This window comes from Microcebus murinus, chromosome 2, assembly GCF_040939455.1.
Source record: "Microcebus murinus isolate Inina chromosome 2, M.murinus_Inina_mat1.0, whole genome shotgun sequence".
Lineage (NCBI taxonomy): Eukaryota > Metazoa > Chordata > Mammalia > Primates > Cheirogaleidae > Microcebus > Microcebus murinus.
In genome coordinates, this window is record NC_134105.1 from 28,133,584 (window position 1) to 28,261,558 (window position 127,975).

Genomic DNA, 127,975 nt, shown 5'->3' on the forward strand with positions numbered 1-127,975 from the left:
TTACTGAATAAACCAGATAGAAAGACTGTGGGACGAACAAATTTGAGAGAGAGAAGAGTAATTCAAGAATATTACTGTGCACATGTTAAGTGGTCTAGTAGACATCACAGAGATGTGATCACAGACTGTCAAATAGGCAGTCAGGTGTGTGAGTCTGTAGTTCAGTGGGGGGGGTGGGGGGAGGCCAGGCTGGAGATATCAATCTGGGGTTCCAGGTATATCCAGCATAAGGCTAGATGAATCTACCAATGGAGGGAAGGGATAGAGAATAGAAGGGGTCTGTGAATCACAGAGCATGCTAACATTCATAAGTAGATTGGAGGGAAGATAAAAAAGAAAAGGAGACTGAGTGACAGTGTAAAGTAAGAAAACAACAAAGAAAAAGAAAGTGTGTCAAGAATGAGGGAGTGATCACTTCTGCTCCAGCCAAGATGGAGTATTAGGTACCCTCACACTTTAAACAATTACACCAAAGTATTGTTTCATAACAACAGGTTTTTTTTGTTTGTTTGTTTTTGTTTTTGAGACAGAGTCTCACTTTGTTGCCCAGGCTATAGTGAGTGCCGTGGTGTCAGCCTAGCTCACAGCAACCTCAAACTCCTGGGCTCAAGCGATCCTCCTGCCTCAGCCTCCCGAGTAGCTGGGACTACAGGCATGCGCCACCATGCCCGGCTAATTTTTTATATATATATCAGTTGGCCAATTAATTTCTTTCTATTTATAGTAGAGATGGGGTCTCGCTCTTGTTCATGCTGGTTTTGAACTCCTGACCTTGAGCAATCCGCCCGCCTCGGCCTCCCAAGAGCTAGGATTACAGGCGTGAGCCACAGCGCCCGGCCCATAACAACAGTTTTAATTCATTATACAATAAATAGCACAGAAATTTGATCCCTGAGGAAAAAATAAGCAAAGCAAACCATTCACCGCACCAGCTCACTGCCTAGAAGAAATTTTCAGGCCTTAGCAAAGAAAGTGGAGACCAAAACAAATCCCAGCAGTCTGGACAAGTTAAGAAGTCAGAGATGAAAGTTCAGAGAAGCCAAGAAAGCTATAGCTTGTAAGGCAAAGTACCATATAACGGGAACCTATACAGAGAGAGACCTTCAGACATCTCTAGAAGAATCCCCAAAGTCAGTGACTGAGTACTGATTTATACATACATAAGAAGAAATGACTCAAAAATGAAGAAAGAACCATCAGGAAAAAAAGTAGGTATAACAATTCCCAGAGTTCAAACAGGACTGGGAATAGACCTCATAACACATGGTGCATTGGGTAGAATACTCAGAAGGGAATTGCCTCAGTATTCATGCTAAATTGTGCCTAGACTAAAAGTTTCTTAGGACCTGCCATAACAAACTTAAAAGAGTTGAAAGGATCTCACTGATTCCAAGTAACTATGCACCATAAAAGAATCCAACACTATTTAATTAAATAAAATAAAACCAGCAACTAACAAACAATGTGCAACTAACAATATCCAGCACTGAATCAAAAATTACCAGGCATGCAAAGAAATAGGAAAAATTTTTTCTCTATATCCAGAAGAAAAATCAGTCATTAAATACAGACCCACAGATGGTGGAACTAGCAGACAAGGAAAGCAAAATAGCTATTATAAATATATGCCATTTTTCAGTAAGGTAGAGAAAAACATGATCACAATAAGAAGAAAAACAGAAGATATTTTAAAAACACAAATGGAAATTCTAGAGACTAAAAAATATAATATATGAAATGAAAAATACACTGAATAGGATTAACAGATTGGCATTGCAAAAGAAAAGATCAGTGACCCTGAAAACATAGCAATTAAACTATCCAAAATGAAACACTAAAAGAAAAGATACTAGAAAAAATGCATTGGTGGCCTCTAGAACAATATCAAGCAGTCTAAAATATGTATAATTGGAGCCCCAAGGGGAAAAAAGGGTGTCCCAAGGAGGAAAAAGCCAGAGATTATATTTGAAGAAAAGAAGAACAAAATTTTTTCAGATTTGGTGAAAACTATAAACCTGCCAATCTAAGAAGATCAATGAACTTCAGGTTGAAGAAATCAAAAGAAAACCATGCCACGATGTAGCATAATCAAAATGGTGAAACTCATGATTTAAAACATCTTAAAGGCAGCCAGACACTTTATATACAGAAAAACAAAGATTAAAATGACAGTAAATTTCATGTCAGAAACTTATGGAAGCCAGAAAAAAGCAGAAAGTATCATTATGGTACTAAAAGACAATGAAACTGTCAACATAGAATTCTTTACCCAGTGAAAATGTCTTTCAATTCTAAAGGTGAAATAAAAACTATTTAGACAATCAAAAGCTGAAATAATTTATTGCCAGCAGAACTGTACTGTGAGAAATGATAAAGAACTTCTTCAGGCAGAAAGAAATAATACCAGATGGAAATTTATAGCAACACAAAGAACAAAGAACAGTAGAAATGGTAGATGTGTGGATAAATACAAAAGACATTTTTTCTCACTTTGAATTTCTTTAGAAGATAATTGACTGTTTAAATAAAAATAACAACAATATATTGTTGAATTTATAGCCTACATACAAGTAAAATTTTTTAAACAATAGCAAAAATAAACAGGATGGGGAAATGGAGGTATACTGTCACTTACACTATATGAAGTGATACAATGTTATTTCAAGTATTTGACTGTGAGAAGTTAAAGATGCATATATAAACCCTAGATTAACCACTAAAAAAATACAACAAAGAGGTAAGCCAATATTGAAGGTAAAATGGAATCTTTTTTAACTTATTTATTACAAAAGAAGGCAAGAAAAGAGGGGAAGAGGAGGAAAAGAAACAAAGAACAGATAAGCAAATATAAAAGAAATAGCAAGATGATAGAGTTAAACCCAATCATGTCCATAATTTTATAAAACATAAAGGTCTAAAATAAGGTCACTATATAATGGTGAAGGGTACAATTCAACAAGAAGACATAACAATTCTAAATATATATGCACCCAACATGGTGCACCAAGATTCATAAATCAAACTCTACTGAATCTAAACAAATGGACAAACAACAACACCATAATAGTTGAGACTTTAACACCCACTGACAGCACAGGACAGATCCTCCAAACAGAAAATCAACAAAGAAATAATGGACTTAAACAGAACCCTAGAAAAAATGGGCCTGACTGACATTTACAGGACATTCTACCCCAAAACCACTGAATATACATTCTTCTCATCAGCTCATAGGTCATTCTCTAAGATTGACCATATCCTAGGACACAAAGCACATCTCAAACAATTTTAAAAAATAGAAATTATACCATGTATCTTTTCAGACCACAATGGAATAAATGTAGATGTCAATCCTAACAGGAGTTCTCATTTCTACACAAAGTCATGGAAACTAAACAACCTTCTGCTCAATAATCACTTCATAAACAAGGAAATCAAGATGGAAATCAAAAGATTCTTTGAACTAAACGACAAAGGTGACACAAGTTACCAAAACCTGTGGGACACAGCTAAAGCAGTCTTGAGAGGAAAGTTTATTTCCATAAATGCCTATATCCAAAAGTTGAAAAGATCACAAATAGACAACTTAATGAATCGTCTCAAAGAGCTGGAAAAAGAAGAACAGACCAACCCCAAACCCAGCAGAAGAAGTGAAATCATTAAGATCAAATCAGAACTAAACAAAATTGACAACAGGGAAACTATACGAAAGATTAATAAAAAAAAGTTGGTTCTTTGAAAAATAAACAAAATTGATGCACCATTGGCTAGACTAACAAAAAGCAGAAAAGAAAAACTCTATAAGCTCCATCAGGAACAATAAAGGAGAAATTACAACTGATGCCATGGAGATACAAAATATAATTTATGAATACTACAAAAACCTCTATGCACACAAACTGGAAAATGTACAGGAAATGGACAATTTCTTAGAAACACACAGCCTCCCTAGGCTCAACCAGGAAGAAATAGAATTCCTGAACAGACCAATATCAAGTACTGTAATTGAAACAGCAATAAAAAACCTTCCTAAAAAGAAAAGTCCTGGACCAGATGGTTTCACACCCTAATTTTACCACACCTACAAAGAAGAACTGGTGCCTATCCTGCAGAAATTATTCCACAACATCAAGAAGTATGGAATCCTCCCCAACACATTTTATGAAGTGAACATAACCCTGATACCAAAACCAGGAAAGGATGCAACAAAAAAAGAAAACTACAGACCAATATCCCTTATGAATATAGATGCAAAAATTCTCTACAAAATCCTAGCCAATCGAATCCAGGTGCTTGTCAGGAAAATAATTCATCACAACCAAGTGGGCTTCATCCCAGGGATGCAGGGATGGTTCAACATATGCAAATCTATAAACGTAATTCACCATATAAACAGAAGCAAAAACAAAGACCATATGATCTTCTCAATAGATGCAGAGAAAGCATTTGACAAAATTCAACACCCTTTTATGGTAAGAACACTCAACAAAATAGGCATAGATGGGGCTTACCTAATAATGATACAAGCCATATATGACAAACCCACAGCCAATATCATACTGAATGGGGAAAAATTGAAAGCATCCCCACTTAGAACTGGAACAAGACAAGGTTGCCCACTATCTCCACTTCTATTCAACATAGTGCTGGAAGTCCTCGCTACAGCAATCAGACAAGAGAGTGGAATTAAGGGCATCCAAATGGGAGCAGAAGAGATCAAACTCTCACTCTTTGCTGATGACATGATATTATACCTAGAAAACCCCAAGGATAAAGCCATGAGACTCCTTGATATGATAAATGAATTTGGTAAAGTCTCAGGATACAAAATCAATACACAGAAATCAGAGGCATTCATATACGCCAACTATTAACAGTACAAGTGAGAACCAAATCAAAGACTCAATTCCCTTAAAAATAGCAACAAAGAAAATAAAGTACCTTGGAATATATTTAACTAAGGAGGTAAAAGACCTCTACAGGGAGAACTATGAAACACTGAAGAAGGAAATAGCAGAGGACGTAAACAGATGGAAGAATATACCATGCTCATGGGTCGGCAGAATCAATATTGTTAAAATGTCTATATTATCCAAAGTGACCTACAGAGTCAACACAATCCCTATCAAAATACCATCATCATTTTTCACAGATATAGAAAAAATAATTTTATACTTCGTATGGAACCAGAAAAGACCCTGTATAGCAAAATCAATCCTAGGCAATAAAAACAAAATAGGAGGTATCAATTTATCAGACTTCAAACTATACTACCAGGCTATAGTAATTAAAACAGCTTGTGATTGGCACAAGAAAAGGACATTGACCAGTGCAACAGAACAGAGAACCCAGATATAAAACCATCCTCATATAGCCAACTAATCTTTGACAAAGCAGACAAAAACATACACTGGGGAAACGAATCCTTATTCGATAAATGATGCTGGGAAAACTGGATAGCCACATGTAGAAGACTGAAACAAGACCCATACCTTTCACCTCTCACAAAAATCAAGTCACGCCAGGTAACAGACTTGAACCTTAGGTGTGAAACTACTAGAATGCTAGAGGAAAAATGTTGGAAATATTCTTCTAGACATTGGCCTAGGCAAAGTATTTATGAAGAAGACCCCAAAGGCAATCACAACAGCAACAAAAATAAACAAATGGGACCTGATCAAATTAAAAAGCTTCTGCACAGCCAAAGAAACTGTCAAGAGAGCAAACAGACAACCCACAGAATGGAAGAAAATTTTCACAAGCTACACATCTGATAAAGGGCTGATAACTAGAATCTATTTAGAACTCAGGAAAATCAGCAAGAAAAAAATCAAACAACCCTATCAAAAAATGGGCAAAGGACATGAACATAAACTTCTCAAAAGAAGACAGAATAATGGCCAACAACGATATAAAAAAATGTTCAACATCTCTAATCATCAGGGAAATGCAAACCAAAACCACAATGAGATATCACTTAACTCCAGTGAGAATGGCCTTTATCAAAAAGTCCCCAAACAACAAATGCTGGCATGGATGCGGAGAGAGAGGAACACTCCTACACTGCTGGTGGGACTGCAAACTAGTTCAAACTCTGTGGAAAGCAATATGGAGATACCTCAAAGCGATACAAGTAGATCTACCATTTGATCCAGGAATTCCACTACTGGGCATCCACCTGCACTGGAATGTTTATAGCAGCACAATTCACAATTGCAAAGCTATGGAAACAACCCAAGTGCCCTTCAATTCATGAGCGGATTAATAAAATGTGGTATATGTATACCATAGAGTACTATTCAGCTTTAAGAAACAATGGTGATATAGCACCTCTTGTATATTCCTGGATAGAGCTGGAACCCATTCTACTAAGTGAAGTATCTCAAGAATGGAAAAACCAACACTACATGTACTCACCAGCAAAATGGTATTAACGGATCAACATCTAAGTGGACATATAGGAGTAACATTTATCAGGTGTCGGGAGGGTGGGAGTGGGGAGGAGGGGATGGGTATATACAACCACAATGAGTAAGATGTGCAACATTTGGGGGATGGACACGCTTGAAGCTCTTACTCGAGGGGAGAGGGGGGACATGGGCAATATATGTAACCTTAACACTTGTACCCCCATAATATGCTAAAATAAAAATAAAAAAGAAAAAGAAAAAATATATAAAGGTCTAAACAATCCAATTAAAAAGCAGACAGTGTCAGTTTGGATTCATCTGTATGCTATCTACAAGAAACCCACTTTCCATATAAGGAAACAAATAGATTCAAAGTAAAAGGATGTAGAAAGATATGCCATACTAACACTAATAAAAAAATGTTTTAGCAAGTAGATTATCAGAAAAATCAGTTATAGAACATACTACTCAACAACAGAATAATATATATTATTTTCAAGTTCTTATGAAACATGCACCAAGATCATATCTGGGCATAAAACAAGTCTCAAGTAAATTTAACATGATTAAAATTAAACAAAGTTTGCTTGCTGGCCACAATGAATTTAAACTAGAAATCAGTAACAAAAAATATATCTTTTATCTAAAAATCCCTCAAATATTTGGAAATTAAACAACATATACCCTTGAATAATGCATAGATCTAAAAAAAACATGAAAGAAATTATAAATATTTTGAACTAAATGAAAACTAAAACACAACACATCAAAATGTGTGAAATGTAGCTAAAGCAATGCTTAGAAGAAATATTTATAGCATTAAATGTTTATGTTAGAAAAGCAGAAAGTTCTCAGATCAATGATCTAAGCATTCACCTTAAGTAATTAAAAAAGGAAGAGCAAATTAAACCCCAAATAATCAGAAAGGGTAAATAAGATAAGAACAGAAATCAATACAAGAGAAAACATTTTATGCTAATAAGTTATACAACCTAGATGAAATGGACAAATTCCTAGAAAGACACAAGCTACCAAATACCTCACCCAAGAAGAAATAGATAACCTGAATAGTCGTATATCTATTAAAGAAATTGAATTCATAACTAAAAACCTTCCTACAAAGAATATTCCAGTCCTACATGGCATCAGTGCTAAATTCTAACAGAAATTAAAGAAAGACATAATAACCATTCTGCACAAATTCTTCCAGAATATAAAAGAGGAAGGAACATTTCCCAACTCATTTTATGAAGTAGACATTACCCTAACACTAAAACCAGATAAAGAAATTACAAGGGAAAAAAACCCCACAGACCAATATCCCTCATGAACATAGACACAAGCATCTTTAACAAGCAAGGCGGTTGCCCACTGTGTGGGATTGTGCTGAGAGAGAATGCGGACAGAGAAGTCCCTGTTGACTGTAGCAACATGGAGTTCCAATGTTCCTACCCTCCACACTCAGGTCGCTTTGCCACCTGGACGTTCCTATGGTTCCTTCACAACCTCCCAGGCCACCACCCCGCTTACAGCCAGTTGGCCACTTCACCCAGCTCCCACCCACCACAACTGTCATTCAGGTCACAGCATACCCTGAGGCTGTGACAGATATTGATCAGTGCCTACCTCCAGTTTAGAAGTACAGACTTTCCGAAAGGTTGGTGAGGGGCATTTGGGGAGTGGAGTAGCACATTCTCAGGGTATGAGAACCGACAGCTCCTCAAGCCACGGGGGTCAGGGCCTTCCAGAAGCTAGAACTGAGACTGGGAGATTGTTCCTGAAGGTCCCCTTTTGAGATCCACTGGTCCCTAAACAGCACGCAGGCAACCACTTACATAACGATGATTGACACAGTCCTTGGTGACAACAGCATAGGAAGGGAAGCTGAGCAAGGCAGGCCAAAGCAAAACCTTCCGATTTCTCGGTTCTGCCCGTGTGCACAACCGACTCATGCCATGTGCAGTCAGCTGGAAGAATCCTAGTGCCCCTCACTCACTGAGCCCCAGCCAAAAGCCAGGCCCATGCCAGACACACCAGGGATACCAATGTGGCACCAACAGCACCATCCTTCATGGAGCCTCTCCTCTAGTCCCTTTGAGCCACCTTAAATGCTTATATGATATATGAATATATTTTTGTTCACTTCTCTCTGAGCATGTGTGTCAGTTCAGGTTCTCCGGAAAGCAGACACAGGGACAGAATTAGAAGCACGAGGCATTTATTATGGGGAAAGGCCCGTGAAGGATAAAGGGCAAGAGAAACCTCCAATCTGCAACACTGACCTCATCCCTATGAACGGAACGGAGATGGGAAGGAAGCAGGATTGGAAGAGAAGGGCATCGGACCACAGCACAGCTCTGAGACTGTCTCAGCCAGGCCAAGAGGGAGCCCCGGAGCAGACTGCTCATTGAAGGAGTCCTGCATCAAGTGGAAAATGGCCCAGCTCTGTCACCCGTGGTGCTCAGCGGCAGGCCAGGCACAGCCCAGGGAGAACGAGGCCTTGGCCAGACATGGCAGAGATCCAAAGGTACAGCACCTGGAACTGTCAGCCAACTCTTCTCCTCCCGGCCAGTCCTTCCGAAGGGAAGTCTGAGTGGCCCACCTCCATGGCCACTGTTGCATGACTGATCTCATTATAAAGAAGCTTTGTTCTCAGAGGATTTATTAAATGGGTGGCAAAGGGATTAAAGAGTCAAAGGGATTACAAATCCGTAATAGTTGAGAATAAACTAGGAGAGAGTAGGTCAAAGCAAAGCTACTACACCTCAAATAAGACACTTGATTAGAGCGAGTTGACCCTTTTCAGTTTATTTACAATGATTTAAGAGGAATGCTGCAGAGGTATCTTCCTGAAGTTGACTGTTCAGTCTCAAGATGCCAGTCTAGCTCAAATCAGCCTTGGTCAATGCACTTTGCCCCACCTTGGTCTGAGGACAGTGGCTGGGGGCAGACAGGAGGGATGCCTGCTCAGTGTGGCTCTTTGTGCTCATGCTTGGCTCCAGGCCCCCTGAACTCATTACATGTCCTAAGGAGCTAAGTTTATGGTAAAGAGCCAGTCAAGTAAAAAAAACCATCAGCAGCAGATACTTCAGGAAACAAAGAACACAGAACTATGCAGCTCTGACATTGAAATATGGTCAAAACTGAAATCCAGAGGTGAGCAAGGAGGAACAGCCATGAGGAAGGCATCTTTCTGATGTAGAAGGACATGGTCTATGTCCCCTTTGAATTTCCAGCCACTAGAAGGAACACATAATGCTTGTTGAATGAATCAGTGATTGTGCAAGAGGGCAACCTCACCCCATTTCACTGGGGACTTTGGGGGAACAAAAGAGAAGCCACCCCTAGTCAAGAGGGCAAAGGACAACCTCCAGAGACCCAGCGCCAAGAAGCCAGTGTTGGAGGTAGGTGAGGAGGTCAGTGCTGAACTAGGAGCCACTCAATGGGGCCAGGAGCTAGATGGGAGGAAGCCATGGCGGCTGCCTGGAAGCAGCAGCAGGTGCCAGCGAGATGAGGGACCCCAGCACTCCTCAAATGACACAAGGGGAAGGGTTGGGAATAAGCCTGCGGTAGGGTTTGAGTCAGGAAGACATTGTTTTGTTTTGTTTTTTAATCATTCCAATGGCCTATTCTTACCCCTAAGCTATGGGACCAGAAAAATCTTGGATTAGTACAGGATGACAAATTATCCTCACAATGGCAGTGAGAAGTACCAATCCCATTAAGGAGGCCGTGGCAAACTGGCAGAAGGCATGCGATGGGAACACAAGGACAATTTCCCAAGGGGAGGGAGTCATGTGCCAGGCCACAGTGGGCAGGGGAAGTGACTGAGTCTCTAGGACCCAGAGTCCAAAGGGAACGGGGCAAGAGAGCAGAAGGGGAGGCTTTGCAGCCTTTGTTCCTGGGAGGGAAGGCAATGAAAGGTAAAGGATTCATTCTTTTTATCAGAAGCCCTGGATTCAAATTCCAGAGTCCCCACTCCCCAGTTGCATGTGCAAACCATTTAACCCCTCTGATTCTCAGTTTCTTCGTCTATAAAATGGGGCACATAGCTAACACCTATCTCAAAAGCAGTACTGGAAATGCCACAGTGCGGGGGAAGGAATTTCGCACGCCCGGTCCACGCTGTCTCCAGCCCCCACCAGTGCCCAGCACAGAACTCTGGGCACTGCTGCTACTCAAACTGTGTTGCTCAACAAGGCCCCGTGAGAAAGGCATGCACCCCGGGATCAGGCCTCAGAGGGGAGCCGGCTTGAGATCTGTGTTCTCCAACCTTGGCCAAGGCAGAGGCCAAAACCAACATCTCTAAAGAGCAGGTTTTCTCCTCAGGGGCATCTTGTTCCCTCTCGGTGCAATACAAGCAAATAGACCGTGTGTCCGCCATGCCAACAGCAGACTGGCCAAGCAGGTGTGAGATTAATGGCTTTCCTGTACAACAAAGGCCTTCCTGCGCAGCGGCAGAATTCAATATGCAAACCTGACCACCCTGGCCTCAGACCCCACCCTCCCAGCTCTGCGGACAGCCACATCTCGAACCCCGTAATGTATGCACGCTCCGGCTGCTGGGCCCAAGTTATTATTCATTACGGTTTTCTATTACTTGGTGATAAATGACGCCCCCAGGCTGGCGTTGCCCCCAGAATGCTTATTACGGCTCACTTAAGTAGGCGTTGATTTAGCTTAAATCGGTTGTTCTGTTCAGCCCAGACATGGGCCTGCCCCAGCTCTGCCTGGAAGACTCCCTTCACCAGGGCTTAATTGAATTCTAACTACTCCTGGCCTCCTATTAGGGAGGGCTGGGGTAGGAGGCCCCATGTAGGGCCACAGGGTGGTCCAAGCCCCAGTGGTCTTGCCAGCCCTATGTAATCCTAATTTGATAAGGGTCTTCCCTTTGACTCTAGCCAATAAATTTTGACAAGCAATTCCAATTAGCCCAGACAGAACTTCCTGGATGGACTCTGCTCACAGGAAAATGATGAAATCGCAGGTGGAAGCATGCCTTGGGGTATCACTGTGACTGTCCCGAGGTCCTGCCTCTGGATCAGCCACTCAGGTCATAATAGTATCTATGAGCTGTCCAGACCCATGCATCAAATTATCTGCCAAAGTGACAGAGCCAGCTCTGTCAGCTATAGGGATCCAACACAGCTGGTGTCCCTCAAAAGAGAATGTTCACACTGGAGACATTATGGCCACAACAACTAAGATCATAAGACCATTCATTCATTCATTCATTCATGCAGCAGAGATGGACTGAGCACATAGTGTATGCCAGCTGCTGGTCTAGGCACTAGGCATAGGATAATGAACAAAACAGACAGCATTCTCTGCCATCATGGACTTCACATTCTAGAGTTTATTAATTGTCGATTATGTGCCAGACATTGTTTTAAGGACTTTACCCATGCTACCAAATTTAATTGTCATCAAAATCCCATCCTGTTTTTCCTGTTTTACAGAGAAGAACAAAACAAAACAAAACAAAACTGAGTATTGGAGACATTCAGTGATTTGCCCAAGGTCACTTACATGATAAAAGGTCAGTAAGTGATGGAACAGGACTTGAACACAAGCTTACAACCATAAGCTGTACTTCATCTTATTTATGTTATTATACATTATTACACTGTTCCATTTGCCTAGCACATTAGAGGTTACAATATAATTTTCACGTCCGTTAATAATTCCCACTACAGCGTCCCAGACAGTAGGTATTAATGTCACCATCTCACATCTGCAGTGCTCAAGAACACAGACTCATGATAATATAGGTCTAGATTCGAATACTTGCCCTGCCTCTTACTAGCAATGTGACTGTAAAATGGGTTATGACAATAATAACTACCTCAAAAACGGTGAGAATTAAATTTGAAATGGTATATATAGCACTTAGAACAGTGCCTTGTGTATAATAAACCGTGGTCTTGAGTCCTTGGCAGAAAGGAGGCAATGCCAGGGGACCAACTATTCTTGGTGAGAAATAAGGAAGTGTCTTTGGTACCCACACAGGCCAACCGGGCGTCAACAGGAAACCAGACCAAAGTCCCAGGAAAACCCAGTGATGTTTGGGAAAGAGAATTTCTGCAGGGACAGGGTCTGAGCTCAGAAACCTAAAGGTCTTAGGAAGTCTTTGGGTTATTTTGTATCTTCTCCCATTTCCTTTTCTTTCTCCCTTAGTAAAGTTCTTAGTAAAGAAAAAGCCCCCTTATCTCAGCTGGGAAGCCCATGGAAGGGATGTTCATTAACTAATAATAATAACAACAATAACAAGGGCTGATATTTGTGGAGCACTAAGAATGCTCCAAGTCTGCACTACATATTTGAAATCCCTTAATTTATTTAATGTCACCACAACCCTCTGAGGTAGGCTCCATCATTCTCGTTCGTTTTATAGATGAGGAAACTGAGGCTCAAAAAGATGAAGGAATTTGCCCAAATAATGTAGTCACAATTAGGAAGTAGCTATAATAGGATTCGAACCAGAGGGCAGCATGGGCCCACCCACTGAGGATAGTGTCAACAACCCCAGACCAGATGGGAATCCAAGGCAGTTATCATAAACCCATTTCCTTCACTTTTGTTCTTAACTTTTCACAAAGCTCCGCAGGCTGGGGAAGAACTGAAAATGGCTGAGAGCTAAACTGGCCTTGAACGTGGTCAAAACCCACAGAGTAACTGTCAACTGACTGGGCAGATGACAGAAATGTTCCAAACCATCAATCACATCCTTAGTACAGTCTCCCAGCTTTGGTTTTAGTTGTTGCTGTTATGGTTTTAATTAAATATGGAGGGCTCTACTACCTGAAGATGCTTTATGCAGTTTCTTTCCTCCCTGGGCTTTTGAACTTGCTCCTCAGCTCTTGGCTACAACCAGTGGGGAGTCACAGCCATGCACAGAGCAGGGACACTTTGTCAGAAAAGGAGGTCCAGGTGCTTGTGTTACCCGGAAAGCCAGGTTACCCTCCCCGTGTGCAGCATCCTCAGGGACCCGGGGTCAGCCCCGTGTTGAAGTTTTCCAGCGTGGCAGGACACGCACATGGGTGTCCACCACCCCACAACCCCAGGGCATGTGCCACTCACTGCCCTGCCCTCCTGGCACTGATCCAAGGCCTGGAGGACATTGTCCTTCAACAAGGTCACCTTTGGCTGCTAAAAAGGCTCAGCTATAGAGTTATTCGTCAGCTTTAAAAAAAAAATAATTTTCACCATAAAAAATAATATACCTATGTTACAGAACAATTGGAAAGTAGGAAAAAAATGAAAATAAACCATAATTCATTCATCCTGACATAAGCGCTATTAGCTGGGGAGCACCTCACCTTCTAGACACCGAGCGAGCTTGGACAGGAAGTTAATCCGCAGTGACCAGAGTGGACCAAAGACCAGAATGGGCTGGGTAGCACCTTTCAGGTTTGGACAACTCAGTAACGGAAGGAAGGAGAGGAACGGAAACCCATGTGAAGACTTGATCTTGGGAGAGATGGCCACTCAGAACAGGCTAATTCTGACTTACAGAATTAAAAGAAGGGTGCCACCACTTAGCTCTAGAGTTGTACTCCAAGTGCAAGAGGCACTTCCTGAAGCCCCTTAGCCAACATTTGCCCCAGGTGGGCACAGGCTGTGTGAGCCCCTTTCCCAACAGCACCCCCAGCCCCTTTTCCTTGTCTTCCCAGGTTGGGGGTTGCCTTGCCTCCCTCGTACCCCAAATACAGAACATATTGATCCGCTGCTTAGAACTCTTCAACAGCTCTTCATTGTCCTCAGAATAACATCTAAACTAAGCTCTTTAGCCAGCCTATGAGGTCTTTCATGTCCCCTGCTGAGAACCAGCTTCATCTCCCCACAACACCTTCCCCCAAAGTCACGGGAGCCTTCTTTCAGTTTCTCCAGCAAGTCCTCCTGTCTCAGTATCTTTTGGGCATGCTATTCTCTCTGCCTGAACACTCTTCCTCCCAGACACCCCCAGCTTCTCAGAAATACACACACACACACACACACACACACACACACATTGACCATCTCTTACTAGTCTTCAGATCTCAATCTCACTAGAATGCCTTCTAGGACCACAGCAATGAGTCATGACATCAATTAAAGGTGGTTGTTTCATTCTCCTGTTCCTACTAAGTCAATAGTGCATTGTCTGATCAGTGTGCATGCTGGATTTTTAAAAATACAGTAATTGTTGAGTGAGTGAAACACAAGCCCCTCTCCTATGGCGTATTCTCTGCTTCTGAGACCAGCCCACTTACTCCCTTGTCCCTTGAGGCCAATCAGTCTGTACCTTCTGCTTGTCCTGGCTTCTATCATAGATCCACAGCTGCAAGCAGAAACCTCTGGGCAGGACTGCCCCCTTTACAAAGTCTCTGGGCGGTGCTGCCTGCCATTCCATCAGGGAGCGCTTCAGCTCTCCTGGGCTCAAAGTGCCCATGCCCTAACCCAAGCAAGCAGCTCTGATCCCTGACAACCTGAGCAGCCAAGCGCACGGTGGAGCTTCCTGCAGAACCACCAAGTTGGGTTTTTTTTTTCCAATGTTCTAGACTGAATTATTATAGCCAGAGGGAGCCATTCATCAGCTCTGACACTGCAGGAAGCTTCCTAGGCAAACAGCTTTATTGCTGTGTGAGATTAACCCAGACTGTAGTAATTTGTAACAAAGATAAGAAAATTGCACTGGTCTCTCAGAAATAAATCTGAATTCCAGAGTGGACAAAGGGGACTTCAACTTGAAATCTGCTATTTCAGATATAATCAAATTTATAACAGCCCCTGGAGAGTATAAAAAGCCAAGTGCAGCTTCCTGTTGGAGGTGTCACTTCAGGACCTGCCATTATGAAATCAATTTAGCTGGAATTCCTAATGAGCTGAGTCCAAGCCTCACCGAACTTTTATGGAAGATGATTTGGGCTATTTGAGGAACAATCCCTCATCCCTCTGACTTGACGATGTGAGAAGAACATCACAGGGTAGTAACTGCAGGACCGGATGTGAGGCCTGGCGAGGAGATCTCCCTGAAACAAAGATGACAATGGAGGCCCCTCCCAGAGCTGTTGTGAGCATTAAATGAGATAAGAACATGCATGTGGAATACAGATGTCAGTTATTAACGAGAGTCTGGTAACCTAAAAGATACCATGGGTTGATCTCTTATAACTGCTACCAGGAGAGGACTTAACTGTGCCAGTCTGCCCTCGTTTCATCCTCCCAATAATTGCACAAAGAGAGCACTGTAATCATCCCCATTCACAAGGGAAGAAACTATAGGCCAGAGAGGTCATGGAACCTACCCAAGGTCACACAGCCAGTAGGTGGTATGAAATGGATCTGAACACCTGTTCTTGGACACTATAGAGTGATTTCTGCTCTGCGGTAGCTGCTGTGCTAGCCACAGGGATATAAAAGTGACCATCTTATGGTGCCAGAACTGGCAGAGCAAACGGAACACATGCTCATCACTAAGTACCTTTACTATATTAATAATCAGTAATGCTTATTAAGCACTTGCATGTGCCAGCCACTGTTCTATAGCTTTATACATATCTCATTTAGCACTTACACAACCAGAGGGTAAGGCAGATGCTGTTATTACCCCACTGTATGGACAAGGAAACCAGCTGTGAGATCACACACTAGCAAGCAGTGGAGCCAGGAGTTTGACCTGGGCTATATTCTTACTTCTCTATTGAAGGAGGAGATGCTAGAAGAGAGAAATGCTAGAAGAGCCACTGAAATCTAGGCTTAGAAGGGAGCCAAAAAGTCTCCCCAGCAGAGGTAACTCTTGAGCTGGGTGTTAAAAGAGAAGCAGATTTTTGTCCAGCAAACACAGGAAAAACCAAGCAAAATCTCAGATTTCCCTGCAGCCCTGAGTGACCCTGCCCACGTTGTGCCGGGTGCGGTCACGGTTGTCAAGCTGTACCGCACATGCGGAGACCGTCAGCTACACAGAGCTGGCTGTTCGGGCATTCAGCCTTGTCACCGTCTCTGCACACCCAAGGCCCGCACAGGTCTGGTCCAGAGTAGGTGCTCAGTACTCTTGTGCACTTCAACTTAGTCCACAGAAACCTGGACCTAGAAGAGCTCTTGAAGACTGGATCGTCCAAGTTCTTCATTTTACAGGTAGGGAACTGAGACCCAAAGAGGGCTGGAATGGTGAGACTTTTCAAATTCCATGTATATGTGGGCCCAGAGGACCCCCAGGCAAAGGTGGCAGGAAGGAAGCAGCATGGAGCCAGAGGATCTCGCCTTCTGTGTGAACAGGATCTGGGCTGGAGCCCTGAGCTAAGGTGATGGCTGGGAGCAGAAATGAGTGGAAGGAGGTGGTATAGCATGGAGCGTGTCGCCAGATAGATTTCGCGTTGATTCAGAGTTCTGCCTCTCGCTAACAGCGTAAGCTTGGACAAATTAATCTCTATGAGCCTCAGTTTCCTTATTCGGAAAATGGGGCAATAGCCTCCATAAGGTTATTGTGAAGACTAAGGATAATGATGCCTATAAAGAACTCAATACAGGCTGAGCACAGTGGCTCACGTCTATAATCCTAGCACTCTGGGAGGCCAAGACAGGAGGATCACTTGAGGTCAGGAGTTCAAGCCCAGCCTGAGCAAGAGCAAGACCCTGTCTCTACCAAAAATAGAAAAAACTGACCGGGCATGCTGGCAGTCACCTGTAGTCCTGGCTACTCGGGAGGCTGAGGCAAAAGGATCACTTGAGCCCAGGAGTTTGAGGTTATAGTGCACTATGATGACACCACTGTGCTCTACCTGGGGCAATGGAGTGAGACTCTGTCTCAAAAAAAAAAAAAAAAAAAGAAAACAGAATTCAATACAGTGCCTAGCACATAGTAAGTGCTCAACAAATAGTACTGATTACTAGGGTCCCAGTTACACCTCCTTTGCCAACCCCAATCAGTAGCCTATTGAGCTGATTCCTCATGCCCCGCCCCATCCATCACAGCTCTTCCTGCCTGTCAGAGCCTCTCCCAGGAACTCAGAAATTCTACAACACTGAGAGGTGACGCAGCCCCATTAGCATGGCCTAAAATGTCAAGTAAGAGGAGAGAGATGTGGATTAATTTAGGTTTGTGAAAGCATTTGCTTTCCCCCAAAGGTGTGAACAGAAGACCCTTTAGAGAGTGGCACCACCCTGCACCCCAGCCCTGCCCTTCCCCTAGTTGAAAAGTGGAATCCACTTAGAAGTGGACAGGCTGGTCCTCATTGCATCAAATTCCCCCTCTTTACTATCTTTAATATCCACAGAGTCTTGGAAAAACAGGGATATGAGTTCCAGGATTTTGCAAGGGAGGCACAGATACTTCCTCTTGCTGTGTACTAAAAAGGGGACTGGTGTGCTTTGCTTAGGAAACTTTCATGAGAAAATTTCCCCAAAATGCATCTAGTGCAGAGATGAGTACATAGCTGGGTCATTTTGCCAGCAACTCCCCACAAAGCATTCGATTCCCCCAAAACCATCCCTCCCTGAGGGTCCGCCAAGACATCTCTTTCATACTTTGCCCAGAAAGAAAGTAAATATTTTTCAATGAAATTCAGCGATCAATTAAACACCGTCTCTCTTTAATAAGAACGTTGAACCAACAGCGGCTGCACATTCCAACAAGAATATTTAAAGCAATTAAACTTTAGCTACTTTTAAAACAAATTCTTTTAAATGCTAATGACCATTGTTTTCACACTTGATAAGTAAAATTTTGTGTCGAGCAAGGTTAGATGATTGCAATGATTTAATTGTACTTCTCAAAGAAAGGAAAATGTTAAGAAAAAAGCTAAGATGGACCTCTTACCACATTCCTACCGCAAAATGTCCTGTAACAATAGAAGCGTGATTTGCTGAAATTAAAATGCTATTATGGTGAAATTAGGGCTTCAATATTTTTAGCAGCTTTAATAGGCCTTGCATTTTAAGGGACATCTGATAATAGATAATTACATTTCATCTTAAAGAAACTGAGTTGTTTTCTTAAGGAAAATACTTTTCTTTCTTCCAGAGAGGTTAAAGCCGAGCCATCATTAGAAGAAGCACCAAGCTCGAGGTTCCTGCTTCAGCTTGGGAAATAGAGATTAGCATATAAATAGCCTTCGGTGCCTGCTTGATTCCAGCTATTTTGCGTTTCAATGTGGCATCAGAATGCACTTAGCAAGAAATGTTCGAGAGGAGAAAGAGGTTTGTAATATGTCGCTTTTATAGAGGGGGGAACTTTAAGTATAAAAGATCATCCACTCCTCTGTGGGCTTTTTTTTTTTTTTTACTGTATCCTTTCAATGCCCCAATTACAGACTCCAAGGAGCCAACAGGCCCCCTCGAACAGAGCTTTAGTTTACGCTGCAGCTCTTTCTTTGGACCGGGAAAATAAGTCAAAATGGTGCACAGGAAATAAGATAAATACATGGACTTCCTCCTGGATTCCTGGATTCGGTGGGAGTCCTTGGAGTTGGGGAGGGCACAGTCATGCCCTTTCTGCTCACCCCCACGCTACCCATCAGCAGCGGAAGGTGGGACGACTCCTCCAGGACCCATTTGCTGGAGCAATGAGGGAGACTCCTGGCTTCCTGCCTGGAGGTCTGCTTCCCTCCTGGGAAATCCTGAGGACTGGGCATGGAGCCCGGCGGGGCTCTTTCTGCCCCCTCCTGCCCCTATGCATGCACAGGCACGCGCGCACACACACACACACACACACACACTCACACACACACACACACACATTCAGGCTGACTGTGGTTCAGGTTGAGTCCTGGGCTGCAGCAAGGTGACTCGCAAACCTCAGGCTTTTTCTGTTGGCACAGAGCAGCGGGCAGTTCTGAGAAGAATGGTGCTGCACAGCTGTTTTAGGGGACATGGCTTTTCCTGGATGTGGCAGTGGTGGAGGAGCATGGGCCAAGGCAGTGGTAGCCTCTAGTCTAGTTCCTGGGACAGCTCGGGCCATTCCAGAGCCCTCTGTTCTAGTCCAGGCTCCGCTGCAAACTTGTTGGAAACAAGTCAGGCCAACTCTGAGCCTGAGCTCCTTCATTTGTAAAAAGGAGAATTAGAAACCCTGCCCTGCCTGCTCATGAGGTTGTTGTAAGGAAGAAATGAGAACTGCATGTGAAAGAACCATGTATTCCCATGTCAGCATTATGTGGTTAAGGTGTTGGCAAGGTTTTTTGTTGTTTTTTTCTTCTGGATCCTCCTTTTGTCACAAGATCCCATGTTTCTGTCCATCCACCCTAGCACCTCACCTGTGCTCCCAGGGCTCTGCCCAGCCTCCCCACCTGGAAACCAGTTAGGAGGTAACAGCCATTTGGGGTGTCTGGAGACAAGACTGGGGTTTAGGATGTGGATGGGTACAGAGGGACCTGGGCTCAAGTCTGAGCCTCACCACTTTTAACACCTTAGGCCTATCAGCTGCTGAATGTTAATAGTTCTCCTTGGCGGGGGCTGGGGGGAGAGATTTAATGATCAAATGAGTTTGACACTGAATAAAACACATAAACAGTTTTTTTTAACTGCAGAACTCCTCAGGGCCTTTAAGATGTAAGATATGTAATTTCACCCCAACCTATTTGTCCAGAGACCCTTTGCCCCTTCTTTTTTCTTGAGCAACTGGTGTTCCACTAACAGATTAGGGTTCTATGACTTTGCTACTCAAAGTGTGACACCTAGACCAGCAGGATCAGGCATCACCTGGCAGCTAGTTAGAGATGCAGATTCTCAAACCCAGACCTGTAGGATCAGAGTCTGCGTTTTAACAAGATGCCCAGGTGGTTCATGGACACATGAAAATTTGAGAAGCACTGGTCTACAGCATACATACTGGGAAACATGGCGGATTCATCACAGACTGTGTCCATATACCAGCCATCAAGCCAGAAAACCCAGTGGTGAAAAAGTATCAAGTATTATTTGGCATCATGTGGACCAAACAGCTAGACACAGAATTAGGGTGAGATGCTGTAACATCACACATACACAACCCAAGGAAGTTCCCACAATGGAGAGTTTCTTCCCACTCCGAATGGATGTAAAAGTGGATGGAGATGAAGGGATGGATGATCAATACCGTTTGCTAAAGACATTCCTAGAATGTAGACATGAAAAGTGTTACATACCTCTTCCTAAAATGTGAAGGTCTTTTAATTCTTAGAAGGAATGCACCTCTATTTCCCTGGATCCCCTCTCAATTACAGAAGTGGTCAAGGCTACTGGCTATACCTGAGATTAATCACCTAGGATACTCTTGGGAAACAGCACACTGACCCCTAACCTGGAAAGTGAAAAAACAGCTTCAAGGGTACAGGAGCTTGTCTTAGGTTTTAAAAATCACAGCTGAAATGACCCATTCATGCAAGATAAGACCTGTGCCTAAAGAAAAATGCCTTTGCTCTTGGCTGCAATTATTTCGATTCATGTGGTCACACTCTCTCAAGTTGACCTGACATTTCAAGCTGCAGCTGAATATATCTTTGCTCAACAAAACCTAGGCAAACAAATTAGTTTTTACTTAATGACTTCAATGTTCTGGGGAGACAAAAACATTCAAAATATGTGCACAGACAGATTCGGTAACTGGCCAGAAGACACAGGGCTTAGAAGTGATGGCATCGGGATTAGAACCCAGATCTGTCTGACCCTGAGGTCAGGACTCTTTCCACTAAGGAGGCAGCTCCAGGACACACACGCATTTTGTCATCCTCTTCCTATTTGGCTCTTAGGAAGATAACTCTTGCCCTAAACCCCTCCTTTTATAATGCAAAGTACTTCTAAGCCCAGTGTTTCTCCCCACCCCCCACCTCCTTTCTGTCTTTGGATTTAGAGCCTTTCATTCATCTTTATTGAATTTCTTTTTTCAAGATTGTTTTCCTATTCTAAATTGTCATGAATGCAAATCATTTTTCTAGTGCTTCTCACAAATAGGATGACTCTGCCTCCCTTAGTCAAGTACAGAGCGCCACAGCCCCCACTGGAATCCAGGCAACCAGGAATCTGTCAATCAACTTGGATGCAACTCACAGTCAAGATATCCAAAGTGGCGCTCCTGATTCCAGTCTCCCTACCTGCGGTAAGGCACCACCTTCATCTCCCACATCTTGTCTATCAGCAAGTCCTTTCCACTCAACTTCCAAAACAAATGCTAAATCCACCACTTCTCACCTTCACACCTGTCACCACCCGGTCTAAGCCACCATTGCCTCTCTCCAGGGCCACTGTAAGTCTCCTGACTAGCCTTCCTCCTACTCATCCCCCTCCAGTGCATGTTCCACAAGGCAGCCAGGGCAATCAGCCATGGGACATAGCATCAGATCACACCACTCCCCTGCTTAAAACCCTTCCCTATCAGCATACAAGCTCCACGAGATCTGGGGTCCCACTTTCATAGTCACGTTGATATCCCTAGTGCCTACGACAGGTCCCAGCATGGAGTAGGTACTCAGTAAATATTATTTACATGAATGAATCAGCAATAACCTTATTGCAAACAACAACAAAGACCTTCTGTTATTTATAGAAAAGTGGACCTATGTCTTTTTTGGTTGTTTTTTGTTTAATTCTAACATTGTGGTTGGTCTTCTCCTGTTTCTGAGAAGGTGTCAACAGATCTAGACTTTAAGCAATGTATTCATTCCCTTCTTTCCAGCCAGCAGAGGCAAAACAAAAGGAATCTGTGACTTACACACACAGATGCAGCTCGCTTCAGTTTTGCTGCTCGAGAATAGATGGGAGGTTATGCTGATTGAACTGGACATTTTCCATTCTTATTATTTTAATTATAAACTATTGGGGGTCAAATCAGATGGAAATCTGCCTATCAATTTCACAATTAACATCTCATTTCAAGAGACCGATCAACTCAAATGAGGGCCACTGACCTTAATCTTTCCCCAAATACAGTGTTTTATTCCTCTTATGAGTTGAAAATCTCCAAACTGTGAAATATGTGGGTTAACCCCATGTTCACATCAGCGCTGCTGCTGCCACACTGAGATAAGTCCAGGGGTCTTGGTGACCTTTCTGTTATGCCTGTCTGGACATAAGCAAGAAGGCTAACGCTGTGCAAATCAAGTGGGAAAAATAACAAGGTCACTCAAATGGGGCCTCTCTTTCCATTTATTTTTCTAAGACTGTGGAAGGAAGTGTGATTTTTAGGAGAATTATTTTGCCACTAATTAGCTAAAATTAACCAAAGAGGAAAGTCCAGAAGTCAAAGGCAGCTAATTTTAATCATAAAGGCCTATCAAAAATCTAGTCAGAGAAAAACATTCTCTTTGTGATATGGCTGGGGCACTTGGTTTTTAAAAAGAAAATAAATAGGAAAAGTCAACTTTGATCCAGCAGAAATGCATCTACTTAACATCAATATCCCTGCAAGGATGAGAACAAGACTACATCCTCTTCAGCTCTCACTACTACTCCCAAAAGGCTGAAGGTTCCACCTAGGTAAACACAGGAGATATATACACAGGTACCAGCCCAGTCTATTTAGAGCTAGATAGACTAAATTACTAATGGGTTTGTTGACAGCTCTATGGGCAGCTTTACTTTGGAGTAGATTTGGGGTGCACAAGTTGCCAAAACTACCCCTTAAACATTTCAAGGTCAGCCAAGAAGTTGCCAGTCTTGTCCACTTCACTCCATTGATTGATGTGTCTTGAGTAGCTGCATCCAAGTCTTGGCAGGGGTGACGAATTTTTCTTCAACTTGTTCGCATTGATGATCGGCTGTTAGGGATCTGTAGGGCTAGAATTGCTAAGCTGCAAGAAATAGAAACCAGCATAAGCTAAGCTGAGGCAGTAAAGGGGAATTCATTAAAAGGATGTAGAACTGTTTCCTGAACTCAAGGGCATGAAAGGCACCAGACCTCAAGAAAGAACTTGCTCCATGTCTCATTTCTGTTCTCATCACATTTGCTTCTCAGTTCATAAAGCAGAAAGAAATGTCCACCCCTTGCTCCCAAGTTCCCATCTGGTCTGTTCTAGAGATATCCCAGCTAGTCCTGGAATCTTTGGGCCTCAAATTCTAAGGAGAGAGAATGTGAATTGCCAAATTTGGGTCACATATCCATTTTGATACATTCAACCATGGCCAAGTGGAAGGTCACAAGGTACAGACATGACTAACAGGGTATGTACCCAAGAATGGGAAGAGCGATTCAGGAAGATCACCGTGAGCTAGGCAGAAACCCCCAGAAGGTATTCAGTAAATCACTGATTGTCACAACCAGAGGCCAGTGAACTAGCCCAGCACGTGGAGCCCGGGTCAAGCCAAATGATTCCCACTATACCTCTGGCCATACTGTCTCCCTAGTGCAAGAGACTGGCACCCAGTAGGGACTGACACCCTGTAGCTGCACAACACTCTTGGAGAAGAGCCCCAGCTATACTCCCTAAAAGCACCCTGCATTCTTCTTCATCCTGCTTCTTACAATTTATAATCCTACATTTATTTTAAACTTGTTTAATGAGCATCTCTCTCCACCACTCAGCTTGAAGAGCTATGAGGTCAGGTACCATGTTGGTTTTACTTTCCTTCATCATCCTGGCACCATGCCGGGCACAGGGTGGACACGCACTAAAGAGCAAATGAATGAATGGAGTGAAGGAGGCCAGGGAAGTTTTGCCAGATGATTTGGTACATGAGTTGAGTCTCAAAGGACAAATAATAACCTTTTAGGAGAACAAATTGGGATAGCATTCCTGGCAGAGGGAATGACAGAGGGTCCAAAGGCACAGAGACACATAGTGCAAACACCGCAGAGACTGTGAGGCTGGTTGTGGCATGAGAGCTGGTTGGGGAGTGGAGGTGGAGGTCACTGTACATTGTGTAGAGATGGGAGGACGTGGGGTTGGGAATTGTATGTCCAGATCTTAGACTAATCCACCTGATGGGAAAGTGGGAGCTAGATTGGAGGCAGAAAGGTGAGTTAGGACATTTATGTGGTCATCCAAGAGGAAAAAGCAACAGCAGTAAGGACTGGGAGGAAAAGATTTTAAAAGTTAGTAAAGAAGTATTAATAGAATCAGCAGAAAGTTGGGGAATACAATTTTCTCATTTTATTGCATAGCTATCTTACCTCTCCTGCAAGATTGTGAGCCTCTGACGCTCTACCTCATTCCTGTGCACAGTGCTGGCCCAACACACAGCAGGTGTATTGAAAAATAAACTAATGAATGATTGAGTGACTACCACTAACCAAGAGTGGTGGCAGCTGCTAGGGCGGGGTCCCTGGTAGTATCCTTTGAGGGTTCCATAGCACCTTGCTGCTTGTATGTTTATCTTGCCTCCATAAAATGCTTAGAGCTCCTAAATTTATTTTATACACACCTCAACCTCCAGCACAGGCCTGGGTTCAGGGCGAAATGGTGGCCATACCTCCCTGTTTAATGAGCTAGACTGGAATATACTGAAATGGAATGAAACAGGCTTCCCATTCTATAGAAAGTACCTAACATGCAGATTCAAAAGGGAGAGGAGTGGCTGGCAGGTCTTCCTCTGTCAAAGGCTGTGGGTAGATGGGCCAGGTGTCCATGAGAATAACAAGCTAACTGAAGAGCCCCTCTCAGCTAAGCACCAGGAGAAGGGTGGACAAAATCCCTTCAATGAACTAAAAACACTGGAACCCTTGGGCAAAAACCAAAATGCAAAAGCTTCAAAGAGCTGAGACTAAGCCTGAACGAATACCAGAAGCTTCTGACCTTAGGAAATGATGCAAATAAATAAAGGATGTTCCCAGTTCTGTTCTCAGTAAACATGATGAGTGAATGAATATACAAATGAATGAACAAACCAGTGAACGAATGTTTTCTATCTATTTATGGCGATTTACAAAAGAAAGAGCTAAGACTGGAAGTACATAATTTTTTAGTAACTAGAGCTATTACATTGTACCTAGGAGTCTCTATTATTATCTTGACATATTATTTATAAGCTAAAAAGAGTATGATTCAAACATTTGTTTCATTTCAAGAAAAAGTTCTACACAGAAATCATAAAATAACTGGAGCATGTTGTATAGCCTGACGGTCTCCACACTGAGGACAAGCCTGGACTTTCAATCTTCACAGCAAACGACACTTTCACCTGTCCATTCATCAGTGGCAGCTACCCCAAAGCATGTCCAGGTGAAAGTAATCAGCCCAAGACTATTTTAAACCTTTTGGTTGGCCTTCAAATTGCTACTGTCCTATCAGTCAATATTTCTCCATAACTACTTTAATAGAAATTTCATACACACACAAACCAGTTTGACTGAGTCAAGAGTCACAAAGAAGGAGGAAAGGAGAACACTACATTTTGTAAAAAGCGACACTGCACTATAAATATTTTGGTAGGTTTTCTTGTGTCATTTTGGTTCTGCAGCTTTAACTTATAGTTTCTCACATTACTAAAAACCTCTGCCCAAACACACTTTTGGTGGTTGCATGATATTCCTTCAAGGACCTGACCATGGCTTACTTAACCATTAGCTTCCTTTTGGGCGATCAGACTTGTCTCCATGTTGTTAAATTATCCACGATGCTATAATGAATATTCCTGTGCATAAAGTGGTTTTCATATATCAGTTTAACTAGCTCAGGGGAATTCTGGAGTAAGCAATTGAGGGAGATGAACATATCTGTGCACATTTTCTAAAAGAAGACATTTCCTTTGTGCCCTGGACAGATAATGAGGTGGGACCATGATGATGATTTCTGAGTCCTTTCCAGCTTGAGGAACCGCACAAACCGAAACGCCCCGTGATTGGCTGATTCAGAATCTCAAGTGGCATCTGCACCTGTGCCACATCCCATATATAGAAATCCCTCACAGGTGCACAGCTCACAAAGGGATCTATGGGGTCAGGACTCTTCATTATAACTACCGAAGTCCATTGTAGGCAATGCACAAAGCAAAGGAGACTACCCGGCAGCTCGCAGTATCTAGAAAGGATCCATGCTCGGAAGCAGATAGAAACCCAGGAAGTCAGGAGCAGTCTGGGTGGAACACCACCTCGGCCACTCCTGGAGCCACCACCTCCACCTGCTGGCTCCACGGCCACCAGGATGCATTCTAACCTACCACCTGACCTGTGCACCACTCAGTCAAGAACGACTGCACTGGTAGACTGGCTGACCATGACCATGTGCCCTTGCACGTGGGTACCCAACCCCATTCCACTTCCATATGGGAGGACAAGCTTTCCCTCCTACCTACCACCCAAACGGATGTTAGGCAATCCCAAAAGGCAAATATCTGCTGTGCACCCCTTTCATCTCTATTACCTCATTTGACTTTGACAAGAACCCTAAGAAGGTAGCAGAGCATCAGATTAGTCCCCATCTTACTGATGGGGAAACTGAGGCTCAGCAAGAGCAACTGACTTCCCAAACCCATGTTAGATGAAGAGATGAGCCCTTTCTGCCACTCAGAACTGTTTGTGGTCTGAGTCTGTGAACCATGGACAACAAATGTGTCTCATTTGAGGAATGAGTTATTGGAAGAGGATCAGCTATCACAATCATTAGATACTATACTTCATAAACTTACTGATCTGCATGTCATTTGTCTTATTTTTGTTGTTGTTGTTAATACTTTTTGCCCCTGGAGAAAAGATTGTGAGTGGTGAGCTCATCCATTCTGCCATTCAGAGTATTAAATTAACACCTTGACACGTGGACTAAAACTTAAGAGGTGAAAAATCTGGTCCTTGCAGCCAAGATCAAATATCATTTATCTTAACCTTGCATATTATGAAGACTGTCTAAAAATGCAACTCTGAAGTTCAATGGAAACAAAGAAAAATGTTGGAACTTGTAAAATTTTATAATTTTGCTAAATCTCAGAGGTACCTTGCCTCTTTCTGCACTGCCTTTTTCTGGGCCTCAGAAGCACACTGGGAACAGTGCAGGGTGAGAGGGACCAGGGGATCTCTCTGGAAGAGGTGACATTTAAGATAGATGAATCTTGAGATTGGAAGTCACATGAGGCAATCTGGAGAAAAAAAGTATGTAGTCAGATTGGTGCTCACAGGACACCAAGGGAGCCCGCAGGAGATGGGGCAGGACAGGGTGAGACATGAAGCATTCCTGACTTGGCCTCTGCACAAAAGGACATTTTGACACAGACTAAAACACAAACCATTAATAGATCACCATTTTTATTATCAGCACCATGTGTGGTGGGCATCCTTGCCCAATTCTTAACCACTATCCCATAAATTCAGTGAAATTTGAGTGATCAGAAATGGAGTGTGGATCCTGGATGTCTGTGATTCACATTATTTTGTGACAAATAACTGTATGTAATTATTTATTCTTACTTACATTTGTACATGCATAGAAAAAAATCTAGGATATAACACACAGTATTGTCATCTAGCTCTAAGAGTGATAGGATTATAAGGGTCATTCACTTCCTACATTGTATAATTTTGTAAGGTTTGAATTTTTCAGTAAGCAAGTATTTCTTCTGTTATCAGGAAAAACACACAAAGAAAAATGTCATCTTTAAATGGTAGTTTTCCAATCTGTCACGCTAAGCTGATAAGGCCACGTTAAAACATCTCTTGCCACAGAATGGCCACATCAACCAGGCAGTGTCCAAAAGTCCTGCTTAGGGACACTGAAAGAGCTGAGGAACAAGCATTCTGCTGCTCTCGACCCTCTCTCCAAGCTGTGGCCACTGGCCCATCCCCCTGACCTGTCCCAAACTCACCCGGACCCCCAAAACCAGCCCTTTGGCAATATTTTTAGTTGGAAGTTTTAAAATCCCAATGGATTAAATGGATCAGTGGATGAAGAAAAGAATGTTTCCTGAGCTGTCACCAGGGAAGAAAGCCCATCCTTTGTGGCCATTTCACCATTTTCCAGGGACTCTGTAGAGAAATGTGTGTAATATATAAATAATAGAACGCTGAGGTTGGGGGAAGAATCAAGGAGTTCCTAATGACCTGACCAGAAGATGAATGAGGGAAGAAATAAGGTGAATGTGAAGTGATCTAATTCTGGATGGTTATTAGAATTATGAGCAAACTGCCCCGGGCTTTTAAGTCAAGTCATATTGCTACAGAGTTACTGTTTGGAGATCACAACGGGAGGGAGAAGCTTTTCATGCTCAGGCATCTTGGCTGAAATGTCAAGAATGTTGTCCAGTTTAAAAACTGACTTAATAACATTAGCATCTCCTGCCTGAACCCGGCAGATACCTCGTGGTGCAAAATGTCAACACACAATTTCTCAGACCTGGCCAAGCCATCTTTGTTCCCCAGTCACACAGGAGGTCTTTGTTGGCCAAAGGAGGTAGAAGAACAGCTTAAAGGTGCGTCAAGCCCCAGGCCTCCCTCCAGATCTGTGACAGAGTCCAGAGGGAAGGCCACCTGTCTGAATAAGTCAGGGGTCTGCCCCACCCTCCTCTGCAGAAACAAAGGCCAGGGATGCAGGGCTAATGCCCGATGCACCTGTCAGCATGAAACCCACCTCCAGAACCCGAGCCATGGGCAAGGAGCTCAGGTGCTAAGACTTTACAGCCACAAAGAGGTCCCAGAGCCACAAATGACAGAACCACATGAGTAGGTGAACATGTGTGGTGCCTCCAGTCCTGGTCACCAGGGAGACAACTGTGAATGAAACCCCTCTATCCCTACCTCCCAGACCTCACAGCTCACAGGGAAAAATGACTAACCCAAATTACTACAGATAAGCATATGTGATAACAGCTCCCAGGGAAAAGAGAGGATGTTCTGAGAAGTCACAGCAGCCCTTGGTGGCTCACACTGTGGTGTGGAGCTCAGAGGTCAGGAGACTTGTGAGCTGATGCTCCCATCATTTTGAAAAGACCACAGTGGGTTTTACACAAGCAGACATGTGAACGGAAGTCAAGCTGTAGAGAAAGAGAAGAATGAAGAAGCCCACTGCAGAGATGCCTTCAATTCTACTGTCCCTGCCCAGCACTTCCAAACTATGCAACCATCAAAGCAAAGATTCTTTCCACACCTCCAGCTACAAGCAGATAGGGTAAGTCAATTAGGTCATAAGCAGCCCGCCATGCACACACCTCCTTTGTACCTGGCCAGACGGCTTTCCTGGAGCCTTGGCAGTAAGGCCTTGAAGTATCTGAGCCATTCCAGCCTGCCACCTCACAATGGTCCAAGAAACAGTATTTGTATTAATAGTAGACATTTCCCCCTGCTTAGAATCTCCTCTTTTCCAAAACTGACCCATACCCACAAATTGGGATTATCAATCATATGGCCCCACCTCCCCAGCCCAGGCTGGCCAACCAAGATACCCTAATCCCACTGGACTCAAAGTGATTATCTGAGAGGTGGACACATGACCCACGCAGATTGACTTTCCCAATTGCTCAAGAGAAAACCATAGTTTAAACCAGAACCCACATCTCCAAGGTACAGGTGAAAGGCACAGTGGCAAGTTGGGGAAGGGGGCTTCTGGTTCCTACATTAGCCTCACCCAGAGTGTCCCTCAGCGCAAATCTGAGCCATTTTCCTAGTGCTGGTGACACTAGGTTGCAGGAAGAACTAAACTATCAAAGGGCAGGGGCTTAACACAATAAAAGTTGATTTCTTACAAAAAGTCAGATGTGGGTCATCGGCCCCACTCTTCCTAGAATATTTGGCTCCAAGGTCTCTGTGGCAAAGGCAAAAAGAGAGACGGAGGAAGCACAGCAGCAACTAATTGCCTTTGCCCACAGGTGACACGTCACTTCCTCTCAAAGCCTATTGGCCAGAACCAGTCACATGTCCCCAACCCAGCTGCAAGGGAGGCTGCGAAACGTAAGCATGCGCATGAATACTGGAGGAGCACCAACTGCTATAAGCCATGGATTCTTTTTTTTAAATATCCAAATGATAGTTGAGCCAGAGTTCTTTCTTGGAATTTTCTCCAGGGCACCAATGAGCCATGGCTGTTGGACGGGAGCCCAGAGCCCAGGATCCTGGGGATTATTTGTCCCGCCCTAGAACACAGCTCCCCACCTGGCCTGACAGGGTCCTCCAGACTCCGGGCACCAAAGCCGTCCGCACAGAGACGCCCCAGGACAGGTAACCACACCTCGGGCCCCCTCCCGCGGCCTGTCTGGGAGCCGTGGGGTTGGGCCGCACAACTACACAAAACCATCTTTGCTGAAACCTCCGAAAGATGCCTCCTGAGCAATTAGGCCAACACAAACAAATTGGCCCAGAAAATCAAGGCTCCCACAAGCACAGGGACTTGATCTTGAAGGAAGACAACATTTCCAGCCTTGTACCTCTTAATCAACACAATTATGCAGAGGCCTTTGCCCACAGTCCCCCTGCTCGTTTCTGCCCGGCCCAGACAGTGCTCCATTGGTAAGAACCTAATTAGCGGAGGAGGAGCGCGGCCAGGGAGGGGGGCTGCGGGACCTTCAAAGCAGCCCTTCCCGGCGACTGGAGGGCTCCCCGGAGCCGGAGCTCAAGGTGAGGGGGAAGTGGCAGCTCCACGCTTGTAAATCGGCGGCGCCTAGTGTAAACAATGTACTCTTCCGGCTTCTAATGAGCCCATTTTCCCGCAGCTGGAAGGGGCGAGCGGTGGCAGGGCGGCCTTTGATGTGACGCGCTGGAAGCTTGATGCGCGCCGAGGCATTCTGTAGCAGGCTGAGCCCTTTCATCTCGGCTCCGAGAGATGCCCCCTCATATCGCCGGCTCACCTGGAAGACAGGTCTTTTACAACAGCGCTTCTGGAATCAGCTGTCGAAGAAAACCAGATGGTTTTGCTTTTACTCATCCCGATCAAATTAGCCCAGACGCTGTCTGGCTTCCTGGAGGCGGAGAGGGGTGGGTGCGGGTGGGGCAGGTGCGGAGGGGCTGGGGAGGCCACAATGGGATAGATTATGCAAATGTATGCATTTGGATAAACACGAATGTTCTTAAGGAACTCATCTGACTAAATTAGGAAAAATTGTTTATGATCAATGAGCGGAGTAAGACCAAACTCCCCGAAATCATCTGCGGCGTCCCTGGTCATTGCCAAGAGCGCAGTCCCCCCTCCTTGCGCCGGGCGTGCTTGGCTGAGGACCTCGAGATGGAGGGGCAGGAGATGGGAGCAGAGGAGAGACCCCAACCCAAGTTGCCTCGGGAAGCACAGCAGCCACCAGAAGGACAGAGGTGGAGGTGCTGAGAACAGCTGGGGCCTCCTGGCTCTCCTCAGGAAGAAAGCTCGCCTTCCATTTCCGCTCACACCTTCAGGAACTTGGACTCAGGTGCTAGTCGTTAGTCTGGTCGCAGGGAGCTGCCCAGAGGACCACGACAGGGATTCCCCACGGTCCTGCAAATGCCTCTTCCCTCTGGCCTCCTGCCCCAATGTCATCCTCTCTCTTCCTGGCTCCACATTCCTGATGCTGTCCCAGAGCCAGACCTTTCCATGCCGGTGTTCCCCTGGGAAACCTCTGCCCCCTCAGTACCCCATTCTCCCCCCACCACAAGCCTGTGAAGTAAGAGCATTTCATAAACCATGCATAGAGGCTGTACACACCACACTTGTTCATTTGTTTTACCTAAGGGGAAACCAAAGCTCAGAGAGGTTATGTAATTTGTCCAAGATTACCCAGATCATAAGTTGCAAAAAAAAAAAAAACTGTAAACAGAGCCTGTGTTAAAGATGTCGATTAAAACCAGTAACGTCTCCTTTGTTCCCCCCACCCCCATACCAGACGTTCTCGCAGCATCCGTGGTAACAGGATTTTCCAGCAGAACCTGGGCGTGTGATCCAGGGCTGCTCAACGTGCACACACGCCTTTTGCATCATCTGATTTATTAATACACAGCGATAAGGAGATGTCTGGAAAAAGAGCTCAAAGAATGTCCGCAGCTGGGGTGTGGATATTTGAAGGCCGTCTAAGACATGCCTAGGAGTCAAGTCCCTGCAGAGGTCAGATCCCCAGGAGGTTTGAGGGGGTCCTGGGAGAGAATCTCCCTGAAGAAAGAGTCTGGCTCATCAAGAGTCTGAGGACCAGGGAGAAGTGATGCTTCTTGTGGCTGCTTCTCCAAGCTGCTGCCACCCAGCCAACTGGAAGAGAGAGAAAGACTGGGAAGCAGAAAACCAAAAGAAGCATAGTCCCTTGAGGCCCAAGCAACCCTGCTTCAGGGCCCTCTCAAAAATCACCACACAGCAAAGGGGTCAAATTCCCCACAGGCTTTGCAGCAGAGTGGCAAGTGTGGTCCTAAAGGGTCAAATATGGTGGTCTCCAGAGAAGTGGTGGGAGAGCCCAACTCCAAGCAGCACCCCTGCAGCAGAGCTGCCGCACCTTCGGCAGAGCCATGGCAACGCATCGGGACAGGCAGAGTGGCTGCGGTGGCACTGAGCTAGGGAAAACTAGATGGACAACGTGGGATGCAGCACAATGCCCCAGGATCTACTGAAGACCCTAAGGCGGGTAAGGGGTGGGGGTCAGAAAAGACAGGGTCTGAGTTCTTATAGTTCAGCAGACACGGGCTCTTGGTCACAAGAGAGCAAGGTCTGTGCAGTAAAGGCACTTCATTTGCACCCAAAGGCTGTGAGGTCCCAGGAGACATTGGGGTTACACAACTCGTGCTAATTGATACCTCTTGTGGACCTACCATTTGTCCCCGGGAATACAGGGATGGATCACCACCATTTCTGCACTCAAGGAGTTCCCATCCTAATGGAAGTGAAGACAGATGAACCAGAAATTATAATAAATGCTCCTTAGTCATTGCCTAAAGTACCATGGAGAGCACAGAGAGAAATAATACATGCTCCCTGGTGAGTCAAGGAAGGCTTCTGAGAGGAGGTGGTACGTGACTTGGGCATTGAAGAGTGAGTAGGAGTTCAAGAGGTAAAGCTGGAGGAAGAACAAGCCAGGCAGATAGAAGAACTCATCAAGAAGAACTCGATCAAAGGCCTGGAGGTGGGAGGGCATGTTAGGGGTTCTGATGGAGCTGGAACACTGATGTCGCTCCTAGCGAAGGAGAGCATGAGAAACAGAAGCTGACAGCGGGCTGTGAAGAGTGCGAGGCTGTGCCAGGGTGTTTGCATTTTATCCACACTCAGAACCAGAACATATGATGCCTTTGGGGCTTCCTCCTCTACTTTCTTTTGCAGTGAATACCCTATAAAGACAACCCAACCCCTCAAAGCTGTGCCCCACAGCAGGAGAGATGCCACATAGGGCAGGGGCCCCAGGAGACCTGTTGTGAGCCCACTGAGAAGTTCTGAGGAAGAGCAGAAGTGCTCCGCGTCTGAGAGCAAGACAGAGCTTCACTGCATTGCTGCTGCTTCCTTTCAAACCTGCCTCGCAGTGTGGGGGCACCAGCTCCCCCACCTCGGCCCCAGGGTAGTCTCCAGTCCCCAGAGAAGAGGGAGGGATGGAGGCACATATAGAGTGTACACAACAAGGCAGCAGTTTTCAGTCCCATCATTCAGATGACGGAACTGAAACCAGGCAGGGAAAGGATTAACTCTAAGTCACATGATGGCATGGTGATAGATCTAAGACTAGAACCCAAGGCTCTTGACTTCTGATTGATGGTCTTTCTACTAAGACACTCCATGTCCCCTAAGTGTTATGGGTTGGAGTCTATTTTTGGACCCCCACAAGCTTCCAGAACAAAATTTGTTTATGATACAGTTACTAAACAAAAGGGTGTGATTCTAGTCCCCTAATACACATACTCAGCTACAATATCAATCATCATAACAGCCAAAATCATTATGGCTCCTGCTGGGTACCAAGGCACTACCTCTTGTTATTGTCATGGTAATCCTGTAGGGGGGAACTGTTACTACCCCCATTTTCCAGATGCAGGAAGTGAGGCTCAAAGTGGCTGAGCTGTCTTTGCACACAGTGACCACGACACATACAAAGAAACAACACTCTGGTACCAATTGGTACCATGTCAACTTAGCTCAACCTTGCAGGTAAATATGGCCTCTGGGAAGCCACAATAACTCCTTCACTCTACAAGAAGTCCTGGGGGACCATACATAACACAGTGAATGCGTCCCAGAATCCAACAAGGATTTCCAGCCCCCAAATCCAGCCAGTCCTGCCAACTGGAGGCCAACGAGGGAATGCTACAAAAGTGGTCTCTAATTCCAGTTCCCCAATTCCAGACTGTTCTCACCATAGCATTTTAGCCTCCTTTGTCCTAGATCACACACCCATCACTTCTCACCCCACTGCCATAGCTACCTCACTTCTCTCCCTTCCCGCTCTCATCCCTACCCCTCACTTCATGCATTCTCCTGGAGGCAACCATGATAAATCTGTTGAATGGATGTGTATGTGATCATGTTTCTGCTTAAATCCCTTTAATGGCTCCTTATTGTTTTAAAATGTAATTTAACTCCTTCCTATGACCCACAGGTCCTCCCTGATTGAGTCTTGCGCCTCTCCCATACAAATATCCTGGATTTCTTTCCATTGGTCGAAGCATGCTCCACTCTCTCATCTCTGCACCTTTTTACATGCTATTCCCTACACCCAGAACACCCTTCCCAACTCTACTAACTTCTATAATACTTTAAATCTTATCTTAAATATCACTACCCCAAGAGGTCCTCCCCAACCATCCCCCACCCATCCTGAGTCTCAGATGAGCTCTCTGTTTTAGCTCATCATAGCACCTACATTTCCCTTGTGGAACCCTTACTGCCCTTGTTCTTGAACTTCCCCATCTACATGTATATATAAAATCTCTGTCTTCCTTGCTAGACTCTAAATCCCCAGAGAGCCGAGACCGTGGCTGTCTTGTTCTCCACTGTATCGTATTCCTGATTCCAAGCACAGTGTCTCACTCATAACAGGAGTCAATAAATATTTGATGAAAAAAGTAAGAAAGAGACAAAGGAGGCCAGGAGGAAAAGGGGGATGCCTATGTCCCATAGGAGCTGTGACCCAGTCCCTACCAAGCCAACTGAAAAAACTGCCTTCAGTGCCCCCAAGGAGTGGCAGCACGAGCACTCCAAGGCCGGCCACCTGACAGCAATCCGTTTGATCTTCATGACAGTGCTGTAAGTAGAGGCTGTCCTTAGCCCCTCTTGAGGAATCTGAGAGTCAGAGAGCAGAAGCAATATGTCCAAGTTCATACAGCTAGTAAGTGACAGTGATGGGATTTGAATTCAGGGCTGAGTCCAGAGGCTGGACTTGTAGGCAATACAGCATGCCACTTCCTGGGACGATCCGGAACAGTCACGAGGCCATAAGGATCTTCCGTGTGCAAGACCGAGTTTGCTATGAAATAAAATGAGCAGGAAGTTGCATCTCCAAAGTGAGTTATGTGGAGGAGGAAAAGTTTAATCTTGAAACTCTTAAAATATATTCACATAAAACCCCAATCAGTCACCTTAAAGAAGCAGAGCCTCACATATCACCTGTTATCTGAGCCAGAGAAGGAAAGTAAAATCTTCCCTTTTCAAGTGTGGAAGCCTGAAAGATAAGGAAGGTGAGAGACAAGTCTGACCTCCACGCCTGCACAGCAGAGTGAGGGGGAAATGAAGATTTCACTCTACAATGTTTAAGCCCAGAGAGCAAAGTGCCTCCTCCCTCTGTACCCAGGAGGCATGCTCATGGGAGTGGCAGCGCTGTCCCCTTGGCCAGGCCAAACCAGAACTCCCTGGACACAGAAGGAAAGCAGAGAAGCTGGTAAGGGGCTCTAACTATGGGGATATGTTCTGTTCTTTTTCAAAAATGTGAGCCCTCTTAAAGGGGCATAGCAAGTCTGAGCATGGTGTGGCATTCTCTATGGCTTAACTATCTGCTGTCATTTTCCCTCTCCCTGGCTTACAGAAGCCTGATTTTGTCATGGTATCGGGAGGTCACCAGCTCATGTGAGTGTTGTTTGATTAGTCTAAGCCAATTTGGGGTGATACTGCCCCTCTGGCCAATGATTGTTTCAGAATGGGCAGAGGATGCAATTCTAGCCAGTGAGACACAAGGGAGAGTCCACTGGAGGACTTCTGGGATCTTCTAGATCTTTGATCTTAAAGAGAGATACCTGGAGCTGCTTCAGCCATTTTGTGGCCATGAGAGAAACAGTTGACATATGGAGAATGTCAGAGAAGAAAAATGGAAAGAACCTGATTCTTTGAAGAAGTTATTAGATGGCAGAAATAACCAACCCTGGAATTGTCCTAATTCCAGGTTTCTTATTTTATGAGCATTAAATGATCCATTTTGGCTAAACTTCTCTGAGGTGGATCTTATCTTTCTCATAACTGAAAACATCCTAAGTGATACATGTTGTCAAAAAAGCACTGATCTTAGGCCGGGCGCGGTGGCTCACGCCTGTAATCCCAGCTCTCTGGGAGGCTGAGGCGGGAGGATTGCTCAAGGTCAGGAGTTCCAAACCAGCCTGAGCGAGAGCAAGACCCCATCTCTACTATAAATAGAAAGAAATTAATTGGCCAACTATATATAGAGAAAAAATTAGCTGGGCATGGTGGCGCATGCCTGTAGTCCCAGCTACTCGGGAGGGTGAGGCACCAGGATTGCTTGAGCCCAGTTTGAGGTTGATGTGAGCTAGGCTGACGCCATGGCACTCACTCTAGCCTGGGCAACAAAGCGAGACTCTGTCTCAAAAAAAAAAAAAAAAAAAAAAAGCACTGATCTTGAAATTCAAACTGATTCAAGTTCAAATCTCAGTTCTGCAGTGTGACTTTGGGCAAATAGCATCAGCTCTCTGAGCCTCATCTTTTCCATCTCTTCCTGTGGAAGTGAAATTAAGCTCATTCATGTGAAAAATATTTATGGATACCTAATTTTGATGCTATAAAAATTAATGGTGTGGTTCTTGTGCTGGAGGGGCTCAATTTGGTCGGAGAATTCTGATACTTGCACAAATAACTACCATATTTCCTTTAATAAATGATAGCACTGATTATTAGATGCATCATTATTTTTTGTACTAGTAAGAAAAAAATGCTGCAAATGAAACTAAGATACAATGCTTTTATCACAGAATTTTTATTTTATTCTCATCAAAAGAGCTCTATTCAAGTTAATTAGACATGGTGGTTTTTTTGAATCACGTATCTCTCTTGGCCATCCACATAAAAAGAAAATGATAAGCAAAATTAATTGCTTACAGTCTCTAAAACTTCTTCACATTCAGAATCCAACCATCTGAATCACTATTCTACGCAGTGAGGTTTGTGGCTGGGTTTTCTCATGTAACGCTGTTGTCTGTGACAGCAAGAGCACAGTGACGCTGCATGTCTATAGAAAGGGCTCCATTCCCGTCTCGGGGATTTTATTCCGAGCTGCTGACACCCACTTTGCAAGTTTTGATTCTGGACTTTCTTGGTCTTTTTGTAGACAAAAACCCAGGCTCATATTCCTTCCTCAAATGGCCTTTAACTGGTTTGTGACCGAAACAACAAGGGACTGCAGTTGTCTGGTCAAGCCACCAGGAATAACTATCTACTTCCAGTGTGCACAAGCGACAGTAACCTGTCCAACAGTAATTGTGACAATGGCATGGCTGGCAAAAATGCATCCCGATTTCATAGATATGAACCTATGAAAAATCTTAGACGTGATGAAATACAGTAGTTTGGTAGTTGCACTTTAGTGTGATCTGGGCTAACTAGACTTACACAGTGCTAGAAGCTGTAGAAGAATTGACTTCCGCAGCTTTTCGGTGGAGGTGGCCTTTGAACAGGTGGCCCTGAAGCATGAAAAGGATGCACCATAAAGTGAGGGGATTGTGTTCTACATCGAGGGAAGAGACTGTGCCCTACATGGAAGCTTGAAGCATCAAGGCATGTTTGGCAAACAGTCGAGCCTTTGGTGAGGCTTAAGCAGGAGGAAACTGACAACATTTGAGGTTTGAAGGGTGCTTTGGAGATGCATATGTTAGGCTGAGGATCTTGGACATAAGTCAATGGGCAATGGAAGCCACAGAAGGATAGTAAGATAGTCACATGGTCAGATTTGCATCCAGAAGTGATCCCTCTGGCTGAAGACTGGAGTGCAGAAGAGGCAGGGAGCAGCAGAACTATTAGGAAGCTGTTACGTGATAAAGCTGTACCTGAGGCAGGAGAGGGAGGGTAGATAGATAGTCTCTAGATATGGCCACCAACAATTCCTCTCAATGCTCTGTGCACAAGCTGCTCTTCACATCAAGAGACAGAGACCATTTTCCCTCCCCTCAAATCTGGGTAGACCTGTGATTTGCTTTGAATGTAGAATGCAGGCTTTAGAGAGTTGGCAGCTTCTACTTTTCCCTCTGAAAGTCAGCTGCCATGTAAAGAAACTCAAGCTAGACTATGGACCATCTTGGGCACTGAGATGCAGGCTTATGTGTGACCTTGGTTACAGGGAGCAGAAGAACCACTCAGCTGAATATGGTCAATCCCCAGAATCATGAGAAATAATAAATTGCCATTTGAAGCCACTGGATTTGGTGTGCTTTGTTACACAGCAATAGCTAACTGATACCTGGAGAGATGGAGCAGTGGGGAAGGATGAGAGAGACACTTATGAGGATACAGGGGAGAAAACCATCATGAAGATTGTGTACACAGAATCTGGGGTAGGGGTGGGGCTTCCTAGAAGACCTGCTGCAGAATCAGAGCAGATCCTGAGCAGGAACAAGTTCTGTATTTTGGAATGCACAGGGCAATGCCAAAAAGCAAAATTCCTTGCTTCTGATGTGACTTGACAAACAGCTGCACACCCTCTAAGGGCAAGCTGCTCTCGAGGCCAGGGGGAAGAGCCCTGCCTGAGGCCCCTGTGGGGTCCATGGTTCAGCACAACACAGAATAAGAGATTCAGAGGAAGGAGATAGCATGTTCACTTGTAGGTCAGGATAGGCTTTGTGGAGAAGAGGACAGCATTCCAATTGTTCCCTTAAGGACAGAAAATGTACCCAAGGGATGATAGGTAGAAAGAGCATTCTGGGGAGAGGGAATAGCATGTGCAAAGGCACAGAGGTGGGTGGAGCACAGGAGGTATGTGGGGAAACTGGGAGGGGTAAGATTCAGGCTTGCAGTGTGTGCAGGGCTCCAGTGAGGCTCCAGTAGGAGCCTTCGCAGATTCTGAACATGATTTGCAGTTCTGTTCCCCACCGTTACTTTTCCCCCTCACCTGGGGATCTAAGGCAGCCTAGTATTAGAAATGCCAAGAGCTGGCCCACCACACCCTGCCACAGTTCCTGCAATGATTAAAAAGCCTTTCTAATCCACACAGAGAGAGGATCTTGGGGACAAGAGCCATGGTTTTTGGTCCAGGGGTTGTCAACCACTAGCCTTGTGACTTTGGGCAAATCACTTAACTTGTCTGAGCTTCAGCCTTACCAGTAAAGTAGGAACCGGTAACATTGCCTGCCTTACAGGCTAGTTGTGAGGATCAAGCGAGATAAGATATAAGACAGTATTTTGAGTTTTTTACATGACATATTTTTCTTCCCTACTCCTTCTGGTTCTACTAGGAAGAAGTTTGTCTAAATAGTCCTGTTTTCTTGCCTGGCCTTCTTCCCTGCCCACCCTGCTGGATGAGTTTAGGAGAAGAACTGCCCTGCAGAGCCCAGCCTCTCCCTTCTTCCCCATCAGCCTCTGCCAGCTGCAGAGCACACGCCCTCTGCTCTGCTGTCTGCCATGCTGGGGACATGCTGCGCTCCAAGTGGGGCACAGGAGCCAGCTGATGGGTCTGTGGATGACCAGAGAGGGTAGAAAAGAATGAAGAGTATATTTGAGGGGCGAACAGAAAGGATCTGGCACCAAGAGGAGACTGGTTAAATGGATCATAGGATACTCATACAATTGACTAGTATACAGCCATTAAAAATCACACTGAGAAAAAATACTTAATGACATATAAAAGAATGCATTCTCTCAGTGAAAAGGTATACATAAAACATACAACATAATATAATTTTGGTTAAAAATATAGAGACACAGATAGAAAAAAGCTTAAAAAGGTCAAGTGATACAACATTGCACAATTTTTATTTTCTGCTTCTCTGAAGTTTCAAAAATGTTCATTCTGAACACTACTGAGGTTTGAGCAGACTCAATAAATACCCCTCTTTTCACCCATTCCGGCTCTGAACTAACTGAAGAGAATATAAAAGAATAAGACAGGCAGAGATCAAAGTGTCAATTTTATTACCGATACTAGCAGGGTTGGAGGCAGTGCTCAGAAGTGCAGCAACAATGAGCTTCTTAAAATTGAACCCGTGGTGGAGGCAAACAGCCTTAACATCAGCACCATCAGCAGTGGTCACCATCGCTGCTTGTTGAACAGTTACGACATCTGAGAGACTGGCAAGTGTCCAACCTACATGAGTACATTTAATCCGTACAAGCCTGAGACATATGTTTTATTATCCTTGCTTTTCAGATGAGGAAATGAGGCACACAGGGTTAACTAGTATTTCCAAAGTTACACCATGGCCAAGCTGGACCCAAGCCCCAGTTATCCAACTCTAGAGTCCATGCTCTTCTCGTGTGGAGGGATTGCCTTGAACAAAGGGTGTATCTAAGAACTTGCCCACAAGAGGGAAAGAAAGTTCTGGCGTAACGCAAGGATTTGAAACAGGCTCAAAGTCAGCCACCAAAGAGTTCTCCAGAATTGCTTGTGATGAGGTCCCTACTGAGAGGAAAGCCACTCAGACATTTTGTCCTGGTATAGGGTGCAGAAAATTGATTTTCAAGGAAAATCAATTAGCCTTGGGTTCACACATGCAATCTGGGATCCCATTAAATGGTTGTGTGACCCCAGAAAAATCCTCCTCCCTTCTGGGCCTCAACTTCTCCCTCTGTGGAGTGAGAGTGTCGTGAGGTTTGACCAGGCAGGCCCCGCCCAGCTCTGATACGCTGGGATTCTGGGGGCTGGGAGCCCAAGGCTAGGCTGGGGTCTGGCTCTGCAGACCCCAGGGAAGAGCTGCAGCCCGGCCAGGAGAGCACACCCTCAGGCCACAGGCAGTGAGTTTGGATCAGAAAAGAGATTCGGTTCTGAAAACAATACTGTGTCAGCCAGCGGACGTCTCCTGGCCCAGCTCCTTGCTCCGCTACATCCAGGGAAAAGCCAAGCGAGGAAGAATTAATTCATACATCGTAAACTCTTTCCCTAAAATCTCTGGGAAGCCTGAGAGTGAACCCAGATCTGCCCCACTTTGAGGGCCACACAATAAAGAGCAGCAGCCGTGAGTGTGGAAGGAACTGCCTGCACCTAAATGGCCAGGTGACGCAGAAGGTGCTGCCCCCACTGTAGAAGAGAATGCCAGGAACCTTGGTGGCTGAGGACATACGAGGATGCCCCAGAGCAGAAAGAATCCTTTCAGCACAGCTCCCTGGCCTTCCCTTTGCCCCCAAGGCTTCATATCCTGCACACCTGCAACTTGCTGCCCAAAAGTCTCTCTCTGGCTGGAAACAACCGACAACCAACGACAGACAGAAATTTGGTGGCGAAAAAACATCCCAGCTTCCTCAGCCCTCAGGTGAGTCACTTTGAGACTCATTCAGACTGTGCCCCGGAGTTCCCCTAGGGGTCAGGCTCTGGGTGACCACAGTGGACCTGGCTGGCTGCCCTCCCTTCCCTGTTTTACTTCCCCACTCCCCCACCGACATTTCCTGGGATCAGCTGCCAAGCAAACTCTTTGGACTTGAATCCTTCTTTAGTGACTTTATGATGTCTGATTATACTACATTTGCAAAATTCCGTTTCCTGTGTGTTTCCGGGTGGAAGACTTGGAGGGCAAAAGGGAAGCAGAGGCCATCTTGTAGTTCACACATCATGGCTGACCAGCCGACACACCCCATTGGCATGAGGCCCACGGCTCCTCCACTTTCCCCTGGACCCCTCTGTAGATTCTCTGACTTCCAGGTCAAGTGATGCATTCGGCTCTGTGACCGAGGGCCCTGGCCTCTGGAGGACACCCCTACTGTCAGAGGTAACACAAACAGACATCGGTTCCAGTTAGCTTTCACGGAATTCCAGCTCACACTTCTGGGTTCCACCTTGTCCTTGCCCTCCCTCACTCTCCATCTATCTTTCCTTCCCAAACAGCTGCCCTCCAGACTTCAAGCTCTGATACCAGGCACAATGGCACGATGACCACAGCCTGACAGAGACTACCCCCAAGTGTAAAGTCGAATCCTTGTAACAAATCCCTTAAATGTGGATATAAATATTCCCCCAGAAGAAACACCAGAGAGGAAGTGTATCAGTCAGGGTCCAGACAAACTCCCAGCAGGAGCATCATATGGTGGCTTTGCTTGTTCCTAGTGGTGGTGGCTTTTCCCAGATTGAATCCTCACCTATACACTTTGACTCAGATTCTGCTTGTGGGACAACCTAAAGCAAGACAGCCAGGAGCTCCCAGGGCCTACTGGGCTGAATCAGCTAGAGGTGGAGCTCCCACAGACAGAACCAGGGGTATTGCATCCTTAGGGCGATCATTGGGAAGCCATCTTGACCTCCCACCCCTGCTGGTGAGGCCCGTATGCTACACAATCAAGCTTTATACTCACACCTCACACTTCCTCCTGCGCTAAGAAAACAACATTGGCGTACTCTGTAGCATCCAACAAGAAATATTTCTGTTAAAATGTCAACAACATTATCACTTTGTTTTTAAGTGGTGGCATATTCCCTGGTGCTCAAAATTGAGAACCTCAGTACAGACTCAGCCTATTTTACTACTCGATTCCCTGGGGCTGAATCAGAAACCAGGCTCCAATGGGTTACAAAAGAGCCACACAACTCTTGTCCAGCAAAAGTAGCTAAGGGTTGGCTGGAATCAGGATGGGATTCTCTGGGGATTCTAGGAGGTTGAAAACCATGAAGTTTGGGAATCCTCAACCTTATGATCGCCGTCCCTAAGCAAAGCTCTTTGTTCCCCCTGCCTTCCCATCATGCTCTCAACAAACATCCATCGGCCCGTTCACCACCAGGTCACGTGTATTTCTGCTCCAACTGACCCTGAACTGCTCAAGAGCAAGAGCATGACGGGCTCATGAGGAGGCGTTTGGGTGGAGTTTGGTGAGTGGGTGAAAGAACAGGTGCCGGATATGGAGGCTCCTATAGTCCTAGGAAAACCCTGGAAAAGCCTTCCCATAACTTCTACTCTAACCTCCTCTCCATACTGATGAGGAAACTGAGGCACAGGAAGGAGAAAGTTACAACAAGCTGTGAACTCCTTGAAGCAGGAATGATGGTTTATTTGTCTCTGTATTCTCAGAACCAGCACAAGACCTGACACAATGTAGACAATAGTAGCTGAGGAAGGAAGGAAGGAAGGAAGGAAAGAAGGAAGGAAGGAAGGAAGGAAGGAAGGAAGGAAGGAAGGAAGGAAGGAAGGAAGGAAGGAAGGAAGGAAGGAAGGAAGGAAGGAAGGAAAGGAGGAAGGAGTAAATGAATTCAGCTAGTTGTAACAAACCTAGGACTGGAAATCAAACATCCTAACTGCCAGTCCATTGAATCCTTCCTCTTCCTCTGTACCTCCCCCAGCCCACCCTCAAACTTGCAATTGCCCTTCCATTGTTTACCCAGCATACCCAGAATCCACTTGGATTGCTCACCCAGAATCCACTTGGGTTGCTCACCCAGAATCCACTTGGGTTGCTCATCCAGAATCCTGGCTCCTCATCTTGGAAAGTAGAACTTTTGGAATACCAATCAGAGGCATTTTGAGTGTAAAGATGTGAAAATCCTGGTTGCTAGGGCAGCTTTTTCAAGTCCATCGAACGAGGGTCTCCCGCTGCGAAAAGGAGCATAGAATTAAGACAGCTTTCAATCCTCCTTGCCACTACCTCCAGCCCTGCATTCCCCATGTGATGGTCACTGGGAGATATTAGCATCTAAATTATTTTAAGGAGATATAATAAGATTCACCCAGCAGGCCATTAATGACGAAAGAGATTATTACTGGAAAAAATCCAAGACTGACTTTGAGCAGAGTTGGCTCATCTAAATGACCCTTTCCCTGCACCCCAGATCATCTTGGTCCCCAGAGATTATACAGATTTGAAAAAATAACTGCCATGGAACACGTTCACGTTTATGCAAGAGGATCTTACGGAAGGAATCCCTTGAGAATTAGGGTCAGGAGTGCATAGCAGTGAGATAAATGAGATGTTCCCTGAATCGTAAGAATCCTCTGTGGCAGAATTTACAGGAAGCATCTCTAGTCTCCATATTTGGCAGGCATCCAGCCAGAGTTGTCAAGTATTAGATTAATTTTAATTCAATGCAAAAAACCACATTAGTGTAGTGTTGCAATCGAGAGTTGAAACATACAAAAGCCAAGAGTCCTTGAAGTGGATCATTCCAAAGCCTGAGCATCTTTTCAAGCGTCCATCAAAAAAGGCACATTCTCAGAGCATTCCAAAGCTATCTGCGGCCTTCAAGTCGTACCACTTAGCCAGGTAAATGAGCCACTTGGCAGTAACCTGAAGGGAAAGAGCTGTCGATGAATGTGACTTCACAGGTCCTGGCCACAGGAGTTAAAGTTCAAACTCTGTGATGTGGCATTGAAAACCTTCTATGATTCAGCATCAAATGTCCATCACAGCCTCATCTTTTGGTACAATGCTCCCTGTTTTTCAGGCTGCAGCCTCACCAGTCCTTTGGTTACCATTGGTAATCTTCTTGCCACACTTAACTTGCACTCCTAGCTTAATCCCACAGTCCTGGGAGGGAGCAGCCCAAAATACTATGTATTACCAGGGCACCCCCTCCTCTAAGCCCCAGCTTATTGTTGAGAAGGGTAGCACTTGACCTAGAGAAATAGTCCATTGGCTTGCCACCAGCCAATCAGGTTTCTCTTAAAAACCTGAACTAGTAGATACTGATGGTAGCTAATGGGTAGTATAGTCTTGAGCTCCAGGGGTGGGGAAGATATTTTGAGGCAATATGCAATGATTGCAAAGAGAGTCACCCCACAGAGAAGACAACACAAAAGATCACAGGAGGGAGGTGGAGAGAGGATGAGTGTGGGCTGCTGACAGCTCTCCCAACCCTAGTTCCTGCCCCTCTCTCTCTAGAGACTCCTTACCGTACTTGTTATTCTTGGGGACTGTGAGACATCCCTCTATCCTGATGAGTAGTTTCTCTCTCAAACCATTCTGGGTAAGCAGTTTTCATGGGGTCCTTGGAAATACTCCCACTGGGAACACACAACAGCAGCCCCCTCAATGCAGGCAGGTGATACCTGGCCCTCCAGGAGACGGCCACATGGATGGCCCACAAGACTGCCCCCACGTCTGCATCCAGCAGTGCCCCTCCAGCCTCTTTCTGCTGAGGTCGCCTCACCCCAGGAAGGAAGGTCTTTGGGTGGTTGGTTCTTCAGAGAAACAGAACCAACAGGTTGTGTATATAGACGGAAAGACATTTATTTTAAGGACCTGGCTCACGTGATTATAGAGGCTGGCAAGTCCAAAATCCGCAGGGTGGGCTGGCAGGCAGGAGACCTGGGAAGAGCTGACGTTGCAGTTCAAGACAGAAGGCTATTTGCTGCGGAACCTCCTCTTGCTCAGTGGAGATCAGTCTTTTGCCCTATTTAATCCTTCAACTGCTTGGATGAGGCCAACCCACATTATAGAGGGCAACCTGCTTTACTCAAAGCCTACCAATGTAAATGTTAATCTCATCCAAAAATACCCTCACAGAGACATCTAGAAACATCCATCCAATTTGACCAAATATCTAGGTACTGCATGACCCAGCCAAGTTGATGCAAAATTAACCATCTTAGGCGATATCTGCTTTAAATGACCCTGTTCACACCCTCTGGCCTGTGGAAGTTCAATGTGGTCACAGCCACTTTCTCCTCTCAACTGTAAACTGCCTGGACACTGCCCCATTGTGTATCTCCAACTATAGTGGTAACATAAGCCCTCTCGCTAGGCTTAGGGTAAGCACCCCACCCCAGCCCATGGATGGGGCTCAGGAGGGAAATGCCACAGCACCCCAACAACTTTTTTTAGAAAAAAACAATTTCTCAATTGTCTTAGAGCCTAAGCCAAGATTGAGACAGCGAGTACCATGTCTACATCCTCTTACACTAGCTCGAGAGGGTTCCCATCTGTTAGGAGACTAGTCCTTGTTGTATTCTGGGTTGAATCCAGCCTCTGTCCTCTGTTGCAATACCCCTATTGCAATAGTCGTGAGTAAAGTCTTCCTTACCCTTTTAACAAGTATCAGAGTAATTTGTCTTTAATATTGGTATCCTGTGAGGGGAATCCTATCTGCTGTGTTAGTTCCCTATTGCTGCTGTGACAAATCACCACAAACTTAGTGGCATAAAACACCACAAATGTGTGATATTACAGTTCTGAAAGTCAGAAGTCCAAAATGGGTCTCACTGGGCTAAAAGCAAGGTGTCAGCAGGGCTGCATTCCTTCTGGAAGCTCTAGGGGAAAATCTGTTTTCTGGCTTTTTTCAGTTTCTAGAAGTCGCCGACATTGCTGACCTCTTGGCCCCTTCCTTCACCTTTAATCCCATAACGACTGGCCTTTCTCACATAGTATCACTCTGACCCCAACCCTCCTGCCTCCCTCTTTCCCTTACACGGATCATACTGAGCCCACCCAGCTATCCAGAATAATCTCCCCATCTTAACATCTGCAGAGTCCTTTTTACCTTATAAAGTAACATGATCACAGGTTCCAGTGGTTAGAACACACACATCTTTTTGCCTTATTCTGCCTACTACACCTACATCTTGAGATTGTCTCTAAGGACTCAATAAAATAATGCATGTAAACAGTTTAAACCCAGCGTCCAGCACTTGGTAAGTGCTCAATAAATATAAACCGTTATTATTGTTCTGTTCCGCATCCCCACCCTGTACCTACTGCAAATAAGTATTTGGTGAATATTAGATATTATTGCTATTGTCACTGAGCCTCCCCAGCACTGTGCCCATCATTCTCTCCCATGGCACTTGTCACACTATGCTACTTAACTGCGCACAGGTCTCTTCTCCCACCTCTGCCTCCTGAAGGAAAGTGACCCAGAGCAAGGCAGCCCTGGCCTTACACAGGGCCTGGCACAACACGGGCTCCCCGGAAATGTTCCAGGAAATGCCACTGAATAAGGGCCAGACCCTGGCAGCACCTTAGCAGAGTGAGCATAGCACTGGGATTGGACCCCAGAGCTCTGACTCTCAGTACAAATGTGGGGACCTCCCACCCCTGTTCAGCCTTCATGAGTGGCCTGAAATTAGCCACTGACAATCCGCTGGGCTGGGCTGGGGAAGCTGAGCTGCGTGACCGTCCAGTCCTGCTCACCCCTGTTAGGAAGCCAGGCTCCCAGAGGAGGAAATGTCCAGCACCAGCAATCAACCTGCATGCGCAGGAGCCACGCGCAGAGCAGAGCAGGAGCTTGGGCTGCATTTGTTTCTTTGCCCAAATGCATGACTAGGTAGTTCAGCCACTGGCCTGGAAAATTCTCCTTTAGCAAACGTCACTCTCCTTTGTTAGGAGAACTATCCCAGGACTGAGACTTGACACCTTTGCTCTCCATGCAGTCTTGGGGAGACAGATGAGCAAGGCAGAAGTTAGGAAGTGGGAATGTTTCAGCCCTTTCCTCTTGCATTAATGGGAGTGGGGCAGGGTAACGTACTGAATTAACTTACAGCTCTTCTCCCTTTGTTCTCCCCTCTGGCTCCTGCCATGAAAATGGCCAGGCCCTTCGGTGCCCCTTTTTGCGGGGGAGGTGTGTTTGAGGACAAGAAGTCCAGAAAGGGGCAGAAGTTGCCTTCAAAACACTTCCTTACTACCTTTAATTTTTAAGCACTGAAGAGTCTATGATTATCTCCTCTGACCACAGTATCCAGTCTCATCTCTTTCTAGTCACTTCACCTAACACACATATGCACACATGTACATGCACATGTACACACATAAGCATGCACGCACACACACACCATGCTCTAGCCACTCTGAACAGCTTCCTGAACTCACCTCACTCTCTCCTCCCATGTGTCCCCCCAACACCCACCAGGTCTTTGTACCTCCTATGGCCCCTTTCTGTCTTATACTTCACTCTTGACCCTTTTATAACTAGCTACTTTCTAGTCCTATATTAGGTACACACTTGAACTTCCAGCTCTCAGCATTATAACTGCCCGTTCACTCTCTGCCTGAGCAACAAAATACACAGATGCTCACCTTTGTAGCTCTAGGGGCCTGGTATGACAATTTGTGAAATGGATGGATGGATGGGTGAGTGGAAAGAAGGAAATAGAATCAAATCACTACCTTGTAAGCACACTTACCCCAGGGAGATATTTTGGGCCCCATCCCCTGGCATCCCGTGGGCCCCGAGGATGTCTTGTCTATGCCCCCAAATGGCCACAGGACATGGTTCCCTGTTCACTGCCTCCTCCAGGGCTCTTGGGGAATCTTCAGGATAAGAAATCAGGGGTAGCCTATGGTTTAACTATGATCTAGAAGCATCCTTAAGTTCTCCAAATAATTAACATTCCATCAGGCTGGCCTGGTCCTCTCGTGGATGTTTAGAAATGCTGTAACTCAGAGTGAAAGCCAATTGCTGATAACATATCAGGGGAATCGCCATGAGATACAGTCCCTGTCCCAGTCCAAACCGATGGTCATGCCAAGTTGAGAGATAACGGGTGAGGGCTCCCGGAGGAGCTGGTGGCTCAGGACAAGGATGAGAAATGGCTGTTTCGGGCTAGGCTTCAGGTTGGTTTGTTCTGAGACAGAACAAATGAGGTTCTGGCCCTCGGGGAGGGCACGGTGCAGAGTTTTCTGTCTGGGGAGAGACCATGGGGTGGGGGCACAATCTGGATCACCTGTACAGTTTGCCTTCCGCCACTGCCCCCAGGTGAATGTGGGCCTGGAGAGCTCAGTCTCAGCATGTATAGCAGCCTTTCCATAGCCTGCGCTCCTCCCATCCTCCCCCACCCGCACCTGTGCTGCCCCTGGCGTCCCCACCTTGATGGCATCTAATCATGTAGATACCAACATCTACCCCTTCATAAGCCACAGACCACAGTCTTCCCCAAACCCTCCCCTCTATCTCCCCCCCCCCCCCATCTCAAGGAGCAAGAAACCCTGCCAATCCTCTCTCCAAAATAACCCTCCAAATGCTCCCCGCTCCCTGCCCTCAGTGCTCCACCCTGGTCAGCCTCATCATTTCCAACCTGAACTATTGGGAAAGGGCCTCTTCAGACCCTTCCCAGCCCAAGTCATGCCCCCAGGGCAGCCTCCCAGCACACATCCCTTCCTGTGTACACAAGCACCTCTGAGCACCTATTATGTGCCGAGTACTTTGGTGCTGAGAATATGAAAACAAAGAAGTTGTGAATACATCATTCTCCTGTTCAAAAGCCTGGCTGCTCTCCACTGCCAAGATAATAGAGCCCGTTCTTCTTAGTGCACTAGCAGGGCCTTCCACAATGAGGCCTCCAATTCACCTCTTTGGTCCCAGCGCCTTCCAAAACCCTAAGAATCAAACAGGACAAGATGACTCACTGGTCCCAAACCAAGCACCCTCTGACTCCATGACTTTCCAGGCTCATATCTTTCTTTCTTTTCCCCATATCAAAATCCCCCTCATTCTTCAATGAGAAGCAGCTCAAATGACACCTCTTCTGTGGAGTTGCCATGATCCTCCAAGTTGGAATGAATCACCCAATTCGCTTCCAAAGCATGGCTCTAATACCAGCATCGTAACATTCTTTTCTCCCAGGTTCATGTTTTAGGTAACGAGGTGGGGAAATTATTACCTAACAGCTCACACCAGAATTTCTCTTAGGGAGGGAAACGTTGTCCTTTGGGAAAATATCTTGAACTCTAGTCTCTAATACCCACCCTCGGGGTTTATGGATTCTGCTGGGAGGACAAGGTTCTTGTCTTTGCTCCCAGAGAGGCAGGGTGAGGGCCCTCCAGGTACTGCCTCCCCCAGTGCCCTCTCTGGGGAGGTGGCACTAGAGTAGAGACATGAATGAAATGAGGGAACTCTGGGGACAGGCATCTGGGTTTCTAGAGCAGCAGGAGGAAGGCATGCTGCTGTGAGCAACGTGATGTGCACGGGGAATTGGAAACAGTCATTAGTGTATAATCTTCTTAGGGGCAGAGGAGCCTGCCTCAGGTCACCTGTGGATCCTGTCCCCAGGAACACACAGGAGCTCATGTATGAACAACAACTTTTGCCCTGAATCTCAGGAGGTTCACAGATCTTGTGAAGAATATCCATAAAAATCTGGGGAGATCTTGTGAAGAATATCCATAAAAATCTGGGGTCCAAGTCAGCCCATGGACCCCAAGTTAAGAATTGCTGTGCGCAAGCACCAAGAGTGAGGCAGGGAGATGAAGCTGACCCAGAGTTCCTGGAGGTCACCTGCATTCCCCGGCTCATGGCCCCTTGCTTCAGTCTCTGCTTCTCCCACTTCCTCTGCCGTCAAATCTCCCTCCACCTGCATAACGGCCCCCTGATTACATTTAGCCCCTCCCTGGGCAATCCAGGGTGATCTCCCCATCTTTTTTTTTTTTTTTTTTTTTTTTTTGAGACAGAGTCTCGCTTTGTTGTCCAGGCCAGAGTGAGTGCGTGGCGTCAGCCTAGCTCACAGCAACCTCAAACTCCTGGGCTCGAGTGATCCTTCTGCCTCAGCCTCCCGAGTAGCTGGGACTACAGGCATGCGCCACCATGCCCGGCTAATTTTTTATATATATATCAGTTGGCCAATTAATTTCTTTCGATTTATAGTAGAGACGGGGTCTCGCTCTTGCTCAGGCTGGTTTTGAACTCCTGACCTTGAGCAATCCGCCCGCCTCGGCCTCCCAAGAGCTAGGATTACAGGCGTGAGCCACAGCGCCCGGCCGATCTCCCCATCTTAACATCCTAAATTGAATCACATCTGCAAAGTCTCTTTTTGCCACAGAAGGTAACATGCACGGGGTCCAGGGATTAGGACATGAATATCTTTTGGGGGCATAATGCAGCCTACCACAGTGACGTCCTGATGGAATCTGGCAGCTTATGAGATGGTATGAGCTGAAGTGAGGGGAGGCACCCAGAAGGGCTTTGGGCTGCCCCCAGTGCTGCATCCATGAGCCAGCACCGAGGGCAGAAAGGCGGGACCCAGTTTTGGACGTGTCCTGCAGGCCGCCCCAGACGGATATGCAGATAGAGAGCTCAGGGGAGCCAGGAAGGAAACCACAAAGCAGCAGCCAGAGAGGCCAGAGGAAATCAAGGGACTTCAAGGTCACAGACACCACGGTAACCTTGAAGATGAGGGGAGTGGTTCTCAGGGTCCCACTGGGAGGGATGAGAAGCAAAGGCGAAAACAGAAAAGTTGCTGCAGGATTTGGCCATCAGCAGGTGGGTGGTGTCCCCGGAGAGAACAAACAGTCTTAGGGTCATGGAGAGACCAAAAGTCAGACTGTAAAGGATCATGAAGGGAGTGCAAAACATGGAATCTGCTGAAAAAGAGACAACCACGTGAAACATCAATAAACAACAGCCAAGCATGGCAGCGCACACCCAGAGTGTCCCCCATAACTGGTGCCATACTTGGGATGCTGAGATAGGAGTACACATCCAGCCTGGGCAACACAGCTTCATTGTCTCATTTCTTAATCTGCACGACAGCCCTGTGAGAAGCTACTATTGTTGTCATTGTCTCCATTTTACAGAGGAGAAAACTGAGGCCCAGGAGGTACAGTAGCTTCCCCAGCATTACACAGCCAGCAAGTGGCAGAACCAGGATTCGATCTGGGCTGTCTGGCTACAAAGCTCTGGCGCTGAGCCACCAGGTGCCTTTGCCACCACCTGGCTCCTTCACACACTCCTCACTGTTCCCATGCTGAGGGGCCCACCATTGGGTGACCATAGGCTCAGACACGAGACTTGGAGCAGCCGTGGGGAGGGATGGACTGTGTCTCACTCACCCCTCTGCCTTCCCGTAGGGACCTGGAGGGTCACTTCGTGTTTATGGAGGTGAATTTAGCTTATGTATCAAAAACCTTCCTGTCCCGGAATGCTTGCAGAAATCCTTGTGCGGCAGGCAGGGTCAAAGCTGTGGCTCTTGTCCCAGGAGCCTGCTAAGCGAGAGGCACAACAGTCCTTGCTGCTCTCCCTGCAGCCTCATTGGACAGTCACGCTCTTGTCCTGGGCCCGCTGAGTTCAGAGCATGTGTAGGACACAGCAAGGTTTGCTCAGCGCCCCAGCACTTGGGTCTTAGCCACCCACTCACTACCTGGGGTCACAGGTGCTGCCACCTGCACAACCTCCTGGTCCCCAATGCTCCAATCACACAGAAGAGGCTCCTACCTCTGCAGGTGGCCACCAGCAGACAGTCAGTCCTTCCAGGACCAGCCAGGTCCAGCCCGCCCCCAGCCTCCAGTCTTACCCCAGCTCTGCCAGGCTGCGGTGGCAATGGCAGTCCTGCCTGGCCAGGCCTCCACCAGAAGTCGCACAGGGAATGGGAGTGGTGAGGAGGAAAAGGATCCCTTCTTACCCTGTGTTCTCCTCAATTGTTTGGATGTCAAATCTTGACCATAAATATATATAAAATACTGAGTGACAGTACAGTGGTTAAGAGCACAGGTGCTGACATCACCTGGATTCAAATCTGGCTCTTTACTTACAAACCAGGTGACTTTGGGTGAATGATTTCACCTCTCTGTAGCTCAGTTTCCTTATCTGTAGAAACAGGGTAATGTACTAACAGTATATAGAGTGCCTAGCACTGTGCCAATTATGCATAATGCAATATCTAAAAGACATAGCCAATCTCGTTTTGAATCCCAGCTCCACTACCTATTAGCTGAGTAGCCTTAGGCAAGTTGCTAAACTTCTCGGTGCCTCAATCTCCTCATCTACGAATGGGGCTGAAGACAGTGATCGTATCGCCCACCTAGAATTACTGTGAGGATTAAATGATTAAATCACATAGACGAGTGCCTGGCACAGAGTAAGCATTGTGTAAATATTAGCTATTATTATTACTTAATAAACAAATGAAGAGGTTAAAAAAGGAAAGGGAGATGGGCGCATCCAGAAGGGAGGGGAGCCCCTGAACCACCTGCCAGTGTGACTGCTCCCAATGGCCATGGGCAGGCAAGAGCCATATGGGAGTCAGATAACCATACAGTGGGGACCCGTCACAGCACTACCGGCCCGCACTGGCCCTGATGGCGTCAGTTCCTGAGAACACTCTCACCACCACCCTGCTCCTGCAAGCGCCCCTGCGGCGGGCCGCGTTCCTCACCGCGCAGGCAGCAAGAGCCTGGCTACAGCAGGGCAGCAAGAGCAGGGGAAGGGTGTGGCGATCAGGTGCTGGGGCCAGGTCTGTGCAGGTCTGGGAGAGGGCCCGGGAGAGGACTGCTCCCAACCCTGGCGGCAGCACCCTGCGGCAGGGCTGGGCAGGGCCGAGCAGCACTGAGGGGAGATGGGGAGGAGGTTCCACGCGCAGAGCATCACACGGTTGGGTGTGTAAAGATGAAGACACCCAGGCCTGTAGCTTTCAAACTGTACTGCACGTCCAAATCATCCAAGAAGCAGATTCCCTGAAACCTGTATTTTTAATAAGCTTCACTCCCCCATCCCCACTTCAAGGTGATTGAGGAATTCCAGCCTTTGCCAAAATCTTCCAAAGGGGTGTTCTTGTCACACATGCTGCCTTCTGCAGGATTTACTAGGCTGGAAAACAACATTGTCAACTGGCCCTTCCATTTGTTGAGGTGGGGGTGGGAGAAGAAGGAGGAAGAGGAGGGGAGAAGAGAAGGAAAGGAAAGGAAGAGAAAAAAAATGAAAGGAAAAGACTTCAAAAATTTTTTTTCAAGTCAAACGGCAGCTCCAGTGACTATAACCTTTAACCCCCAAAAAGCCCCACCGTGGCTTTCAAGTGTCAATCTAAGTGCTGAGCCTGAATTATCTAACCTTCAGCTTTAGAAAAGCCACAGCAAAAAGGTCAGAAGGAAAACCGTGGTACGTTGCAGGACGTTTCTCTGCCTCGCGTACTTGGAAGGTAGAAGACTTTCAGGGACAGACACAGCCATTTAGAATAAAAGTCGCCATTTAGAATAAAACAGCATCAGCGAGCAAGCCAGACCCTTAAAAACAGCGTATGTGGGGTTTAATTTGGTCCCTTATTGTATAAATAATTGGAAGGAATCGTTGAAAAACACAGAATCAACCCCTCTGTCTCGTGCTTCAGATCTTTTGATTGCTCCCCAATGCCTGTAACTGCATCCCCAGAATGCAACCTGCAGAAATAGATTTTAGGGGAGTAAAGGGTTTCTTGTGGTTGAATAAGTTTGTAAAACACTGGGTTAGGCCAAGTCAAGCAAGTTTCATTCTTGAAGGACTTGGTAGAGCCCTTACTGTGCTATTATCCATCAGCCATCGCCACAGCGGGCATAGCTCGGCAGCATTTCCATACCTGATGTGGCCACCAGGAAGCACGCTCAGGACCACGGTTCCATGAACACCACTGGGACTCACAGCAATACCCTTAGTCTGGCACTCAAGGCCTGTCCCACCTCGCCCCAGCCCGCAGTCCCACACATGCACCCACACCTGAAGTTCTGAGCACACCAGCTGCTTGCCCTTCACGAAGCACCTAAGACACTTAACCGGCTACTCTCACTGCCAGGAATGCCCTCCCTCCTCCTCTGTACCCTCAAACTTCTACTGATGTCCTGGGCCCTTGCTCAAAGTCACCACCTCTATGGAACCTTCACCTGCTCCCTCCTACAAGCGCTGACTACCCCTCGCTCCGGGCTCTATCACAACGGGATCGACCTGCATTGTGACTAGCCTGAGTCTCTCCATCATTAATTGAGAGCTTCGGAGGGCTGGGAGTGTAAGCCGACTAAGGAAATGTGTGTTGGCAATACTAATAGCTTCCATCTGTTGGCATTTCCTAAGGCCAGGCATTACTGTAAGCTCTCAACATGCATCCACACATGTAGTCCTCCCCACCTCACTCACCGGGTAAACACAACTATTCTCAATTCGTGTGACTCCCATTTTATAGATGAGGAAGCTGAAACTCAGAGAAGTTACCTTGCCCAAAGTCACATGGTCAATGTGTGGCAGAGACAGACTCCAATCCTATGCTCTCAAACAGTGTATGATTTCACTTAAGACCAGCAGAGGTGAGCCTGACTGCAAAGCTGGCTGATTCAGAAGCTGAACTATGTCATCAAGAACTCAGGTTCTTGGCCACAGACGGTGGGTGGCTCACGCCTATAATCCTAGCACTTTGGGAGGCCAAAGCAGGAGGAGCACTTGAGGCCAGGGGTTGAGACCAGCCTGACCAACATAGTAAGACCTCATCTCAACCAAAAATAGAAAAATTGGCTGGGTGTGATGGCACATGCCTGGAGTCCCAGCTACCCTGGAGGCTGAGGCAGGAGGATCACTGGAGCCCAGGAGTTTGAGGTTGCTGTGAGCTATGAAACCACGACACTCTAGCCTGAGCAGTAGAGCAAGACCCGGTCTCATAAAAGCAAACAAGAACTCAAATGCTTTTTATTACTATCTCTCCACTCTGCGTCCTCAGCGTATTAGCTGTGCCCTCAGGTTGGCTCCCCTCACGGTGCCAAGACAGTGCCAGCAATTCCAACCATCACATCCAGACACAATGCCCAGAGGAAGAAAGGAAACAAAGTGGCGGCTAGGAGCATGGTCCATGGACCTAGACAGTCTTGCTTCCTGGGTGTATGACCTCAGACAAGTCAGGTATATGCAAAGATAGAATGGGCTGTCTTGAAAGGGGCTCTCTAACTTTTCTCTTTCTCCTCAGGCTTTGCCTACAACACTCTTCTACCCCTTCTTTACCTAACACACGCCTATTCTTTAGGAATTGGCTTCAACCTCACTTCCTCCAGGAAGCCTTCCCTGATGGCAACTTCAGGCTGGGTTCGATACCCCCTACTGTGAGTCCCTGAGTAATCTGCACTTGCCCCCATTGTACTCAGTCACAATACCGTAAATACTTGTTTCACTGTCTGTTTTCCACACTAGACCATGAGCTGAGTGAGGGAAGGTGGGAAGCATGTCTTGTCACCAAGGCATCCCCCATAACTGGTGCCATGCCTGACACATAAAAGGCTTAAAAAACATCTGCTGGATGTTCAAGCAGAAGACAGAAGTTCACCTAACTAAGGTCTTGCAGCCTGGGCTTGACAGTTCAGTTAGATTATCTTTAGGCCTTGAGGTTGACAATTCTTGGGCCCATTGGCTTGTCCTTGTTCAGGGACATGGGCGAGCCTTTGGCCACCCCACCCAAAAAGCCAACTGAGCCACATGCAGGCAAAATATCTTCTTAGTTTTTCTGCCCCCAGATAACCTTCCAAAAGATGTAGTCAAGGCTCATGAGCAAAGCACAGAATCTTGAGTCACACAACCCTAGAGGCTCAGATTCTCACTGTGCCGCTTCCCAGCCATGTTCCTGAGCAAATCCCATCATCTCTCTGGGCCTCATTTTCTTCATCTGTGAAATGGGGTTGAAAGCAACACCTCCTCCAAAGGGCGGTTGTGAAGATCAGATGAGACAAGCTGTACAGAAAGCCAAGCACATAGTAAATCCTCCAGTAAACATTGGCTCCTCTTATCAGTGTGCACAGTCACAATGACAAAGCATGCAGCAGTGGTGACCTATCTTATAAGCATATCTCCAGGCTTCGTCTCAGGAGCCCCAAGGGGCTCGCTGCTGGGGATGGCATGATGGACTAAGGTGGAAGGTTCGTTGGCCGAGCACGCTACTGTCCCTCAGCAAAGATGAACTAATGAAGACGGAGATGAGGTCATTGACAGCAGCTGAAAAATGCAGGACAGTGGTCAGGGCTGAAGCCAAGCTCGTCGAGTAGTAACGGCTAATTGCATACTGAGTTGGGGAAGTGTTTTAGGAAGAAAAACTTTCATCGATTTTTCTTCTAGGACAGTTTTAGGCGTCACTGCAAGAATAAGTTGTTGACTGCTCTCTAGTGTATTAGAAAGGGTGCGAGGCCAGGAGTTGGGACACTTGGTTTCTTGTCCTGGATCTGCCAGTGGCTTGCTTCAGGACCTTGCACAGGTCCCTGCCCCGTGCTAGCCTCGGTGACCTCAAAAGTGCCTCTGAGCCGCGTGGCAGGTCGGTATGGCACAGTGGCCAAGATGTCAGCCTTCAGACCCCAGCAGATCTGGGCTCAAATTCCAGCTCTACCACTTAGAAAATAGAACTCTCTGAGTCCCTTAACCCCTCTGAGCAAGGCGCAAGCTTATTTTGTGTGAATTGGGGGCTCTGATCATACTGTTTTCACAGGACCTAGCCCCCTCTGTTCTCCCACCTGCTCTTCTGAGGGCTAAAAGAGGTAACCGCACAAAGCTGTTAACCGGTCCTGGTGCGGGAGCACCCAGCAAGCGGCAGCTGTTGTGCTCATTTCATCCAACAATTCACTGGGCACTTTTGATGACAGTGAAACCTGAGGGCAGTTCACACGGACCCGTGCACTTGACAGTGAGGCGTGAATCCCCTCCAGACGGGCCCGTCACGGTCCAGAGGACAGCGAGGGCCTCTGTCCCAGGGCTTGGTGGTGTTCTGCTTCATTCAGCCCCAAAGTCCCTGTGAACCGGTCAAGCGCTTTATGGAGGTCTTTAGCTCTGAGCCTCAGTCACGTTAGGTGCGCGTTGCTCCGTATCTGACGGTTTCTCTCCCCAGCAGAGGTCGACCTCCCCTCAAAAAGAAGGGAAAGTGCTAGTAGGTGCTGGTAGTGTTTGGGAAAGTGACCAGATGTACTTTGTATCTATTCCTGGCTTTAAGACTCTTTTTTAAAAGACAAAAGAAGAGCTTTTGCCCCACCAGTGGTTAATAAAACCTGGGCTGGAAAATAAAACAGACTTGGGTTTGAATCTGGGCTCCCTACCACTTGCTATCCAAGACCAAGGCCAAGTTATGTCATCCTCTGAGGGTCTGTTGTCTCATTTATAAAACAGGGATTAGGAATAGTACCTGTCTCCTAGGGTTGCTGGTGCAATCAAATGTGATGATGTTCTTGGCCAGTATCTAGCATACAGTAAGTGCTCAATAAAAGTGTGACATTATTATTATCTTATAATTATTATTAAATAATATTATCACCAAGGAAAACTAGGGGGGAGTTAAATTAGAAAATGATAAGGTTGTTAAGAGGCTGTGAATATTCATCAGACAGCCCAGCGCTTAGCCAGCTGGTACACATTAGCCAGGCACAGACAGCCTCCGTGGCTGCTGGCTGGCTCGGACGCACTACAGAGAGGTTTGGTCCAGTCACTTGTACTGGTCCAGATTAACAGAGTCCTGGCCCCCCTCCCAGCCCTGCCCTTTGCTTCCTTGCTTACCTGCTCAGTGACCCTGCAAGTCCCTCCCCTTCTCTGGCCATCAGTTTTCTTGCCTTCCAGAGGCAAGGATTGGACTGGAGGGCCCTTAAATATCTAAATCCCTGTGCTTTTAGGATTGCACTGAATTCCTAAGCAATTATCGTCTGCACATTCATCCAGTTGCCTAATCATGTCCCTAATTAAGTCTTTCACGGTTATTTAAATTTCCCACTTTTAAGCCTTAATGTAGGTTTGGGGAGAAACGATATCTTTAATTTTTTTTTTCCTGCCGCCCAGGCTGGAGTGTAGTAGTGTGATTACAGCTCACTGCAGCCTCAAACTCCTGGGCTCAAGCAATCCTCCCACTTCAGCCTCCAGAGTAGCTGGGCCTATGGGCACATGCCACCACACCCAGCTAATTTTTCTATTTTTTGTAAAAACAGGGTCTTGCTATGTTGCCCAGGCTGGTCTTAACTCTTGGCTTTAAGTGATCCTCCCACCTCAGGCCCCCAAAGTGCTGGGATTACAGGTGTAAGGCAACATGCTAGATCTGGCTTTAAGTTTACTTAAACTCTGCCTTGGAACTTCTTAGGGACACAACACAACCTTAGGTACAGAGAGCCTGGGCCCAGCTCCCAGGTCTGCACACTTAGAAAGTCTCACTTGTGTCTACTGGCCTCAGTCTTCCACTCCTGTGAAATGACGATGACAGCTTCCCCTGTGGACTGTTGCAAAGCTTACAGAGGAGAGAGGACTATTTCAGAGGAAAGCAAAGGACCCAGGCCAGTCTACTGAGAGTGTCTCTGAGGGTGTCGCCAGCAAGGTAAGAGCAGATCTGTTCTCCTGGATTTGCACCCGGGTGTTTGCTCAGCATCTCTGACCACCCGCAAGGGTAGGATCCACCTGGTAATAGAATCAGCACAGAGGGAGCAGGGAAAGAAACCAGACCTGAGGACAACAAGGGAGCCCCAGTGCCCATACATGATGCTTAATGTTACATGAGGCAAAATAACTTTTTTCCTTAACAAAGATTTTATTTTTTCCAAAGCACATTATCACCTTCTAATATACTCCCCTCACTAGAATATAAGCTCCCAGAGGGTAAAGGTTTTTATCCCTTTTGCTCACTGATACATTCCTAGCACCAGCACAGTGCCTGGCACATAGTAGATGCTCAATAAATATCTATGGAATGAATGAATGAAGATGCTTTGAGATCTGGAGGATATTGCAAACGTCTATAATAATAGCTATAGATTATGTCACATAAGATTTTGTGTTATTTGCTGATTGGACCTGCCATGTAGGTGATAACCTGAGACCAGGCCAGATACTCCTCAGACCCTCAGTGCTTCATGCCAAAAACCAAAATGTGGCAATAGGTAACTGGGTCTTTGTGCTTGGCAGTCCTACCCTCCTAGAGCTGTTCCTAAAATGCTGGGTATCTCAGGATCCTGTCCTTGACTCCCTTCTCCTCTCATTCACACATCCTCCCTCAGTGGGCCCACCCTCCCCCAGGGATGTGAGCACCTCGCCTTATGCCGAAGCATCCCAGAACTCTTCCTCCAGCCCTGACTTCTAGAAGCAGATATCAAGCTGTGTCACCGACTTTTCCACTTGGATGAACTGCACACAGGACCAGTTCGAAATGAAAATACAGGGCCCTGATTCAAACTTTCAAGACAGTAACAGCAGGCTGGCCATTCGCCCCAAGTGCAGAGCCCTTCTGAGTGCAGGGCAACTACCTAGGTCACACACCCATGGGGCTGGCCTGCACTGCGGGCTTTTCCAACTCAACATGTCCAAAATGTAACTCCTCTTCCTTCCACCCCATCATGCTCGTCTTCATACATTCCCCATCCGCCTGGGTACGCAAGTCAGAGAGAAGTGCTTCACCCCACCCAATTGCTAAAGCCCGCACCTCTCCTCTCCCTCAGTTGTTCCCTGAACCCAGGCTAAGGTCAGTCCTGCAACAGCCTCCTAACCACACCCTGCCTCCGTCTCACACTCACTCCACACCACACTGTAGCCAAGCGGCCTTCCTGAAACACAAATCCTTAGGATTAGGTCCAGAGTCCTCAGTGTGACAGAGAAGGCCTGAGTGATGTGACTTCCATCCGCTTCCTTCTCCAGCCTTACCTGGAATCCACCTGGACTTCGCTTAAGTCCTTCCCACCTGCCATTCTTGTTTGAAGCACCCTTGCTCTTCCCTGCACCCCAGTCCTTCCATCAGGTCTCCTCCTGGAAAGCTCCTGTGACCACCTGAGAGCCAGGTGAGCGCCTCCCCTGCGGGATCCCTCGGCCCCTATTCTGCCCCCATCGCAGCCTGAGTCCTAAAATGGTATAATTCCTGCTGGTGGTCCAACCCCTCAAGACATGGTAAGCTATTGAGGGTCCCTCTGCTGCCCGCTGCATTGGTGGGCTCGCACAGTGCCTGGGCTATTTGGTCATTGGAGCTCCCTAACTGGGGCAGGTCCTAATTAGGAAAATGGGATGCACCAAAAGCAAATAAATAAACAAGCTCCATTTACAGGCCTTCTTCTAAGTCTCTCTAGAAAAGACATGAGCAGCACCAGCCACACAAACGTGCACATGCGTTTTGTGCACTCTTGTTTACTGCAGAACACAGAGGTGCACATTTAACACAGGGGGTTGGGGAAGGACAACTGGAACATTCTAGGGCAACATTGAGGTTGGCTCACCCACCCGAGGGGTGGCCTAGAGTGCTGCTAACATCTTACGTCCTCGTAAATTTCCTTTTCATAGAAATGAGAAGGAAAGCAGACCCCTAGATGAGAAGCAAGCACTTGTACTCCTTATGACTTCATTTTCTGGTATCCTGATCATTTAAAAACTTGAAAAAGAACAGGATGTCTTTTCTTTGCCCGCATACCTAATTATCAAGAATCCTGAAACTGTTTATATCATTTTAGGGGAATAAGATAAGAAAACATTTTAAGAGGAAACATGACCCATACTTTAAAAGATGGACATCATATGCGGGAAAACATTCTGAATGAGATCAATATAAACAGGGTTCACTGTATTTTAAACAGCAGGATTTAAGTAGGCTTTTATTCATAACATCGATGGACAGTTCTTTAAATTATGCTGAAGGATCAGGGGACGAAAGCAGAGAGAGGAGTGGTGGCCCGGAAAGCTTATCTGTGGGATCCTAAAGGAAGCAAAATTAAAATGCATCTCTCCAGAAAGCCAAACAAATTACAAGTAGGAACAATTAGGTGACGACAATTCCTCTAGTAGAAATATATATATTTCTGTCTTCCTATTTATAACGGAGCTAAAAGGTGTCAAGGTCCTCCCTTTTCCACGTGGGCTGGTTTGAAGCTAAGTTTTCATTTTAGGATACAAATATTCAGGGGAGAGATGGGGGCAGGGTCTTCAGTCTAGAGAGGACTGTAACCCACACCAGAACCCAGCTAGTTAGTGCCAGATTTTGACCATGAACTCACAAGAGAATACACAGTTCATCCTGAGAAGGCTGGCGTTCTGCATTGTCAAGGAATCCTTCTCATTGCCTAGAAATGCAAATACCATGTAAAGAGCCATCATTACCAGTTATGTCATCTGAAGTCACGCTCAGAGACATGTTTATTTTTTAGGAAAAAAAAAAAAAACAAAAACAGGGAGCTTTCTTAGTTTAGTTTGGACTTTTGAGGCCGAGTTTGCCAAGTAATGCTCAGCACCATTTTACAGGGCTTCTGGTTAAAGATTCCATTTTGATTTTAATGGAAAGATCAGTTAAATCTGCAACCCAAGCGAGCTCCTGCCTCCCCTCCCGGATCTACCCGGAGAACAGACAAGAGGAAGATTTGCGTCCCAGGAAGTAGTCTGACATACGTGGGTATTTCTAATTTACCGATAGAGAACTCTCCAGTTAAAAAACAGGCTAGCTCGTAATCTATTTAAAGCCACGGCTGACATGATAAATGAAACAGAATAAATGTATACAGCAAGCGAGCCTCCCCGGGAACACGGGGGGACCGGAGCGCTTCTGCTGACAGCGACTTTCCCGTCAGTGGCCTGTCTCTCTTGGAGGCAGCTGTCAATCACGGGCCAGCCTGCGCTCCCGGGGGAGTTCATTGTGCCCGCAGACAGTTGTGGAATAACTGCTCCTAGGCGTCGGAGCAGCAGATGGAGTGTATCTGTCAATCATTGTCACTAATTATTAACTTCTGTCACTCAGAGCAAGGCAACATCTCGGCGCCTGATCCGCTGTGATTTGATCTGCCACGCCACCTCGGAGACAGACAGAGCAACCCTTCATTCCGGTCACACTCCCAGCACTTTGCTGGGTCAGCCGCCGTGACTCAGTGTTCGCGCCCCCGACCGGGCTGGCACACGCGGGTGTGCACACGCGCTCGAGCTTCCGGAGGCGCAGCTGCCGGGAGAGGGTTCCTTTGGGGGGCCCAGGCCAGGGGCGCAGGATCCTGCTCATTAATTATTGAAGGAGGACAGTTTTGCCTTGGCCGCCGGTGGAACCAAGGCCAAAGTGTAAGAGGAGACCAATTTGGAGGGTTTTCTTCCCTTTGCACCACCCTGGGACCAGCCATTATCAGCCAAGTTCACATTGATTATATTCCTATGATCTTTTCTCAACCCTCTGATTTTGGAGCTGGAGATGTCAGCCTGAATAATTAATTAAGGCATCTGTAGCATGCTTTGCAAACAGGAGCTGCAACCTACGGGGATATTTGCTACCCTGGGCTCAGAGAGCCTCTTCGTGAGGAGACGGGGAAGGGAGCACAAGGAACTTCACGCCCAACCTCCCAGAGGTGACTTGCATAAGGTCGCAAGGTCCACTGCTCTGGTGTCTCAAGGAGACCTCCCACCCATGCACACACATGGAGTAACTTGGAGGCTGGGCAGCTCAGGAACCCCTGGGTGCTGAGCCAGCTGTGCTCCCCCGGACAGTTCAGGGAGATCGGTTCCCTTGGAGAGACTGAAGGAACATGGTCACCCACTTAGGCCCTGGGGTCAGACTGCTGGGTGACCCTGGACAAGTCACTTTACCTCTCTGACCCTGGATCTCCTCATCTGCAAAACAAGTTTAATTACAGAACCTTCCTCAAAGGTCAAATGAGAATATTCCGGGTGAAAACATCTCGCACAGTGCCTGCCTGGCACATTTGAAGCTCCCGATAAACAGTAGAAATGATTGTCCCCACAAAACCAGCACAGGGGCCGGTCTACTCTCAAAAAGTAAAAATTGGATTTTAGGACCCATTGGGAAATGCTCATCAATTACTATTTTTTTTAAGTACAAGTGACGAGCTTGACGTGAGCCAGGCTCCAAGTCTAACAAACCTAGTTGTAGTTTCCGTAACTAGGTCCCCAGGGGCCTGCTGTGGTGAGTAGACAGGATTTGTGGTGAGCGTATCAATCGTTTATGTGTAAACAGTGATGCACAGTGGCTGAGTCTCTTCAAAATCAGTTGTCCTCTTAGGTAACTAAAGCACCCCCCCCCACTCAAGTTGCCATTCCCATTTGCTTTCAAAAACCCCTTCTCCTTGGAAGGTGCTCTGGGGAGTTCCAGCCCAAGCCTGATTAGAAACTAAACCAAATTCCAAATTCTAAAATCACAAGGTCTGACTGCATTTGAAAAAGCACCCTGCTGCTTCTAGCACATGCCAGGGATGCTCTAGGCCACCCAAGATGAAAAGCTGGTACTTTTTCCGTCCTCCAAGGATCCCCCCAGACTCGCTGTTCCAGTTGCAATGGCTGCATAACAAATTATTCCAAAACTTAGTGGCATAAAACATTCATTTATTATGTCCATGGGAATCCAGACAGGACACAGCAGGGGTGGCTTGTCTCTGCTCTGTGATCTCTGGGGCCTCGACTAGAAGCCAGACCGGCTGGGGCAATTTGGACAACTTTCTCTCTCTCTGTGTCTATCTCTCTCATTCTCTCTCTCTCTGCATAGGCTCTTCACATGATCTCTCCAGCATGTCAGCTTCAAGGTCATCAGATTTCTTAGTGGCAGCCTGGGGCTCCCAAGGGGAATGGAGAGGAGAGAGAGGGAAGGAGAGGGGAGGGGAAAGAGAAGCCACCTATGCCCTAACCTGCAAAGTATACAGTCTCACTTCCTCCATATTTCTCTGGGTCTAAATAGTTACAGAGATCTGTCCAGGTTCAAGGGGAGGATAACCTCACATTTCAAGAACAGCATGAGTCCGACATACATCGGTGCAGCCATCTTTGGACATTACAATCTGCCATGCCCTCCGTAGACACCCTCCTGGAGGCTGGAAGCCAAACTGACACCATCTCCACGGAAGGCACATGGCTCCAGCTCTGGGAGAGGGTGAGAAACCTGGAGCCTCACTCAAAGCGCACACATAGGACACAGCCCCCGAAGCCCCAAGGGGGAAGAGGTCTGGAGGGTGCTGTCTGGACATCGTGCTCAGCCTCTGCACTAGGTGGGCTCAGTCACAGCCATACCTTTGCCTAGCATTCACCCACCAATTCCTTAGGATGAGTGATGCCCTCCAGCTCCTGGACTATACCATTCTCCCTCCTGCCTCCAGGCCTTGGCACATTTCATTCCCTCTGCTGGGAACATTTTCTGCCCACCCCCCCCACACACACACACACACATTCTTGCTAAACCTTTCTCAATCTTTAGGTCTCAACCTCATTGCAACCTCCTTGGGGACTCCTTCTCTGACTACGCTCCCTCCCCAGCTCAGGTCCTGTCCCCCAAGCTGTACATGCTCCTAACACCCTGCATTTCTCTCTTGGAGTACCTCCCATAATTGTAATTCAGTAATTGTTTTAAAATGTACCTGGGATTTCATTTTAATCACATATGGCAAGATAACAGGCACAAGACACTTGCCTTGAAAGAAGAGTTTACAGTTCCCAGGAAAAGGGGTACACCACAGCACACAGGGGTGGCATGAGGTTCAGCCAGGAAGCAGAAGGAGCCAGAGGACAGCATGGCCCAGAGCCTTCCCGTAGCTTCCATGGGAAGGCAGGGGCAAGGCAGGGTAGGCCCGTTTGAGCAAATTTAGGGTTGGATAGTTTGAATAATTTCAGCAGGCTCTGTGCTATAGGGGTGGACTCTAGTTGTCCAGTCCCTGTCCCTGGGGTGATTTAGGGCAAGGGAAATACTGGCTCTGTGTGTGTGAGAGTTTGATAAAGGAGGTGGTTGGGGATATGCGATTTGGATGGGTTGGTTTGCACATGCAAGGTGTGCTTTCAGACCAGTTGTTTACTATCACTAGGAATACACTAACCCTGGAAGGGACAGTCTCTCCACGAGTAGTAAGGCCCTCAAGACATCATAAAATACAGGAAATAAAAAACATTATGAAGAGTGTAATTCTTTGCTTGCTGTTGGCCTTCCCTTCAGAGTCTAGACTCCATGAGGACAGGGACAGGCTGTGTCTTACTGCTAAATCCTCAGAGCTGGTGGGGATGAGCTGAGTCACAACATCAGCATGGTCACCTGGCAGAGTCACATGATAAGAGCACCACTTGACCCTGGCCTCTGGCAGCCAGCAGCCTTGCTAGAGGAAAGCTCGGGATTATTTCTTCTTTCCTCCATGGGCTACAGATGGGCTCCTTCCTGCCTTTTGCCACCAAACAGTAAGTCTTGCTATCTAAGCAGCATCGAATTCTGTTCACTTCCTAGTTTTGTGCCCAAAGTATATCCAAGCCCTAGGGACCAGCTTGAGTACCCAAACCCAGGGGCTCATGCAGACATTGCCCAATAGAATGTTCTGTGATGACGGAAATAAATGTTCCACGCCGCTCTACCCAATTCAGTAGCCATTAGCCACACACGGCTACTGAGCACCTAAAATATGGCTAGTGAAACTGACGAATTAAATTTTAATTTCAGTTTTATCTAATTCCTTTACATTTATTTTGGTTTTTATTTTTTTTTTATTTTTTTGAGACAGAGTCTCACTCTGTTGCCCGGGCTAGAGTGAGTGCCGTGGTGTCAGCCTAGCTCACAGCAACCTCAAACTCCTGGGCTCAAGCAATCCTCCTGCCTCAGCCTCCCGAGTAGCTGGGACTACAGGCATGCGCCACCATGCCCGGCTAATTTTTTCTATATATTTTTACTTGGCCAATTAATTTCTTTCTATTTATAGTAGAGATGGGGTCTTGCTCTTGCTCAGGCTGGTTTCAAACTCCTGACCTTGAGCAATCCGCCTGCCTCAGCCTCCCAGAGTGCTAGGATTACAGGCGTGAGCCACTGCGCCCGGCCTAATTCCCTTACATTTAAATAGCCACATGTGGCAAGTGGCAACTGCACTGGACAACACAAATTCCATTCTCAGGCCTAAGAGCAGTTCTAAATCCTAAGGCAGAAAGGAAGCTCAGCTTAAGGATAGCCCTATAGAAGACAGCTCGCATCTCTGCCTCCAGCCCCCAGGCCCTGACTCCCTGGAAGCATCCTCTAAAGAAAGGAAAGGAAGAAATTACAAAAGGTGAGTTCAGAAGGCTCTGCTGATTGCTCCATTCAATGCAGTCTTTTCTGAAAATTATATTCAGACTACTTCTCTCACTAAATATTAGAAGGCCAAGGAAGCTGGAATTCAGCATCAGAAAACCAACAGGCTTCTGCCCTGAGCATCCTCTCCATCAGCTCCGGCACCTGCACAGAAAGCAGAAAACATCCCAGGCCAATTTTTTTCTTTTAATTCTGAAAGACCAAAATGTCAGAGCCGCGCTGCAGGTGGTAAACGCATATGCAGAGTGTGCTACCGAAGGAATCTGAAAACACCAGGAACGGCCATCAACTTAATCTGGGGCTGACAGGGGCTTCAAGCAGAACTAATGGCTCAGATATATACCTCATTAGCCGACTGGGATTTTACCCTTTTCCTTATTGTGATTGTTCATTTCCCCCCTCTGCTATTGAGCAGAAGGAATTTTGTAACCATGTTAAATTGTTTGCCATTTCCGAGAGAGGAAAAAAAAAATCAATTAAAAAAGAGTCAGGGAGAGGGTCAAAATGAATTTCTTCGTCACTTGTGCTGATCATTTAAGATAGGATTTTCCCCTGCAGAGATATTGCACAGAATAACAGTAGTCCTAGGGCATTTGATAAAGAAAAAGTTCTCTCTGGGTGGTGATTAACGTTGCTGTCTCCCACCTCTTTCCTGCAAAAAGAGCTTGGGATTCTTCTTTTCAACCTCCAGCTTTGTGTAGCTTCCTCTACTTTGCAACTGACTCAAAAATTGGGGTGCTCTGCAAAGGTGGTCCCAGGTGGAACCTGCCATGCTATCCTCACTGCTATCCCTTTACAAAACACAAATGCATTTTGTCTCTTCTGCAGACCTTTCTGGGGGAAACCCGTGCTTCCTTCTGATCAATCTCTCCCCTAGAAATCAGGGAAACGGCCTCCCCACACCACACCCCTTTGCCGGCCCCTCATGATACATACCTGGCCACAAGATGCCAGCAAGTCTCTGTGTGTCCTCTCCTAACCCCAACAAGTCCAATCGCTAACAATATTTCCGTTGGAGAAACTTTTATAAAATATTACAATCAATTCAATTGCATTAACACGTTTGAACCTCTAAGTTCCACACAGTGGAAAACACAATACTTCTCTATTACATCAAGTGTCTGGTCAGATATATATCACACGAAACTGAGACCAGAGGCACTGGGGGACCCTGTTTCTCCCAACTTAGCAAAAGGAATTATCTGACAGTTGGAAATGAAAAACTACTAATAAACATTACAGTTTATTGAAAAGTTTAAACAATAAGATTAAGGAAACTTCTGCAATATTAAGAAATGTATATTATCCTACTTTACCTTGCTTGGGGAATTCCTCAAGGATTTATTATTCTGTTACACCACCAAAAAGCCTGTGTTATGTTAAGGGATTCTGCCTTCCCGCCTGCATTCCGCATGAATCTAAAATTAAGAGGCAATCTTTCTTCAGCACATCGTACTTCCCTAAATTAGGTTTGGTTTCCAGAGCAGAATTTGGAAGTCGGTGTTTTTTTTCCACTGGTACCACTGGCCCCTTATAATAAATGCTCTAGAGGAAAGAGCTCCCTTTTCTCTAGTGCTTTTGTTGTTAGTGCCAGAATGCATGAATTTCACGCCAGTGAGGATGCTGGGGTGGAAGCTGTCTGTCCTCTGGGGCCCAAGGGCACAAGCCCACAGAAAGGATCCAAGGACTGCTGCAGGGAATGATCTGGCCTTTGGCCAGGCAGACACAAAGAGGTCCAGAAAGCAGTCTCCAACACCCATGGAGATCTGGGGCTGAATGGCCTTAACCCCTAGGAAAGTCGTGCTTCCCAGCTGCCTTGTTCCTGTCTTTACAGCCTCTCTCTCCACTGGGTACCACTTGGCCCCCAACAGCTGACCAGTTCTCTCTCCAGGCATGAGGGATGTCAGGAGAAGCAGGCTAGAGTGTTGCTGCCAGGATCTTAAGCTCCAGGTGGGCAAAGAACCAAGCTCACATTTCTCCACTGAAAATTGGGGGGTTTGTTAATATAACCCAGATGCAGCCACAGCCTGGGAGACAGAAACAGGCACAGTTCAAGCCTTCCCAGGATGTGGCTCAAGATCCAGACTCACACACCTGTGATCTAGATGCTGCTCTTCTGCTCCCCCAAGATGTCTCTGTCCTGCCCCACATCACCCCAGATGCGCAGCTCAGCCCCTTGGCCAGCGCCCACTGGAAATCCATTCACGCTGAGCATTTGGTAAGTTCTGGTAGAATGTATAAAGATTTGGGAGAGGCAAGGCGAATGGGGACAGAGGAGAATGAGGGGCCCCATCAAATGATACAAAGCATGCCGCCACCTTGACCCTTAGTCCCAGCTTACTGAGGATCCCACAGCTGGTAAGTAGCAATGGGCATTCCACCACCCCAGGATGTGTCCTCTACCAGGCAGCCTTGTCTTTGAATTGTATCTGCAATGGTTGGGGCCGGGGTGGGCGGGGTGGAGAGGGGGACAAAAACACCCAGAGTCATCCACACTCTCCTCCTCCTGGAAGGGCCAACTGCAGGTATGAGGGTGGAGGATCTCCCTCACATGCAATTCATGGGATACAGCCTTTGGCTAGGATTTGACAGTTTCTCTTCTCCACATTGCTAATTAGTACCTGCAGAAGGTGAATCTGTAATCCTGGTGGTGTTCATGCCAGCGCAGCCTGGTTCCCAGATGGAGAGGACCCATGTGGCAGAGCAGGAGGAAGGAGATGTGCATTATTGTCTCAAAGATACCTGACTCTTTGGGTAGCCTCTAGAAATATTTGTGTTTCCAAGCCTTGGTTTATCTCTACTGCAGAATGGGCATCCTTCTATGTCCACATTGGCACTGGTGAGATCTTTGCCAGTGCTGGCATATGTTATAATCTGAAACTCCAAACCACAACTACCTTCCTGTTCCAGAATTGCTTTATCTCACTAACCTGCTGCTACAGCTGTTTAACTCTTGCCCCCCCCCCCCCGCACCTGAGTCTCTAACCATCCAGAGACCCCAGAGGCAGCACTGGTCTCTTAAACACCCCCCTTATTTGGAGATGTGAGGGCAGAGCTCGGTTCCCACAGGTTAGTGCATTTAGGACTTGCTTTCATCCATTATGTTCATGTATGTTGGAAATTTCCCCAAATGCATTTTAATCTCCATCTGCCATTATAGGGAAATTTTCCCAAATTTTTTTATTATTACATCTTGTAGTTCTAGAATATAATGTTTAACCATCAAACCTCAAGACAGGCTTGTGCTTTAAACTCCGATTCTTTCTTCTCTTGGAAATTTCTGCATCATAAATTGTTAGCTTTAAAGGCAACTGAAAGTATTGAGGAAAAAATTAAAAATAAATAAGATAAAATAAACTGTTAGCTGAACACCCAAAAATGCAATGGTTCACACTGGCATTCAACTATATTCTTCCCCTTCCCCCAACCCCAAGCACAGTGGAATTAACATTCAAACCTTATTTTCCTCAAGTCCATGGGAGATCACAAGGCAGCCACATTTCTAGCCCAAGGAAGGTCATTTGCCAACACAGATATTCCAATGATGCCAACATATCTATCATAATTTACAAAATGTGGGGAAAGTAGCCAATGAGGCCAAGTGTAACAGAAACCATGCAAGTACACAACAGTATCTACTCAGATTGATATCTGTCCCTGGCCCTGTGGCCATAGTTGCTATTAATATGTAATATAAACCCTCTAATGTGGAAACCTCTAAACCCAAGTACAACCTGAGATTGGTGGAAAACATAAGGGTGGGCTTCAAGGATGGGCAGATGCTGAAAACAACAATGTTCATCTTACTAAACATTAGCGAAAATCCTCCCTGTTTCACAGACTGTGCAGGTGAAAAGAAACAACTGTTCATCCCCATTATCCAATCTGCTCTTTATGACCTCCTGTGAGGCAGGTATTGTTGTACCATTGCATAGGCAGAGAAACTGAGGCTCTGAAAAGCATCAATTTGCTGGGAAGGTCACACTGCTAGGGAGTTGCAAGGTGGGATTCATACTCAGGTCTGCCTACCTTTAATTAAAGCTCTTCCCAATAGTTATTCACAGTGGAGACTCCCCCTGCCTGACCTCCGAGGCCCATCCCCAGCATCCAGGGCCTGAATTCCTGCTGCAGCATCCATACCTAGCGGCCACCTTCCCTCTGCTTACATACCTTCAGGGACAGGGGGCTCATTCCCTACTGAAGCAGCCTGTGTTTCCCATTGGCACTCCTGCTCTTCCTTGCCTCTCCACTGGGGAGAACCAGGGAGCCTTCCACTCCCACTTGAGGTAGGATGATAACAGCTTAGATAAGCTTGGATAAGAGCTTAGCCTTGGAACTAGCTTCTAAAAAAAATGAAAATTAGAATTATTCAAAACAAGAAAAAGAGAAAAAATACAGAAAACATAGCAACAGCCATGAACTTAGCCTGTTCTAAACACTCATCGATTTCACTTCTTTAACAAAAGTAGGAGCCTCCGCCCTTAACCATTAGCTATATTGCCTCAGTATATTGTGACAGTAGGCATGGTGCTCAAATAGCAACAGGCAGCCTGGGTCTTCCAGTAACTATTTAACCAACCAGCAAGCTGAAAAAAATCATAATGAAACCACAAGTCCAAAATCACTGGGTCAAAGCAGGGGTAGCTAAAAAGCTTTTTAAAATTCCAAATTTTCAGAGCCAGTATGACATTAATACCAAAACTTTACAAAGAAAGAACCCAGAATGAAAATGGTTTGTCTTATTTATAAATAGTGAATAGTGGCCAGGCACAGTGGCTCACACCTATCATCCTATCACTTTGGGAGGCCAAGGCAGGAGGATTGCTTGAGGCCAGGAGATGGTGAGTAGCCCAAGCAAGAGCAAGGCCCTATCTCTCTCAAAAAAAAAAAAAAAAAAGGAAAAGAAAAATTAGCATGGTGTTGTAGCATGCACATGTAGTCCCAGCTACTCAGGAGGCTGAAGCAGGAGGATTAGTAGAGCCCAGGAGTTTCAGGTTGCAGTGAGCTATGGTGATGCCACTGCACTCTAGCCCCGGTGACAGAGTAATACCTTGTCTCAAAAAAAAAAAAAAAATTAATAGTGAACAATAATCCAAATAGATTATTAGCAACCAGAATCTTGCTACATGTTAAAAGACTAACATATAGTGACTAAATAGAGTTCATCCCAGGAATGCAAGGATGGTTCGATTTTAGGAGATCTATTACTATAATCCATTGTAATAATAAGTTAAAGAATAAGAACCATATGATCATTATGTAGATGCTGGAAAAGAATTTATACATTTTAACATTCATTCCAGATTTTAAAAACAGAAAGAAAAACTCTTAATAAAATAGGAATAGATGGATACTTCCTTAACATGATTTATACATATTAAGCATCAAACAAAAGCCAGGCAACACTGGATATTGATGAGAAGGTAGAGCAAGCAGAGCTCTCATATATTGTTAGTGAACATACAAAGTACTTTGGGAAAAGTCTGATACTTTCTTATAAAACTAAATATTTACCAACCCTGCAACTAAGCAATTTTACTCCTAGGTATTTTCCCAAGAGAAATGAAAGAATATGTCTCTAAAAATACTTGTACACAAATATTTATAATAACTTTGCTCATATTAGTCAAAAACTGGAAAGAATCCAGGTATCCATCAACAAAATAATCGTTAAACACCGGACTATTCATATAATGAATATTTTAGTCTGCTCGGGCTACCATAACAAAATACCATAATCTGGGTCTCTCAAACATCTGAAACTTATATTCTCACAACTCTAGAAGCTGAGAAGTCCAAGATCAAGGCACCAGCATGGTAAGGCTCTGGTGAGGGCTCTCTCCTTGGGTTGCTGACAGCTGCCTTCTTGCTGTGTCCTCACATGGTGGGGAGGAGAGAGAGCAACCTCTCTTGGGTCTCTTCTTATTAGGGCAGTAATCTATCAGACCAGGCTCCATCCTCATGACCTCATCTAACCCTAACTACCTGCAAATTGGTGATCTCCAAATACCATCACATTGGAAGTTAGGGCTTCAACATACGAATTTGGGGGGTAGGGAACACAAACACACACTCCATAACAATAAAACACTACTCAGCAATAAAAAGGAACATCAATATCTGTAGCAACAAGGATAAATCTCAAAAACAATAAACTCTGTGAAAGAAATCTTACACAAGAGTGTGATTCCTTTTATATGAAGTTCTAGAAGAGGTCAAACTAATCTGTGGTGGGGAAAAATTCAGAACTCTCATTGCTTGAGGTGAGGGGATGGGGACTGAACTGGGAAGGAGCATTACAGAACTTTCTAGAATGATAATATTCTATACCCTGAAAGAGATTTGGGTTACACAAGTGTATTAATTTGGTAAAACTCATAGAATGGTATATTTAAGATTTGTATGTTGAATTGTGTGTAAATTTTACCTCGATAGAAAAAAAGAACTGTAAGCAAATATGAAACTCTGGTTAATGATATGCATGCTGAAATTTTTAGAGATAAAGTGTATTGATCTCCTCAGTTTACTTCAAAATACATTAAAAAATTAAGATGAATCAAGGGATGGATGAAAGGAAGAATGGATATGTAATAAAAACAAATATAGTAAAATGTTAATTATAGCAACTAGGTGTTGGGTATAAGGGTGTTCACTGTACATTCTTTCAACTTTTCAGTATGTTTGAAATTTTCATAATAAAATGTTAGAAAGAAGAGCCAACTTTATACTTAGCAGCATTTCCATTAAAATCAGAAACAAATTGAGGATACTTACTATCACCAATATTATTTAATGTCATTGCAAAAGTACCAGCGAGATTTGAAACTCAAATGCCTTTAGGGTTTGTGCAGGTAAGGTAAAAAAAAAAGTAAAAGGAGTTGGATTTTAAAAAATAGGTACCGGTTAAACTCTAGAGTATAGTGTATTTTTTCCTACAGGAATATCAGCCTAGTATTGTCAAATTAGCTAAAATTTTAACAAAACCTAGGATTCCAGCTTTTGGTGTATTTGTGAAAACTCTCAATTTTTAAAAAAGATGGTTTGATTGTTCTGAAAATATAGAAAAACTTTCTGGCCATTGAGCAGTTAATTTTTCCCTCCATACTAGCAAATAGATAAGAAAGGGGAGGGAGGTAAAGGGAAGGTTAAATCCAAGATAATCAACTGAAATTCTACAAATTCTATAAACTGTTAGAAATCTAACAGTTTCAGTAAAATGACTGATTATACATTCAATATATAAAAATTGATATTTTTCCCATATATAAATTATAAGCCATTAGAAAACATACAGTTTTAAAAGCCCATTTAAGATAGCAGCAAAAAAGAAAAAAAAACTATGAAGAAATGTGCAAGAACTATATGAGTAAAACTTAAAAATGCTAACTGAGAATGTATCCGGCAACGTAAACTAAATGATGTTGCAGAAACAACTGGCACCAAAATCTCAGTGGCTTAATACAATAAAAGCTTATTTTATTCTCCCCCAGAGTCAGCTGTATGTCTGGACACCTATTCAGGGCAACCATCCTCCATGTTTGACTCAACATTAGTCTTGCTCTGACCTCGCATTCCCCTGGTCACCACAGCACAGGAAGAAAAGCTACAGAATCAGGCTTGGGCTTGTCATTTGCCTCCATCCCAAAATGTCACATGTCACTTTTGCCTACATTTCACCAGCCAGAATCCACTATGTAACCCTGCCTAGCTGCAAGAAACTGCAAAATGTAAGTAAGCAAATAAAAACTTGGTGACCAATTTACTGCCTCTGTTCCTGAGTAAATTAAAGCCATATTGTGATCTTGATTAAGACTCAGTAAACATATCAATTTTCCCTAATTATACTATAAATTTAATGTGATCCCAATTTAAAAAACCAATAGAATATTTCTTGGAACAAAACAAGTAACTCTTAAATTCATATGCAAAAATAAACACGTAAGTATGGCCAGAAACATTCCAGAGAAAAGAAGAGCTGGGCGTGGGGACAAGCCCCACCAAATTTTAAAGCATATTACAAAGCATCAATTATTAAAACAGTTTGGCCCTGACACGTGCATTGATAGACCAATGAATGGAAAGAACAGAGAGGCTCTAGAAAGAGACACAGGCATGTGTACAAATGTGGTATAAAATGGAGATGGCATTTCAAAACAAAGGGGAAGTTTGGATTATTTAATAAATAGTTTGGGACAACTGGATAGTCATTTTGGGGGAGAAGAGGCTAAATCCCTACCTTATTTATTATACTAAAACATACTCTGGATAGAAGAAAGATGTAAATATTAAAAAAATAAAATTATAAAGATACAAAGAAAACATAAAAAATATTTTTTGAAAATTTGAAAAATATTTTGAAGGTCTTTCTAAGTAAGATCCAGATCTCAGGAATTTCTTTTTTATTTTTCTTTTGAGACAGAATCTCTCTCTGTTGCCTAGGCTAGAGTGCTGTGGCATCAGCCTAGCTCACAGCAACCTCAAACTCTTGGGCTCAAGCGATCCTCCTGTCTCAGCCTCCAGGGTAGCTGGGACTACAGGCGCACATCACCACGGCTGGCTAATTTTTTTTATATTTTTAGTCGCCCAGCTAATTTTTTCTATTTCTAGTAGAAATGGGGGAGGTCTCACTCTTGCTGAGGCTGGTCTCGAACTCCTGACCTCAAACAATCCTCCTGCCTCTGCTTTCCGGAGTGCTAGGATTACAGGCATGACCCACCACACCCCCCAGGAATTATTTTTAAATTAACAAACTTAATTACACAAAAAGCCTGAAAATTTTTGCCAAACAAAACAAAGACAAAATCAAAAGACAATAGTTAATTGGGAAAAAACTAACATACGTAATATAAAGTAAGAACTTTCCAAAATCAAGAAAAAGTTCAATAATCCTATAGAAAAATGGTGACAAGCTGGGCGTGCATGGCTTTGATGGATGTGATGTCACCCATGCTTTGTTTTTCCACTTAATAAAGCATAGGCAGAGTAGTTTTGTTTTGGAGGGGGATTTACCTTTTTAGCAGGGGAGGGGGCTCACATGTTGCCCCCACTGGTCTAGGCTGGTCTCAAGCTGGCCTCAGGCAATCCTCCCACCTCCCAAACTGCTGGGATTACAGCTGTGAACCACCACAGCCAGCAAAGATTTATCCTAATTTTCAAGGGATTCTCATTCCCTGGGATTTTCAGCAGGGTAAATGAGCATTGGATTCAACTTAAAAGTCACCAGCAGCATTAGCCCCTAACAAGGGAGTCAGCCCGTCCTTTGACATTTTGAAGCCAGGCCTTGACTTCTCCCTAGCTATGAAAGTCCAAGATGGCATCTTCTTCCAAGATGTTTCATCTACATTGAAAATCTGTTGTTTAATGTAGCCACCTTCATCAATTATCTTAGCTGCATCTTCTGGATAATTTGCTGAAGCTTCTCCTTCCACACTTGCTGCTTCACCTTGCGGTTTTATGTTATGGTGATGCTTTTGTTCTCTTAAACCTCATGAACCAAGCTCTGCTAGCTTCAAATGATTTTTCTGCAGCTTCCCTGTCTCTCTCAGCCTTCATAGAATTGCAGAGAGTTAGAGCCTTGCTCTGGATTACACTTTGGCTTAAAAGAATTTTGCAGCTGATTTGGTCTTCTACCCAAACCACTAAAACTTTTGTCATTATCAGCAATAAGGCTGTTTCATAGCATTTCATAGCATACTCTTAATCATGAGTAGCACTTTTAATTTTCTTCAGGATCCCTTGACTGGAGTGGGGAGTGAAAACTCTTTTTAAAATAAAAATTAATAAATAATTTCCTTCAAGAAATTTTTCTTTGCATTTGCAACCTGGCTGTTTGACCAAGAGGCCTAGCTTTCTGCCTGTCTCAGCTTTTGACATGTCTTCCTTGCTAGGCTTAATCATTTCTAGCTTTTGATATAGAATGAGAGATGAGTGACTGCATCTTTCACCTGAACACTTAGAGGCCATTTTAGGGTTGTTAATTAGCCTAATTTCAATACTTCTATGTCTCAGGCAATAGGGAGGCCCAAAGAGAAGGAGAGAAACCAGGGAACAGCTGGCCAGTAGAGAAATGAGAACACACACAGCTTTTATGGATTAAGTTTGCCATCGTATATGGGTGTGATTTGTGGTACCTCAAAACAATTACAATAATAATGTCGAAGATCACTGATCACAAATCACCATAACAGATATACTACTAATAATAATGAAAAAGTTTCAAATATATCTAGAATCACCAAAACGTGATACAGAGACACAAACTGAGTACATGCTGTTGGGGAAATGGTACTGATAGACTTGTTCAATGTAGGGTTGCCACAAACCTTAAATTTGTAAAAATCACATTGTCTGCAAAGTACAATAAAGTAAAGTGCAATAAAACAAGGTATACCTGTATTACCTATTCCAAAAACAAAACTGAATTTAAAAAGCAATGAGAAGAAAAAGAATGGTACTGACCTACATGTGCCAATGGAGAATGATCTTTAGATATATTATTAATTGGGGAAAGCAAGATGCAGATGCTACCACTTATATGGGAAAGTATAAGCACTGAAAATATCTTGAAAGATAACATAAGAAACTACTATTGGGGGTTTCCTCTGAAAAGGAAACTGGAAATGTGGAAGAAAAAATTACTTCTCATTGCATGGACTGGGCACAGTGGCTCATACCTGTAATCCCAGGGCTTTGGGAGGCTGAGGCAGGAGGATCACTTGAGTCCAGGAGTTTAAGGTTGCAGTGAGCTGTAATTGTGCTGCTACACTCCACCCTGGAAGACAGAGCGAGATCCTTTAGTACTTGTTTTTTTACCAAGTCAACACAATTACAAGTTCAATTCTTTAATTCCTAGATCAAAATCACTGGGCTGGAATCACAAGGATAAAATGAGCAGGATCCCACAGAACCTCACAACGAAACATAGATGTAGTGCTTCTCTGTGGAATAGGAGCTTGCAGGGCAGGGAAAGTGCCTGCTTGCTAATATTCGGCGACCTGAATGACACATTTGGCTGGACACTGAGCTCACGGAAAGGAGCAAGACTTCAAAGTCAAGTCCACCCGGTCTTGCATCCTGCCTTTGCAGTTTACTAGCTGTGTAACCTCAGATACATTTCTTCACCTCTCTGTGCCTGTTTCTTCATACCTTAAAATGGGAATTATTATACCTGCCTTCTAGAACCTTTATGATGATTAAATGACGTGATGTAGGTAAGGCACTTAGTTAAAGGCCTGCATGTAGCAAGCATTCAGTTAGTAGTAGTGGGAGAAAGGTTAAATTAATCACTGTACTCTGATACTCTGAAATATTATGTGGCTTTTGGAAAGAATTAGGGCTACACCTGCTAAGGCGGATAGATCTCCAGGCACATTCTTACATGAAAAAAGCAACTGAGAGACCAGAACATACACCAGGATTGTATCCGGGGGACTGGGAAGGGCTGCATTATGTTCCTATTTGGAATTTTTTTTAAAAATCAAATAGCTATAAGTATTAGAAAGTCTGGAAAGCTACATATCAATCTGTAAACAATGGTTACCTCTGGAGAGATTTGGGAAAGGAAGGGTCGGAGGTATTGTTTGAACTTTTTACAACTAGCATTGATCACTTTTTGATCTTAACAGAAAACGCTTCTTAATTCCAAATGTAATGGAAATTAGGAATCAGGTGCAGGCCTGGGCGGCGGCGTCCCAGCTGGGGGCCGGGCGCCCACTCCGGGCTCTCCCGCGGTGGCGGCGCGCGCGGGGCCCGGGGCGCGCACAGCCCGGCAGCCCGGGCGCCCGCTGAGCCCGCGGGCCGCGCCGCTGCGCCATCAGCGCTGCCATCAGCCGCGCCGCGTGCGGCCCCGCGCCCCGCTGCTCCCGGCCGCGGCCCCCGGCAGTAATAATGAGGCACAGCGCCGTGACCGCGGCCCTCGGCTGCGCCGCCGCCAGCCGCGCGGGCGCCGCATTAGCATTTTCGAGGCCTTCCCGTGTGCTCTTTTGTGCTCATTTTCCAGCCCGAATGCTCCGCACATACCAGGCCGCGTGCGGAGCAGCGGGGCCACCGAGGCAGAAAGCAGCTGCCCTGGTTTTAGAAACCGCTGCCGGCCCCGGGGCTGGTACCCCGGGAGACCTCTGCTTCCCGCCCTGCCCAGCCAGATCTCTTTGAAGGAGGCATGCCAAGGAAGAAGAGGCCGGGGAGGGCAGGGGGCAGGCGCAGGGCCAGGGGCAGGCTTCGCCCTAGAATTTGCCCTGAACAGGGTCTTCTAGAACCCAGGCAGGCTCCCCGCGTCCCTGCAACTCTGACTCAGGAGCACAGGGCCTGGAGCCAGGCAGGGGTGGCCTTGAGTCCTGGCTCTGCCATGGAATGAATGATATGGGGCCCTGGTCTCCAAACTCATCTCTGTGTGCCTCAGTTTCTCCACTTTTATAAATGAGGCTAAGACTACATAGCTCAGGGTTAAATACTTATAAGGCACTTATCTTAGTGTTTGACACATTATCTAATTTATTCTTCAACAACCCTGAGAGGTGGGTATTAATACTGTCAAAGTAAATGGGGTTCAGAGGGATGAGGTGATTTGGCAGAGGTCTCGACAGCCAAGAAGCTACTCCACTGGGGTGGCGGGGTGGTGGAGGTGAGTGAGCCACCAAGAGCAGCAGTATTAACCTCTAAGGTAGATTGAGGCCTGTGTTTTGTATGTGACTTTGTATGTGACTACAGTTTTCTGGCTCTGGAAGGATCTCAGGGACAGACAGATTCAAAGGAAGAGGCTGCAGAAGAAGCCCCGCCTGGGGAGACTCATGCTAAGAAGGCACATGTTAAGACACATGCTAAGAAGTCCTGAGGTTCAGGTGTACCTGTGCCTGCACTTGCTGCCCCAGTGCCAGTCAAAGGGAGTGGCTGCCTCTTTCCACCCCCACAAACTCCTCCACAAACCCTCACACCCAGTCATTCATGCCAGAATTATGTGCTGAGCACCTGCAAAAACATACTACAAAGCTACAGTGATGAAGACACTGAGGTACTGGCATAAGGGCAGACATACAGACCATTGGAATAGATTTGAGAGTCCATAAACAAACTCTTACATTTATGGTCAAATGGTTTTTGACAAAGGTGCCAAGATAACTCAATGGATATCTTCCACTGCTCACAAAGAAAAAAAAAAAAAAAAAAAGATAACTCAATGGGGTAAGACCAGTCTTTTTAACAAATGATGTGGGGACAACTGGATGGCTACATATAAAAATTAACTCAAAATATATAAAAAAATTAACTCAAACTATATAAAAAGTAACTCAAAAGGGATCGTGGACCTACATGTAAGTAAGAGCTAAAACTATAGAACTCTTAGAAGAAAACACAAAAATTAAAAATTTAAAAATTACAAATATTTAGTTAATAAGGGATTTATATCCAGAATATAAAAATAACACTTACAATTCAATAATAAAAAGAGAAATAACTGAATTTTTAAATGGAGAAAAAATTGAATAGACATTTCTCCAAACGACATACAAATAGCCAATAAATACATGAAAAGATGTTCAACATAATTTATCATAAGGGAAATGTAAATCCTACCCACTAGAATGGATATAAGCTGAGAGACAGGATGTGGAGAAATTGGAGGCCTCGTGCACTGCTGGTGCAACCACTGGAAAAGAGTTTGGCATTTCTTCAAAAAGTGAAATATAGTGTTACCATATGACCCAGCAATTGTAGGTATATATCCAAGAAAACTGAAAACATCCACACAAAAAACTTGTGCAGGAATTTCATAGCAGCATTACTCACAATGGTCAAAATGTAGAAACCCGACTGTCCATCAATGATGAATGGATAAGTCAAATATGGGATAGGCACACAATGGAATATTATTCAACCATAAAAAGGAATGAAATACTGATTTGCACTACATGATGAGCCTTGAAAACATTATGCTAAGTGAAAGAAGCCAGACACAAAGGCCACATGTTGTGTGATTCTATTTACGTAAACTGTGCAGAATAGGAGAGTCTATAGAGACAGAAAGTAGATTTGTGGTTGTCAGGAGCTGAGGGGCAAAGGGGATGGGAGTGACTGCCAACAGGTACATGGCTTCTTTGGGGGATGATAGAAATGATAGTTGTACAATTTTGTGAATATACTAAAAACCATTAATCATATACTTTCAAGAGATGAAGTTTATGATACGTGAATTATACCTAAACAAAATTGTTTCTTAAAAGGAGAAAGATGCCTCTATAAAGACCCTATCACAAAAATAAAAATAAAAAATAAAGAGAAAGGCTTTATGCATTACTTGTGCAAGTAAAAATCATTTAGAAGTTAGGCAGGTCAGGGCAAGGAGGAATTGAGTTTCTGGCAAAGAAGCCATGTACCTGTTGGCTGGACAACTAAAAGTATATACATAAAAAATTTAGCCGGGCATGGTGGCGCATGCCTGTAGTCTCAGGTACTCGGGAGGCTGAGGCAGGAGGATTGCTTGAGCCCAGGAGTTTGAGTTTGCTGTGAGCTAGGCTGACACCACGGCACTCTAGCCCGGGCGACAGAGAGAAACTCTGTCTCAAAAAAAAAAAAAGTAGTTCCAGGCTGTACACTATGTTCATAGCAGCATTATTCACAATAGCTAAAAGATGGAAGCAATCCAGTGTCCACCCACAGATGAATGGGTAAACAAAATGTGGTATTAACATACAATGGAATAATAGTCGGCCTTAAAAAGGAAGGAAATTCTGACACATGCTACAACCTGGCTGAAACCTGAGGACATTATTCTAAGTGAAATAAGTCAGTCACAAAAAGACAAATACTGCATGATTCCACTCATGGGAGGTACTTGGAATAGTCAAATTCACAAACACAGAAGGTAGAATTGTCAGGGGCTGAAGGGAGGTGGAAATGGTGAGTTGTTGTTTAACGGGAGTTTTAGTTTTGCAAGATGAACAGAGTTCCGGCAATGCGTGGCAACAATGGCTGCACAACAATATGAATATGCTTAATACCATCCAACCTAAAAAAAAAAAAGAGTAGTTTCAGGCTGAACCCCTCAAGGATCTTAATAGGAACAGAAGCAGCTGAAAAAATACGCTGAAAGTTTAAAATGTTTGGATATAAATATTTTTCTAATGTCTGTGAGCTTAGCCATATATATAAACACACAAAACGAGCTCATTTTTCTTCTCCTTACTGCTCTGAAGGGTGACATAGAGATCATCTTCACCGGAAGGAATCTGAACGACCTGCTGATTACAGGATAATATTCATACAATGAGGTTAAAAGCACTGGCTGAAAAGTTCTTTCATAAAACCTGCTACATAAGAAGAGAAAATAATTTATGAGAACATGAACAATTAGCACTTTGTAAAAAAGAAATAATGCACTTAACTTGATCCCTATATTTAACATCAATTAAAGATTATCCTCATGAATGAAACTCGACCTGGAAATTAACAGGGGATTTAAATTGCATTATGCAAGCAAGAGAGAGAAGCCAGTGCGCTGGTGTAGGGCTTCTAATACTAGGCTAGGATGGCATCTATACAACAAGTCCTGGCCACTTCTGCTCATTTCTCTGAGCTGCTGATATTGCTGCAACATACAGGAGCATTTGTTTCAGCACAAAAATCCTGCAAAAAAAATCCCTAGGTAGCTGCAAACATAAGGTTGGCACCTTTCGTTTTCATTTTTAAAAATAACTTCTAGGTCATTTTTTTTTACCATAAAACTAACCAAGAGGTTCCCTTAAAAAGGACATCTTTGCTGCTCCAAGATTTGAATTGGGATTGTTTCCACGGGGCTAGTCAAGTGAGTCTACAGGACTGGTCTAGGTGAGAAATTATATTCTGGGTTACCTGGTTCCAAGTCAAAGAACATTGTCCTCCCTAAAATGAGCGGCTTGAAAGGGTGTAAAATGGGTCTTAGGAAAGCAAGTGTGGATGATAGTTATTGGTGTGTGGTCTTCTAAAAGTGTTATCATGCGTTAAGCCAGACTGTGTGCTCAACAACACACATCCTACAAGGCCAGTATTATTGTCTCCATTTTCCAGATGAGAAGAATGAGGCTGGGAGAGGTCACTTACGTAGAGGTTCACACAGACAGATCTGGGACTGGGGATTTTTTTTTTTTTTTTTTTTTTGAGAGAGAATCTCACCCGGGCTAGAGTGCTGTGGCGTCAGGCTAGCTCACAACAATCAAACTCCTGGGCTCAAGCAATCCTCCTGCCTCAGCCTCCCAAGTAGCTGGGACTACAGGTGTGTGCCACCATGCCTGGCTGATTTTTTCTATTTTTAGTAGAGACGGGTCTCACACTTGCTCGAGCTGGTCTCAAACTCCTGACCTCAAGCAATCCTCCCACCTCGGCCTCCCAGAGTGCTAGGATTACAGGCACGAGCCACTGAGCCCGGCCTGGGACTGGGAAATAGGCTCCTCTGTTTCCAGAGCTCACTGGTAGCCCCTACTCTTTACCATGGAAGGCAGGTATGATGGCGGAAGCCCAGAAACCCTCAAAAAGCACAAGCACAAGACTCCCCTGGGCGCTCCAGAGCCTGTGTCTAGAACCACAGACTGAGTTCTCTCAGTTTGTCTCCTCTGATACAAAGCATCCTGCCACTTGCCGGGGGACATGTCAGGACCACAGCTCTGATGCTGATTGCTAAGAATTGCCCCACTGGGAAGGAGCAGAGCACTACCTGCTGTCTGTCTTTCAGACCCCCTGGAAGAAAGGGTCTTGTTCACAGCCCAGAAAGTGCCCCCTGAGAGATGAGGTTTGGGTTTTTGTGGGGTTTTTTCCTATCACTGTCACTGCTGCTACATCCAGGTTTTCTAGTTATTGTGCCTAGTGATGGATCTGGGGACAATTTACCTCTTTGCTGAGAGAGTAAGAGAGAAAGACAGAGAGACTAGGCTGTCACGATCCTGGCTTGGTGTGCGTACGTGCGGAGCACAGGTTTCCCCATTGTTATCTTGGGAAAAGAGAAAGCAGATGTTAACCGTTACCCCCTGAGAATTCACCTTGCTATGCTGTAAAATTCTGCATTATTAACATTCTAAAATCCTTCCACTCTTGTACGCGTCTTAGATGGGAGTGAATATTTGAGAATTCAAAAATGTGGAGAAGATGGAGGTGGCAGAAGTTTATTAAATTGGCCCAGGGCACTTTTGAAATTTGGAAGTTTCTCACACTCCATGGCTCTGGGCCGACTCCCAACACGGCTGAGCAGCCTGTGCAGGGCCTTCTCATCCGGCCTCCTCACCGACTCCCAACACGGCTGAGCAGCCTGTGCAGGGCCTTCTCATCCGGCCTCATCCCCATCCTCACCAAAGCTGAAGCACAAGCATGGTGCACTACCAGGGGAGGACCTCAGGTTTATCCAGCCCCAGCTGGACTTGTGGGCACGCCGGGAACAGGGCACAGTAACACAAAGAAGACATTCAGGATGGCTTCACAGTTAGTGCATCAAATATTAGTGAAATCATTTTTTAAAGACAGAGAATTCTAGGGCATCTTCTCTTTTGCATAAGCCAGCAATGAAACTCAACAGCTATTTCTTCCTCTGATCTGGCTGATCCATTGGAAAGTGAGAGATTGGGGGTTTTTGTTTTAGTTTTTCTGTTTTGGAAAAAAAGAAAAAAGCAGCAGCAAACCCAAACATCTACTCATTGCAAAACTGTAACCTAATTTTAAAGGGTGTTTCCCCAATGTACAAATGTGCTTTGAAGCAAGATGACTGCAGGATTCTGTAGCAATAGAGCAGAGTGATTAAGTGCAGGGCTTTGAAATTAGGACTTAGGCTGAGTTCTGCCTGTCCCTTTCCAGCTGTGTTACCTTAAGCAAGTTAATTAACCTCTCTGACCCTCAGTTTCCACCTTCCCGCCCCCCACTCATAAAATGGGAATAACAATAGCATCTATTTTGTAAGACTACTCTGAAGATTAAATAAGATAGTGGAGACAAAGTGAACTGTATCTGGCACATACTAGGTGCCCCCAAAATGTAAACTGCTGTACATTATATTCTTTTCATCATCACCATCGGAGAGGTGTTTTGTAAGCACCTTGGCCCCAGAAGCAGTAGCATCCACAAGTCTTGCCCTGAAACCACAGCTGAGACTTGCTTTTCACCATGAACTAGACCCCAGGATCCCCTGACATGAGGCCATCTGCAGAATAAAGGCTTCTTCTAACAGGAGGGGCTTCTCCTCCCCAAGTGCCCCCACTCCTCACTCCTCAGCCCAGGTTTGGATTTCAGAATTCCCAGCTGCAGAAGGCTTACTAATAACATTTTGGAGTAGAGAGAGAAAAAAGGCAAACTAGAGTCATATTCCTGTACTTAACTAACTAGACCCCTCAATTAATGGAATTCTAAAACGTACTGTCTTTTAAAGAAGAAATGACCCAACACCCACCCTCTGATTTCTGTTTCTTTCCATGGGTAAATCGTTCCCTAACCCGAGTGCCCCTCTAAGAAAACTCAGGTGAGCCTTGGTACCCCCTGAGCCCCGGGGCATCGGAGATAGGGAGACACCGTTGGGTTTGTTGCAAAAGGGTGAAATGGAGCCCAGAGGCGGCGACGGACGTTTGTGCAAGATTGCCACACAGCAGGATGAAACCGACAAGGATGGTCTCATAACCCAAAATAACCGGCCGCGATAACTGACCCAGAGCCCATATTCCCCAGCGTCTGGGCCCAGGGGAGCTCGCGGAAGCCTCCGCGCCGGTGTGGGAGGCTGAGCGCCGCTCCCTGCAGAGGGAGCTGTGCGGGCGCTCCCCCGCCTGAGCAGACAGCCATCCATCACTCCGGGAGAGGCAGCGGTGGGGACGTGAACTCGGTCACCTCCTCCCCCTCGCCCCTCCCCAGCAGGCTCGGAGGAGCCGAGGCGGTGGTGGCAGCGCGAGGAACAGAACGCGCTGCAAACTGCTTGGCTACCCCTGTGCAAGACTGACGCCGCCGACACAAGTTTTTCCATTTCCCCAAACAGCCTCTCCGGCTGCCAATAAAGACGGCTGCTCTAGGCCCTTGCACGCTGTCAAAGGGGTCCTTTTCCAGCGGGTGCGGAGGGCGCTGGGGGCCCTCAGGGAGACCCGCCTTCCCCTCTGTGTGTTGACGGACTCGCCGGAGACCCTGGCCGATTGCACGGCAGTGCGCAATAATTACCACGTAATTCGAAGGCTGGACTGACAGGCGCAGGTGCAAGTCCCCTTTCTGCCTCCTTGTGCGTGCTCAGCGCCAGGCAAAGTTAACGCCTCAGATCCCACATTCCCGGGCTCTCGGGTGGGTGTGCCCTGAGCCATCGCGGCCTAAGCCGAGTTGACAGGCTCCATTAGAAGAGTGGCTCTGTCGTGGAAATTGTGATCTTAACAGAGGGACATGTGGTGGATACCAAAATTCCACTCACCTCCTTGTGCTGCCTGGCATGCTGCTTTTCCAGGGGGTGACTGATGGGACCAGGGATGTTCATATCACGGTTCCACAACTGCCCTCACCTGACCGGATCTGTAGGGCCTGCACTAGGCCTGGAGAGCCACCCTGAGGGGGAACAACACCCCTTCGCTGCCTGACCCTACACCTAGGACCCAATGGTCCATGCGCTCTGGGACTTCTCCAAATCAGCACGAAGCATAGGACTTTGCAGGGACATTAGGATACAAAGGAGGAAAGTCTTCGGAACAGGCCTGGCAGCAGCAAGAGTCCTGAAGCGGGAGATCTGGATCCCCCAAGTGACCGCTGCAATGGCCTTCCCCTCTGGGCCTCAGCGTCCCCACCTCCATGGGCCGAGACAAGGCCCCATGTTCAGATCTGTCGCTGCCCAATGCATGAAGATGGCAAATAGGCCAGGCCAATCAGGTTGAGCCCCCTTCCTCCTAAAGGAGAGAAGCCACCTCCAGAGAAGGAACGTGACTGTAGAAGGGAAGTGAGAGGACCCTTTATAGGCCTCACCTGCCCAGCAAGCCGATCCACTGTAATATTAGATGTTGAAAGGCAGAGACCCTATGACTTTGAGCGTAAAGGAAGAGGCCAATCAAAGGAATCCATAAATTCATGTCATGCACACACCCCAGAGACAAGAGGACTGACCCCTGCCGCCTGAGTCCCACCTCCCCTCTGCTGTAGGAAAGGCAGGGCTCGCCCCACCGCCACCACCTCCTCTGCACACAGACGCCTCTCTCTGGTGGCGGGCCTGAGACCCGAGGTGTGCCAGCCTCAGAGACGTGCCCATCGCTGCTCATCCAAAGGTACCGCCGCGGAAATGGGCAGGGTGAGCCCACCTGCCACTGTGGGTCCTGGGTGGGCGGAAGAAGCATCGCTATGGCTGAGACACGGGCTGGGACTGGCCCGCGATCACCGGAGACACAGCTAGGGCGAGGTTCCAACGCGCAAGTCTGGAAAGGGACCAGATCAGGTTACGGCCAGACGGCCTCCCGCCGCGGACTGCGCCCCAGGCGGCCTCGCCCCACGCCGCCCCTCCGGGCCCTCTGCGCGCCCGGCACTGCCAGGCAGGGCTGCAGCCGCCCTCCGCCCGCCCGCCGCCCCGCAGAGTTGCACCGCGCCAGGGCCGCCGCGCGCTCGGTGCCCGCGCCGGGGGCGCCCGGGACAAACCCTGCTCGGTTCCGGGCAGGGGAGCCCGGGCTGCTTCCAGCAACTCTCTTCTTCCTTTGGTCACTTGGACCCTGGAGGCCCGGGCCTGGGTGCCAGCGGCACCGCCCCCCGGAGCAGCCCGCGGGGCCCGCAGCCAGGCCCTCGCGAGGGCGGCCGCCGCGCGCCGCGGAGACCAAGGCTGCCATCTAGCGGGCGCGCCGGGCGGGCGCCGTCGGGGAGCGCAGCGGCGGGACGCGGGGGTCGGGCGTCTGCGGCAAGCCACGGACTGGGGCGCAAACTTCAGCACGAGCTGCGTGACCTTGAGCAAGTCTCCAGCTCTCTTCGAATCAACCTTCCTTTCTCGTAAAACTAAGAGGACACGGTTCTCTGCTCAGAGTCGTCGAGAAATGCGAGACCGGGGGGCGGGGGGGCGGCGCACCCCCTTCCCGAGACCACCCGGCGGTCCGCTCCACGCCCCACTCTTGTCCGCGGCAGTCGCGAGCGAACCCGGCCCTCCGAAGACGGGAGGTGGAAGGAGGCGGCGCTGGGGAAAGCCCGCAGAACAGGAATCCGCACTGAACAGCAGGATCCTTTTCTAGGAATTGTAAACCCAGAATTGTAAATAAAATGCTAATGATTTATTCGTGCTCAAACTCCGGGGGCTGCGTTGCAGCTTTTGAAGACAATTCCTAGCGTGGCTTTCCAGGAAGACAGGCCTCCCCGCGGCGCCTTCCAGGGCTCTCGGGGCTCCCCTCTCTTACCACAGTCTGGGGTGGGGGACAGGCGGTGGTGGTCTGTGGAGAGCCCTCCACCGGCCTTCACTGACGCCCAGGTGGTCTTTTTCCTGAGTCAGACCCCTCAGCATTCAATCAACAATCATTCCACCCCAATCATTCATTCAACAAATGCTCCCCCATCGCCAACTACCTCCTAAGCCCTTAGCTGAACACTGGTAGTCAAAAAAAGTCGTGAAGATTCACATCTGGTGGGGAAGTTGAACAATCCCACAAATACATACACACTTAGCAAGTTACAGTGAGGAGGGGTGGGGTGGGGGTGCAGTAGTACAGGTATTTAACTTCCAGGATGGATTCCGTGAAATTTCTGGGAGCCTGCAGGGGCTCCAGGGCGGGGTGGTGGTACGGGGATTGAATCTGACCTTCTCTCTAAGACTTGACTGCCCTACATATTTAAAGGCATTTCTCTAAAGGGTGAGCTTTAAAAAAATAAAAACTTAAAAATAATTCAAGAAATATTCATTTGCATCTTCAGCTGCCACGGTAGCTGCCTCACGCCTGACCCGACTGGGTAAGGTGAGTGTTGCTGAGCACAGGCAGGTGGAGGTGGAACACACAGAGGCTTTCTGTTAGATCCTGTCCAGCCTGCCTGCTGGCACAAAGATTGCCTCACTTTCAGCTTTTGCTCCCGAGTCAGCAGCAGGTGCTCAAGAGACCCCCAGCCCCTGGCTGGGAATCACCTGGAGAAGCTTCAGTGGCCAGAAGCTCTCCACCTCAGAGCCAAGAGACCTGGAGCCACCCTGCCCAGCGATCCAGCGATCCAGCGATTCCCTGCAAAAGCACATCGCAGGCTTTGTTTGTTTTCAATAGGAGATTGTCTTCCCTGTACTCCTTTTATATAATTTCTAGAGAAATGGCGAATCTCTGATTAATACTGACCTTTCTAAGGTCTTTTCGAATGTAAGACACAAATGTTCTAAGGGTGATCAAGATTCCTGCCTCCACCAGTAAGCCAACTTTTTGCATTTGGTGGGCCTCAGACCACCAAGGAAATAGTTCTTCAGGCACTGGTCACTGGAGATCGTACTGTTGAGGAAATTCAGGCATCCCACGGAGGCCTGTACTGAGTGACCTTTATATTTTTGTTCACTGGACAAATGTTTATCCATCTCCCCCTACGGACGGACTCAATCCTGGGCCGTGAAGAACTAAAACAGATAAAACAACTCCTGCCCCTGGGGGTTCATAGACTAGGTCAGGTGCCTCCGTTGCAAAGCAAGGAACTCTAGCATTCCCTCCCTGTTCCCCACCCGTGCTGTGCACAATCCTATGTCCCTTAAATTAGTATATATTTAGAGGGAATTCATGAAACTATCAGGTCCCTGAAGCTAAAAAATAAGATGGCATTTGGACAGGGCAACCAGGACCACAGTCCAAAAAACAACCTCTTTGGGCTACCCTTGTACCCACACCCTAGGATGAGCTATATCAAGAATCACCTCCTAGGGCAGGGTTCTAGCAGGCTTCTTAAAAATAATTCACAATGTTAGAATCTGACAATGTTGGATTAAAGAAACAAGACATACAAGAGCACATACACACAGTGTGATTCCATTTATATAAAGTTTAAAGCAGGTAGCAATAAGCTATTTGGTTGTAAAATTATGAAGACAGGCAAGGTAGTGGTCATCACAAAAGTCAAGGTGGGGCTTACGTCTAGGGTGGAAAGGGCTGAGCTAAGGGAGCCCACTCACACATGGTGGGTTCTTATACAGCTGGCAGTGCTCAATTTTTGACTTGGGTGGTGGTTACAAAGGTATTGGCTTATAAATTATTTGTCAAATTATATCTGTGTTTTAGGTATTTTTCTATGTATGTAATTGCTCACATTAAAAAATACGTTAAAGAAAAAGGAAGAAAAGGAATATCCAACCTATTTTTTATTTTTATTTTTATCCAGCCTATTTTCTCAAACTGAACTGTTCAGTTTTGGTGTCTGTATCCTGCCTGAATTCTATGTGACTGCTTGCATCAACCCTTTGATGGTTGCAACAGGCTCTAATCCTGACTCAGCCTTATAGGCACAGGGGAGGCAAAGAGCTCAGCCTGAGCTCCAGTTCTATGGTGTTATTAATTCAGCATATGACCTTGAGCAAGGCCCTTCCCTCTCTGGGCCTCAGTTTCCTCTACTGACCAATGAGAGGGGTTAGCGGAGATGATTTCCCAGACCTGTAGTCATGGGAGAAGTGCCTTGTATGTTGCATAAGGTTTTCCCTGTTCTGGAAGCCCACCCTTGGAGCCCAGCAAATCCTGCGGCGATATCACACTGCTAGAGCAAGTAAGCATCCCAAAAGCAAGGCCATCGAACACCCAAGGTGGCCCTGTGAAATTGCCACAAAGACTGTTCGTGGAGGATGGGCACCCTGCCTCTCGATACCTCCCAGAATCCATAGAGAATCACTCCGTCAGTTCTCAGATTCCTCCCCTCTGCAGAGGCAAGACCTGTCTTTGGGCCTGATGTCCCTTGGGGATGTGAACACCGCTAAAATCTCATTGATTAATCAGGTCCCACCCTTGGATCAATGGCTGGCATTAGACGAGCTTAGCGCAGTTTTATTAGTCTGGCTGCCCTCTTGCAGATGTTATAGATGAAGAAATAAAATGAAGAGGAGAGGGAAAAAGGACAAAATCATTAGTCTGAAAGGAGCAAAAGAGCATCTTCTCTGTTTTGTATTCAGATTTAGAGCTGTGCTGTCCAAGCCAGGAGCACACACAACAATCCATTTGTATGCTGTTTCCAAGAAGTCCAGCTCAGCCTCCTGATTTCCCTCTTTGCCTGATACCTTAGATCCCAGGAGCATTTGGCCGGTTGCAACGGGCAGCCCAACACCTGAAGCCATCTTATGGCGCTCTGAAAACACCTGAGGTCCCATTCATTCGTTTACCCATTTCTCGTAAGGGCAGATGGTTTTTGCCTGATGCGGGAAAACAGGCCTAACTATCTGCTGAATAATCCACCTTGAAAGTGTCATATTTGCTCTGAAGGGACCGGTCCTTGCACAGGCTTTGCACAGAAGCCTGGTACACAGTCCTCACCTTACCAGCGCTTTGGTTCCAACAGAGAAAGCCCCACAGTCTCTGTGCGCCAAAGCTCTCCAGAGAGGCGCTTTGAATTAAGACCAGAAATGCTTTTAAAAGACTTTGGTCCTTGGTCTTCTAATGATGACCTCTTCCTTAATTTTGTGATGGCTTCATCTGCCTCTTTCGATCATCTAGGTAGCTATAAAAAGCTAAACACCTCCTACTAACCCCATTAGGATGAAAGCGGAGGATTTTATTATTCATTTTTAATAGGAAGGAGCTCAAACTCCCCCAGGAAGTGTAAAAGGTAGGTTTTGATGTATCTGGTTATGGAGAGGTTGCAACAAAGCAGACCCTCCAAGAATGGGAATGTCTTGTCGAAGGACAAGCAGGAGAGGTTGGGGTAACCGGTTTCTGCAAGAAAGGAAAGGAAATAACCGCAGGCAGCTCCCACCGACCCCTCCAAGGCGCCCCAGCCCTGAGGCATGGACTATTTCAGGACCTGCCTAGGAATTCAGGAATAACCCAAATCCCCTAGAACACTGTCTCCTGATAATTGTCTGTTAAACATTTGCAACACACACACACACACACACACACACACACACACACACACACACACACACACAAAGGTAACTAAACGGAATGGTTCCCTCCAGGACTGTGCCGTTCATAACAGTAATAAAGCCCCTGCCACAGACAGTGTCATTATCCAAACGCCATTAACATCAATATTCGTATCAAATACCATCTGGCAAAGGAGCCTGCAAAACGAAACCCCTCCTACTCGGGGACTTCCCAGGCTGGTGGGGAGGGAGTGGCTGATGTTTGGGGTATGAGGGGGCCGGGGCTGCCTGAGAACCCAGGGCTGGGCAGCAGGAGCACGAGGTGCCCGGGGAAAAGAAGGACAGGGAGGGTGAAAAACATCTAAGTCTAATTTATGCACTGTCATTGACTTCTCTTCAAGTCTTAATTATGAAGATGCAACCAACTGCTCCTTCACAATGTCATAATAGGAAACTGATTGTGTATTTATATAAACCTCGGAGGAATCATTGTTTTGAAGAGAAACAGAACTTAACCTCCCGCCAGTCCCTGGGGCTGCCTCGCAGACAGCGTCACACACAGAACCCTATACTTAAGTTGAAAGAGCTTTCTGTGGGGAGTAATTACGTGACCCCGGAACAGGAGTTCTTCCTGGAGAGAGAGGCTGGGTGCTTGGGGCACAGCTCAGCTCCTCCTCTGGGTTAGGTCCTGCCTCCTGGCCATTGCATCAGTGTCACACGCGCGGCCTCCTGAGAACCAGAGGCCACCCAGCCACGAGGCCAAGCATCCCTGAGTCTGGGCATGTGCAGGGAAGGAAAAAGGCAGGAACCCTGTGGGTCTGGAGCTTGGCAAAGTGGTGCTGGGCCAAGACAGAAATAGAGGAGCAGGCTTCCAGGCGACCCTGACAAAGCCTGCTGAGCCACACCTTCCCCTTCTGTCAGTTGCAGCTCTTAGGATTATAAATGCCTACGGATGAGTAAGTGAATACCTGCCACATGGGGTGGTGGTGCGATCTGAATGAATTCATAGTAATGATAACGATAATAAAAATAATGAGAGCTACCATTCCACCACTTATTGATTTTAATATGTACCAAGTACGAGGCTGAGTGATTCACATTTTATCTCATTTAATCCTCACCATAACTATGTGAGGTTAAAAAGTATTTATCCCCATGGATAAAGATGACAAGATGGAACAGGTTCAGAGAAGTTAGGTAATTAACTCAAGCTAAGGAACTCAGTAAGTGGGAGAGCTGGAGTTTGAATCCATATCTACCTAAATCTAGCGCCCAATCTCTTAAGCACTAGTCTGTTCCATTACCAAAAGCATTGGATAAGCTCTGATATACTGAACACAGACTCACAAGTTCTAGCTCTATTGCTTCCTAGCTGTGTGACCTTCGGTTAGTCACTTTGCCTCTCTGGGTCATCTGCCTGCCTGGCAAAGCAGAGGTGATGCTCTTAGAGATGAGGGCTGAGACTGACTGCTCTTCCTAGCGCAGAAATGAAACTGTACAGGTGAAAATAGCAACCAGGGTGAGCTTCACTGTTAGGAACAGCATGGCACATCAGTAAACGTCTGGGAAGTGGCAGCAACAACTGCAAAGAGAAGTGGCTTTAGGGAAATGGAAATGCTGGGGGGGGAGGGTCTGTTTGCGCCCAGGGTCTGGAGCAGCCACAAAACAGAGCAGCCATTTCCCGCTACTATGGACTCTCTAGAGAGCAACCAGGGGCCCGAGAGATGCAGCTCTGGCTATGAGCTAGGAACACGCCTTTGGTCCCACACAAGCCTGCTTGGGGACAGCCACACTCCCAGAGCCTGGGGCCTGGACAGTGGTAACAGGATCATAATTACTCCTAGCAGCAGCCGCAGCTTCTTCCATGCTGAGATGAGGCTGGCCGGTAACGGCACTTGGAACTGCTCGGACTCGCACTGTCTCGGTGGAAGTGAAGATGATGTTACAGGGCAGAAAGCTCTTCTCAACCCCCTCTTTAATCCTTTCTGGAAAGGTACAGGACTCAATACATTCAAAATATAAAAAGAAAAGAGTCTCCCGATATTGGAACCACCCACGCACAGCCTGCAAGAATGTCCCATGAAAGAATTCCTAGAGTGACAAGGAGGTCATCATATCCTAGAACTTTTTGGTTCTGTAGCAGCCCTTTGTAACCATGCAGCACAAAGCCCTCTTACGGAAGATAGGGACAGGCTTGGAGAGGGGACACAGCTATTTCCTGGAAGAATCTAAGTCTTTGACTCCAATACAGCACTGTTCACACTCCGTGTGTCCCCTATGATAAAGTCTAACCATTCGTCACCCCCTCCAGCTCCCTGCGTGCCCCTTGGGGGCTGACGTGGTAGGCACTTGCTGAGGGGCTAGAACCGGGCAGGTGCGGAGGCCAGGGCAGAGCTGAGATGCCTTCGCCTGGGAAAGCAGAAGACACCACTGCCAGAGGGGAGCGAAGTCAGAGCACAGCTCAAAGAGTCCCGAATAAGGAGACAAGGTCCAGCGAGGCAGGTCAGGATCTAATGGGAAGTCTGAGTAATTGTATCAAATGCCAGTCAGCATTTAGAGCTCACCTTTCCGGCCAGTGAGGACATGACTCATGGCTTCGTCAGCCCTTGTTCCAAAAAGCCCTGGGCACGGTGGGTGCTTGGAGTGAAAGAGATGCAGCTCCTGCCACCAAGTACCCAAATGCCACACCCTGCCCTCCACCGCCCGCAGCGCCCTCTGAAAACCCTGGGCTCTGACTCCTCCGACTCCTACCTGCTAATACCGCAAACCCAGCAGAGGGAACTTTCTCCTTTTCTACTTTTCCCTGATGCATTCAGGCAGACGAGTCATTAATACTTCACAAGGAATGAAAAATCAAAAGGGGAAGACAATTTTTTTACCGTATTTTTTAAACATTTGGGTAAGAAAAGTCAGATGTCAAAAAAAAAAATCTCCATTTACATCTTTTAAAATATGAGCAATTAATATTTTCCATGGAGGTTCACGCTCCCTCTCTTCATTCTGTTTGCAGGGTATTGTTAAGCCACGCTTTGTAATTTGTTGCATGTTTAAATATTCAGTCTGTATTTCATTTGGGCTACACATTTAATTCAGCCAACATGTTCATTTTAAGATCAATACTGTCATAACTATGTTGAAAAATTAAATTATTGTAACTTTATTTACATTTCTTAAAAGTACTGTGAAAATTATTCTTAACCAGGACCTAATCAATGTTAGAGTCTAAAAATATGCCACTCTGCATGAAGCTATAAAAAGATTAATGTACATTTTTTTACAAGAAATTAGTAGCTTAATGAAGTGGATAAAAACGCTGTCACAATTTTTATTGGATCTAAATTGCATAGTAGTGGAGGTACAGTAAGTGCCTTCTACATAATGACATAATGAGTCATGACTGGTGCTGGAAGGCTAATTTGCCCTTAACTGACACAAAACCAGGGAATTAACATCCCAGTCGCTCTACGCCAATAGCAGATGCATTATTTCATTGCACAGCAGGGTTTTTAACTAAACTCTTAACTGTAGAAATATTGATCTATTCTTCTGTGAAATGATGAAATTGGAATTTTTTAAAAGGACGTCTTAAATTATGGCTGCTGCAGTGACATTTGCTTTCACAGAACCGTGCCTGCCTACAGAGCAGATGCAACGAGAGAAGTTTGGTGAGGCTGTACCTGTGTTTTAGGGTCTTTAGTCAGAGCAGAAGGGAAGGGGAAATTTTGTAGGAGAGCAAGTACTGGCATTAAACCACCGTGAGAAAATGACAGACCATCTACAGGTGCCCAAGTTCCAGAGTGACAGTCTTGAACATTGTCCTAGCCCATAAATTGATTTACTTTGAAGATTATTTAGTGCTTGCAAGTTGTTTGGGGTAAAGCATCACTAAAGCAGTGATATTCAACTTAAGTCCCATATAAAAAATTAGTGATGAAAGGTAGAATGGGAAGTAGTTGAAGAGGGTCGAGACTGCCGTTAAGGGATAAGTATAAAGTTAGAGACACTCTACTGCCCTGGTTTCAATTTTGCCATTCATTCATTCATTCATTCGTCCTATATTTATGGGGTACCTACAGATTGCCATGGACCAATACTTACTGTAACTACCCTATAGTGGCTAATTATTGCCTCTGTCAAACAGTGCAATGCAACATATTTCTTCGTTTAACCAAATGAATCAAAATTCATCTTGCTTCGAAATTTTCACAATAAACCTTGTGCTAACCACAGATATTTTAAGCTGTCACAACCCAGGAATTTGGAAGAAAAAAGAACAATATACTGACTAACAGATATACATCTGACACTTCTTATGTGTTTCTGTTTGACACTTTGGATTAACACCAAAAAAAAACCAAAGACAACATCAGCAAAAAAGAGATACTTTGTGCTTGAGGAGTTGGGAGACCAAACCCATTTAACTCAATTCAACAAGCCTATATATATATATATATGTATATTATAGGCAAGCTTCATTATGAACTCACATACGAAGTTAGAATCGCAATTTTACTTAAAATTAACTCATTAAAAAGTTCAAACATCACATTATAGATATTTATTAAAAATATGGAACACTTCACCAATTTGTGTGTCATCCTTATGCAGGGGCCATGCTAATCTTCTCTGTCTAGTTCCAATTTTAGTGTATGTGCTGCCAAAGTGAGCACAAGCCTGTATTATGGCACATGACCTAGGCCTTCGCACACAAAATAGCTAGAGGTAGTTTGATCCAGCCCAGAAGCCAGCAGTTCTCAACATTAACTGACATTAAGTCACATGGGAACAGCCTTATTTAATTACAGTCATTCACACCGTAACGACAGTTCGGTCAACAATGGACCGCATATCTGACAGGGGTCTCATATGATTATAATACCATATTGTTACTCTACCTTTTCTATATTTATATACAGAAATACTTATCGGTGTGTTACAACAGCCTGTAGCATTCAGGACAGCAACATGCTATACAGGTTTGTAGCATAGGAGCAATAGGCTAGAACATTCAGCCTAGGTGTGTAGTAGGCTAGACCATCTAGTTGTATGTATGTATAGTCTATGATGTTCACACGGCAAGGAAATTGCCTAACGATATATTTCTCAGAACATTATCCCCATCATTAAGCAACGCATGACTTTAGTTTGGGATAGGCCTGGTAACACTATTTTTAAAGTCGCCCCAAGTTATTCCAGAGTGCAGCTGAGGTCGAGAAGCACTGCCATAGACAGACAATAAAACAACAAGAGAAACTGCAGAGACCACACTCAGGGGTGGGAGGACCTGATCAGGCCCAATCAGGAGCTGGAAGGAAGAGAGTTACAGACAGGCCAGGTGACGATGCACAAAAGAAGGGTTTGACACACTGGAAACTGCAGACAATAAACTCAGCCCCCTGCTCTCAGTCTAGGACCATTTTCTGCTACATATTAAAAACGAGTAAACATCTCTCCATCTTCCCTTCAATTTTTATACGATTTTTTTAATGCATACATGTATATTGTTAATTATAAAATGGATACATATTCATTCACTGTAGAAAAATTGGAAAACACTGTTAATATGGTTTAAAAAAAGTAATGAGACTTTTCAAATCTACGTTATTTTTAAAAAGTACAAGAATTAATCTATTTAAAACCATCCTAAAATTGATGGCTAAAGCATGTATGAAAGATCCTGTTTTTGTATTCTCATCAACACTGACTATCATCCTTCGGGAAAAAATGCCCATTTGATAAAGAGCAAGGGAAGCGTATTACTTTCATGTGCATTTTCTCCTATTACTAGGGAGGTTTTATAATTTTTCATATATTTGGCCTCTTCTACTTTGTGTGTGTCACACACTAATATCTTTTCCTCGTTTCATTTTGGAATGCATTTCTCACTGATTTGTAAAATCGCGTTAGGAATATTAACTTTGTCTATTACACATAACAAACGTTTCCTAGTTTCTCTTGTTTTATTTAATATAATAGTATGTTTTCATATAAAGAAGCTTTTCATTCTTATGTAAACACACACAATAAACAGAATTTGTTGTTAAATTGCCTCTAATATCTCTCCCCCCTACCCTCTTGGTGTGTCAACAAGCCCACAGGACTTGGAGTCAGAAAACCAACATTCATTTACCCGCTGTGTCATTTAGGGCGGGACACTTCACTTTACTGAGCCCCCGCTTTCCCCATCTGCATCCTAACTTTTGTCAGGATGAAATTCTGCGGGCACTGTAATGGCGAGGACTTTGCTATCTTGTTCACTGATACACGCCTGGAACCTGGAACAGAGCCTTGCACCTAGTAGGCACTCAATGCATATTTGTTGAATGAGATTGAATGAGCACCTGGCTTGGACCCTAGCCCAGAGCAGGCGATCAGTAAATGCTGGCTGAACCTCGCTGACATTCACAGCAAGCCCAGAAATCACTGCTCCTAAGCAGTCTTTAACAGGTCAAAAGCGGTACCTCCCGGTCCTGCTGTGCACATGTTTCCCGTTACTCGCCAGCTCGGGGAAGCCTATACTGAGCGTACGTGCTGAGTATGAGGCCGGCCCTGTGCCCCTTCATTCTAGTGATTGCCTGCTTTCTCAGGTTCATTAAACATAGGGAACAATTGAAAAAGGAAGTGAGATGGGCCAATATGTGGACCAGGAGTCTTACAAATATTGGGGCTCAGAACATGATACCCCAAAGTATGGTGAACACTTCGAACTAAAGGAAAGGTATTCAGAAGCAAGATCTTTCTGACCTTCTCCTGCCCTGCTCTCTCTTGTCCCCCCTTTCTCCCCCAAGCCAGGCCAGAAAGCCTAGAATTACTCTCCCCCCAGGTAAGTCATAGAAACTAGAACCCCTCTCCCCCAAAGCAAGCCATAAAACCTAGAAATAGTACTCTAACCTTTCCCCACCTTTCTGTGTAAGAGTTGGCCATAAAGAAATTCTCTGACCTTTCTTGCCTGACAGTAGGTCATAAGACCCTCATTCCAGAAGGGGTCCTGCCCTACACCCTGGAGGAAGGAATGCTACAGAGAGGCCAAGAAGAATCCCAACAGACAGGCCTTGCTGAGTTCCCTCTCCCAACCCCCACCTTCAGTCTGTTACCATTAGATCATACACTTTTTGCCCAGTTACATTCCTACATGGCTGTCCATTCTTCATTGAATCTAAGCATAAAATTGGACAGTTTTCCCTGGATCTTTGGCTCTTCATTTCTGAAGTCTCCCTTGTTACATAAAACTTTAATTAAATAAATCTGCAATGCTTTTATCCTGTTAATCTGTCTTTGTCAGTTTTGTTTCAGACCTAGCCAGGAACCCTAGGAGGGTTAAGGAAACTTTTCCTCCCCTAACCAAGAAGTAAGATTAAGAAGGAAAATGCATGGTCAGAGAAAGCTGGTTAGAGGAGGACCCTCCCCCTCCCCCGAGGGATCTGAAAGACAGAGACACCCCAGACATAACAGAGAAGAGGAAGCTGGCGGGCCATGAGGGGTAAACTAGTGATCTAGGCTTATACTTCTTCCTATGACTATTGGCTTAATGTTCTACTTGACCACCAGACAATTATGTTTTCTATTCATGATTTCCCTCACCCAGACTATTTTACTTGCTCATTGACACTTGCACCATATGCCAATGTATCAGTTTCAAGAAAAGCACTCCTTTTATAGTTTTTACATATATAAGGGGCAGAATTGGAAACCCCAGAAAAAAACGTGAAATCCAGAACATGCAGCCAAGTCCAATTTTGCATTTTTGTTCTAAATAAGCCTCCTAAGTGGCTTATGCTCAGATTCGCTGCTGGCTCTTCACCTTTCTGCAGAAGGCAGTGAAAGGCCAGATTCCCTCTGTCCAGTTGGCACATACAGGTTTGCACACAGATTCAGGAGCTCGTAGAACCCCTGAAGCCCCTCTGTTGACTCCTAGGATCATTCAGTGAACTCCTTGCATTAGAAGTTTGCCCTGAAGCATATCCAACAAATCCCAGAATTTAAATTCTCTGTAATCATTATAATCTCCTTGGCCTGAGAAACAGTTTTTTCTTTTCTTTTTCTTTCATTTTTTTTTTTTTTTTTTGCATTTTGCTACTGATTACAAAAAGTGGATCTTTTTGGTTCATTTCTTTGCAAAGAGTATTTCCTTTCTCACTCACTACCTGCCTGAGCTCCTAGCCAAGAATCATGGTTCATGTAGCATGTAAGTCTATAAGTTAGGGTAATACTAGCTGCTATAATAAATAAAACCCATAATCTCAAAAGGCTTAACACCAGAGATGTCTATATACTGCTTATCAGTCCAGTGCAAGTGTTTCTGGTCAGCAGATAAGCTTTCACTGTGTAATCCAGAAATCCAGGTTCCTTCCATGCCAGGGCTCTGCATTTTCAACGTCACTGTGCTCATCTTCAGCAATCTGGTGGAAGGGGAAAGAACATGGAAGATCATGTATGAGACAGTTTCATGGGCTAGGCCTAGCAGTGCAATACATCACTTCCACTTGCATAGTCTATTGGTAGAACTCATGTAGGCATCTCTAATGGCGAGGCAGGCTGCAAATGTTATCCCTGTGCCCAAGAAGAAGAGAAAGCTTATTTGGTAAACAGGGATCCTGCCTCTGCCGCAATGGGTGTTCACAGCTAGTCTCAAATAGCTCTGGGACAAGCTGTTCAGAGTCCCCATGCAGCCATTTTCCCTCCTTCCTTCCTTTTATACATTCACCTATCTAAGGAACTCTGCTACGACCAAGAAGGCATACCTTTGCTCTGGCATCAGACAGAGGGGACTTCAACTCCAAGTTCTTCCAATAAAACTAGCAATATAGTCTTGCAAGTTCCATAGTGTCTCTATGTCTCAGTTTTCTCATCTGTAAAATGGACCACAACAATAGCTCCAACCTCATGACATTGGATGGATTAAATGAGTAAAGCTCTTAGCTTTATTATGATATTATATTATTATGATATTATGATGCTAATGCTACTAATACTAATTTTAGCAAAAATGGTACTATTGTTAGTATAGGTTAGCCCAGGTTTTTTAAAAGAAGAAAAGAATCTAAGAGACAAGCATTGAGGCTCATTTAAGAATTGAGTTAAGATGTGGTAAGGGCCTAGAATGAAAAATAATACCTGTTCAATAAGCACTTTTCTAACCATTATTTTGGATCAGAAAGAAATCAAGAATAGCCAGGCATGGTGGCTCACACCTGCAATCCAAGCCCTCTGGGAGGTTAAGGCAGGAAGATCGCTTGAGCTTAGGAGTTCAAGACCAGCTTAAGGAAGAATGAGACCCCACTTCTACTAAAAATAGAAAAATTAGCTGGGCGTCATGGTGTGCACCTGTAGTCTCAGCTACTGGGGAGGCTGAGGCAGGAGGATTGCTTGAGCCCAGGAGTTTGAGGCTGCTGTGAGCTAGGCTGACACCATGGCATTCTACTCAGCGGAACAGAGTGAAACTGACTCAAAAAAACAAAAAAGAAAAAGAAATCAAGAATAAATAATTCAAGAACTTAATGATACATTGGAAGAGGAGAGTCAAGGACCTATTGAGATGTAAAGTGGCCCAGATCTCCATTTTGAAGGTCTTTCAAGGTCTCCAATATTTCTAGGTAAAATTAGGCTTCTTATTTGTTCTCATCCTTCAGGTCTCTTGCCGCATTTCAGCAGTGAGTATTCCTTCCTCTCTACCTAGATTCCTTCTTACTGCAATGATCATTCTAAGTTCCTCTGCCCCAGCTATCCTTCCATTATCAACCATGGCCTTCCAAGGCCCAGCTCTGAGCCTACCCCATAATCCCACTCAGTGTGCTAACTCAGTCTCCACCCAGCCTCATCACTCTAGTAATCCAGAGAACATTTCCACTGAGATCCTGTGGCCCCTGACCTCTACATGAGTTTCTTTTTGCCAAACAGCCTGCCTTTCTCAATTATCCCATTTCCATCGATAGACTGACGCAGGCATCACGTAGTGAGTAAACAGAGCCCAAAGAGCCTCAGTTTTACACATCTAACCAGGAAGAGCCACAGTACAGCAGAAAAGCATCCTCCAAGCAACAGAAATCACAAACAGCTCCACTTCCAAAGTCAAGACAAGGATCAGAGAAATGGTTGATAGTGCTACTTCACAGTTACTTGCTTCACAGTTCATCTTCCAAAGCTATACCACCAGTGCCTTTTCGGGACAAAGCCCCAGTACAGAGAACGTCAGCACTGCTTTTCAGAACAAGATAGGGCCGGTCTGCTCAAATAAAATAACATTCCCTTTTCATCAGACTCATTACTTGGAACACAAAGTTCGCATGCCAACTTGGACAGAGATAGGAGAGAGGACATGGAAAGAGAGGATGGTATAGTCGCAATTCACTAAAATGTGTGCACTGGCACCTCTTTTAGAAAAGCAAAAAGAACGTTGTAGATTAACATTCCACTTCTATAGTCCAAGCTTCTATCTGTTCTGCAGGTTATATTGTAATAAACCAAATTATTTGCCTCCCACATGCCTTCTGATATTTTATGACTTCAGCTGAAAAGATGCTTTTTACAGTGCAAGAATGCTAAAATGGAAGTTGTAGCACTTTGTGGGCAACACGTTGGTAGTTTGCAGTAGGGGGAGGGACTAGTTTCCTGCCATTCAGTTCCTCATTGTAACTGTCCTTTGCAATTTTTTTCAATTATATTTTAAACAGATATGAAGATGCATTGATGTATCTAGTTCTTTTTACAGTAAAATTTGTCTTTGCAGAACAAAGTCACAGCTGAGGATTGTGGAGAGATGACATGGCTCTAGAAGAAAGAAAAACAAGTGCCCATGGAAGGATAACATGCCACAGCCTTTTACTTTGCAGTATTTTCTCTCTTGAGCCCAAGTGTGAAGTAATTTCAATAAACCTCATTCGAGGCGAAGAAAAGTGATGAAAGCAGATATTTTAATTCAAATATGTGGTATTTCCTTCCATGGGAGTCTTTAAGAGCACACATATCTACAACAGATGGCTTAGGGAGCAAGAAGTTCTGCCTGCAATAGGAATGTGGATAGAGCTGCCTTCCTAAGGCCTCTTGGTAACTCATAATCCATAAAGCAAATGATATGACCTTCGTTCTATACCACCCCTTATAAAAAAGTGAAAATCACAAACTGCTCCACTTCCAATAAAATGTCTCAAATCAGTCCTGAATATTATCCCAGGGGAAATAACTTCAGGAATTCTTTGGATCTGTTAAGTTGTTAGGTGTGTACTTGGGTGATACAGGCAATACAAACTTTCAGAATACAGCAAATATGCAAAGCCAGAAGGCTGGAAGCTGTGTTTAAATAATACAACACCGCCACCTAGAGGCCAAATACTAAGGACTTGAACACCAGCAAACAGGGTGGAAAGCTAGACAAGCTACTTACTGCCCAGACCAACAAGGCACCTCTCTCTGCCTTCACAACAAAGCTGGGATAAGAGGAGGTTTAAATGAGCAAAGGCTTTTCCTCAATAATGGGATATTGAGGAAATGCTACAGAGTAATCAAATATGCCTCCCCATTACTACCTACAAAGACAGGTGCTGAACTAGCCAACCAAGAAACCAGTGTGGTAATGGTTATATTAAGATACTTGGCCGGGCGCGGTGGCTCACACCTGTAATCCTAGCTCTCTGGGAGGCTGAGGCGGGCGGATTGCTCAAGGTCAGGAGTTCAAAACCAGCCTGAGCAAGAGTGAGACCCCGTCTCTACTATAAATAGAAATAAATTAATTGGCCAACTGATATATATATAAAAAATTAGCCGGGCATGGTGGCGCATGCCTGTAGTCCCAGCTACTCGGGAGGCTGAGGCAGAAGGATTGCTCGAGCCCAGGAGTTTGAGGTTGCTGTGAGCTAGGCTGATGCCACAGCACTCACTCTAGCCTGGGCAACAAAGGGAGACTCTGTCTCAAAAAAAAAAAAAAAAAAAAAAAAGATACTTGGAAAACAGTATAAAAATCATAATTCCAATCTCACTGAAAATGTTTCAATAAAGTGTCCTTTGGTGAGTATTTATTATACACTGCTTGAACGGCATTTCTTAAAGGGTCAAATAAATTTAGAAACATGATATAAACCAACGCAAACAGGCTTCTTTATTGCAGGTCATTTCAGGGCCTTTAATATTTGACTATACACAGTAAAAATCTCCAAAAAGACTACAGAATGCACGTTTCCAAAATTTAACTATAGAACCCTTTTTCTGCAAAACACACCACAAGAACCCTCCCTCCCTACTAAGAAAGCAAGGTCGAGGGGTGGCTTAAGGATGCAGGTTCTGGAATCAAACTGCATGGGTTCCAACTCTTAACTCTACCACTCATAAATTGAGCTTCTCTGTGCCTCAGTTTCTCCATCTGTAAAATAGAAATATAGTACCAACCTCACAAGGTGTTGTGAAGATTACATGAGGTAATACATATAAATACCTAAAATAATTACTAGTAGCTATCTCTACACATCCTTCTTGGATGTTATATGTGTCCAGAGTTTCCTAAATGGTGAAACAGTTCAGGGAAGCTACCATGAACAGAAATACACTCAGCTATGCCAACTGCTGCCCGTATTCCCTTTAGAGACTATGCTCCTATGGGCCCCTGGAGAGTGAGGAAAAGGAGAGCATTTAAAGTCACTTTACTGGCTGAGATGGAAAATACTAACAATATTCACTAATAATCTCTTGAATAATTGAAGAGCTTTTAGCACTTACAAAACAAAAAAAGACAAATAGCCTTACCAAAGTCCACAAATTACACAGTGCTTTCCCCAACAAGCTTGTAACTATCATCATTTTCTCTTTTATTAATACATCATTTGTTTCTCTGTACAAGCACAGACTCAAAATGCAGAAGGTAAATTAACACAATTCACAAATACCTCCAGCATCCTATATGGGAACATCATTATATATGTGCATGTCTGTATATATGAATGTGTGAATTGGAGAGGTAGTGACATGTGAAACAGCTAAAATACCTTGCTGCCTAAGACTTCAAGGGTTTTTAACCACCTGTCCCAGCTCTCTTGGAAGTAGAGCCGTACACTCATCAGGATACAAAACATTGCAGGCAAACCCTTAATAGTTTTATAGTATTCTTCCATTTTCTTTTTCCTGAGTTGTCTCTTTTCCACATTTTATTCCTATTTCACCATTTTTCACTTTTTTCTCCTTAATCACTCCCTGAATTTACAATTTTCAGTAGTAGCAAAAAGTAACATTTGTTGGGCATCTATGCAGCATATATACCTTGAAGCATTATCTCCATTGAACCAAGGGGAGCCTGAGGCTGGAGGCTGGAGCTGCAGGTAAAGGTAGGCAGCCACTATCTATGTCTGTAACGACGCTGGCCACCCTTGGTACACCCAGAACTGTGCCGGTTCACACCTGTGGCTCAAGCATCATTACTGACATCCCTTCCACTCTCAACAGTCTTATTTTAGTTATATGGTCATCCCAACTATGAGCCTCAACAAGGCTTCATTACCCCTCTGGACCTCAGTTTCTGTACTTTGACAAAGGAGACAAGATTAGATAAAATTGTAAAAATTGTTTTCTATTTCTGTGATTTCCATTTCAGTTTTAAAACCTAACTTCTAAAGTAGTTACAAGTTCCAATTATGAAATTAAAGCTCTCTCCACTGGGTACAGTGGCTCATACCTGTAATCGCAGTGCTTTTAGAGACTGAGGCAGTAGGATCACTTGAGGCCTCAAGTTCAAGACTAGCATGGGTGACAGTGAGACCCCCACAGCTATAAAAACTTTGAAAATTATCTGGGCATGATGGCATGTGCCTATAGTCCTAGCTGCTTCGGGGGCTGAAGTGGAGGATCACTTGAGCCCAGGAGTTTGAGGTTATAGTGAGCTATTATCATGCCACTGCACTCTAGCCTGGGCAACAGAGCAAGACCCTACTCAAGAAAAGATCTTTCAATCTCTATGTATCTTTCTCCCATTGATAAACGAAAGTATATTTACCCTACCTAAGCATTTATACCAGGCGTCCTCAAACTACAGCGTGCGGGCCACAAGCAGGTGTTTTTGCCCTTTTGTTTTTTTACTTCAAAATAAGATATGTGCAGCGTGCATAGGAATTTGTTCATAGTTTTTTTAAACTATAGTCCAGCCCTCCAATGGTCTGAGGGACAGTGAACTGGCCCGTTTAAAAAGTTTGAGGACCCCCGATTTATACAGATAACCAATGATTTAACAGATATTTAACAGTCAATAATGAGTTAACTCAGGAATTGGAAGAAACAAAAAACTAGCTGGAATGGATACAATCTTTTAAATGTGTTCTACTTCACTCATCTCCTTACTCCTTATGAGTTTGCGTTCAATCCATAAACGATGCCAGGCCCTGGATACTCCTCACCATGAGTGAGATCCATTCATACAAAACACCCAGCCAAAGACATTTTCACCTGGGCCTAGACCTCCTACCCTATAAAATGGGTAGGGGAGATGCCTAGACACAAAGCCATGAAACTCCCACATCAGGACAGAACTTGAAACACTGACACAAAAGGAATGTTAACCACACCAGGCAGCAAAAGAAAACGTTAGGGTGGGACAACCCAATGTTCCATCATCCCACCCTCTCACACCTTAGGCAAGTAGAAAAACTGATTTTGGAGTAAATACATTTATTGATACCCATTTTATATATAGTTCAATGAAATAATCTATAAATATAAAAGCATTTTTTTCTTTTGGATATCACCATGGTCCATGTAAATACTCAACAGTCAGAATCACCTGCAGGAAGCACTCCAAGTCACACTGTTAGGTTTACAGACCTGAATATACATATCGCATTAAACAGTGGCACTTATGTACTCAAGTGGTCCAGTGGCTTTGGAATATATGACTACTGGGCATGTGGAATAAAAATAATGTGAAAGTTAAATCAATGGACAGGGTATCAACCATCAACGAAAAGCAACAATTATGAATTAATATCCTAGGCAAAGAAAGTACCACAGCTGACACTTGGTGTCAGAATACTGGAGACAAAGAATGTAAAACAACACATTGTTGTGACACCAGTGCTCTTTCCAACTCCCAGTGGACAATCCACCACTGCCTTAGGGTCATTCATGGTCAACAAATAGCAATAATGAATCCAGATAGCTTAGAATAAAAGGTATATAGAGACTGATACCAAGATTAAAGAAAAGTGAGCTAAATACTTCAGTGACATAATGAGTTTCTCCCCTAGGAGGTGACTGTGGGAAAAACATTTTTTTAAAATTCCCTTTGTTATACTGAACACGATCATTTGTCTAATGCAGGAGAAAGAACCCAGACATTTGGTACTCAAAACACACATGTGAAAATTTTCTTCTGTTTCAAAGTTTTTTCCTCAACACTTCCAAGGGAACTAATACAGCCACTGTTGAGCCTTGCTCTCCACCTGATGCAGCATAAAATTTTCTCTTATTTCTTCAATAACAAATACAGGAATGTCTTTTGCTGCAGTCAGACTATGTGTCTTCTGAGTTAGCAAGCAAACGCATTTAAAAGGTCTTAGATGTGCAATGTCCAAAATTGAAATCTGAGAGGCAGTGTTAGAATTTAAGCAAGGCAGGATCTTTAGAGACTACTCAAATGAAAGCCTAAGTGAAGCATATAAAAATTCAGTTTTTTCTATTATTCTCAACTGGACTTGACGGCAACATTCCCTGGTAAGGATGGGTAATCGGTGTTATCTCCAGGTCCAAAATATCCCAACTACTTAAAGTAGGACCCAAAAGAGGAAAAAGACAAACTTGAGTTCTGTGATCTCTAGAATTTCCTTTTTTTTTTTTTTTTTTTTGCCATTTTTCAAAAAGAAATAGTAGCTTCAGTCGTACACCACTGGTTGAAGGGGTTTTCATCCAAACGAGAAACTCTACCCCTCATCTCTAGTGGGACAGGCACCAGAGTCCCACAAGCAGCAGTTCCCACGTCCTGCAGCACACGGCATCCGACCCTGGAGTGAAGAGTAAGCTGGCACGGAGCCCCGACGCTGGGATTCAGACTAGATGGCGTTTCTCGGTGTGCCATTGTGTGCCAACGCTTTCAGGCTGGGGGCACTGGTCTGGTGACCACAGCTCCTGTGAGAAGTCACGCCCACTTCAAAAACCTCATGAATAGCTTTTCGGAAACAGTGGAAATTGTAGTCTATTAAACCTGCAGGAGAGAAAAAGAAAATCACACCTCCTGAATGTCCACTGTGAAATTACCTACTAGAAAACATGTGGTGACAGAAAAAAAAATTATTATACACTAAAAACCATATACACCCAACTGAGGAGAATTCTCTACACTGGAAACATGATAAAGCATATACCCAAATTGTTAACACTGGTTACCTAGTCTAGGACCTGAGACAGGACATGGTGGGCAGTCAATCTGAGTAATTAGGAAGGTAAATTTGCTAAAGCAGTTTACAATAAATTCTAAAGTCAAAAGAAAATATTTTTTGAAATATCAAGATTTTCGTTTTACCAGTCTTTGAGGCAGCCAATGAAGAGTTGAGGGAAATGGTAAAGCAATAGTTTGGCAAACTGCTCAGCAGAAGCCTGGAGTCTGGGAAGTGCCAGAGAGGCCCAGCAGGCAGAGCTTCAGGCAGCCTGTACCCTCCCCCACTGCCCTCTTCTGGCAGGGCAGCTTCCTCCTTATGTGTTTAATGAACTGGGCTTCCACATAAGATTTTGGTCAAACAAAGGCTTCTATTTTGTGACAGAACGACTAGTTGCCTACCAAATAACCACTTTTCCCCTTCTTCCTTAGAATCAGAATCCCAGTTTTGGCTGAGCACATTTGTGCTGAACTAAAACATTACATTTCCTAGTCTTCCTTACAGTTAGATATGGCCACATGAACGACTATGGCCACTGAGATAAGTAGAACTATGTGGGAGTTCTGTGAACTCGCAAGAGGAGGAGTATATATTCTTTCTTCCTGTTGTTCCTTATTAATATCTGGAATATGGATAAGATGGCTGGAGATCCAGGAGCCATTCTGGACCATGAAATGACCTTGAGAATAGAAGCAAGTGCTAAGAATGGCAGAGCAAGAAGAAAAACACCCATATGCTTGAGGATACCAGGAAGCTGGCTTAATTGTCCTACACTGTATACTTCTAGACTTCTTTAATATGCAACAGGCACAAACTTCCATTTTGTTTAAGGTACCATTATTTAGGCTTATCAAATAACAATCTGGGTGGCCGGGCATGGTGGCTCACACCTGTAATCCTAGCACTCTGGGAGGTTGAGGAGGGAGGATCGTTCAAGGTCAGGAGTTCAAAACCAGCCTGAGCAAAAGACAGACACTGTCTCTACTAAAAATAGAAAGAAATTAATTGGCCAACTAAAAATATGTAGAAAAAATTAGCCGAGCATGGTGGTACATGCCTGTAGTCCCAGCTACTCGGGAAGCTGAGGCAATAGGATCGCTTGAACCCAGGAGTTTGAGGTTGCTGTGAGCTAGGCCGACGCCACAGCACTGTAGCCCAGGCAAGAGAGTGAGACTCTGTCTCAAAAAAATAAAATAAAATAACAATTTGGGTTAATCAAACCTAACCCTGACTGATAAACACTGCTTGAAACTCTTAAACCTATAAATTAGATAGCAACCTCTTCAATCGTAAGAACAGCTAGCTAATCATCATATATAACCACCATCACAACATCCTGACAGATGACAAATGTGCAATTGACCATCACCTTGACCAAATAAACATCTCTGGCATCCAAGTTTCGAATCACTCAATTCACATTCAAGTAAAGTAAAATATTAAAACACACTGTGTGGCCTGCCTGAACACAGTGTGACCTTTCAACAGTTTATATTTGATTTGATGAAAGTGATTAAATACTTAATGAACAGAATGGTAGAGTACAATGTGTCAAAGGAAGTAGCAGATCTGGTCCATGCCTTCAAGGATATGCTAGCTGGGGCATAAAGCCAAAACACAAGAAACAAATCAAAACAATCTGTGTCAAATTGACTAAAACTGTGAAAGAAGTCCAAAGGAGAGAGAGCCAAGTTCAGGGCAAAACAATGAAAGCTCCAGGGATAAGAAAGAACTTTGGGGATACAGGCCAGATTTAATTAGGCAGAAAAGGGGAGCAAAATCACACGAAAACTGCAGGGAGATGGCAGTGAGAACACAGCACAGGTGAAGGACAGGAAAGAAATGGTCTGACTGGTGATAAGGGCATCAGAAAACTCGTGGTAGGAAGTATTGGGTACCAAGTGGGAATAAGCAGGTTAGAGCCAAATTAAGGTGGTGCTTCAGACTCAGAAAAAAAAACTATAAAAGTTTTTGGTCAATTCAATTACATTAAAACTGACTTCCATGCAAACTGTAAAATAAAACTGACATGGCCGGGCGCAGTGGCTCACGCCTGTAATCCTAGCTCTCTGGGAGGCCGAGACGGGTGGATTGCTCGAGGTCAGGAGTTCGAAACCAGCCTGAGCAAGAGTGAAACCTCGTCTCTACTATAAATAGAAAGAAATTAATTGGCCAACTAATATATATAGAAAAAATTAGCCGGGCATGGTGGCGCATGCCTGTAGTCCCAGCTACTCGGGAGGCTGAGGCAGGAGGATCGCTTGAGCCCAGGAGTTTGAGGTTGCTGTGAGCTAGGCTGACGCCACGGCACTCACTCTATCTAGCCTGGGCAACAAGTGAGACTCTGTCTCAAAAATAAAAAAAATAAAAAAAAATAAAATAAAACTGACAATCAAGGAAATCTGAATATTGATCAGATATTTGATATCATTAAATCACTGTTAATTTTTTGTGTTTATTAATGCTATTATTGTTATGTTCATAAAAGAACACTACCTTTTAGAGGTATCTACTGAAATTTATACAGGCAAAATGATTTCATGTCAGGGATTTTCTTCAAAATAATCCAGTAAGGAAAAGAGTATAAATATTAAATAAGATTGATATAATTTTGATAATTGTTGAATGTGGATGATAGATAAAAAGGGGTTTATTAAACTATTTTCTCTACTTTTTTATATTTTTGACAGTTTCTACAACAAAAGAGTAGAAAATAATAACCTAATAGGGAGGAGGTTATTCAGTAAAAAGACTGAATATGAATGGATGAAAGTTGAAGCAAGGATAAGGACATGGTGATTGTGCTGGTCTACTTTTGTGTACATCAGACATTTTCCATAACTAAAGTTTAAAATTTTTTTAAATTAAAATGGAGAAAAATAAAGAACTCCCAAGAATCAGTACAAAAAAGATAAAAATATGTGAACAGGTAAATTTCTGAAGTAAAAAACTACACAGCCATGAAAAGGTGCTTGCCATGAAAGACATTTACCCTAACCAATAATTAAATAAGATGAGAACCCAGTGAGACACCTTTCACATCTACCAGATTGACAACAATTACACAGTCTGACAATATCAAGCATTATCAAGGATACAAAGTGGCAAGAGTTTCCACACAGTACTACCAGGGTTGAAAGTGGTAAAGTCATTTAGCGAGAAGTTTGGTAATATCTAATAAAATTGATGTGTGTACTCTATAAATTCCACCCCTGAATGCACACCCTAAATAAATTCTCCACATATGCAAAGGCAAACTTGTTCATGAGCATTTGTTGCAGAACTATTTGCGATTTTTAAAATAATCTAAATGTCCAGCAATAAGAAAATAAATTGTGGTATATTCAATGCATAGAATACTATGTGCCAGTGAAAATGAATGAACTAGAGTTACAAATCATCAATTTAGACGAATCTCAAAAACATTGCATGAAGAGAAACAAATATGTTGTAGTAGACTACTTATATTTTGATATCATTTATACAAAGACATACAACACTCTATATTGTCTAAGGATAGATATGAAGTAAAAAAATCAATCACCCATAGGAAAAATAAAACATACAAAGGGAAGGATTTCAATTGAAAGAAATATACAGAAGACCATCAACTATATTTGTCATGTTTTAGTTCTTAAGCTCAAAGATGAATACACATGTTTTGTTTTATCCAAAAAATGTATATCTGAAATAGTTCATTAAAAATTCAGGTAGAAGAGTAGGCACTTATTGCAGTGAATAATAGAGAGCTACTCTAAACCCTTGAGTAGTTAAATAATATGATAAATTTTCTGAAAACTAATATGCCTTCAGATAAAAGATGATATATACTAAACCCTCCATATACATGTCAAATGCATAAATATTATGAAGTAGAAGATTACTACAGCACCACAGGTCTGGAAGGATGAGAACATAGATTGGAGTCACTGCCAGTAGAAATGGAAAGGAAACCCAAGAAATAGTTCCAAGAAAAAAATAAGATTTGGTGAAAGTTCAATGTAAAGGACATAGAAGAATGGAAAAAGGAGAACATGAAATCCTCTCTGTGAACTGATCTGCAAGGGCCCCTTCAGCAATAACACCAATTGCCTGACTGCAAGATATGGAAAGTTGGACAGGAGAAAAATGTCATCATGAGTGACAGAAGCAGGGTAGCCAAGAGTGTCACGAAACGGGAAATAATCATCAACCAATGATGTGCCTGATGCCCAGGATAACCATCAGATATTTAGGGAAGATGTCTCACTAAAAGTTCCAAACATGGGACTGGAACGTGAGCCCTAGTAGAGCTGGAAACGTGCATTTTTTAACCAACCACATACAGAAGATTAACTGAAGCCATGGATTGGATAAGCTGACCTGGAGAATAAATGAGCAGAAAGACTTGGCTCTGAACACTCAGGACTGAGAAAAAGAAAAACAGCCAGAAGAAATATGAGATGTGGTCAGGGAAACAAGCACATGAAATGGCCCAGAAAATTCAGCTTTAAGGAAGCAAAAAGAGAAGAAAGCTTTGAGAAAGGAGGGAATGACATGCTTCAGGTGTCTGAAGAAGCTGCAGAATAAGAAAAGGCCATGGAATGCAGCAAGAAGGTAATCTGGTAACCTCTCAAGGAACAGTTTCAGTAGACTGGTTCAGATGTAAGCCAAACTACAGGCAGGTGAACAGGCAATGAAAGAATGCGAAGTAAGAAAGGTTGGAATAAAAAACAATTTAAAATAAAAGGTCAAAAGAAGAAAGGAGAAAGTCAGGATTATATATGTAAGGGAAGGGACAGAAGTAGTTTGAGCTAATTTTTTTTTTTTAAGATAACCATTTGTCAAACACTGCAATGTTATTTTCTCTTATTTTCAAGAACCTAAGAAATTATGGCAAAGAACTTAACATAAAAACAGCTTTTTAAAATGCCATTACCTTTTCGTTCAAAGCTTTCTTCCCTAAGAATGCAGACCAGTGCCAAAAATTTAGTCACCTCCTTTAAGTAAAGGACAGTTGTATTATTCAGCTTGATAATTGCCATAGATTCCTTGTCATAAGCACTTCCACTTCCATCTTCCTTTAACCTATTTTAAAAGAAAGTACTGTTCATCACAGGTTTCCCAACTAAGCATTTTGTCACATTTAATTTGCACAATGACAAGTCTTTCCACCCTGTTTCCTAAATGTCTTTTGAGAGATAATACTAGCTTAAATATATTGGAACAGAGTGCTGTTTCAGTATAAGGTTCCTAAAATGCAGAATCCCAGAGATTCTTATTAAAAACAATAACAACAAAAACTCCATACATATCCTTTAATTAACAGATATTCAGACATTTGGAGAAAAAAGTGAAAACATGTATATATTATACCTAGGGAAATGACACCACTTCCAACATCTTGCCAGATGGGACTACTTACCCCTCAAGACTGTATTCTGTAAGCCCAACTGAGATGTCTCCTCTCTTTATTTCCCTCGGGTCACAGAGCCCTCTAGGACCTGCTATCACCTGTGAGCTCCTTCAAGGCATATTCCATATGCCAAGTCAATCACACGTTGTCTCAGAAAACATTTTTTTGCTTCCTTACAAAAGCAAGAAAATTCTTAGACTATACAAGAATATTCCTGGCTAGACACCAGTAAGAATTATGTTGAAATCAACAACTTTTTAAAGAGCTATGTGCTCTGAAAGTTTATTCTGACATACTTACTCATAAAAGTCTAAAGGTTGTCTAGCTATTGCTAGGAATTAAGAGCTGTCAAAACTGCCTTTTTAAATAAAGTATTTCCCTTCAAAAAAAAGGTGAAGAAAATAGACTAAAAAGAAAACATTAGCAATAGTTGTCTTTGGTAGTAAAATAATCCTATTTTCCTCCTATTTTCACTTTTTTATATTTCCCTTGCAGTTCTTAATAAATGGTGGTGAGAATTTTATCTTAAACTATTCTGAGCCTTACAGTTTACCTTCTCATACATTAATTTGAAAAAGATTTGCCTTCAAATAAATATTTTAAAAGATGACAGAAGTAACACTAAAAAAATTGTTAACAGTAGTTGTCTTAGTAATGGCTTTTTACTCTTTTCATTTTTCTATATTTTGCATATTTTTTTCCATGAACTGGGGGCTTACTTTTTAAACTACTCTAATCTTACAGTTTACCTTCTCACACATTAATCTGATCCTCACAACAACCCTGAAGACAGGAATTACTTCTATGGCCCTATTAAACCACTTTAAATCCTTTCTGCAACAAGCCAAAGTAAACCACATAAAGAAGAGAAATACGCCCATTTAAAAGATGTAGAAACTGAAATTCATTAAAAGTGAAGGGCTCTCCTAGCAAAGTCAGAACTCAAACTTAGGGATTTTGTTTTGTTTTGTTTTTGAGACAGAGTCTCACTCTGCTGCCCAGGCTAGAGTGCCGTGACTTTAGCCTAGCTCACAGCAACCTCAAAACCTTGGGCTCAAGCGATCCTCCTGACTCAGCCTCCCAAGTACCTGGGACTACAGGCATGCACTACCATGTCCAGCTGATTTTTTCTATATATTTTAGTTGGCCAATTAATTTCTATTTTTAGTAGAGATGGGGTCTCACTCTTGCTCAGGCTGGTTTCGAACTCCTGAGCTCAAACTATCTGCCCGCCTTGGCCTTCCAGAGTGCTAGGATTATAGGTGTTAGCCACCACGCCCGGCACAAACTTAGGGTTTTTAACTCAATTCCATGCAGTTTCCAGTATCTTTCCTAGCTAGCTAATATAAATAAAGTTGATTTGGCAAAACGGAATCATGGGGAAGTAGATGTCATTTGCTGTGAGAGTATAAAAGAAAACTACTTCCTTCTGATTGAAGAACAGGAAGTTTTTAAGTGCTATGTATTCTCAGCTTATAGTTAAATGCCCTACCTAGATCCTTTTCTGTGCCACATGGAAAGTGAGAACAAGCATTAACTCTGACAATCGGCTCCAACACAGACAACCCTGAAGATTCCCTAAGTCAGTACCCGCATGGCCAACAGCTGTAAAAAGCTATAAAGTTGACAATGTCTAACCAGTATATGAGCTTGAATCACACACTAATATGAGCAAGAAGAAAAGCACATTCTATTCAAAGTCTGGAGATTAGACAGATTTGATTTAGCTGTGATTAATAAAACTAAGAATAAAAATATGCCAATGACCTTAAAAAGCTTGCTCAGTCTTTAAACCATAGTATTTGCTTTCTACGTTTATCTGTTTTAACAGTTTTTAAGAGTACTAGGAAAATATGCTTATCTGAATCTTTGTCAAAATGTGCCAAGTTAAGACCAAGAGAACTGTACTTAGTAGCAGAATATCCTAAATGACTGCCAGTAGGGCACAATAAGGTATAATAAACTTAGAGGAAAAGTAACCTGGTTAGTCCTGAAACTATTAAGTGAAAAGCTCATAACAAATATGGGACAAAATGCATACTGTCAACAACACTTTCTCTGTGACCTAACAATATTCCATGCATTCACGCTTCCATCTTGTTTACCTAGGATGCATGGAATATAGTAGGCTTCAAATCTTCCTTTATACTAATCTGTGCGGACACAGTCTGCAAATAAAAGGAGGATATAAAATATGAAAACTGCCACTGGTGAAAAAGGAGTAAATATAAAAACTGAAAGAAATACAATCTAAGCTCGGCATGGTGCCAAGCACCTATAGTCCTAGCTACTTGGGAGGCCGAGGTGGGAGGATCATTTGAGCTGAGGAGTTCGAGTGCAACCTCGGCAACATAGCATCTTTTTTTTTAATTAAAAGAAATGCCATGTATTATATATACTATGGAATCCTAATAGTTGCAAAGTGAGCCGTACAGAGTTTGAAAGCTACTTCAATCATTAAACTACAATTGTTAGAGTTATATGTGGTCCCCATTCAAAAAAATGTAAATCAAAAGTCAAATAAGAAGAAATTCAACTATAATAAAGCACATCAAATTAAAAGCACAGATTGTATTAAGAATAGTGATATAATGGACTTTTTAATAATGAATATAATGTATTTTATATTGAAAATATATTTTATAACTAAATTTGATTCATATTATTAAAATGTTTTACAGAATTTTGATTTGTTTTAAATAAAAAGCAAATGTTCTACTTATCCATTTTTAAAATTAGGAATAACAAACATGAAACTTTATGAATAACATAATAAACCAACAAGATCTCATTTTCGTTATGGAAAGAATTAAAACAAAGAACAGCATGTAATCACAAGTGAAAGGAATAGAACGAAAGACAGGAATAGGCAGTAAAAACAGGTTGGACAAATGCACTTTCCTACACAGAGGCAGCTGAAGAAAGACACTGACAAATGAGACAGACCAAGGTGAAGGGAGGTCAGAGGGGAAAGAGAAGTCCGGACTGGCTGGAGCAGAGAGGAGGAACAGCCAGAGTACACAGGTATTAGAAAGCAAAGGTAATGTTAAAGCATCTGAAAGCAGCTTGGGAGTTCTGATGTTAATATACTAGGGGAATCAGGGATGTTAGAGGGTACAGAGAATGTTACTGGCTTTTGAAATGCTAGTAATTCTCCAAAGTTTTCACTAGTGCTCTGGCCTATTCTACAAAATCACTTGTTTGCTGGCCTCTATAAATTTCTATATAGGGTTTGGTGAATTTATATAAAGAAGAACTCATGTTTTAGAAATTTATTTTGGAAACTTAGAAGTATGGGTCAAATTTTTATATGTTTAAGTCCTTCTACTTAATACCCAAAATTCTAATTACCTTGTTTCTTTGCTCTCTGAAAGATTAAGAATCTCTTATTCCATAAAGCCTGCAGTTAAATTAGGAACCAAAACTTACTTTATTATTCAGACCATTTTAAATCAATGAGTCTAGTTTTTCAGTCTAGCTAAGTCCCAGCAGTGAGAAGACACAGTGCAAACTTCCCAAATAACAGGAAAGAAACTTTGAGTGATAAGTCAGTCCAGTGCTAGTCATACTTTCCAATTTTCTTAGCCATCCTCTCTGAAGAAGAAAGATCCAGCAGCCCACTTACAGGGAAATCATGCTCCAAGATGAAGCACTAGAGTGAGAACAATCCGACTTCATATGGTATTTGCCAAAGGCTTCAGAAATTAACCTCCTAGACAAATCAAGCTGGTAGTTCTCTACCTGTCTGCGATCTTACAGAAACATGTATATAACTTACCCATATATACAAGACACGTCAATCACAACATCAATCATGTCACAGCAAAGTTCATAAGACTGCATATCCACAGGGGAACTGTCTGTTGCAATGTAGATTTTGCTGACAACATCAAACAGAAAAGCTTTTTCAATACCTGAATTCTTGGAAAAACAAAATTGGGTAAGTATTCAGTTTTTTTTAAGAATTACAATTTGCAACTTATCAAAGATCTTGAATTACTGAATAACATACAAGGTCATTTTTAATTATACAACCCAATAACAAAAAACAAATAGTACTGGGTTGAAAGACACTTCTATTAACCAAAGAATAAAAGTGGAATTATTTCTCTGCTCTTTCAAACATTTCTCTTCTGCTTTACTTGAATGAATTATTTTCTAAGACATCACCAAAAGTCTATCAAAAAAATTCTCCAAAAATCAAGCTATCCTACATTTTCAATAATCCTCTCTATTATTATCAACCTTTGATTTCAATAACCTTGCTACCAAAAAGGCTTTATGTTGCAATTAGCAAAACATAAAAGAATTACAGCTTAACATCAACATCTAGCACAATTCAAAAGCCCAAGAGTCAAAGTGGGAATCACCACACATGGAATCCTCTCAAAGTAACGTTTGGAAAATATAATAGCTAAATGCTAAATTTATTGGAGGGCTACCCTTTTTTATTAAGCTGAATCTTTAAAATGTAAAATATAAGATTTTACATACTAAGATTACATACTAAAATGTAAGATTTTACATACTAAGATGCCAAGATTACATACTAAAATAAAAGATTTCACATACTAAGATTTAAGTTAGCAAGAAAAGGAAAAGACCCAATTTTTCAATGTGACCTCCAATAAGGCAGAGATTAAACTGACTCACATTTCCAAAACCCAGTCTTTTCCAGCTACTATTCTTCCTTCAGAAAACAGGTATCATGAAGATGTTTTTAAATAAGCAAGCACAAGAAAATTTTTCATCAGTTCATTTTAAACACAAAAATGGTGAGTGCTAAGAAAATAATTCAGAAAATAGCAGTTCAAGCCATATCTTATGTTCTTATTTATTTTACATGTTAAATAAGTCATTCATTGGTCTTTAACCTTGATTCAGACTAATTCAAGCCATTTAATGGAGAATTTTAAAACAAGTACATTTAACAAAAATGGAAACAGAAACTATAGTAAATTATATGAGCCACTTACTGATATAAAGATATTTAATAGGTTTTCCAAGGTTGGCAGTTGTGGGATAAGTTTCTGTACCACCTTACTAAAGGCTTCAAATATTGAATGGTCATAGATACTAGTCAAATAAAAGCTGAAAAACACAACACAGACTGATTAATTTGAGAAACACCTTAGGTTGACAACTATCATAATACATAAAATTATAACATTTGATTCCAGTAAATTCAAAACCATGCCCATCATTCAAGATGACAAATGCAGTGTCCCACCTGGCTTGTGGCTATACACCTCTTTACTGCATTTACACAGAGGGCAATTGAAGTAGTACCCAGGAAAGCATTTTCAGATGCTGAAACTTGAATATTCACCTAAGTCTTTGTAGTCTGATCCAAAAAGCTTGGCTTTTTTAAGCACAAAAAACAAGATTAAAAACCAAAAGAAAGGCCGAGCACAGTGGCTCATGCCTGTAATCCTGGCACTCTGGGAGGCTGAGGCAGGCAGATCACTCTAGGTCAGGAGTTCGAAACCAGCCTGAGCAAAAGCCAGACCCCATCTCTACTAAAAAATAGAAATTAATTGACCAACTAAAAATATATAGAAAAAATTAGCCGGGCATGGTGGCGCATGTCTGTAGTCCCAGCTACTCGGGAGGCTGAGGCAGTAGGATCACTTGAGCCCAGGAGTTTGAGGTTGCTGTGAGCTAGGCTGACGCCAGGGCACTCACTCTAGCCTGGGCAAAAAATTGAGACTCTGTCTCAAAAAACAAACAAACAAACAAAAAAACCCAAAAGAAAGCTAGAAGAGATATGTGACATTTATTAAATAAGAATATAACTCGGGTTTCTTCTACAGTGACACCTCTTAGCCAAGCACATTAGCATGTGCCTACAGTCCAAGCCACCTGGGAGGCTGAGGTAAGAGGATCACGTGAACCCAGGAGTTCAAGGCTATAGCGAACTACAACTGTGCCTGTGAATACCTACTACACTCCAGCCTGGGCAACATAGCAAGACCCACCTATAAAAAAATTTTTAATATCACATCCTCAAAAGTTCTTTCTTAACTACCCTACCTAAAATAGTGTTCCTATACCTAATTCTACCCTTTTCCCCTAATTTGTTTTCATAGCCATTGATAAGTACTTAAAATTACACTATACATTTATTTATAGATGCTTTTGAGCTGTGTCATTACAGAATTTAAGTCCATAAGGAAAAAGACTGTGTCAGTCTGGCTCACAGCTGCGAGCCCACTGCCCTGAGCAGTGCTCATAAGTATTTGCTGAATAAACAAATGAATACAACTGGTGTTTACAATTTACATAAAAAGCATACTAAGTTAGGGGTCATCCAGAGAATGAAACAAGAGTCAGGAGGCCTAAAAGGATATACAGTGGGGAAGTAACGTATGTAGATTCAACATAACACATACCTGAGCAAGAGAGAGAGAAGCAGGCCTTTAACAATTTAAACTCTGTAGACAATTCTACCTGCTTCTTCACTCAGGGCATATACTCTTCATTATACAGTTGCATCCACAATACATTTATATGCATATGTGACAAAGTCAGAGACAAAGAACGGTATATATACCACTTTATAGGTAATTTAAAGATATTTTTAGGGGGCCACCAAGGGTGTGCAGGAAAATAAACATATAAATAAAATTTTTAAAAAAGATACTTTCGAGGAGCTGACCTAAGAACTCAACCCTGTGTGAGAAAGGGCTCTACTCTAGATGTGAAAGCACTGGAACAGACAAGGCCAAGATGATCCTGCAGGTACAAGAAGAAAGGAATATTTCAGTGTCTCCTTTAGGCAAAAAGGTTAGCAAAGCGAGATAGTCCTGCAGGGCCTGTGGGGCTCGGAGGTAGATGGGACAGGGACAATCAGCAAGGACAGGGCATTTTAGTAAGGTGAGTTTCTAGAAACAAGAAATCAAATGGACCCTCATGCACAGGACTGCTAGTACTAAATAAAAGTTAAATGCCAAATTCTACTGACATTACCAAGGACCAGGGCCCTATAGGTACTGGGGAAAGGGAGGTCATGAGCCACTGGGGTGAGATATCCTAGAAAGGGACACAGACATAAAATAAAGAGAATCAGAAGGATCCCCATGGGTACTGGGGAACACAGGACAAACATGGTTTAAAATCCAGGTAAAAACTATTAATAATAGATTCTAAAAAAATTAGATGGAGGAATTTTATGGGAAGGTATTTTCTCTTATAGACATTGCTGAATTTTTATCTTTTTGAGCATGAATTACTTATAAATTTTTAAAAATTTAATCCAGGCAAAGTAGAGGTCAATAAGACTTTTCTACACGATTTTCTAGAAGAATACCTGAAAGATCTTGGAGACTGAAGCCCAGGGAATATCAGAGATAAAGATGAGGGTTGGCTTGAGCCTATAGGGGAAGTCCCTGTAACAGATCAGGGACAGGGAAATGACTACGCTGTGTCTCTCCCCGGCTACCTCTTTAAATTGCTTATATCACCAAGACAACGTTTTCTTAGTTATTTTAAATATGCTCATTTCTACCTATATCACAAAAAACATAAGATGTAGAAAAATATTCTTCATAGACTTTCAGAATACAAATACACAAATCAATCCTATCCAATAGCTATTCTCTAATAACTTAACAAAATTTAATTATAAACCAGCAGTCCTTTAAACTTAATAGCAGCCTTATGCAAATTTATAGGATAAACCCACCTAACCCACACTTGAGTTTCATGAAAGTATAAAGTGTTTTAAAACTTAAGACACATCAGAGGCCGGGCACGGTGGCTCACGCCTGTAATCCTAGCACTCTGGGAGGCCAAGGCAGGTGGATCGTTTGAGCTCATGAGTTCGAGACCAGCCTGAGCAAGAACATGACTCTGTCTCTACTAAAAATAGCAAGAAATTAGCTTGACAACTAAAAAATATATTAAAAAAATTAGCCAGGCATAGTGGTGCATGCCTGTAGTCCCAGACACTTGGGAGGCTAAGGCAGGAGGATCACTTGAGCCCAGGGGTTTTGAGGTTGCTGTGAACTAGGCTGACGCCACAGTACTCTAGCCCAGGCAACAGAGACTCTGTCTCAAAAAAAAATAAGATACATCAGAGACAGTCCAAACATATCTTCTTTAAAAGGCTCTTCTCCTTACTGAGAAAGATACTGTAAAGACTCAACCTAATGATTTTTATAAATGTGACGGGAGATTCTTTGCACTGAGGCAAGTGGGGAAAAATAATGAAACCAACAGTGGGGAGTCCCAAAGCAGATTTAGGCCATGAGGAAACAGCCTGACTCCAGTCTCTTGAGATGAACTTGGAAAAGCACCAATGGAAACACTTCACATGACTTCAATCTCCAGGAAAATGCAAAAAGTGGGTAAAGTAACTTCTCAATAACAACAGGCTCCCAAAACAGGTTGGCATTCAACAAAGAAGAGATCAAAAACATTACAGATTTGGGAAAGAACATACCTGTAAGAGATAGCTACAGTGTTTGTAATGACAGAGATGGGAATACATTTATACATCGTTCAGGGCTCTCATATCAAATACATATGTTGTTACCTAAGATGGAGTTTTTCTAGCCCAGCATCTGCAAGGTCATCATTGGCCCTTTGATGAATGTCCCTCTGTGTTTCTATTTTGTGATCATCAGACAGACCATCAACTTTGTGAATAAAAACCTCAAAATTCATGTCTGGGTTAACTTTGTAGGCTTTAGAAACAGTAATGTGAAGTCTTGTTAAAGCCTCCATGTAGTCATCCTGTAAGTCAGAACAAAATATTTTTTTAAAAGAAATCTTATAAAGGTCAAGTAACGAGCTAAGAAAGCCTCAAACCACCTATTTCCCAAACACAGAAAATATGTTATCCTCATTATTCACAAATATTCAAACATTCAAATATATTAACTTATACCACTAAATAGCTCTTCAATTTCTCAAGTTTAAAAAATTCAATTACCAAGTTAATGCTTATAATTTTTAATACTGACAATATAAAGAAAAAAAAAAGGAAACGGACATTTCTTCCCAATAGATTTTTTTTAAGTAATCCCAGCTCTGCCATTTATTAGGTGTGTGTGACTTTGACCAAGTTGCTTAAACTCCATGATCTCAGTTTACTCATCTATAAAATACGAATTACAATATATACCTCACAATACTGTGAAGGCTAAATTAAATTAGATCATGTATGTGAAAGCACCCACTATATAGAGCCTGTCACTCAGAAAGCATTCCTAACTAATGCTTAAGCTTATAAAAATTAAGCTTCTTAAGGACAGGGACACGTTCCATTCATCTGACTATCTGCCACATGTTAGGTCCTCAAAAATGCTTGCTGGGATAAACTCAATTTAGGCAATTAAGGAAACCACTCACTCTAATATCTGCTGACTCTAATTCTCACATTTTTACATTATAGGATGGGATCTTTTGAGTGAGTGATGTCACTATTGTTATAGTTATTAAGGTACAACAATATCTACTATTAACCAATAAAAGTGGAAAGCCAGTGTTAACTGTTCATTAACTAGGACTCAAAAATGTAAATGACATCTCCTAATCATCTGAAATTCTGTACTTAGACAAAGACATACCTGCTCCCAAAGCACCTATGCAAATGCAGTTCTTATACTATTAGGGAATCTACTGTCAAAGAAAAAAGCTGCAAGCACATGACAAAGAAAATAAACAACTTTCCTTTGTTTCTACACCTTTTTGCCACTAGGGAAGAAAAGTAAACATAATTATTTGTGACTACCTGTGCATCAATGACATATATCAATGCTCCTGTTCCCCTGAAGATCATCTCATAGTCAAATGTTGGGTCAAAAAAGTCCATTTGCCCAGGGAAATCCCATATCTGGAAATTTACAAAGGAACTATTGGAAATATCGTCTTTATAAATCTTGTTGGTACTTTCCAAAAAGAGGGTCTCATTGGGTGACATCTTATGAAACACCACCTGTTAAAAGAAACAAGACAACTTTATGACTATTCAACTTCAGGATTTAAATTCAAAATTCCACCCTGGTTTAACATAAAAATTTGATCCCATAGCAAAAATGTTTTTAAAGGTAAAAACCAAATGGTGAATCCATTGCTAGTCACTATCCTCTTATTTCTCACAAAAGACAACATCAAATTAATTTCCATTTAATCTTTCGGCTAAAACTTTTCTGCTATGTTCCCGGCACCATAGTCAAACTAGTCAGTACTAGTCATAACACTATCTCTCAACTCCATTGGTGTTTGTTGTTGTTGTTGTTGTTGTTTTTTCCTTTTTTAGGGGGATAGTTAAACTGTATTAATTCTGCCAAAATCTGCTTTAAGATTATGGAAGCTTTATAGGTAAAGCTTAAGATATTTTGTTGATTCAAAAATTACTCAAGTGTCTACCTCAGGCTCTGTGGAATAATAAAAAAGAAAAAAAGAAACAGACTGGATCCTACCCTCACTGATTTTGCAGTCTTGTGGAAGAAATAAAACAAGGACAAATAACTATGCCAAACAGAAGAGAAAATGTCCACAGGGGTGCCTATGGGAGTTAACAGGGAAGAAGGTCGCTCCCATGAGAAAAGAAATGGTAAAGACAATTGTTAAGGATCACAATAATCAGAACCCATACAATCCTAACATAAAACTAACTTACTTTCTACAAGAGAAAAATGAACAGTTACTCCCAAGTTTCTGTCAGTAACAGGTGAAAAGAGTTAGAATCAACTTGTAAAAACCCACCATAAACATACCCAACTTTTGCTGTAGAGATGAAAAGGTAAATAAAACACAGTAATTAAATCCAGAAGAAGGCTACTCTTTAAAAACATCACATCTACAAAATATCACAGATTTTGGGTAGACCTTTGTCACAGAGTGGAAAGAGGGAAAGCCTAAGTGTCTGGTGATAATAGTTTATTACCAGCTCACTCTGTGTATAATGGAGGAAGTCAACCTTGCCTCTATTTCCCCATACTATAAAGTATGCAGCCCTCCATACATGACACACCAAAAGTGAAAACAAATGGACTGATGGAGGTCTGCAAAACTTTCTCAAAGTCTCAGATTTTTGTAACCACAGACCTACAGGGAGAATATTACCAGTAATTGCACTCACTAGGCCACAAGAACTGAAATAGGGGCAATATTAGTACACAATCCCCAATAATGTTATGGTGAAGTTTCCTTTATACTGGTAACAAGAGCAAGCATTAGAATGCCCAGTGCCTTAGTCACAACTCTTTCGGACGCTGCTCCCTGGGGCTGGGCTGGGAATCCCTGCAAACTCAGGTCACCAGAAGTAAGAGAAACAAAATTTAAAAAGGTATTGCTTTGTGCACAGGACTAAAAAAAATAAAAATAAATAAAAAAAAATTTAAAAAGGGGGCAGGGAAGGGAGTCCACGAAGTTCTCCAAGTGAGAACTGCAGAGTAGTCTCAGTTTCGTAAATGACACAGGGGCTGGGTCCCAGGGGGCGGAGGTCTTGGGCGGTGCCAGCCGATACCTGCCTCCCTCCAGCGACCCACCCGGCCTCAGCTGACTTGGGCGTGGACGCAGAGGTCAGGGTCCTGGCGCGAGCTGCGCCTGTGGCGCTGCGCTCGCAAGAGTAGAAGAGAAAGTGCAGTGGGACGGAGCTCGAGGCCAGCGCCGGCCACCGCCCTCCTGGGACCTCCCCGCCGCGGCCACCTGAGCCCCCGTGGAGAGGAGGGATGGGGGAGGGGCGGGAGGGGCCGGCGCGGCCGCGCTCACCTTCTGGATGGAGGACTTGCCGCTGCGCCGGAGCCCCATGAGCAGAATCCTCGGCTTGGAGCTGTCAGCGCCCCCCGGGCCACAGCCCCCGCCGGCCCCCGCCCCAACCCCGCCGCCCGCCGCTGCTGCCTCCTCTTCCTCCTCCTCCACGCCGTAGCCGAAGTCCTTTGGAAACGAATCGGCCGCGCCGTAACTGCCGGCGAGGGGCGTCTCCTCCGCCCCGTACTGCAGGGACATGGTGCTGGAGCCGCCGCCGCCCGCACCCTGACAGGCCAGGCCAGGCCTAGCCAGGCCGCCGCCTCCCCACTCCGCCGCCGCCGCCGCCGCCGTGCGGCCCACCCCACAGCCCGACTCTCATAGGCCCGGAGCCGAGCCCCAGCGCTTCATTGGCCGCCCGAGCTGCCACTCGGGAGCAGCAGGGTAGGTGGTGCCCCGTCACGTGCCGGAATCACCTGACTCGCAGCCGCGGAGGGGGGAGGAGGAATCACGAGGAGGGCGGCCCGGCCGCGCCTCTCGCCCGGGCTCCCGGCCCTCGGCCCTCCGCCCCAGCCCGCACGCGCCTCGGTCCTGCCCAGCACGCAAAGTGCTTCTCACTGCTCCCCTGCCTTCTTCCAGGCTCCCTACAGCACAGAAATGGAAGGTGCTTTCTGGGCATCTGGGGGAAGAATTGTTTTCCTCCTACAGTTGTACTCGTCCAATCAGTATTTACTGATGCCTACGATGTCCTGGGTACTTACCAAGGGGAACAAAACCGGAACCGACTCGAATCCTGACTGCCCTCAAGTTGCTCGAAGATTAACTTCTGCGTAAGTAGCCTCGGTACGAGATATTATATGGGGAAGATCATAGGCACAGAGAAATAATGCTCAGGAGTTGGGAGGATGAGAAAATCTACAAACAGATCTAGATGGATGGGTATGGTTGGGATGTACAAAGGTATGGAGGAACCAGCCAGCCAGACAGGGGAAAGCCTCAGCCAAGGCAGAGTCATGGGTCAGTGTTAGTTCTCGTAGGTAGCTGGACGCTGATAGGAAAGCAGATGCAGCCACGCTAGAACATTTTGTCTTTTTTCTTTAGCAAATTGCTGATAGTAGATACTGCTGCCATTTCAAACTCAACAGGACTCAATTTCCCCTCTTTCCCATCTGGTCAAAGTCTACTCCGGTAATTCCAACCCCTCCACCCCCAAAAGAACACTGCATCTTCTATGACTTCCTTCAGTTTAGAGACCAAAGGAATGAATAATGAAAGCAAACAAGCAAATGCAAGTGCAGTGTGGTGGTGGTCTTGGTCTGTTTTGAGTATGAAGGGAATACACACTCATGCAGTTCTGGGACTTTGGTTATGTCTGCACCTAAAAGTTAATGGTGGGACACACCCTTAGAGATCATGTAGCCCAATCTCTCACCTAAAATGAATCAACTCTACAGTGTCTGTGACTGATGGATGTACAGAGTGCGCTGAAATAATTCCTAGGGAAGAGAGCTCACCATCTCAAAAGGCAGTCAATTCCACTATGGTAAAGATTTAAAATTTCTTACTCCAGCCAAAAAAATCACCCTCCCTGAAGCCTATAATGGAACAAAATAGTAGTCTTCATATTTTTCATGACAGCACTTCAAATAAACTGCAGTCTTAATTACCCACTAAGTCTTCTCTGTTCCATGCTAAACATCCTCCGTTCCTTCAACCATTCCTTCTAAGGTGCTGTTTAATGCAACTTTCTGTGATAAAAAATGTTCTATACCTGCACTGTTCAATTAATACGCAGCCACATGTGTGGATTGAGCACTTGAAATGTTGCTAGTGTGACTGAGGAACTGAATTTTTAATTCTGTTTAATTTTAATTGCCACATATAGCTAGTGGCTACCATATTGGACTAGCATAGCTTTATGTAATCAAAGCCGCTCTCCCTATCGGTCATTGTTCTTTATGTGCATTCAAGCTTATCAACATCCATCAGATGTCTGGCACCTACCAAGCAATACTAACCAATACAGTTTTCAGGATTACTATTTAGCACCTGAACAATATTTCTATTAATGCTTTCCAGAATAGGATTTTTTAAGTATCCATAGGGTATAAGTGGTTCACATTGATAATCACTGGAGTTAGTACTTTGTCAGGAATCTGAGTGCTTAAACTTGCAGAACTGCATTTTTTAACCTAAATATAAGACTTGATATTTCAAGTTTTGGTTTGGGCCCAGCAGTTTGGGTACTCCAGGTTATTAATCATTTTAAAGCTTGTTTTAATATAGTCTACCAACCAGCCCATCCAATTTGTGGCACTTAAAGACTTGGCATTACTACCATCTGGTCTGTATGTAGTCTTTTATGGTTTGCAAGGCACTTATTTTTACATCTATTATATTTAATTTGATTCTTACAGCAACCTTGTGAGGTAAGCAAGATGTAAAATCTATATTTTATAGATACAGTAGCCG

The 127,975-nt window shown here is 44.4% G+C and overlaps 1 protein-coding gene, 1 long non-coding RNA gene and 1 other non-coding gene across 3 annotated transcripts; all 3 read right to left on the reverse strand.

Annotated features, from left to right (window-relative positions):
- Window positions 1-22,274: 22,274 nt before the first annotated feature.
- On the reverse strand, window positions 22,275-86,378 carry LOC105879528 (uncharacterized). Its single transcript, XR_012923280.1, has 4 exons — window positions 86,266-86,378; window positions 77,793-77,890; window positions 43,919-44,073; window positions 22,275-23,149 (listed from the first exon to the last, which is right to left on the reverse strand). It is a non-coding gene; the product is annotated as an uncharacterized LOC105879528 (long non-coding RNA).
- Window positions 86,379-96,634: 10,256 nt separating this feature from the next.
- On the reverse strand, window positions 96,635-96,741 carry LOC142869693 (U6 spliceosomal RNA). The gene has a single exon (XR_012918267.1). It is a non-coding gene; the product is annotated as a U6 spliceosomal RNA (small nuclear RNA).
- An 11,117-nt stretch (window positions 96,742-107,858) lies between these two features.
- RRAGC (Ras related GTP binding C) lies at window positions 107,859-125,877 on the reverse strand. The gene is made up of 7 exons (XM_012779898.3): window positions 125,528-125,877; window positions 123,543-123,746; window positions 122,343-122,542; window positions 118,783-118,897; window positions 117,585-117,727; window positions 113,330-113,478; window positions 107,859-108,239 (listed from the first exon to the last, which is right to left on the reverse strand). The coding sequence occupies exons 1-7, from the start codon at window positions 125,762-125,764 to the stop codon at window positions 108,088-108,090; spliced, it is 1,200 nt and encodes a 399-aa protein (XP_012635352.1). The 5' UTR covers window positions 125,765-125,877; the 3' UTR covers window positions 107,859-108,087.
- Between the last annotated feature and the right edge of the window lie 2,098 nt (window positions 125,878-127,975).

Bases quoted from the DNA above. Each gene is read 5' to 3' on its own strand.
- RRAGC (XM_012779898.3), bottom strand. From the start codon at position 125,764: ATGTCCCTGCAGTACGGGGCGGAGGAGACGCCCCTCGCCGGCAGTTAC. The intron at 123,747-125,527 runs GTGAGCGCGGCC...TTCTTTTAACAG, and splicing joins GCAAGTCCTCCATCCAGAAG to GTGGTGTTTCATAAGATGTC. The intron at 113,479-117,584 runs GTAAGTTATATA...CTTTTAAAATAG, and splicing joins GACGTGTCTTGTATATATGG to GTTAAAGGAAGATGGAAGTG.